The 134,015-nt window shown below is 46.2% G+C and overlaps 2 protein-coding genes across 3 annotated transcripts; one reads left to right on the top strand and one right to left on the bottom strand.

Annotated features, from left to right (window-relative positions):
* The first annotated feature begins 13,126 nt into the window (after positions 1-13,126).
* On the top strand, positions 13,127-70,353 carry LOC149437994 (uncharacterized). 2 transcript variants are annotated; one of them, XM_089660364.1, is made up of 6 exons: positions 13,127-13,241; positions 36,399-36,463; positions 47,965-48,564; positions 49,912-50,493; positions 54,054-54,647; positions 69,499-70,353. In XM_089660364.1, exons 2-6 carry the CDS (start codon positions 36,403-36,405, stop codon positions 70,098-70,100), a joined length of 2,439 nt encoding a protein of 812 aa, XP_089516490.1. In that variant the 5' UTR covers positions 13,127-13,241; positions 36,399-36,402; the 3' UTR covers positions 70,101-70,353. The 2 variants fall into 2 exon arrangements, with proteins under 2 accessions (XP_089516490.1, XP_089516491.1); XM_089660365.1 differs by having other exon boundaries at positions 13,139-13,237.
* A 12,084-nt stretch (positions 70,354-82,437) lies between these two features.
* LOC149437993 (E3 ubiquitin/ISG15 ligase TRIM25-like) lies at positions 82,438-84,449 on the bottom strand. The gene has a single exon (XM_089660375.1). It carries the CDS (start codon positions 84,432-84,434, stop codon positions 82,869-82,871), a length of 1,566 nt encoding a protein of 521 aa, XP_089516501.1. The 5' UTR covers positions 84,435-84,449; the 3' UTR covers positions 82,438-82,868.
* Between the last annotated feature and the right edge of the window lie 49,566 nt (positions 84,450-134,015).

Below are 134,015 nucleotides of genomic sequence, written 5' to 3'. Positions count from 1 at the left end.
ACAATAGAGGGGGGGGACAATACATGAAACATTACAGCAACTACAAACAGCACACGAGGGGTTAGAGGGCCCTACTCTTTCGAGCTTACAATCTAGGAGGGAGGGGGTAGTGGTACAGGAGGAAGTGGCTGTGGGGGATGGAGTGGTAGGAGGAATGGAGGAGAGCAGCAGTTAGGTGAGGGTGGGGTAGGCTTCCCTGAAGAGGTGGGTTTTCAGGGAGCGCCTGAAGGTGAGGAGGGAAGGTGACAGTCTGATGGATTGGGGTAGTGAGTTCCAGAGGATGGGGGAGGACCTGGAGAAGTCTTGCAGACGTGCGTGTGAGGAGGAGACCAGGGAGCAAGATAGAAGGAGGTACTGTGAAGAGCGAAGGGTACGGGTAGGGTGGTACTTGGGAATCAGGTCGGTGAGGTAGTTAGGGGCAGTGTTGTGAATGGCTTTGTAGGTCAGAGTGAGTAGTTTGAATTTGATGCGTTGGGCGATAGGGAGCCAGTGGAGGGAGAGGCAGAGGGGGGTGGCAGAGGTGGAGCGGCTGGTGAGGTGGATGAGTCTGGCAGCTGAGTTCAGGATGGTCTGGAGCGGGGAGAGCCTGCACTGGGGTAGGCCGGTGAGGAGGGAGTTGCAGTAGTCAAGGCGTGAGATAATCAGGGAGTGCACAAGTAGTTTAGCGGTGTCTGGGGTAAGGAAGGAGCGTATTTTGGCGATATTGCGGAGGTGGAGCCTGCATGTGTTTGTCAGTGATTTGACATGAGGTTGGAAGGAGAGGTTAGAGTCCAGAATGACCCCAAGGACTTTGGCTTGCGGGGCGGGATTGATGGTGGTGATGTTAGTAGTGATGGATAGGATGGGGGGGGGCGCGGGCAGGAGGGAAGACGAGAAGCTCGGTTTTGGAGAGGTTGAGTTTGAGGAAATGGAGCGACATCCAGTCAGAGATGTCGTTTAGGAGGTGAGAGGTTTAGGAGATCTCCGCATGTGCCGGAGATCGCCGATCGGCTGCTAATGCCTGAAACTGGCACATGCGCAGATACGTCGAGGGGGACAGATCCTCATAGTAGACAGATTTTCATGCTACACCGGAACGGCGCGGGACACGGCGAGAGGAACGTGCGGAGCAAAGGTAAGTGAATTGACACAGGGGGGAGTTGGGGACTTAATATGGTGGATGAATTACTATAGGGGGGATGAATTACTATATGGGGGATGAATTACTATATGGGGGATGAATTACTATGCTTACTATGGGGGAATATTATTATACTTACTATGGATGACACATACACATCATTCATCTACTCTTGGTCCGGCCCCCGGGTCCAATATATGAACCCATTGCGGCCCTCAAGTCAAAAAGTTTGCCCACCCCTGATCTAAAACAAAACTCTCAGTCTTCTTACTGTTCCCATCTCTGACTTCATAATGTCAGAATATTTTTAATATAATTACCTGTTTGTTTCAGGCAAAGAAGGGAGCAGAATTCGGACAACCATCATGTTCTCAGGTGTATAATCTGAACAAAAATACTTTCACTTTTACAAACAAGGACACGTACTATATGTGATACCAAAAAAAGGCAACAGGTTTATCGAGTTTTTTTTCTCCCTTTTTTCAACCTATTCATCTGAAAATATGCAAGAAGATAATATTTGTGCAACTATATATTGCTGCAATCTATATTTTCAATTAAAAATACACTACATTTATTTTCAGTCACACGACCACAATATAATCCTCACATTTGTACAGAAAAAGATGAACATGTGTCCAGTTAACAGATACAAAATGCGTCGAGCCTCAGAGCGGCATACTCCCAATAACAAAAATGGCAAAACATTATGACACGAAAAATAGGCGACACCTTTGCAGCTCCTCAATTTAGAGTTGAAGGATAAGTTCACCTTTCATTACACGTTACACCCATATTCAGGGTGCAACATCTTATGAATAGACTGGCCCCCGCACCCTCGCTTTGACAGCTAACTGGGGATCTTCTTCTCCCACAAGCTGTCAAAATGTAAAAACAACAGCATTTGTTCGAGGCTCCGCCCATCCGGCCAAATCACTCATTCACAAACCTATGTGAATGAGAAACTACAAGTCCTGACAGCCTTAGTGGTTGTCGGCTTGTAGTTCTCAACAGGGGTGTATTGAGGTTTGTTCTGCCCTAGACAACACAAAAAGTGTTTGCCCCCCCAATGAGAGAGCGAAGAGAGTCAATGTGTGTATATACAGTATGATTCTATCTCTCTTCCCTCTCTCTTCACTCTGCCTTCTCTCTCTTCCTCTCTCTCTCTCTCCTCTCCCCTCTATCTCTCTCTTTCTCCTCCCCCCCTCTCTCTCCCCTCTCCCCCTCTCTCTCTTCCTCCTCTTTCCTCTCTCTCTCTCTCTCTCCCTCTCTCTCTTCCTCTGCCCCCCCCCCTCTCTCTCTCTTCTCTCCCTCTCTCTCTCCCTCTCTTTCCTTTTCTCTCCCCTCTCTCTCTCTCTTCCCTCTCTTTCTTTTCTCTCTCTCCCTCTCTCTCTTCCCTCTCTTTCTTTTCTCTCTCCCCCCTCTCTTCCCCCCCCTCCCCCTCCCTCTTCCTTCTCTCTCTCTCTTCCCTCTTTCTCTATTCCCTCCCCCCCCCCTCTTTCTCCCCCCCCCATTCTCTCCCCCCTCTTATCTCTCTCTTCTTCCTCATCTCTATTCCCTCTCCTCTACCCCCCCCCCTCTTTCTTCCCTCTCCTCTTCCCCCTCCCTCCCTCTCTCTTCCCTCCCCCCCTTTCTCTTATCTCTCTCTCTCTCCCTCTCCCTTATCTCTCTCTTCCCTCTCTCTCTTTCCTCTCTTTCTCTCTCTCTATTCCCTCTCTCTTCCCCCCTCTTTCTTCCCTCTCCCCCTCCCTCTCTCTTCTCTCCCCCCCCTTTCTCTCCCTCTATCCCTCTTCCCTCTCCTCTTCCCCTCCCTCCCTCTCTCTTCCCTCCCCCCCCCTTTCTCTTATCTCTCTCTCTCTCCCTCTCCCTTATCTCTCTCTTCCCTCTCTCTCTCTCTCTTTCCTCTCTCTCTCTCTCTATTCCCTCTCTCTTCCCCCCTCTTTCTTCCCTCTCCCCCTCCCTCTCTCTTCTCTCCCCCCCCTTTCTCTCCCTCTATCCCTCTTCCATCTCTCTCTTCCCTCTCTCTCTTACTCTCTTTCCCTCTCTTCTCTCTCCTCTCCCCCCATCTCTCTTCTCTCTCTCTCTCTTTCTCTCTTCCCTCTCTCTTCCCCCTCCTCTCCCCCCCTCTCTTCCCTCTCCTCTCCCCCCCCTTTCTCTCCCTCTATCCCTCTTCCATCTCTCTCTCTTATCTCTCTTTCTCTCCTCTCTCCCCCATCTTTCTTCCCTCTCTCTCTCCCTCTTCCCTCTCTTTCTCTCTCTTTTCCCTCCCTCTCCCCTACTAGCACATATTTCCCCCATTCCTCCTAGCAAATTCCACCCCCCCTCTTCCCAAAATCCACATTACACTTCTTAGAAAAAGTGGAGAGGAAAGAGACGGGAGGAGGTGAGTTGTGTTGTGTTCTCTGGGGCTCTCCTTCCTGTCGTCCATCCAGCACATGATACATGATCACTGATAGATCGTATGGGACTGTATACATACACACAGTATGATTACCACCCCCTACCTCCTCCAAGGGCTGCTGATCTACAGGCAGCAGGAATTGTGGGCAGAGGATGGTAATCATACTGTGTGTGCAAGCTGCAGGGGCGGACTGACAACTCATGGGGCCCCCAGGCAATAAGAGATAATGGGGCCCCCTGTGTCTCTGCCTACACTACATCCAAAGCCACATCCACACAGCATCCAACCTACATATTGCAGCTGCACAGAAAGGGCATTAAAAATCATTTAAAAAAATAAAACATTGTGGGGTCCCCCCCTCCATTCACACCAAGCCCTTCAGGTCTGGTATGGGTTTTGAGGGGAACCCCCACGCCAAAATTAAGAAAAAATGGCGTGTGGTCCCCCCCCCCCCCAAGATCCATACCAGACCCTTATTCGAGTATGCAAGAAAGAGGTGGGACAAGCAAGCGCCCCCCCATCCTGAGCCATACCAGGCCACATGCCCTCAACATGGGGGGTGCTTTGGGGGGGGGTTCTAAGGACAAGGAACAACCACAGGCCAGGGTTGTGGGAGTCTGTGGGTGTGGGGCTTATTGGAATCTGGAAGCCCCCTTTAGCAAGGGGGCCCCCAGATCCCACCCCCTTCATGTGAATGAGTATGGGGTACATGGTACCACTACCCATTCACAAAAAAAGTGTAGTGTAAAAAAATACAGGAAACAGTCTTTTACAAATCCTTTATTAAAAGAAGAAAAATAAAAGAATGTCCCCCGAAGTAGATCCAACGTCAATCACGATGCCCACCGCTGCAGCTACCTGAAAAAAAAGAAAAAGGCTCCACTCCCGACGCTGTCCCCCAGCCATCTGTCTGCTCCACTGGCTTGACAGTTCTTAAATATGTAATGGGTGGGGCCACCCAGTGACATCATGTGTGTGGCCCCACCTCCTTGTGGCATCATTGACCTATCATGCCCCGGTTAATGGCGCCACAAGGGGCAGGGTCACACATGTGATATGCAAAAAATGGGCATTTATTATTTTTTAGCAAAAGGTGAACTTATCCTTTAACATACCTCAAAGCAAACAAAAACTCACAATAGTGTATTACCTTAATACCTAATAATCATCAAATCAAATATCACTCTTTGTCATTCAAATCCAAAAGTGCAAAAATAGTGAAAGGTGAACACTCAAGGCTCCATCCTCGGGCCCCTTCTCTTCTCCATCTATACCTCCTCCCTTGGCCAACTGATACACTCTCACGGCTTCAACTACCACCTCTATGCCGACGACACACAAATCTATCTCTCAACCCCCCACCTCACCCCCTCGGTCTCAGCCAGAACCACATACCTACTGAGCGACATATCAGACTGGATGTCACTCCACTTCCTTAAACTGAACCTCTCCAAAACCGAGTTTCTTGTCTTCCCCCCAGCCCAGACACCACCCCCCATTGACTTCTCCATCACGTCCAACAATGCCACCATCAAACCCGCCCCGCAGGCCAGAGTACTTGGTGTCATTCTGGACTCCAACCTATCCTTCCAGCCCCAAGTCCAATCTTTAACAAACTCATGCAGACTCCGCCTCCGCAACATGCAGACTCCACCTCCACAACATGCAGACTCCACCTCCGCAACATCGCCAAAATCCGCACGTTCCTAACCCCAGAAACCACTAAACAGCTCATCCACTCCCTCATCATATCACGACTGGACTACTGCAACTCCCTCCTCACTGGCCTGCCTCGCCGCTGGCTATCCCCGCTTCAGTCCATCCTGAATACGGCTGCCAGACTCATTCACCTTTCCAACCGCTCCATCTCCGCCACCCCCCTCTGCCAATCCCTCCACTGGCCTCCACTCAGTGTCCTCCACCCCCCTCTGCTAATCCCTCCACTGGCCTCCACTCAGTGTCCTCCACCCCCCTCTGCCAATCCCTCCACTGGCTTCCGATTGCGCAACGGATCAAATTCAAAATCCTAACATTGACGTACAAAGCCGTCCACCATACTGCCCCGAACTACATCACCGACCTAATATCGCCCAACACGCACACTCCGCTCCTCACAAGACCTCCTTCTCTCTAGTTCCCTGGTCTCCTCCTCCCATGCTCGCCTCCAGGACTTCTCCAGGGTGTCACCCATACTCTGGAACTCCCTGTCCCAACCCATCAGATTATCACCTACTCGCCTCTCCTTTAGGCGCACCCTGAAAACCCATCTCTTCAGGGAAGCCTACCCCACCCCCTGCTAACCTGCCGACCTCCTCCACTCTTCCTACCACCCCATCCCCCACAGCTATCTCCTCCTGTACCACCATCCCCTCCCTCCTAGATTGTAAGCTGGAAAGAGCAGGGCCCTCAATCCCCTCATGTTTTGTATTGTATTGTTATTGTTCTGTCACATGTTCTGTCCCCCTCTGTAATGTACAGCGCTGAGCCAACTATCGGCGCTTTATAAATACTGTATAATAATAATAATAATATCAACACTGTGCCACACTCAGTGTAAAAACTCCTCCAGTAGTATTACACCTCTACTGGACACAGCAAATATACCCTTACCAGAAATCAAAAGAAAACACGCCTTGTAAACAAGAGAAGGTATCATCAGAAACGCTTCCTCTCCTCTCCTCCACTCCCGAAGCCTTTTACTTTCAGTACCTTCCCATCAGGGTAACATATGAGCCTTCCCCAGACCTCTCAGAAATTCATCCAGATGATATATGGGTGAGAAGCAATGACATAATAGTGCAATGTTGTTTTGACATGTAGAATAAACCTTTAATCAATCTGCTTACATAAGTAAAAAGAAACAAGTGAAGGAAGTGTAATCCAAAATCATGAGGGTTACCAAGCAGCTCCCAGGTGGATCTCTGCGGTTTCCAATATCAAAGATGGCCGCTGTACCACTTCCGGTTCCTGCTGTACATCCGACGTCACTTCCTTTGACGCGTTTCGTCACATCCGGGACTTAGTCATCAAGGATCCTTTATGACTAAGTCCCGGATGTGACGAAACACGTCAAAGGAAGTGACGTCGGCTGTACAGGTTGCACACCCCATGCATACACATTTCACCTTTTTGGATAAAAATATGGGTAAAATTACTTATATATATGGGGATTATGGGGGAATATCAAGGTAACTCTTAACCTATTTTGGATAAGCAAATGCATATAATTATTTTTCTATATGGGGGTTATGGGTGGATGATTGCAGATACACATGCCAAGGACCACATTTGACCTGTTTCTGATAACAATATGAGTATAGTTATTTTTCTGTGTGAGAAATATGGGTGGAATATCATGGTTGACCATGCCTAGCAACACATTTGACCTCTTTCTGATAAGAATATGAGAATAGTTATTTTTCTACATAGGAATTATGGGGGAATATCATGGTTACACATGCCTAGCAACACATTTGACCTCTTTCTGATAAGAATATGTGTCACGGTGTAAGGTCAGGTTCAGAGACCAGTTGCTATAGCAGTAAAAGGCTTACCTGGAACCAGCAGGATAGGTACACCAGCAGGTCCCCCTGGGAATGACGCAGGCTCACCTGAGGTGCGGGGTCTAAGTATTAACCGGTATTCACCAGAGCTCCTAATGGTGGAGATGGATTGGGCTGCGTGTTAATACCAGGTCGCAGATCTCAGGATCACCACACCAGGGAATGAGCAGACTGGGAACCAATAGTGGATCAACAGGTTAGGGATCAGACGAAAGCAGAGTCGGTCACAAATGGTAGCAGATCAATCGTGGTCAGGAACAAGCCAAAGGTCAGTAGCGGAGGTGTAGACAGCAGCAGGAACAGTAGCAGGAATATTGGCTGGAAAGGCACAATAACCTGGCAAGGAGGAAGTCCAAGGACATGGCTTATATAGGAAGTTCATGGGAGGAGCAAGGAGTTCAAGGTTCAAGAGCAAAGAAGGCACAAGGCAGGATTATCCAATAGATGAGGCAAAGTGTTGTCCAGCATCCCAGGTAGCTCAGTGAGTAGAGTTACTGCCTGACACAGTAGAAGTCCCAGGTTCAAGTCCAGGCCCTGACAATATGAGAATAGTTATTTTTCTACATAGGAATTATGGGTGGAATATCATGGTTACACATGCCTAGCAACACATTTGACCTCTTTCTGATAAGAATATGAGAATAGTTATTTTTCTACATAGGAATTATGGGTGGATCATTGCAAAAACGCAATACACACATAATCACCATGTAGAAAAATAGCTATTCTCATATTTTTATCAGAGACGGGTCAACTGTGTTCCTAGGCATGTGTAGCCATGATATTTCACCCATAATCCCCATACAGATCAATATTAACCACATTATTTTCAGAAATGCATTCATTTTTCCCTCGGCGTTTGTCATTTTTAATTTTCATTTTTTAAATCTTCATTTTCCGTGTTCCTGATAAAACAGTTCTAAATGCAGTGCTTTACACATACATGTACTGTATGAACTCAGTAAATCTATTCCTATGAATATATGGAGTAATGTTTCCATTATTTCTGTATAATTTATTATGATGCCATTCTGCAGCTGCACATATACCAGTAAGTGAAGAGTTAACCTCCCTGGCGGTCTGATTATTTCAGATTTTGGGCGCTGAAAGCGGTACATTATTTTGCATGGAAATATGTATTTTTTTTATTGTCGGCCTGTAATTCTTAGAAATAACTCCCTGAAATCTGTCCGGACAAGAGTCTAGTAAACATCCCGGGGAGGATAAAAGTTGAAACACGAAATCATAAATTATAATTTAATAAATAATCATAAAAAATAATAATATAATAATAATAAATGTAATTCAATAATATAATCAAACCAAAAACACTGAAATGTGAAATAGAGCGCCAAGTTGGCCCATCGCTGAGCTCAGTCGCAGAATCGTTTTCAGTGTCTGATGAGGAATTTCCCCCACCAATCATTATCACTCAATTCTGCAAGTGGTTCTGATTTACTATCGCTGTTCTCTAGCCGGTCTAAAACCGCGTCTGACCTAAAGGGACGCTTTTTGGACGCCATGGACGTTTCTCAGTTTCCAGGCAGAAAGGGCGGTAAAAATGCAGGCAGGGCGCCGGACAAAGCACTCGGGACAAAATGTATGTGAAATGGTTTGATACAGGAATGTTATACTATGTCATATTCGTTTTTAAAAAAATAAAATTTTTTAAAACTTTCAATATTGCCGCCGGGAGCCCGTACATCCCAAAGTCACAGGGACCGAAACACACAGAAGCCGGATGAGATGGCCGGGGACGCTGCAGGGGACACATCGAGGGAGCGAAGGACAAGGTAAGCGCTGCAGGGACTCCCTGAGCAACGCCGCATGGTAAGTCCGAGTGTAGTGGGGGGGGATACCGCTTTTGGTACTGAAACTCTACCCCGAGCTACACTCAGGAATACCTCCAGGGAGGTTAAACATCGGTCACTACTACCTGTAACATAGTATCCAGCAGTGCAGAAAAGAAAAACATATTCTGAGTAACAACAAAATCATTACCATATATGTGTGTAAAAATATACTGCCCCCTAATGAGAGTGATGAGCATTGCAGCCAAGAATCCCATCATCCCATCGTCCCAATATGCAGTTCAGTACGTCCCTCTTGTCATCTCCATCTTCTTTTTTGTTGTTGTCCTTTGCAGTTGTGTTTGCAGAGATTGTATCTAACCAGGGGTGCCAGAGGGGCTGAGGTTGTTCTTGGGGTTGAGGCGCAGGACAGGGAACCCAAATATTGTCAAACGGCTCCTGAGGGGGTGTTACGCTACATATGTAACGCCACATAAATGCTGGAGAAATATTATTACTTCATACAGGAGGTGACAGAATAATAAGCAAACCGTCCAATTTACACAACAGTCTAAAAAGCTTATTAAAGTAGAAGCTCAACTATTTTCCTGGTTCAGATCTGTAAATGACCTCCGGAGGAACGGCACTGACAACACGAGGAAGTAGAGATTCCAATTCCTGTATGTATGGAGAGATATTACAGAACAGACGCCATCTGTGTAATTACATCCATATGAGCTCTCCTCGCTGAAACGATACGGTCAATGGGCTAAAGTACCGTCACAGCACATCTAGTGAAGGGGTTTTAGACTTTCTTTTTTTTTTTTCTCTTACTTTGCAGTTTTTTTATCCCTATTTTTTCCAGCTGTTCTATTTTTTTTTTTCATATAATCCACATTTTTCCCAATTTTTTTCTATTTTTTTTATTTCAATTTAAAAAAAAAATGTAAAATGTATTTTGCAGATTCTTTTTTAATTTTTTTTTTCATAGTTTTTTTTTAAATTTTTGTTAATTTTTTTGTTTTATTTTTAAATGTTATTTTTAATTTCTATATTTCATTTTTATTCTTTTTTTTTTTTTTTGCGTTACTTTGCAATCTCTTATTTTCACTTACTGTAACTCTACTCTCCTTTCTTTGTGTTCACTCATCCAAATTTGTCTTCTTTTTTTTTTCCCCTTTTGTCTCCATTCATGAACTGATCCATATTGGCTCCAATCTTTCCTCTTCTTTCCTCCTACTTCTCTGGCAGCTCACCGGCCCCTTCACACTTTGTTTTTGCCTAGCCCACCAACTGGTTCCCATGACAAAGACAAAGTTTTTCTTTCCTTCCGGGTCCTGTGATGTATGCGCACAATGACACAACCACCCGGCGCTAACGTCATGAGTTTCCATGACACTGACATATAGGGACTGAAGAGCACGGTCAATGGACTGCAATATGCATGCACTGGCATCATGGGTCACCATGACATCAACAGCTGGCCTAGTATAACCAAATGGTGTGCGTGTGCGCACAACGGGACAGACCATTGGTGGCAGTGGACACACCAACATGTCTCCCATCAATGGTCTCCAGATTTTGACAGGGACAATTGGCCCGCCTGCTCTTTGTTTATACCAGGGGGGTTATGATCCCTGCTTACAATGTTTAAAGTTTTTTCAGGAATAATTTTACTATACATGTGACCCCACTACACCCCCCCCCATGCATCATAATATTTGCATATCTGATTACGGTTTTTCAGCATATCCAATAAGGCTCCAAACAACGAGGCTGCTTACATTTTTCTTTATACACTATATTGCCCCAAGTATTGGGTCGCCAGCCTTTCCACACACATGACCTTTAATGGCCCCCCAGTCTTAGTCCGTCCACAAGGTTTAGGAGGGTGTCTATGGGAAGGTTGGACCATTCTTCCAGAAGCACATTTGTTAGGTCAGGCACTGATGTCGGGGGAGGAGGCCTGGCTCGCAGTCTCTGCTCTAATTCATCCCAAAGGTGTTCTATGGGGTTGAGGTCAGGACTCTGTGCAGGACAGTCAAGTTCCTCCACCCCAAACTGGCTCCTCCATGTCTTTATGGACCTTGCTTTGTGCACTGGTGCGCGGTCATGTTGGAACAGGAAGGGGCCATCCCCAAACTCCTCCCACAAAGTTGGGAGCATGAAATTGTCCAAAATGTTGCCTTAACAGTTCCCTTCACTGGAACTAGGGGGCCAAGCCCAACCCCTGAAATACAACCCCCACCATAACCCCCCTCCACCAAACTGTACACTTGGCACAATGCAGTCAGGCAAGTACCGTTCTCCTGGCCACCACCAAACCCAGACATGTTCATCAGATTGCCAGACAGAGAAGCGTGATTGGTCACTCCAGAGAACACATCTCCACTGCTCTAGAGTCCAGTGGCAACGTGCTTTACACCACAGCATCCAACGCTTTGCATTGCACTTGGTAATGGAAGGCTTCGATGCAGCTGCTCGGCCATGGAAACCCATTCCATGAAGCTCTCTACGCACTGTTGTTGGGCTCATCTGAAGGCCACACCAAGTTTGGAGGTCTTTAGCTATTGACTCTGCAGACAGTTGGCGACTTCTGCGCACTGTGCGCTTCAGCATGCGCTGACCCCGCCCTGTCATGTGACGTGGCCTACCACTTGGTGGCTGAGTGGCTGTTGTTCCCAGTTGCTTCCACTTTGTTATAATCCCACTAACAGTTGAGCGTGGAATATTTAGTAGCCAGGAAATGTCACGGATGGACTTATTGCCCAGGTGGCCACCTATCACGGGACCACGCTTGGAGTCACTGAGCTCCTGAGAGCGACCCATTCTTTCACCAATGTTTGAAGAAGCCGTCTGCATGCCTAGGGGCTTGATTGTATACACCTGTGTCCATGGAGGGGATTGGAACACCTGAATCACATGATATGGAGGGGATTGGAACACCTGAATCACATGATATGGAGGGGATTGGAACACCTGAATCACATGATATGGAGGGGATTGGAACACCTGAATCACGTGATTGGGAGGGGATTGGAACACCTGAATCAAATGATATGGAGGGGATTGGAACACCAGAATCACATGATTGGGAGGGGATTGGAACACCTGAATCACATGATTGGGAGGGGATTGGAACACCTGAATCACATGATTTGGAGGGGATTGGAACACCTGAATCACATGATTTGGAGGGGATTGGAACACCTGAATTACATGATATGGAGGGGATTGGAACACCTGAATCACATGATATGGAGGGGATTGGAACACCTGAATTACATGATATGGGGGGGGGACAATACATTTGGTAATATAGTGTATGTTATTAATATCCAGATTTTCAATATCTGCTGAATTACAGGCATTGGAAACCAGAACTGGGAAGTCCACAATGTCTCCTCTGCAATGTACACGCTGTTTGCACCGCACATCAATGACAGTTATATTCTTACTGCTGACAGGGAAACCCGATTTCCACCATAAGGGAAGCAACTCTTGGCTCCCAGCCTTCACCTGGTCACGCCTCCCCTTAGGCTCCTCCCCTGGACTGAAACCGCTTACCCTGATATCACTGAACACCCTAAGATTTTCACAATGTGCATTAGAAGCTGCAGCCAATCAGATAGAGCTCTGCCTCATTTCCTGGCTGGAGGACATCCAGCATCATCTAGCACTTTCCTCTCCAGCCTGACTGTCTTTGGCTCTGGCCTTTTCATTCATTGGATTTCAGTTCTTTCAATCACGGAGACTCAGCATCACATGTGGGAGCTATCATGCAACAGCAGCCTACCTAGGAGCACCCGCCCCTCCAGACTGACACCCGCCCCTCCAGACTGACACCCGTCCATCGAGACATTGTCATATTTGCATAACTTCTTCCACTACTTGCATCAGGAATGAGGGCTCTTGTACCGAGGGAGGGGGCTGTGATGATTTCAGGAAGCTCAGCCCCTCCCACAAAGCCATAATCTGCCTGCACTGCATAGAGAAGCACAGAAGCCCCATACACTCCAAAACAAGCAACAAGAGAATAAAAAGATATTGATGAAAAAGCTGTATCTTCCACATCTGGGCTGGTTGGGAAGGCTTGGATGACCCATGGACATGAAAGGGTCAATGCTTCCTATGCAACCATTCCTTATATCACATTGTCTGTGTTGGTCTCCAAGGTGCCTGTTGTGTGGACTCTTGTATTGTGCAATGGGGAGGAGGAAGAGGAGTTACTAACAAGGAACAGATGTTAAAGGACCCCTCCGTCTTCTCATCTCACCATTACTAGGAGGACCTTCTGAGCTCTGCGAGGGGCTGAGGCTGGAAATACGGAGAAAGATTCAACCAGACTGACAACGCAGAGATCGTAGGTAACAATTGATGGGGGGGGCTACATGGAATGTGCATGGGGTGATTGGCCTGGAGTGAGTATGCAGATCAGAGAAGTCACAAATCAGCATGATGGCCAGGAAGTTAACATTTCTACAGGGTGGGGTCACCATATACAGAAATCTATATATTGGCACATCACGAGACTCATAACTGATTTTTTTTTTATTCGTTTATTATAGTTTGCATTAAACGACAGAGAGCACAATTAACATACCGGGAACACAAAATAATGCCCCCAAAGACATAAAACGCACATCGAGACCCATTACTGGATTGGAAAGCAAAACACCTGCTGGGATTCACACGTATGACCCAAATTGTGAAGAAACAGAGTAACAGGTAGGCTTGTCCCAATCCAGACCATTCATCAGGACCAATGGCTATGAAGATAAAATGGAAATGTCCGCCTGCCAGGCTCCGTATATGCCGTGCCTGCTGTGCGTCCAGAACGTGGCGCGGGGATAGTCATTGTTCACAAATAAATATTAATATATGTTGGTGATTGAAGATCTAATCATTATTATTGTGTTTCTCATTTTGGAACTTTCTCTACACATTTCATTTTTCTCTTCCTACCCCATTGGTCCCAATGAAGCCATTCCATTGACATCTGCCTTAGGACAAGCCTACCTACCACACCGTTTATTGACAATTTGTGTAATACGTGTGAATCTATAGAGGTGTGTTGCTTTCCAGTCCAGTGTTGGGTATTGATGTGTTTTATATCTTTGGAGACATGTTTTGTTCCCGGGATTTGACTTATCTGCAAACTGTAATAAACGGATAAGAAATAAAATGCGTTCCGTGTGTCGTGATGTGCCAATAAAGTCCGCTGGTTGTTGGTGGCAGAAGGCATTATATACCCGCTCTGATCCATTTTTCGCTAGTTGATATTTGAATGTGGCACTTTGGAAGTCTTTATTGATATACTGCTCATAAAAAATGAAAGTCACACTTTGTAATCCGAGTCTAGCATCCAGTCCATGAAACTCCTGAGATATTGATCTGGTCAGGAAAGTAGCAGAGCGGGTTGTTCATCAGTTTCAGCTGCTTTGGTGTTAATGAAATGAACAACAGGTGCACTAGATGGGCAACAATGAGACGAACCCCAAAACAGGAATGGTTTTACAGGTGGAGGCCACTGACATTTTTTTCCCTACTCATCTTTTCTGATTGCTTTTCACTAGTTTTGTAATTGGCTCGGGTCAGTGTCACTACTGGTAGCATGAAGCAATACCTGGACCCTATAGACAGTCCAACTCCTCCAGGATGGTACATCAACATGTGCCATTGCCAGAAGGTTTGCTGTGTCTCCCTGCACAGTCTCAAGAGCATGGAGGAGATTCCAGGAGACAGGCAGTTCCTCTAGGAGGGCTGGACAGGGCCGTAGAAGGTCCTTAACCCATCAGCAGGACCGGTATCTGCTCCTTTGTGCAAGGAGGAACAGGATGAGCCCTGCCAAAGCCCTACAAAATGACCTCCAGCAGGCCACTGGTGGGAATGTCTCTGACCAAACAATCAGAAATAGACTTCATGAGGGTGGCCTGAGGGCCCCACAACCTCTAGTGGGCCCTGTGCTCACTGCCCCAGCACCAAAGAGTTGGATTGGCATTTGCCACTGAACACCAGAAATGGCAGGTCCACCACTGGCCCCCTGTGCTTTTCACAGATGAGAGCAGGTTCCCCCTGAGCACATGTGACAGATGTGAAAGGGTCTGGAGAAGCCGTGGAGAACGTTCTGCTGCCTGTAACATGGTTCAGCATGACCATTTTGGTGGTGGGTCAGTGATGGTCTGGTGAGGCATATCCATGGAGGGACACACAGACCTCTACAGGCTAGACAATGGCACCCTGACTGCCATTAGGTATGGAGATGAGATCCTTGGACCCATTGTCAGACCCTACACTGGTGCAGTGGGTCCTTGGGTCCTCCTGGTGCAGTGGGCCCTGGATTCCTCCTGGTGCATGACAATGCCCGACCTCATGTGATGAAAGTATGCAGGCAGTTCCTGGAGGATGAAGGAATTGATACCATTGAATGGCCCACTGGGATGTCATGTTTCAGTTAATCCGCTAGGTTGCACCTCAAACTGTCCAGGAGCTCAGTGATGCCCTGGTCCAGATCTGGGAGGTAATACCTCAGGACACCATCCATTGTCTCATTAGGAGAATTTTAAATAAAGAAAAAAAAAAGAAAACTAAAAGGATTTTTCTTTGTTTTTGTTCTAAAACTTTGCAAATAACCTTTCTTCAGCCATGGGCAGCACAGCCAGGGATAGGACTGGCAACTATCATCTTGGATAAAGTATTAATCTTGGATTAAGTATTGAGCATTGCACTTCGGCTCTACATCATCTGGATAACTCCTCTCTATCCCATCACGGGTAAATGTCTGCGAGATATATCCATCTGTAATATTGCCCATGCCACGTATGAATGCTAATCCACCCAGCACTGCGATATGGTAATCTATACTGCTTTCAAAATCCACCTATAACTGAAGCTGATTCATTACTATCAATGTTCTTATTGGTAATATTTGCTGCTTCACAAATCTTTAACTCTGGTCCATATTACTGTGGTGTTTATTTTGCTCTTATTGTCTAACCAACATTTATGAGCTGATCCTAGTTTTTACAACTCTGCCCTCCTGCTCTCTTGCTGTCTCTTGTAGTCCTCCTTTGGTGTGAGAAGTTTGCCCTGCTAGCCATGTGTATCTGCTAAGCAATCCTAATTGATTAATTAGCAATACCCCACCCAACTCTATAAATGTAGGCCTTCCTTAGGGGAGGCACAGCCAGGGGTAGCATTGGCAACTATCATCATGGATGAAGTATTCATCTTGGATCAGGGGCGGACTGACCATTTGGAAACTCGGGCACTGCCCGAGGGCCCGGGGTCAGTAAGGGGCCCCATGAGATGCCCCTGGTACCTTTTTCATAGGCTGCTTTGAGTTTGGGCAAGGACACAGGGGCCGCATGATCCCCTATTGCCCGGGGGCCCCATGAGTTGTCAGTCCGCCCCTGTCTTGGATTAAGTATTGAGAAGTGCACTTTGGAGAATGGACAAACTGAGAAGGCACAGCAAACACCAGCAAAACACTAAACAGACAACAGGTGACATGTTTCCCCATCCAGCTCTTACCCAGTCTGCTTCTTCAGCTCACCACTCTGTAACATGCACTCCCTACTCCTTCTCACAGTTGTATCCTCTCTTCAAACTCTCTCTCCTTCACCCCTCTTCTCCACCCCACAGCTTATATATATCACCCTCACTCCTTTCTTCACCATATTACTGTACTCATCAACTGCTGCTAATTCTGAACCCACATACTAATAAAACCACCAGGACACTGGAACCTGACCCTCCATATAAGTCATACTCCCATATTACCTCCCTCACCCTTCTGCTTCTCCTAATATCTGGAGACATTTCCCCAAATCTTGAGCCGCCATCTTTTTCCTTTGACCAACAAACCTGGTGCCCCCTATGCTCTAACAGCGGTCACAAACCACACAACCTGATTACAATTCCTCTTCTTCCTAGAACCAGCCTCCCCTTTTCCTGTGCCCTTTGGAATGCCCGCTCTGTCTGTAACAAACTCACCTCTGTCCATGACCTTCTTATCACAAACTTCTTTAACTTGCTTGCAATTACGAAAACCTGGCTTCATGAATCAGACTTTTCCTCTCCTGCTGCCCTCTCCCATGGTGGTCTCTTCTGGACTCTCCCAGGCCTAGTGAACGGAAAAGAGGTGGAGTTGGAATCCTCCTATCCCCTCAGAGCACTTTTCAAGTCCTCCATTCACCTCCTTCTCTGTCCCTCTCCTCATTTGAAGGTCACTCTGTTCATCTGTTCTCTCCAGTTTCTTTAAGAATTGCTGTGATCTGCGTGGCAAGACCTCCTCACCACCAAATTCAAGGACATTAGACGCATCCCTACTCCACTCAATATATTACATAGCCTTACACCCTCCCTTAACTTAACACATTGGACTAAAAAAGGCATAATACACATCACTGACCTCTATGACAATCAACATATATACCCGTGTCATGACCTTCAGAGTAAATACAATCTTCCTCCTTCTGAATACTATACCTATCTAAGAATCATGTGTTGTCTACAAATAACAAAAATATCTCGCTATTCGGAGATCCCAATGACTGCGCACCACTTCTTCTCCAAAATGCAATATCCTGGTAAGGGCATCTCCACCTTTTACACATACCTCACTAATCTGCAATTTGCTCTACATACTACTTCCCTAACAAATTGGGAAAAAATACTCTCAGAGAATATTACAACACAAGCTTGGGAAAAGGCGTTTAGCGTTACTTACAAATCCACCCGGTGTACCTCCCATCGGGAGTCGTATCTGAAAATCCTCCACCAATGGTATCTCACCCCGGTTAAACTATCAATCTATTATCCAAACCACTCTTCCTCTTGCTGGAGACAATGTGGTGAAATTTGCTCCACTCTACACATCCTGTGGCACTGAAAATCACTTAGATCATATTGGAATAGTCTTTTCAAACTGATCCCTGAAATATCTGGAACCATGATTACCCCAAACCCCTCCTTAGCGCTCCTGCATATAGGAAATTAAACATTTCCAATTGACTCCCTCACCATTATCACTCACATACTTTTCACAGCCAAAATTAACATCACTAGACTATGGGACACCGCCAATGCTCCTTCTCTTACATCCCTGATTCAAGATCTCAATTCCAATGTGACATGGAAATGAGGTCATTTTCAAATAACTTCTCCCAGCATAAGTTCACCTCTCAATGGGCTCGTTGGTTACAACACCCAAAATGCACTATACAACTTTGATTAAAATTCCACATACCCACATATGACCCATTAACCAAATCCACCCCAAGCTGGTACCTCCTCCCCTACCAAGTTATACCCCTTCCCTCCCCCTCTTTCAATAGACTGAGAGAGATACCATAGTACAAATTAAACAAGCATATTGAACCCCTCCAAGTAATGGGGGGGGGGGGTTTGCAAAAGTCTAGAGAGCAGTAGCATCAGAGGTATTCCCACAAATATGTTGAACTAGTGAACGAGGCAGTTGAGAAGGTATTAAACGGGAGAAAAATAGGGGGGGGGGGGGAAGGGGTATAACTTGGTAGGGGAGGAGGTACCAGCTTGGGGTGGATTTGGTTCTTGTTGAACCATTTAACATCTTCTGTTATGTTCGTGAAAATCTCAATAAAAATATTGAACATAAGAATTGCTGTGATCTGTCATCCTCCTGGACCGGTATCAAGCTTCTTTGATGACTTCTCTGCCTGGCTGCCTTACTTTCTCTCTTCTGAAATTCCCACAATCATTCTCGGTGACTTCAACATCCCTGTTACTCTTAACACTCCTGCTACCTCTAAACTTCTGAGCATATCCACTGCTTTTTACCTAAAACAATGGACGCATGCTTCTACTCACTCCAATGGTAACGGCCTTGACCTTGTATTCTCCTACCTATGCACTCCTTGCAACCTCACCAACTTTCCTCTTCCTCTCTCTGATCCCTTATTAGCTTCACTCTCTCCTTGGCTTTCTCCTCCTTGTCTTCCAACTACCAAACAGTTACCCTTAGAAACCTTTGTTATCTTAACCCTTCTCTTCTTTTTCAGCAACAGATTGTCTCTATGACAAAATCTCAGCCCTGTCCTGCCACAACCTGGCCACTGCTGTCTAGAACTGTTCACTATCATCCACCGTGGACACATTGGCCCCCCTCACTACACACAGAATTAGGCCCCGACCCCTACAGCCCTGGCAAACAGACAATACCAGATGCCTCAAAAAACGTAGCCGTGCTCTGGAGCATTTATGGCGTAAGACTAGGACCCATCAAGACTTCGACCAACATAAATCTGGCCTTCAATGTACAATTTCTGTCTCCACACTGCCAAACAGACCTATTTTATCCCTCTCATTAACACCCTCTCAAGCAATCCCTGTCAACTCTTTTCTACCTTTAACTCTCTACTTCGTCCTTCTTTACCTCCACCCACTAACTCACTGCCCAGGAGATCGCTAATCACTTCAATAATAAGATTGATACAATTCGTGATGAGATCTCCACTGTACAGATATCTCCCTCACCCTACACTCCTTGTCCACCAGACATCTCCCTCACCCTACGCTCCTTGTCCACCAGACATCTCCCTCACCCTACGCTCCTTGTCCACCAGACATCTCCCTCACCCTACGCTCCTTGTCCACCAGACATCTCCCTCACCCTACGCTCCTTGTCCACCAGACATCTCCCTCACCCTACGCTCCTTGTCCACCAGACATCTCCCTCACCCTACGCTCCTTGTCCACCAGACATCTCCCTCACCCTACGCTCCTTGTCCACCAGACATCTCCCTCACCCTACGCTCCTTGTCCACCAGACTTCTCCCTCACCCTACGCTCCTTGTCCACCAGACTTCTCCCTCACCCTACGCTCCTTGTCCACCAGACTTCTCCCTCACCCTACGCTCCTTGTCCACCAGACTTCTCCCTCACCCTACGCTCCTTGTCCACCAGACTTCTCCCTCACCCTACGCTCCTTGTCCACCAGACTTCTCCCTCACCCTACGCTCCTTGTCCACCAGACTTCTCCCTCACCCTACGCTCCTTGTCCACCAGACTTCTCCCTCACCCTACGCTCCTTGTCCACCAGACTTCTCCCTCACCCTACGCTCCTTGCCCACCAGACTTCTCCCTCACCCTACGCTCCTTGCCCACCAGACTTCTCCCTCACCCTACGCTCCTTGTCCACCAGACTTCTCCCTCACCCTACGCTCCTTGTCCACCAGACTTCTCCCTCACCCTACGCTCCTTGTCCACCATACTTCTCCCTCACCCTACGCTCCTTGTCCACCAGACATCTCCCTCACCCTACGCTCCTTGCCCACCAGACATCTCCCTCACCCTACGCTCCTTGCCCACCAGACATCTCCCTCACCCTACGCTCCTTGCCCACCAGACATCTCCCTCCACCCTACACTCCTTGTCCACCAGACATCTCCCTCCACCCTACACTCCTTGTCCACCTGCACAATCTATACTTTCCTTGTTTAACCCAGCTACTATGGAGGAGGTTGGTCAACTTTTTTCTAAAGCTCACCTAATCACCTGCACCCTGGACCCTTTTCCTTCACAAATCCCCCGGTTACCCTCTGGCTCTATCTTTCTATTTCAATGGTTTTTATTAAATTTTAAACAGTATAAACAGAGGCAATAAAACACGCCCACGCAGGGGCTATCAATTGCACAGATAAACAATATGCAAAATAAAAAAAAAGGAAAAACAATGCTCTAATGCCAACAGGGCAAAAGGTACGCCCACGCAGGGGCTATCAATGGCACATAGGTTACAAAACAGTAATGTAACTGGTTATAACAACTAAATGCAGCTGCCCAGTCACACCAAAAACAGAGAGAGAGAGAAAAAAAGAAAAGAGAGAAAGAAAAGAAAGGAAAAAAAAAAAAAAAAAAAAAAAAAAAGGGGGTGGGGGCAAAGAGCAGGGATTCAAGAGCGCCAACACCGAACGCCATTACATCCCCAGACTAGCCGGGGGGAGTGAGGGAAGGGCATATTGCAACCACGGCTCCCATATTTTCAAAAATTTACGTTGGGAGTCCTTGCGGATACTCGACATCTGTTCGTTGAGCATCATAGTGGTCATACGATCCCGCACCCAATGAAGAGGGACAAACGGACTCTTCCAGGCCTGAGCAATTGTTCTAGTGGCGGATAAAAACAGATAGGAAGCCAACTTCTGCTGGTGAGCTAAGAGGCCCGGTATGGGGCAATGAAGCAAGGCATACCGAGCATCTCGGCGTATGGAGAGATGGAACAAGGTGAAAAAGGAGACCAAATACACGAGACCAAAAATGAAACAGTCTCGGGCATGACCACCAGATATGTAATACATCACCACGATGACCACAACCCCGAAAACATTGATCACTACAGGCAGGGTTAGCCCGGGCCAGCCGAGCCGGAACCCAGTACCAACGAAACAATACCTTATAGGCTGCCTCCAGTGTGGTCGTATTAAATGAGCATTTAGCTATGAGTGACTAGGCCTTATTCCAGTCCTCCAGATCCACAGCCACTCCCAGGTCGCGCTCCCACTGAACAACATATGAAAGAGAAGTATGCGACGAGCGTCTGTTCAGAGCTGCATAAAGAAGGGATATAAGGCCCGGAGCGCCCGGACGCAGTTGGCAGAGCTGTTCAAAGGCAGATTTCTGGTACGGGAACGCAGAAGTACCCCGCAGCGAGAGCAGCCAGTGTCGCAATTGAAGATATCGAAAAAATTCCGCCGGGGGGATATTCCGGGATTCCCGAAGAGAGTCCCAGGTGGGAAAGGACCGAAAAATCAAAAAGTGTTGCACCTGCGAAAAACCATTAGTCACCCACCAAGAAAACGCCCCTGGGTGATCCAAACCCGGCGGGAAAAGAGGGTTGTTAATAATTGGGAGCAAAGGCAGAAAAGGTGACATCAGACCACCAGAGTAACGCACCGAGTCCCAAACTTGTAGGCCATGAAGTAACATCGGACTCAGTGCCATAGGGCGCAGGGCAGGGGGAAGCCATAGAAGAGTCGATAGTGCGATAGGGGCACAATTAGGTAGTTCCAACAGGACCCAGAGGGGGACGTCGGAAGAGGCGTGCAACATAGACAGCGGGGCAATCTGGCTTGATAATACTTAGTCACATTAGGCACCTCAAGACCACCCTGAAGTCTATGGGCAAAAAGCGTACTTTTGGATACTCTGGGGTGCTTATCGGCCCAGATAAAACGCATTAACTTTGCCTGAAGCAACCGAAGAAAATGAGGGGGAACCCGCACCGGAAGTGTGCGAAAATAATACAACAATTTTGGCAAGATGGTCATTTTCACCGAATTAACCCGTCCTATCCAAGACAGGTGCGGAAATTGCCAAGAATGCATAAGAGAGGATAGAGAGCTAAGCAATGGATAGTAATTCGCAGCAAACAAGGAGTCATAAGTGGGGGTCAAGCGAATGCCTAAGTATTCAAGAGAAGAGGAAGCCCATTTGTAAGGGAAGTGGGATTGTAGGCGCGAAACCAAATCTGAAGCCAAAGTAATATTGAGGGCGACAGTCTTATCCAAGTTGATACGGAGACCCGAAATCAAGGAGAAGCGCTCAAGAACCTGTTGCAAATTAGGAAGCGTCGTCAGGGGGTTAGTAAGAGTCAGGAGGGCATCATCCGCAAAAAGGTTCAGTTTGAATTCCTGTCCCGCGTAAGGAACCCCCGATACATTGCAATCGGTCCGAAGCACCAAAGCCAACGGCTCAAGCGCCAGGACAAAGAGCGCTGGGGACAGGGGGCAACCCTGTCTCATCCCTCGCCCAATAGGAAAGGGATCTCTGGTTCTATCTTTCATTCTTTAACTCATATCTTCAATCTCTTCCTTTCTGGCATCTTCCCCAACTGTCTAAAATGTATTCTAGTCACCCCCATACTTAAAAAGGCCTCACTGGACCTCACCAATCTTGGCAACCTAATACCCATCTTCTTACTCCCTTTTGCCTCCAAACTCCTTGAATGTCTAGTATACAACTGGCTGAGCTGCCACCTTATTGAGAATAACCTTCTCGATCCCCTTCAGTCTGGATTTCACCCACAACACTCCACAGAAACTGCTCTCCTCAAACTAACCACTAAAACCAATGGTCACTACTCAGTACTCTTACTGTTGGACCTTTCTGCTGCCTTTGACACAATTGACCACCCCCCCTCCTCAAAAAACTCTATTTACTTGGTCTCCATGACTGTACTCTCCATTGGTTCAAATCGTACCTATCTCACCGCAACTTCAGTGTCACTTACAACTCTACTTGCTCCTCTCCTACTCCTCTTACTGTTGGGGTCCCCCAAGGTTCTGTCCTTGGACCTCTCCTATTCTCGATCTATACTTCTTCCTTGGGTCAGCTGATAGAAATGGTATTGGAAACCATAGGAATCTATGCTGATGACACACAAATCTATCTCTCTACTCCTCAGCTCACCCCATCAGTTTCCACATGTATCACCGATTTACAGACATATCAGATTGGATGTCACTCCACTTCCTAAAACTCAATCTATCCAAAACTGAGCTCATAATATTTCCTCCCCCATATGCCTCTTCCCCTGATTTCTGCATCAGGATCAATAGCACCACTATCAACCCATCCCTGCATGCCGGGGTGCTAGGTGTAACCCTGGATTCTGAACTATCCTATCAGGCCCACATCCAATCCCTGTCCAAATCATGCCGCCTCAAACTCCACAACATCTCCAGAATACGCCCCTTTTTAACCAATGATACCACAAAGCTCCTAATTCACTCCCTGGTCATCTCTCTCCTCGACTACTGCAACTCCCTCCTCATTGGCAGAACTTTACATAGGACATCCCCCCTCCAAACCAAAATAAATTATTGTGGTGCCAAATATGAGTGGTGTAAATTAATTAATTAGCCCCCTAGGGTTTTTTTTTTTACAGCTGCCCTTAAAAAGTGAAAGTGACAGACCTAGATCTCCTCTGTAACTCTAAACTGAACACCTGTAAAAGTTATGAAAGCGTCGTCTATGGAGATTCTTAAGTAGCGTAGTTTGTCGCCATTCCATATGCGTGCGCAATATTAAAGCGTGGCATTCTAGGTATATATTTTTTCTCCGTAACATCCTCTTTCATATTTTACAAAATAATTGGGGCCATTTATTTTTTTAATTCACTAAAGTGCATTTTTTCCATAAAAATTGCGTTTGAAAAACTGCTGAGTGAACAATCGCCATTTCATTCTCGAAGGTCTTTGCTAAAAAAATATATATATATATATATATATATATATATATATATTGTAACAGGGTTAGCTCGGCAGCGGGTGTGTGTGACCCCCTGGATGGGTGCACAACACAAAAAAAAATAGGCACAGCACAACAATAGTGGAGGTGAAAACAAACAGGTGCAATTTATTTACAATATTTACAGAAAAAATGATAAACAAAAAGAAACATCAAAATAAATCCTGGCCAACTTGGCTACTTACTGCAACAACAGCTTTCCCTAGCTACCCACTAGGTACAGCCTGCTGCTATACCTAGTTGCTAGTACTGGAGGCCGGCCACACAGGCTTTGGTCTCTCTGCACACAGATAACAGGTCAGCTCCCCAGACAGTTCAGGCACAGATCTGGTTCCAGGGTGGAGCAACTCCCTAAGCACTCTGGGAGGTTTTATAGAGGTGTTTAATGAGCCCACTACCTTCAGCTGGGCTCATTACCTCAGTGCTGAAGGACTCAGCACTTCCCTCTAGTGGTACAAATCCCCATAAACCCTGAATCTCGGACAAATATATCGTCCATCCAGGACGCAACCAGGTGATTTCACCTGCCTACTGTCACATACCCCCCCCCCTCTTGTTTCAACCTTGGGGTTGTAACACCAGTAGCCAGGCAGGCATGTACCCGGGATAAAGCATCCACATTTCCCATCTGAACACCAGGGCGATGCTTCACCGTGAAGGTAAATTCCTGTAGGGCCAGAAACCAGCTATTTACCCTTCTATTGGTCTCCTTATTTTGAGCCATCCATTTCAAGGGAGCGTGGTCTGTGATCAGGTCAAAATGTCTGCCCAGCAGATAGTACCGAAGGGAATCTAGGGCCCACTTTACCGCTAAACACTCCTTCTCAATTTTGGCGTAATTTTCCTCGTGAGACTTTAGCTTTCGGCTGAGATAGATTACTGGGTGCTCCTCCCCCTGCCAAACCTGGGACAGCACTGCTCCTAAGCCAACATTGGATGCATCCGTCTGGACCACAAAGTCTTTTGAGAAGTCTGGGGAGTATAGGACTGGCTGGCTACATAGGGCCCTTTTTAAAGACTGGAAGGCTGCTTCAGCATCAGGGGACCACTTAACCATGACAGGCTCCTTCCCTTTTGTCAGGTTGGTTAGGGGTACTGCCATAGAAGCAAAATGGGGAATGAATCGCCGATAGTAGCCAGCAATTCCTAGAAAAGCCCGTACCTGCTTTTTGTTATTTGGGCGTGGCCAATTCTGTATCGCTTCCACTTTGTTTATCTGAGGTTTTATTACCCCTCTCCCAATAGTGTACCTGGCCTCCTCCTGTCCAATCGTACACTTCTTTGGGTTGGCCGTAAACCCAGCTTTCCGTATTGAGTCTAGCACAGCCTGAACTTTTGGCAAATGTGAGGCCCAGTCTGCGCTATGGACAATCACATCGTCCAAGTACGCTGCAGCATACTTCTGATGGGGACGAAGAATCTGATCCATTTTTCGCTGAAAGGTGGCCGGTGCATTCTGTAACCCGAACGGCATTCTTTTATACTGGAATGACCCTTCTGGGGTTACAAATGCAGTCTTCTCCTTTGCCGACTTAGCTAGGGGAATTTGCCAATAACCTTTTGTCAAGTCTAGTGTTGTCATGTACCGGGCTGCTCCCAGTCGGTCGATTAGTTCATCTATCCTTGGCATGGGGTAGGTGTCAAATTTTGTAACTTTATTCAACTGTCGAAAGTCGTTACAAAATCGCCAGCTCCCATCTGGTTGGGCACCAACACTATGGGGCTGGACCAGTCACTTTGGGACTCCTCTATCACCCCCAAATCTAGCATTCTCTGTACTTCCCCACGTATTGCCTCCCGTCGAGCCTCTGGGATTCTATAGGGTTTCAGTTTTACTCTTTCACCCGGTGGGGTGATAATGTCATGCTCCACCCCCGAGGTTTGTCCCGGCAGCTCAGAAAAAACATCTGTGTTGCGGAGCACAAACTCTTTAGCCTCCTGTTTTTGAACTGTAGACAGCGTGACTGCTATTCCAACCTCCGGAACCAAGCAGTTAGATGGCACTGGTGACAAACCCTCAGCAACTAGGGATTCCCTGTCTCTCCAGGCCTTTAGCAGATTAATGTGGTAGATCTGCTCCGGTTTCCGCCTTCCTGGTTGTCTGACCCTGTAATTCACTTCACTCACTTTCTCAATCACCTCGTAGGGGCCATGCCATTTGGCCAGGAATTTGCTTTCAACCGTAGGGATTAGCACTAGCACTCTATCTCCTTCAGCAAATGACCTGGTCCGGGCCCCCCGATTGTACACCCTCTGCTGCGCTAACTGTGCTTGGGACAAATGTTCCTTTACGATAGGCATGACCTGGGCAATTCTATCTTGCATTTGGGCGACGTGCTCAATCACACTCCGGTGGGGAGAACTCTCACTTTCCCAAGTTTCCTTGGCGATATCTAACAGCCCCCTTGGGTGTCTCCCATAGAGCAACTCAAATGGTGAAAACCCTGTGGAGGACTGGGGTACCTCCCGGATGGCAAACATCAAATAGGGTACTAAATAATCCCAACCCTTTCCATCCTTATCTACCACCTTCCTTAGCATTTGTTTTAGGGTTTTGTTGAACCTTTCCACCAACCCGTCAGTTTGGGGATGATACACAGAGGTGCGCAACTGTTTTACCTTGAACAGTTTGCACAGCTCTTTCATCACCCGGGACATAAAGGGGGTTCCCTGATCCGTCAGCAGTTCCTTTGAAATACCCACTCGGCTGAAAATGAGGAATAGCTCCTTAGCTATTGTCTTGGCAGAGGTATTTCGGAGTGGAATTGCTTCTGGATAGCGGGTGGCATAGTCGAGTATGACCAACAGGTACTGATGCCCCCTAGCGGATTTCACCAGCGGACCTACCAAATCCATGGCAATCCTTTCAAAGGGGACCTCAATGATGGGAAGAGGTACCAGTGGACTACGGAAATGGGGCATAGGGGCCGACTTCTGACACACAGGGCAAGAGGAACAGTAATTTTCCACCTCCTTAATGACCCCAGGCCAATAGAACCGCTGCAGTACTCTTTCCCGTGTTTTCTCCGCCCCCAAATGACCCCCAAGGATGTGTCCATGGGCCAACTCCAACACCAACTTCCTGTAAGGTCTGGGCACCACCAGTTGCTCAATGGTTTCTTCTGCCCCCTGAGCAACTCGATAGAGTAGGTCCCTTTCCACAAGGAAGTATGGATAAGCAGCAGTTTTCTCAGGACTCACTAGTTGGCCATCTACTTTTACTACATTTTCCCGGGCTTTTATCAGCGTGGGGTCTTTCAGCTGTTCGGTTGCAAAATTTTCCCTATGCACCTCTAAGTCCGAGAACTCCACAACCGGCAGATTTTCATCTGAGGAGGCGGGCTCCTCCTCAGTTCCTTGGGTCTCCCCAGCTAGTACCGACAAGGGGAACTTGGGAGAGACCTCACCACACTCAGACGCTTTCTGGGATTCACCTTCCTGGTCTGCAGGGGAGACAGTGGGGGGGTCAGAACAATCCCAGAGTTCCCAGAATTTTGGAAAATCCCTCCCCACAATGGCATCATGTGGTAAATGAGGTACCAATCCTACCTGATGAGACAGGTTACCTTTGGGGGTCTCAAAAAACACAGTAGCCACGGGATACTCCCTAGTGTCCCCATGCACACAAATCACCGCCACCTTTTTATGCCCAGAGACCTTTGTAGTGACCATCTCCTCTCTTATCAAGGTTACCAGGCTACCTGAATCCAGCAACCCCACAATATTATTTCCATTAACAGTCATTTTGCACAAATGTTTCTCAGTGCCCGGGCTGGCCGTGCATACCACTGTCGCAAACAGCGACTGACGTCTATTGCTCAGAAAGTCACACTGCATAGGCTCATCCACCACTGGGCAATTAGCTGCAATGTGTCCCTCTTGCCGGCAGCGGTAACAGACAATTCTTTTCACCGCTTCTTGCAGCCTTGGCCTTCCTGGCCGCTCTTGCCAGACATTGGGTAATACTCCCACCCTCTCACTCTCTCCACCCTCACCCCTTGTAGTCATCTTACCCGCCGCTGGGGATGGTCTGGTCTTAGGGTGGAAAGTCCGTGAGTCTCTGGAAGAAGAGGTCAGGTTCTCAGTAGCCAAGTATCTCTCCACTAGATCCACCAGCTTGTCTGCGGTCTCTGGGTCTCCATGGCTGACCCACTTTTGAATAGTAGTAGGCAGAGACCTTAGGAACCGATCCATGACGACACGTTCCACAATTTTTGGGGCGGTCAAAGTCTCTGGCTGCAGCCACTTCCTGCTCAGGTGAATGAGATCATACATCTGTGACCTGGGAGGTTTCCCAAGCCGAAAAGTCCAATTATGTACCCGCTGAGCACGGACAGCGAGGGTAACACCCAACCGGGCCAAAATTTCCACTTTTAGCACATCATAGTTTTTGGCTTGGTCCGGCTCTAGGTCATCGTAAGCTTTTTGCGACTCTCCAGTTAATAATGGGGCCATAAATCCAGCCCACTGTTCTTTAGGCCACTTTTCCCTTTTAGCAGTCCTTTCAAAGGTGGTTAGAAACACCTCCGGATCATCCTCTCCCGTCATTTTTGGCAATAAACGGCCCACAGAAAATGATGGTGTTTTACCAGAATCAGCCTCAGTCTGCTGCCTCTGCTGGAGCTGCTTCAAAACAGCCTCCATTTGTTGCTGGTGTTTCTGGTCCTGTTGCACCAGCAATTCCCTATGGCGGACCTCTGCTTGTTCCAAGGCCCTCTGCTGGGCTGCAATGCTCTGCTGGAAACTTGCATTTGCCTGTTGTTGATTGGCATTTGCTAGAGCCAACTGTCTGATTATCTCCTCCATGCTGGCCTTTAGTTACCACAACTGCCCGCCGTCCTCCACCATATGTAACAGGGTTAGCTCGGCAGCGGGTGTGTGTGACCCCCTGGATGGGTGCACAACACAAAAAAAAATAGGCACAGCACAACAATAGTGGAGGTGAAAACAAACAGGTGCAATTTATTTACAATATTTACAGAAAAAATGATAAACAAAAAGAAACATCAAAATAAATCCTGGCCAACTTGGCTACTTACTGCAACAACAGCTTCTCCCTAGCTACCCACTAGGTACAGCCTGCTGCTATACCTAGTTGCTAGTACTTGGAGGTTAGCCACACAGGCTTTGGTCTCTCTGCACACAGATAACAGGTCAGCTCCCCAGACAGTTCAGGCACAGATCTGGTTCCAAGGTGGAGCAACTCCCTAAGCACTCTGGGAGGTTTTATAGAGGTGTTTAATGAGCCCACTACCTTCAGCTGGGCTCATTACCTCAGTGCTGAAGGACTCAGCACTTCCCTCTAGTGGTACAAATCCCCATAAAGCCTGAACCTTGGACAAATATATCGTCCATCCAGGACGCAACCAGGTGATTTCACCTGCCTACTGTCACAATATATATATATATATATATATATACACACACACACACACACACAGTTAGGTCCATATATATTTGCACACAGGCACAATTTTAGATTTTTTCAGGTATTTACCAAAACATATTCAAGCTCTAGTTATATAATGGATATGGGCTGAAAGTGCGCACTCCCAGGTGCAATTTGAGGGTATGTACATCCACATTGGGGGAGGGGTTTAGGAATTACAGCTCTTAAGAGTAGCCATCCCCCCTTTTTCAAGGGCACAAAAGTAATTGAACAATTGAATCAAAAGCTGTTTCATGGCCAGGTGTGGGCTACTCCTTCATTATTTCTTCATCAGTTAAGCAGGTAAAAGGTCTGGAGTTGATTCTAAGTGTGGTATTTGCATATGGAATCTATTGCTGTGAACCTCCATCATGTGTTCAAAGGAGCCGTCCATGCAAGTGACACCGGCCATTGTAAGGCTTCAAAAACTAAACAAATCCATAAGAGAGATCGCATCAACATTAGGAGCGGCCAAATCAACAGTTTGGTTCATTTTGAGGAGAGAAGAATGCACTGGTGAGCTCAGCAACATGACAAGGCATGGACGTCCATGGAAGACAACACTGATGGGTGATTGCAGGATCCTCTCTATGGTAAAGAAAAACCCATTCACAACATCCAAACTAGTGAAGGACACTGTCCAGGAGAGGGGCTACAATCTACAAGTCTACAATCAAGAGAAGACTTTATGAGAACAAATACAGAAGGTTCACCACAAGGTGCAAATACAGAGGTATCACCATGAGGTGCAAATACAGAGGGATCTTCACGAGGTGCAAATACAGAGGTATCACCATGAGGTGCAAATACAGAGGGATCTTCACGAGGTGCAAATACAGAGGTATCACCATGAGGTGCAAATACAGAGGGATCTTCACGAGGTGCAAATATAGAGGGATCACCACAAGGTTCAAACCATTCATAAGCCTGAAGAATAGAAAAACCAGTTTAGACTTTGCCAAAGAACATCTAAAAAAGCCGGAGCAGTTCTGGAAAAGCATTCTTTGGACGGATGAAACTTAGATGAATCTGTACCAGAATGATGGGAAGAAAAAGTGTGGAGAAGGCTTGGAACAGCTCATGATCCAAAGCACACAATGTCAAATGTAAAACATGGGCGGAGGCAGTGTGATGGCATGGGCAGAGGTCGTGTGATAGCATGGGTGGAGGCAGTGTGATGGCATGGGTGGATGCAGGGCAATGGCATGGGCATGCATGGCTTCCAGTGGCACTGGGTCATTGGTGTTTATTGATGATGTGACAGAAGCAGCCGGATGAATTCTGCAGTGTTTACAGATCTACTATCAGCCCAGATTCAGCCAAATGCAGCAAAGGTGATTGGACGGCGCTTCACAGTACAGATGGAGAATGATCCAAAACACACTGCAAAAGCAACCCAGGAGCTTTTGAAGAAAAATAAATGGAATAATCTGCAATGGCTGAGTCCGTCACCTGATCTCAACCCAATTGAGCATGCATTTCACTTGCTGGAGGCAAAACTAAAGGCAGAAAGACCTACAAAGAACTGAAGACAGCTGCAGCTAGAGCCTTGCAAAGCATCAGAAAGGAGGAAACCCAGTCTTTGGTCATGTCCATGGGTTCCAGACTTCAGGCAAAGCATCAGAAAGGAAGAAACCCAGTCTTTGGTCATGTCCATGGGTTCCAGACTTCAGGCAAAGCATCAGAAAGGAGGAAACCCAGTCTTTGGTCATGTCCATGGGTTCCAGACTTCAGGCAAAGCATCAGAAAGGATGAACGCCAGTCTTTGATCATGTCCATGGGTTACAGACTTCAGGCAAAGCATCAGAAAGGATGAAACCCAGTCTTTGATCATGTCCACGGGTTCAGGAGGAAACCCAGTCTTTGATCATGTCCATGGGTTCCAGACTTCAGGCAAAGCATCAGAAAAGAGGAAACCCAATCTTTGGTCATGTCCATGGGTTCTAGACTTCAGGCAAAGCATTCGAAAGGAGGAAACCCAGTCTCTGGTTATGTCCATGGGTTCCAGACTTCAGACAGTCATTGCCAGTAAAGGATTCTCAACAAAATATTAAAAATGAACATTTTATGTACGATTACATTCAATTGTCCATTTGCTTTTGGTTCCTTGAAAAAGGGGGGGGGGGGTGGCTACTCTTAAGAGCTGTAATTCCTAAACCCTTCCCCCAATGTGGATGTACATACCCTCAAATTAAACCTGGGAGTGTACACTTTCAGCCCATATCCATTATAGAACTATAGCTTGAATAAGTTTTAGTAAATACCTGAAAAATTTTAAATTGTGCCTGTGTCCAAATATATATGGACCTAACTGTGTGTATGTATAAAGTTGCAAGAAAAAGTATGTGAACCCCTTGGGATTCCATGGAGTTTTGCGTGAATTGGGCATAAAATGTGCTCTGAACGTCATCTAAGTCATAACAATAGAAGAACACAGTCTGTTGAACATAATACTACACAAACATTAGATGTTGCCATGGTTTAATTGCACATAACATGTAAACATTCACAGTGCAGGGAGGAAAAAGTATGTGAGGCCCTAGCTTAATGGCTTCTCCCAGAGCTAATTGGAGCCAGGAGTGAGCCAACCTTGACTCCAATCAGTGTGATGATATTGGATGTGTTGCTGACACCTGTTTTGGGTTTACTGGTTTCAAGAAGCACTGTCTGATGTGAACCATGCCTCGCAGAAAAGAGCTCTCAGAAGACCTACCATCAAGAATTGTTGACTTGCATGAAGCTGGAAAGGGTTACAAAAGTATCTCCAAAATCCTTGATGTTCATGTGTCCACGGTAAGACAGACTGTCTACAAATGGAGAAAGTTTAGCACTGTTGCTACTCTCCCTAGGCGTGGTCGTCCTGTAAAAATGACTGCAAGAGCACAGCGCAGAATGCTGCATGAGGTAAAGAAGAATCCCAGAGTGTCAGCTAAAGACCTACAGAAATCTCTGGCACATGCTAACATTTTTGTTGACACATCTACAATAAGGAAAACATGAAACAAGAATGGAGTACATGGGAGGACACCACGGAGGAAGCCATTGCTGTCCAAAAAGAAGATTGCAGCACGTTTGAAGTTTGCAAAAGAGCACCTGGATGTTCCACAGCACTACTGGCAGAATATACTGTGGACAGATGAAACCAAGACTGAGTTGTTTGGGAAGAACACACAACACTATGTGTGGAGAAAAAAGGCCCAGCACACCAACATCAAAACCTCATCCCCACTGTGAAACATGGCGGAGGGAGCATCATGGTTTGGGGCTGCTTTGCTGCCTCAGGGCTGGACGGATTGTTGTCATTGATGGGAAAATGAATTCCAGAGTTTATCAAGACATTTTGCAGGAAAACGTACGACCATCTGTCCACCAACTGAAGCTCCGCAGAGGATGGGTGATGCAACAGGACAATGACCCAAAGCATACAAGTAATTCAACAAAACAATGGCTGCAACAGCACAGAATACGACTTCTGGAGTGGCCCAGTCAGAGTCCTGACCTCAACCCCATTGAAATGCTGTGGCATGACCTTAAGAGAGCGATTCACACCAGACATCCCAAGAATATTGCTACACTGAAACAGTTTTGTGAAGAGGAGTGGTGCAAAATGACTCCAGATCGTTGTGCAGGTCTGATCTGCAACTACAGGAAACGTTTGGTTGAGGTTATTGCTGCCAAAGGAGGGTCAACCAGTTATTAAGTCCAAAGGTTCACATACTTTTTCCTCCCTGCACTGTGAATGTTTACATGTTATGTGCAATTAAACCATGGCAACATCTAATGTTTGTGTGGTATTATGTTCAGCAGACTGTGTTCTTCTATTGTTGTGACTTAGATGACGTTCAGAGCACATTTTATGCCCAATTCATGCAAAACTCCACGGAATCCCACGGGGTTCACATACTTTTTCTTGCAACTGTATGTATGTATGTGTATATATATATATATATATATATATATATACACAGTTATGTTGAAAATAATAGCAGTCAGACATCACTAACCGGATCAATCTCTGTTTTTGGTGGAAATGATATTTCTACATGACAAATAATTTCCTAGCAGGTGTAGTAGAGTCATAGAAATCCAACAGACCCGACAGTCATGACATGCATGCTGCTGATTCTGTGTCATTGAATCACTCATTGAAAGGGGCGTGTTCACAATAATAGCCGTGTGGAGTTCTATTAGTGACGTCATTCATTCTTTGATAAACAGGTGGCAATTATTGCCCTTATTTAAGGAAGGAAGGCAGCAAATGTTGGACATGCTGGTTACAGTGCATTTCTCTCTGAAATTCTGAGGAAAATGGGTGGTTCCAGACATTGTTCAGAAGAACAGCGTACCTTGATTAAAAAGTTGATTGGAGAGGGGAAAACATATAAAGAAGTGCAGAAAATGATCGGCTGCTCAGCTAAAATGATGGCAAATGCTTTAAAATGGCAACCAAAACCTGAAAGACGCGGAAGAAAGCGAAAAACTACCATTGGAATGTATAGAAGAATAGCCAAAATGGGGCGGACTCAGCCAACAATCAGCTCCAGGAAGATGAAAGAAGGTGTGACGTTCCCTGTGAGGACTCAGCCAACAATCAGCTCCAGGAAGATGAAAGAAGGTGTGACGTTCCCTGTGAGGACTCAGCCAACAATCAGCTCCAGGAAGATGAAAGAAGGTGTGACGTTCCCTGTGAGGACTGTTACAATTAGAAGACGCTGATGTGAAGCCAAGCTATCTGCAAGAAGTCCCCGCAAAGTCCCACTGTTGGAAAAAGACGTGTGCTGAAGAGGTTACAATCTGCCAAAGAGCACATTGACCGGCCTAAAGAGAAATGGCGCAACATTTTGTGGGCTGATGAAAGTAAGATTGTTCTTTTTGGGTCTAGTGGGCGGAGACAGTTTGTCAGATGACCCCCAAACACTGAATCCAAGCCACAGTACACTGTGAAGACCGTGAAGCATGGTGGTGCAAGCATCATGATATGGGGATGTTTCTCATACTACGGCGTTGGGCCTATTTATCGCATACCAGGGATCATGGATCAGTTTGAATCCATCAGAATACTTGAAGAGGTCATGCTGCCTTATGCTGAAGAGGAAATGCCCTTGAAATGGGTGTTCCAACAAGACAACGACCCCAAACACACCAGTAAACGTGCAACATCTTGGTTCCAGACCAACAAGATGGACGTTATGGAGTGGCCAGCCCAATCCCCGGATCTTCATCCAATAGAAAACTTGTGGGGTGACATCAAAAATGCCGTTTCTGAGGCAAAACCAAGAAATAGAGAAGAACTGTGGAATGTGGTCCAATCATCCTGGGCTGGAATACCTGATCACAGGGGCCAGAAGTTGGGGGACTCCATGCAACACAGATGTACAGCAGTTCTCAGAAACAGTGCGACTACAACCATATATTCATGAAGTCATTCAAAGGAAAGCAAAATCTTCAAACATTTCTCAGTTTATATAGTGAATGTTTGAGTTTGTAAAGAAGAATACAAACACGGCCATTTTTTTGAACCGTCTAATATTCACTTTTCTTCCATTTTTTTAGAGGAACAACACAAATTTGATGTATTTTTCTTCCTGTGGTGATTTGGAATAGAATGTGTCGTGTTCCCAATGCATTTGTGTGGATGGAAATAAAAGCTATTAGAAGGATTTTCAGCTTTATTCACTTTTATCAGCACACTGCTATATTTTGAACATAACTGTATGTGTATATATATATATATTTGGGGGTTCTCAGTAATTTTCTAGCACAAAATACAGACTTAAACAAAACACCATAGAAAATGCCGGGTCTTTAAGTGGTTATAAATATACAGTATATATATATATTTTAAATGGTGAATTCACACTACACAGCCAGTAAATCACAGATCAGTTGGAGCAATCCACCAGTAGGGGACAGTGTGATCTGTGATTCAGCACATCACATGGCTGCCCCCTTTTTTTTAATTTTTTTTTTTGTTTTGAACAAACTTTGTGAAGTGTACAAAATGTACACTTCATTCACAGCAATGTTGGGAAATGCAGCACATTGCATTGTGATCTGGGCGATGAAATGCGGGTGCAGCGTAATTACTGAGATCTGCTGGCTGCTAGGAGACACCTACTGGTGGCCACTGGAACTGCACCCTACGGCTCTGGAAACCACAGTGCCACCAGCAGGTGATACAGGTCCTGATCGATGCCCCAAGATACTGGCCCCTCATGTGAATGAGTAAGGAGAACATAGTACTCCTACTCATTCACAAAAGAATGTAAAGTGTAAAACACAAATGAAGACACAAATTTTGAAAAGTCTTTTATTTAAAATTGGATCCACACCAATCAATATTCCCGACACCCACCGACACACATCTAGTTCCTCGCTTCTCTCAAGCTGAATGACAAGTCCAAAGGATGGGAGGTGTTATAAACAAAGGGGCAGGGTCTACCAGGGGCTGTCACTGACCATATTTGGACATGACCATATGTGGTCAATACAGTTACTGGTAATCCATCACGTCTTTGACCAAATATGGTCATGGTCACATATAATCAGTGACATCACCCGGGAGACTCCACCCCTTTGTATATATTAGCTTTTATCAGCTGAGCCTGTTATTCAGTGTGAAGGAAGTGATGTCTTTAGATTTCTGTTTGAATTGAACCTTCAGCTCATCCCTAGTGGTGACTTATGTGGCCACTAATTGAAGATGGCGTCCACATACCAGATTGGCCATAACGTTTTTGTCTGTTTCTACTATCACATACTGAATTGCTGCTTAGCAGAGATTGATGATTTTGTATTCATGTTGCAGGGAGATGGAGCTCTGTGTGCTGCTGGTGTTGCTGTTGGTGTTCCCCGTGTCTCTGGCCCAGGAAGGTAGGTGGTAGAACCTGCGCACACTTACTGCTGGAGGAAATTGGTAAAATGTAATATTTCAATTCTTCTCTGCTTTTCCATTTCTCTTTTTTAAAGGGGTTGCACAAGGAAGAGCTCGGCTCTTCCCTCTTCCTTATAGAATGTTCTGATTATTGAATTACAGCCCTTAGATCACCCAGTTCCATAGGAAAGCCAGAGGCTGGCTGAGGCCTGGGCCATTTCTAAGGTTCATCCTCACAGAGACAGACGACTTTTAAAGAATGGCTCAATTATAGACACCCATTGTGGCACGTAGTCTGAGTGGAGTATTGGCCAAGAACTGGGCAAGTTTTGGGTCACCAGAATTTAAACTGCGCCATACCCCTGCTAAGAGGTCCAGATATAACTTTATTTTATTAAAAGTCAGAGGTACAATCTAAAAACCAGCCACCATGTTTCGGGGGTCCAAGAGATGAGGCAAAAATGTAAACAAACCAAAAGTGTTCGGGACCAACATCTGTATTTTTTCCAATGTGAATTCAGCCGCTTGTTTGCCAGTAAGCAGCTGGCAGTTTTGAGGTCGGCCATCCAGTGCAGTAGTCCTCTGCATGGACCTTCTGGAACCAGACACAACTGGGAAAGCCATACAGTTCCCCAAAGTGTACTTAACATGGTAAATTGGATACCAGGCAAAACGTTTTTCTAGTTTTGGATGGAGTGTGAATGGTTCAGATCCTCGGGCGTGTGTTCATTGCTGCCCGTGCTCCCTTTGGGCACAGTAAGTGAGTGATGTATCTACAACTGTGAGCTCAAGGTGGCTGTAAAGGTAGAAGGTTTATTACCTTCATGTCTTCTCTGTGCAGCAGTGCCCTCCCCCCCCCCCCCCGCCTCCCAATACTCACCTAGGCCTCCTTTCAATCCCTGGAGTCTTGGCTATCCCGGGACTCCCTCTCCTCATTGCTTGAGACAGCAGCAGGATCTGTCAATCACAGTCAGTGAACCAATGAGGAGGGAAAGGCGGTGGGGCCAAGACATGGCTCCATGTGTTAATGGACACCGAGCCTGCTTGGATGCCTCCATAGCAAGCAGCTTGCTGTGGGGGCACTCAACAAAAGCGAGGGGTCAGGCACGCTGGAGGGGAACCAGAGAAGAGGAAGATCGGGGCTGCTCTGTGCAAATCCACTGCACAGAGCAGGTAGGTATGATATGTTTGTTGTTTTGAAAAGAAAAAAAAATTGCTTTTACAATTGCTTTAGTGTAGTTGCAAACCCTTACATATACCAAATGAAGCGACTGGCCTCAGGTGATACACGGTGATTAAACAAATCCTGCTACATACGCTGTACCTGTTTATCTACAACCCTCTCTCATTTACAGCTATTTAAAGTACACAGGCCAAAGGTTATTTCTCAGCTTCAGAAGGCAGGGGGTGGGGATCTGACCTGAAACCTTGTACAGCATAGAGCAGGGAGCTGAGTGTAATTTGAGATCTGAGTGGAGGGAATTGACACACACACACCCCCTACAAAGTCTGTCACCTGCTGTGTGCTGGAGTGACTCATGCAGTAGATATCAGAGGGAGGAGAGCGCAGACAGAAATCACACTAGGTGCTTTGGATTGAGGCTAGTGCTATAGATAGATATGTACCACTTCAGAGCCCAACCCCCTGAAGCCCCCCTTCCATATTAAAACAAAATTTAAATGATATAAAAATTATGTAATTATCATTTTAAGTCTTCCGGCTGATCTGGTGACATCACAGGCCCTTGCTGTCCCCTTTGGTGGCAGTGGGAGGTCTTTACTCTCGGGAAGCTTGCGTAATGATGGGTGCGGGATCAGGTAACAATGAATCTGAAGGGGGCAGCACTGAGAGGAGGTCAGTAGTGTATCCAGAGCTTTTTTTAATACGCTGGGCAACTAAATATTGATTTATTTTGCAAAAGAGCGAAGTTGGGCTGTAGGACGATCACCTTACTGCAATGTGCTTTATCTAGAAAGTTTTACAATATTTGATCAAGAGACCGACTGATTCTGGAGGTGCCGACTGCTCTACTTTTATGGGACGAGGAAGGTTGTACTCTCCTGTTACTAAGTTGCAGATTCTTATAAGATTGAGTTGTCCAGTCTACTATGCAGTCATCTTTCAGACATTTCTCCAGAAAGTCTGTAGGTGTCATTCCATGATTGACCCATTTCACAGTATGTGTTGGTCTTCTATGTTTTCATATCAGAATATAGAGGTAAAATGATTCTGTTCTGATTGCTGTGCTTTGAGGAAAAGCAAAGCTGCCTGGGTCTGATCTATGGGGGGAGGTCCTTGAATCCTGCCTGAACTCCATAAAACCCAAACCCCAAGGAATCGAAGGAGGGGGGGATCTCCATTCTAAATTTTGTCCATTTTCAAGGCTAATAGGCAAACTGTTTTAAAAATTGGCATGGGGAGATGTGCACTGCAGTAGGGGGCATTTAACAAAGCAAAAATTATATATATATATACAGTATATATATATATATATATATATATATATATATATATACACAGTATATATATATATATATATATATATATATTAGTACAATAAATGCCTTTAATATGAATGCAGTGTTACAGACCAGTGCTATTTCCACGGACACTGTCAGGGACGGCCATCAAATATTTTGGCTATGTCATTGTTTTTTTTTAGCTTTTTCATTTAGTTTGGCCTAAATGCAGCAGCAGCATCTCAGTCTAATTCATTTCAATTTGACAAAAAAAAGTTTTTCGGTAGTTTTGGCTGCAACACTTTTTTTTTTTTTTTACCTAGCACTAATAGGTATTAATTGAACAGTGGGACTGTAGGGTACAGTGGCACAGTGGCTTAGGGATTAGCACGTCTGCCTTGTAGTAAATGGGTCATGGGTTCGATTCCCGACCATGGCGCCTCCTGCATGGAGTTTGCATGTTCTCCCTGTGCTTGCTTGGGTTTCCTCCAGGTACTCTGGTTTCCTCCCACCCTTTAAAGACATGCTGGTAGGTTAATTGGCTCCTGTCTAAATTGTCCTAGTTTCATTCCTGGCCATGCAGGATCTCCTGCATGGTGGGGGTTGGGGAAAGACCTGGCAATCTACCTTGTAAAAATAATTGCTAAGAGAATTCATGGAAAAAGTTGCTTACAAGTGACGGTCCATGCAATCACCAAGGGTTGGATACAACTGAATAGATAGATAGACTGTAGGGTATGGGCACTGATGGGCCCAGTGTAGTTCACATTTCTTGACACAATTTGACACCATAAGATCACTTGGCTTAATAGGGGCCACTAGAAATCCCCAGATGTAAGTTATCAGCGATTTAAAGAATCGCCAGCAGTGGGGCATCTTAGGTAGAGGACTGTATATCAATTGTTGGGCAGAAGTCCAGCTCTTCCTTTTAGTTATGGGAAGTGGCTGAAGACCAAACTACAACAAGACTGTAGGCTGAAAGGATCCATTACAGATCTTAGAGGGGAAGCAAGTTCTACTCTCATTCCCCGACAAAGGGTTGTAGGGCTCTGGGCAACCCCTGACTAGTGGCTACTCCTCAACTCATATTCTCTCTCTCTCCTAAGTGAAGAATTGTCCCATCACCTGGGAACAGGATGACTGAAGCATCCAAATATGAAGGTCTTTTGCTTCTGGATGTTTAAACTGTGTGGGAAACATCTTGTGGTAATGGCGTGTGTCAGTGCGGGCTGCTGTTATAACTCATTGCTGTAAGGCCTGTAGAGGATATGTGGAAGCACAGCTGGAGAATACTGGATAAACCAGGCCGGGTGACTCCAAAGGGGTAAGCTCAGGTGAATGGGCAAACAATAGAGACTTCTGGAATCTCTGGTAACCCCACATAGCTCCAGGTCCAGAGGATCTCAGTGTTATCAGGGAAACCACTCCCATGTCTAGACTTGAATGGCTTAAAGAGAACATGTGGTGACCAAGCAGCCCAGCACATGGACTGTTATTCAACAAAAGATCTATAAGCTATAGGAACGTTTATTTTTAAATAAAGCTAAAGCTCTCAGATCCACAAATTAGTTAGTGGAACAGTTTTATAGTTTAAGATTTCAGTTTATAGCTTTTGTGCCAACATTGCCTGAGCCCGCTCCCATCCAGGATTCCAGAAATAATTCCAAACTGATCCAAATATAGACTTCAGATACAGTAGGTGTTCGGTAGAACTAGGCTAGTGTCAGGACACTGGGAAAACAGGTTTAATTCTGCAATAAAAATGAGAGTTTATTATCTGAGAGACAACATCCACAAATATTGTTCAGTGGCAGGACAGTATGTAAGTAGCTTTATAAAGCCGCAATATAAAAGAGAGAGAGAGACTGTCACAGATCAGCTGTGAAGCTGATCGGTCACCTTTCATTCCTCTGGTGCTTGAGGTTCCACAAGCTTGTGGTTTTTCCTTACCCCCTTGATGCTGTGGCTCCACTAGTACATTTGGTTTTACAAGCATGCGCTCTGTTCTCACTTCCTTGCTACACAAAGCTGGTAGCTATGGTTGTCACCCACCCAACACACTGTGGTCCATGACCACTTCCTGCCTAGCCTCCCAATCTTCCTCATTATTTAAGTCATGCCCATTGCCTGAGCAATAGGTGATACTTAGCCCTAGGCCCCTGTTTCAAAAGCTCCTTGTTTTAATTTGTATTCCTTGATCCAACTCATATTTCTTGTTCCAGTTTGAGTTTTTTGTTCCAGTTCCTATTTCCTGACCTCCTGTGACCCTACTTTTTGTTGCAATCCTATTGTCTCCTGGGTGCCTGATTCCTTGCATCCTCAGTCATCCCTGTGTACCTAGCTCCTGCTTGTTTCTTTGTTGGACTGACTTCCCATGTACCAACCTCAGCTCTCGCTCTCGCTCTCGCTCTCTGGATTCTTGTCTGCTGCCTGCGCTGTCTTTGGGCCTATTTCCTGGACCTTTTTTCATCTCTGTTGCACTGACTCCATCATTACCTCATCTCCTTCTTTGTATCCACGTGCATGGCATTGTCTCTGTACTTTGAGCGGGGAGAAACTGGGGGTCATGACCTAGTAACAGCACACAGCAAAACACATCTACATCAAGGGCTCTTATGAAAACTGGATGGTCCTTAGACTGCATCCCAGAGGATCTCGGGTCACCTGCTTACCTCCCCCTACCTGCAGTTTGTGTGTAGTTCCACAATTATCCAGCTATATGTGACAAAGGTGAAGCAGGTTTTATTCAGAAACAGACAAAAATGATAAATATTGTTCAGTAGTTAGGTATCATGTAAGCAGCTTGGTAAAGTTGGAAATGTAAGATGAAGAAACACAACAGATTTTATTTTGAAAAGGAAAGTAGTGTATTTGAGGTACAATAGCCACAAATATTTTTCAGTGGGTGGACAGTATGTAAGGTTGGTAAGGTTGCAATGAAAGACACAGAGACAAGGCAGGTTTTACCATAAAATAAACCTAAAAGTGTAATTTTTGAGAAACAATAGCTACAAATATTGTTCAGTGGCTGGATAGTATGTAAGCTGCTTGGCTAGATGACAATATAAAGGGACAGACAAGGCAAATTTTATCTTGAAATGTAATGTAAATTTTTAGAGACAATAATCACAAATATTTTTCATTGGCTAGACAGTATGTAAGCAGCATGGTAAGGTTGCAATGTAAGAGGGATAAACAAGCAAGGTTTTATATAAAACATGACACAATAGACAAAAATATTTTACAGTGGTTGGACAGTACGTAAGCAGCTTGGTTAGGTTGTAAATTAAGAGATAAGGCAGGTTTAATACATTAAAGTGTATTACAGGATGTGACAATAGTCACAAGTATTTCACACTGGCTGGACAGTATGTAAGCAACTTATACATAGGAGGGGGAGATGAGGCAGGTCTTACCATGAAATAAACATTAAAGTGTATTATGTGAGAGACAGTAGCCACAAATATTGTTCAGTGGCTGGACTGCATGTAATTAGCTTGGTTAAGCTGCAATTTAAGAAGGAGAGACGGGGCAGGTTTTATATTGAAAAGGGCATTATGGCGTCTCATCTGAGATACAATAACCACAAATATTTTTGAGTGTCAGAGCACCACAATAGGCTGCACACCTTGATTCATAACAAAGGATTTTACCTGATGCAAATATTAACAATTTAGCAGCTGAGGTCTAGTCGTGAAAACATTGTGTGTCACCTTTACATGGCCAGAGCACTGGAATAGGCTGAGACTTTTAAGACACAAAGCAAAATTTATCTTGAAGTAAACATTAGATATTTGGCAACCACGGTCCAGATGCAGAAATATTGTGTGGCAACTTTACAGAGCCAGGTCACTGGAAAAAGCTGCAAAATGTGAGGCTCAGCACAGATCTTATTCTGCAACAGACGCTATAAATATTGTAGCGGAGGTCCGGCTGAAGAAACATTTACAGGGCCTCACAATGGATGGGGGAGAGTCTCCAGACATTGAGAATGTGACATGCTGAGTGAGAATGGAGATTATCTCTTCATGCTGCAGAAGTGACATTTTCTGGAACTGATGTCAAGTCTGTGGCTACTCTGCAGTTCCGCTATCTCCACTAAACTTCACTCCTTCTATGCAAAACTGCTTGTCTGCTGCCTTAACATCTTGCATCTGCTTCAGCCTGTACTTCAGAGGAACCAGTCTAAATGCTGAATGGTCAACTTGGAGATCAGCATTTTCTGTTTGGTGATGTACAATAGCTGATTGGCACTATATTTGATGAAGTTTACCAAAGAATGTAAATGGGATTTAAATCAGATATCATGCTGAGTTCTGCTGAAATTTAACCACTTGCCACCCGCCATGTAGTACAATGACGGGCGCAAGGTGGTTCTCTCATTCTGGGAGGAGTCATATGACGTCCTCCCATTCTCACCATGCATGCGCGGCTCTGGGAGTGCGCAGCGCGGTGATCGGCGGTGCGCTGTGTCCCTCGGACACAGCGGATCCCCGATCCAGGGAAAAATTTGAAGATGCCGGCTCTGTCATGTGAGCAGCTGTGTCCAATCACAGCTGATCACATGTAAATAGGGAAATGCCGGTTATCGGCATTTCTCTCTTCACGAGCTGTCACGCTGACAGAGGAGAGGAGAGCCGGTAATCGGCATTCCTTGGAGGGGACATGGACATGTACACTGATCATCAGGGCACTGATGATCAGTGTGCCCTGATGATTTGTGTAGCCCCAGCAGTGCCACCTGTCAGTGTCAATCAATGCCACCAGCCAGTGCCCATCAGTGCCACATTTCAGTGCCTACCAGTGCACATCAATGCCACATATCAGTGTACATCTGAGCTACCATTCAGTGTCACCCATCAGTGCCACCTATCAGTGCTGCCAATCAGTGCCACCTATCAGTGCCAGTCAGTGCCGCCTATCAGTGCTACCAATCAGTGCCGCCTATCAGTGCCGCCTATCTATGCCAGTCAGTGCCACCTATCTATGCCAGTCAGTGCCGCCTATCAGTGCCGTCTAACAATGCCAGTCAGTGCCAGCTAACAGTGCCAATCAGTGCCTTATATGAGTGCTGCCTTTCAGTGCCCATCAGTGATTCCTGTCAATGCCCATCAGTGCCACCTACCAGTGCCTCCTCATCAGTGCCCATCAGTGTAGCCTCATTAGCGCACATCAGTGAAGGAGAAAAATCACTTATTTACAAAATTTTATAACAAAAACTAAGAAAAAAATTTTTTTTTCAAAATTTTCAGTGGTTTTTGGTTTAAGAAAAAATTAAAACCCCAAGGTGATTAAATACCACCAAAAGAAAGATCTGTCACAAAAAAATGATAAAAATTTAATATGGATACAGTGCTGCATGACCGCGCAATTGTCATTCAAAGTGTGACAGCGCTGAAAGCTGGAAATTGGCCTGGGGGGAGGAAGGGGGTAGAAGTGCCCTGCAGGTAAGTGGTTAAGATATGACCTACAGTATCTAGGTTACCTATATTTGGATTGGTCAAGCTATATTGGATTGACTGCATTGCTATGTGCGGTCTGTGCTGATCTTGACCATCTAGTGTATGTGTGTCATTGTGGCTGTATGAGGTGGTTGCTCGGGGTCTAGGTGTTTTAAGGGGACAATGTTGTCAGTACTTAATTTTGACATCGTCCTTGGAAGATTTTTAGGTCACATGCCTATCATGGTGGACTTGTATGGTTTGTGAATGTAATAAAGCTTACTCTGTTATCTATGCCACAGTTGGTCCTTCTGTGAGGCTCTTTTTTTTTTGGGGCTAGTACTTCTTTGGTTCTACCTGCTTTTTGGTACATTGTCCTATTAACACCCCAGCCTTAGAATCAAACTATAAATTATTAATGCGGTCCCCCAAAGATTGGCTAAATTCGCTCCCAAATGCTTCCTTGACTGCCAAATGTCCGGGACCCTCGTGCATATCTGGTGGGTCATAATATTAAATATTTTTTGAAGCGAGTCTACCTAGTAGTGTGTAGCTTGCTAGGTAATGGTTTACTCAAGTCCCCAAAGGAGGCTTTGCTGAACCAAAAAGGACTGGAGTGTACTATTTGACAGTTTTGCCTGTTTTGGTTTAAGGCAGCCAGACAGACATTGGCAAAATTGTGGTGATCTTCCACACCAACAATCGCCCAGGTGAACAGAAAATGACGTGGTACATGGCCCAAGAAAAAATGTCTGTGGTACTGAATGACAGGACTCAAAAGTTTGAAAAAAAGTTTTCCCTATGGATAGAGTTCTATCATCCTTCAGCCTTTGACAAGTCCCTGCTATCCCTGTACAGGAATATTACTGTTGGTCTCTCCTTAGTGTGCCTGGTCTTCATGCTGGACCTCTTCCTTGTCATTCTCTTCTCCTTTATTCTTCTCCCTTTTTCTCCTGTTTTTTTTCTTCTGCTTTCTGTTACCCACTTTGTTCTGAAGCAACAGCATTACTTCCATGTTCCCTTATCCTTTAGTCCCCTTTCATTCGAGTGGACCGATGGGTTCATTTTTCAGGTGAACCCGACCGGTCCATCCATAGACTCCTATGGACCGGCGGGTGTCAGTGGAAAATAGTCTAATCCGATCCTGTACGCCAAAAACAGACAGATGGGGATCCATTCCCCATTCATGAAGCGGTTCGGATCAGATGACAATGGGGTGGAAACGGGCAGATGGTCTGTTTCCATCTGATCGTCCCATTGAAATCAGAGATTTTTTTATCTGCCTGCTCATCGAGGATCAGTAGAGAGATCCCCCGCTGGGCAGGTGGATCACACTGATGGATCTACCCTGTCTGAAAGGGGACTAATGCTGCATACCATCAGCTCTGCCGACAATCCTAGAAATGGACCGTAGAGGGGGATTTACCCATGAATGCTTGAGTGTATCTCCAACACAGCAGGACCAATATGTTCCACCTGGTGTTTGGAAGTTGAGTGTTAGGCCTTCAGAGCCTTAGGCCTCGGGGTTATGACCTTTTTTTGTTAACCCTTTACAAGTGATCTTACACTTTGCTTGTTGATATTGAACTAATGGATGCTATACTGGATATCAGCTCACACTGATGATCTTCCCTAATCAATGCAATTCTTTACCAATGTGGTCATTAATTTTACATTTTAGCAGATCCTTTGGAGATAATATTAATACCCTTTAATATTTGTATTGTTATTTTTTTTTATTAATAATAATTATTTTTTAGTATTATTAACTGAGAAGATGGAACAGGTACAGTTGCAAGAAAAAGTATGTGAACCCCTTGGGATTCCGTGGAGTTTTGCATGAATTGGGCATAAAATGTGCTCTGAACGTCATCTAAGTCACAACAATAGAAGAACACAGTCTGCTGAACATAATACTACACAAACATTAGATGTTGCCATGGTTTAATTGCACATAACATGTAAACATTCACAGTGCAGGGAGGAAAAAGTATGTGAACCTTTGGACTTAATAACTGGTTGACCCTCCTTTGGCAGCAATAACCTCAACCAAACGTTTCCTGTAGTTGCAGATCAGACCTGCACAACGATCTGGAGTCATTTTGGACCACTCCTCTTCACAAAACTGTTTCAGTGTAGCAATTTTCTTGGGATGTCTGGTGTGAATCGCTCTCTTAAGGTCATGCCACAGCATTTCAATCGGGTTGAGGTCAGGACTCTGACTGGGCCACTCCAGAAGGCGTATTCTGTGCTGTTGCAGCCATTGTTTTGTTGAATGACTTGTATGCTTTGGGTCATTGTCCTGTTGCATCACCCATCCTCTGCGGAGCTTCAGTTGGCGGACAGATGGTCATACGTTTTCCTGCAAAATGTCTTGATAAACTCTGGAATTCATTTTCCCATCAATGACAACAATCCGTCCAGGCCCTGAGGCAGCAAAGCAGCCCCAAACCATGATGCTCCCTCCGCCATGTTTCACAGTGGGGATGAGGTTTTGATGTTGGTGTGCTGTGCCTTTTTTTCTCCACACATAGTGTTGTGTGTTCTTCCCAAACAACTCAATCTTGGTGTCATCTGTCCACAGTATATTTTGCCAGTAGTGCTGTGGAACATCCAGGTGCTCTTTTGCAAACTTCAAACGTGCTGCAATCTTCTTTTTGGCCAGCAATGGCTTCCTCCGTGGTGTCCTCCCATGTACTCCATTCTTGTTTCATGTTTTCCTTACTGTAGATGTGTCAACAAAAATGTTAGCATGTGCCAGAGATTTCTGTAGGTCTTTAGCTGACACTCTGGGATTCTTCTTTACCTCATGCAGCATTCTGCGCTGTGCTCTTGCAGTCATTTTTACAGGACGACCACGCCTAGGGAGAGTAGCAACAGTGCTAAACTTTCTCCATTTGTAGACAGTCTGTCTTACCGTGGACACATGAACATCAAGGCTTTTGGAGATACTTTTGTAACCCTTTTCAGCTTCATGCAAGTCAACAATTCTTGATGGTAGGTCTTCTGAGAGCTCTTTTCTGCGAGGCATGGTTCACATTAGACAGTGCTTCTTGAAACCAGTAAACCCAAAACAGGTGTCAGCAACACATCCAATATCATCACACTGATTGGAGTCAAGGTTGGCTCACTCCTGGCTCCAATTAGCTCTGGGAGAAGTCATTAAGCTAGGGCCTCACATACTTTTTCCTCCCTGCACTGTGAATGTTTACATGTTATGTGCAATTAAACCATGGCAACATCTAATGTTTGTGTAGTATTATGTTCAGCAGACTGTGTTCTTCTATTGTTGTGACTTAGATGACGTTCAGAGCACATTTTATGCTCAATTCATGCAAAACTCCACGTAATCCCAAGGGGTTCACATACTTTTTCTTGCAACTGTATGCTGCCAAAACATAGTCATTTTCTTTCATGCTTTCGTACTGAAAGTATCTGAACACAAAATAGAAAATATAATCATCATCCTAAGATAGTATATCTGTATTCCTAATTAATGTATTTTGGATTCTATCATCTATAAATAAATTCTGAGTGTATTGTTTTTATCAAAACTTTGATAAGTATCAGTAATGAGTTTTGTGTGTTTTCTTCCCTAGACTTGGAGGGTAAAATGTTCGTCTTCCCCAAAGAAACCGACACAGCTCAGGTCATCCTAAGACCTACAATTACAAGGCCATTGCAGGAAGTCAGCGTCTGTCTACGTACCTTCAGTGAACTTTCACGCCAGTATTCTCTCTTCTCTTTAGCTACTCCAACATACAGAGATGCTTTTCTAATCACGTTCCAGGCTCCCACCACCTATATGGTACGCATAGGCCATGCAAGCAGTGTTTTCAAGAGAGACTCAGAGCCTTCGGACTGGAATCATATCTGTGTGGCCCGGGACTTGAAAACTGGGGTGGTCCAACTTTGGGTCAATGGGAACAACACCAACAAAGGATATATTTGGGGAGAGTCTTCTATTGCAGCTAAAAGCAGCATTATTCTCGGGCAAGCACAAGTTTCTTATGGAGGAGGGTTTGATGCTTCTCGGTCATTGGTTGGTGAAATAAGTGACGTCCACATGTGGGATTATGTCCTGGCTACAGAAGACATTGAGATGGTCATATCTGGTGATCTCCAAGGAAATGTCATTAATTGGAAGTCTCTAGTCTATGAAATGAAAGGAAATGTTCTTCTCCAGCCTACAAATTTGCGTAAGTCTGTCATCTTAACTGTATACACTTCATTTATTAAGATCCTTCAATGTTCTGTACAGAATATGGTGATTTATTTGTCATGAACATCAAGAACAAAATGGCAATGACAAATATCAGTGAAAAATCGCATGACAAGAAATCCATGTTCTCATGGAGTAACTAGAACATCCGAAAGTTATAAACAAGATTCCTAAAGGATGAGAATTTTTTCTGAGGGCTGAAATAAAAAATCTTTTGTGTGATTTTATAATTTTGCTAAAATATTCTTCTCAACTTTTCTTAATATGCTGTTCATGAATTATACAACACAAGATATGTATATACATATATATATATATATATATATATATATATATATATATATTCACCAACTCCATTCTTTCTGTGTCTGCTCCTTGTTCTAAAACTCCATCAGAGGTAGAAAAACGACAGCTGAAATCTAAAAGGAGTTACTATCAAAGGTACAATTGTCCTTTGATGTTATAGGAGAACCTGCAAGCATTAGCATACTAATGAAATGAACTATCATTATTACTCCTGAATTCCAGGAATTTAGTAACTTTGTAACAAGTGAAGGCCCACTATGAGTTAAGTCCAATTAGGTGCGTGTCACTTCCTGAATTTATCTCTATTATTTATATCTGACAGCTTCATGGTTCTGCCAGAGAATACACTGAGCAACGTAGTACTGTGAGAGAGGAGAGAAGCACATAGATCAGCTATGCCCATCCCTCCCTTCTGTGGCCTATTCAGAGAAGCCTTTGTATTTTGTAAATGAGTTTGTATATTACAAAGGCTTCCGTGACTGGGCAGGAGGAGGGGAAGGGTAGTCATAACAGCTGCATGAAGATGCTGAGAGCTGAAGGGTCAGTGTTGGGCTCCTGGATCTACAGCGATAGCTGTACTATAAAGCTGCCAGATGTAAATAATAGAGATAAGTCTAGGAGACCAAATGAATCTTCTTGGACCAAACTCATAGTGTGGATTGACTTTTTACAAAGGAGCTGAATTCCTGGAGTTCAGCTTTATTATTATATTAAGAATATGGCAGACAGTTTGTATATCTGATTGTGTTAGGACTCTGATACCTCTACAACTGAGGTCTTCATTTTAATTAAAATGTGAACAGAACATTTGGAGAGAAGTCATACCCTTCACAGGCTCTCTTGGTCGATGAATGTGCGGATGCACACTCTGAATCTAAACCAAATAAAATGAAATATACTGATCTCTCTGAAATATATGAGAGTATCCAATTGTTTTTTATTTTAGATTCTTCTATCTATAGTCATCTAAAGCTTTGACATGTAGCACTAATGATCTTTTGTCTGTTTTCTTCCCCAGACATGGATGGCAAAGTCTTCGTCTTCCCCCATGAAGCCAACACATCTCATGTCATTCTAAGACCTACAATCACAAAGCCATTGCAGGAAGTCAGCGTCTGCCTACGCTCCTATTCAGATCTTTCACGCTCCTATACGGTCTTCTCTCTTGCTACTTCTGGGGAGGAAAAGGCCTTTCTGATCAGCATTCAGCCTCCAGACACTTGTTCTGTATATATCCACCAGGAAGTCACTAGCTTTAAGACAGAGTTGGAGTCTTTGAGACACATCTGTGTGACCTGGGACTCCGACACTGGAGAGGTCCAACTTTGGGTCGATGAGAAGCTCTACCCAGAAGGAGTCTCCAGTAAAGGCTCTTCTATCGCAGCTGAAACCAGCATTGTTCTGGGGCAGGAACAAGACTCATTTGATGCTTCTCAGTCATTGGTTGGTGAAATAGGTGACGTCCACATGTGGGATTATGTCCTGACTCCAGAAGACATCAAGAAAGTCATCTCTGGTGATCTCCATGGAAATGTCATTAACTGGCTATCTCTACAGTATGAAATCAAAGGGGACGTTCTTGTCCAGCTTAAACACCAGAGTAAGTCTGTCATCCGTCTGTATACAGCTTTTATAATCAATAAGATTCTCCAACTGTCAGTATATAATTACAGTGATAACAATTATATATTTGTCACGCCCACGAATAATGAGAGGTGGAGATGACCATTATAAGCAGAATATCACCCAACAAAGAACCAGCGTTCTCATGGAGTAACCAGAACAATGGAAAATTGTGAACGAGATTCCTAATTATAAAAATCTTTTTTTTTTCAATTTCATAATCCTTATACAATTTTTCTTTTAAAGTCAACACATTATACTGAACCATAAATAAGGATGAGGTTCGGGATCCCTGCTGCCTTGGGTTTGCCAGAATCACAGCTTGAAACTCAATGCTCCAAAATGCTCAACAGCCGAAGTTTAATGATGGCGGTGTATATATACGATCCCTCAGGGGACTGCAGCTGCATGCCTGACACTCAAAAAAGGTACATGTGAAGCAGAATGGAGACATTTTGGCACCGTAGACTTTAAATGGAGCACCTAAAAATGAGTGTTTTTCAAGCCTAAACAATCTCCCCCACTAGTAATTAGCTTTTTATTGGTTAAAACAAAAACGTTCAAGCCTGAATACACCTGAAAAAAGGTGCAAAAAACACAGAGAAAAAAAATGTTCCTATGGCTTGGTTCACAGCTGCAGGGGCAACCAATCATGGGCACGTTCCAGCATACCACGTGTAGGGCAATCCATTCATTTCAATGGGCTGCCTTATGCACAAGAAATGCGGAAAAGAAGTCTGTGACTCTTTTCCAAAAATGCATGCAATTGGAGGTGCGAGGGGGCACCATGAACAATCGATGGTACCGTCACCCATCTGCTGAAAGACGGTGCATTTCTCTGTCTGTCGGGAAATCATGCAAGTTTGCGCTCATTCCTGACACGCAGAGGTGTGAACCTGACCTATAGGTGCCCATACTCAGGTATGAAAGCAGTCAGCACTTTATTTCTACCTTGCAAGCATTTACTAAAGAAATGTACCTATATCATTATTACTAATATTAAAGCCCAACCCCCAGGCACAGTGTTTTTTTCTTTTTAAACATTCAATATTTACTATGATTTGTTACATTTGTAACTTATTTTTACTCACATTGCTGTTACTAAGCCCGAATGAGCCAGAGTCCAGACGGTACAGCGGGAGCCGCACATCTGATGCATTCTAGTTCTGGGGTTGAGCCCCCCTCCCAGTGATTATAGAGGATGATGACCCCCAGTGACTTGGATTTTCCAAGGGCCACCAAAATTGTCTTTGGGCACACTGGCTTTGGTTCGGCAGCACTCCACAAAATGTGACCACCCTCAGGAAAAAACAAGAGGACCCAGAGTTGAGAATCCACATATATACAATCCAGTGAGAGTGCTGAACAAACGTCCACTAGTCCAAGGCAACCTAATGATAAAACTGATTTTTAGAAGAATAGAGCCAACATGTTTCTGGGGCCAAACACTCTCCCCCTTCATCAAGGCTGAAGAATTCTGGCTGTGCTTAAACAGACTTAGGTGAGCAAATATCAAATAAGACTTCACTGGGATTTGCTGCTTGGAAAGTTTCCGGAGGGCAGGTTCTTTCAGGAAATTTTCCAAGCAGCAAATCACGGTGCACTCTTATTTGATATTTGCTTACCTAAGTCCATTTAAGCACAGCCAGAATTCTTATGTCCTGATGAAGGGGGGATGTGTTGGGCCTCCAAAATGCATTGCCTCTATTCTGCTACAGACCAGTTTTATCATTCAATTACCTTGGTTGGTTGTTTAGTGGTCTTGTTGCACATGAATGATAATGAATGGCAGAGCAGAAGAAGAAGGTTGAGGGACAACACCAGAACTGATGTCTAGATGCCCTTCCATGGCAGTGAGGAGTCAGAGGTGAGGCTCCTGCTCTACATTCTGCCACCAGCTCAGCAGGGCTTGCTAACAACCATGGAAGTAAAAATAATTTACAGCTTTAGCAAATCATAGCAAATGTTAATACGTTTTAATGTAAAAAAAACACTGCACCTGGAGTTGTGTTTTAATAAACGTGGCAACCATTTTATATACCTGGTCATATTAGCACCCCTATACCTTACGACTGAGGCCTCTATTTTAATGTCAGGAGAACATATGGAGGTAAAATGAATCCCAAATCTCCTTTATTGGCTAACTGGTAAGATGGAAAATGTAAACTTCTAAGAGGCCTGGAATGGACAGCGATTCCTGCCAAGCTGGTCCAGGCCCTGCTTCTTCCCAAGATAGATTATACACATACCTGTATTTTTGTAGATACTCATTCTACTGGCCTGAGGCTGGCTTTCTCACATATTCCTGGCCTGAAGCCTGTTACCTGGAATAAAGAATGTCCACTTCAGATGCTTTGCTGGTGGCAAACACAACAATATATCTTCCTCATGATGCACAGTACCAGTGCAGAGTGCTCAGTACCATAACTTCCAGCTATCCTCCCAGTTCTCTTACTGAGCCCCCCAAAGGTAGTCTCTCACACACTCTGTCACAGTCAGCAGTCAGCCTCAGAGACCAGTAGAGAGGTCACACCAACCAGTAGGATAAGTACATGAGCAGGTCACCCTGGCTGATGAGGCAGGCTCACCCAACGTGCGGGGTCTAAGCACCAACCTGTCTTCACCAGAGTTCCTGATGGTGGATGTGGGTTTTGCTGCATGCTGGTGCCAGGTTTCAGCACTAAGGATTGCCCCACCAGGAGGTGAGCAAGCCGGGGTCCAGTACCAGATATAGCACATAGGGAATCAAACAGAAACAAAGCAATTAAACAAGTCAAAGGTTGGTAGCAAGTGGTAGCAAAGATAAGGACAGCTGCAGGTATGCAAAGAAGCAAGAAATCGACTGGAGAGAGCAGAAATATCTGGCAAACAGGAAGTGCAGAGACATGGCTTAATCAGGAAGTTTATGGTAGGAGTTCATCAGCAACAGGATACAAGGCAATGTTGTCCAAGGGATCAGGCAAAGAGCTGTTCAGAATCTTGGGTGGCACAGTAAAAAGAGCAACATCCAGACATTGCAGTGCTCCCAGGTTTGGATCTGGACCCTGACACCCTCAGTCCAAGGCCCTGAGGCAGACAAAAACCAGGCTACATATCTCAAGTCAGACCAGACCAGAGTCAAAGTTCACGGGTAGCAAGGTTCTTCCGCCTTGTCCATTGTGAGTCCATAACTACTCCAGCCCTACAGAGGGCTCTCTCCTCCACTCAGGTACACAGGCCACATGATGTTGGTCAGGGGTGACCTGTTCCCATACCTGAACTACCAGGCCCTACCCATATCTAGCAATAGAAGGCCACTGACTCCACCCACTACATCACCAGGGGAGTGGCAACAAATAAACACACGGTTCAGAAACTGCAAACTACATATTTATACACAAAGAAAAAAGGAATACAATTATCTTCCTGAGATTTATCAGTGAATCTATTTTTTTTTTATTTTAGATTTTAGCATTCATAAAAAAATTCTGACTTTTTTGTTCTGGACCCAAAGCTTTGATAAATATCAGTAATGATTTTGTCTGTTTTCTTCCCTAGACTTGGAGGGTAAAATCTTCTTCTTCCCCAAAGAAACCAACACAGCTCATGTCATTCTGAGACCTACAATTATAAAGCCATTGTGGAAAGCCAGCGTCTGTCTACATACCTACAGTGATCTCTCACGCTCGTATTCTTTGTTCTCTATGGCTACTCCACGATATTCCGATGCCTTGCACATCTACTTAGAGCCTCCAAACACATATAAGGTATCCCAAAATAATGGAGCATTTGCTTTTACACCAAAAGGGAAGCCTAATTACTGGAGGCACATTTGTGTGACTTGGGACTCCGGCACTGCAGTGGTCTATCTTTGGCTCAATGGAAAGCTCTCCTCCGAAAGACGATATAGCAGTTATATTGATGCTGAAACCAGTATTGTTTTGGGACAGGACCAAGATTCTTTTGGCGGAGGGTTTGATGCTAAGCAGTCATTAGTTGGTGAAATAAGTGACGTCCACATGTGGGATTATGTCCTGACTCAGGAAGACATCCAGAAGGTCCTCTCTGGTGATCTCCATGGGAATATCATTAATTGGAAGTCTTTACGTTGTGAAATGAAAGGGGAAGTTCTCCTCAAGCCCAAACCTCAACGTAAGTCTGTCATCTTACTATGTACACCTTGTTCATGAATTAGATTCTCCAGCTTTCAGTACAGAATTACATTGAAAATTATTTAATTTGTCATGCCCATCGGCAATGAGAGGTTACAATGACAATTATATATTAAGGATGGTCATAAAAATGTAGGATTGTGGTTTAATGAGTCCATTATCTCTGTTGTCAAACAGAATTATCATTTGCAGTTCATGGTTTTCCCTTTTCTGAGTATATTTAACTTTCCTTTAAGAACCAAAACCTTCATGTCTTCCATAGAAGGGTCTGGTTGTGAGAAATTATGTCCCACTGGTGTGTAGAAGTCATCTAAATGTTCTTCTATGGTGTGAGTGTAAATTCATCCTTTCTTTTGTAATTTCTGTCCTGTTTCACCAGAATAACATTCTTAGTTTCCCTTGTAGTGAATGAAGTTATAGCAAGGCGTGGCATAGAGCGATACACCCACAGAAACAGGACATTGCTGTTTTCACATAACACAAGTCTCGCCTCCCTCTTGCAGAAATGCCACAGTCGGCATTGTCATTTAACACCTAGAAAAAATGTAATAGATTTTACTGGTACCAGGGTTACAACAAGGTTTTATAAAAGCAACATTTTTATTACATGATTAAAATGACATTTTCAGGGGTTGGAAATATTATAGAAACACCAGGTAAAAGAACAAAATTGTTATCTATAATTCTTGGATGGTGGATAATGGAATATGACCTTGTTCTCCAAAATTGACTATAGTGGCTCTATGATATTGTGGTCCAGCGACTGCCAGGTAAGGACTTCATCTGCCTGCTCATAAAAGCCACAATTTGACAACACCAGCTGTGTGAATTGGAGCATCATCATCTTGGTAAATCACGCTGTGTTTGGGAAACAATGTCTGCATTATGGGGGGCACATGGTCAGCCAAAAGCTGTACATAGTCACTGGCAGTGACTCTACCTTTCAAGGTTAACTACATGCCGCCCAGCCACTGTACATATACGGCGGCAGGGCGGCACTCACAGGCAAAACCACGTTTTAAGACGTGTGTTTTGTAAACAAATAGGGGGCGCGCACGAGGCGCGCCGCCGCCCTATCTGTCCTGCGGATCACCGCCGCAGATGTCAGTCGCCGGGTCACAGCCGGTCCTTAGCGGCTATGTTCCAGCAATCGGCGGCAAACAGTGACAGAGAGCATAGCTGCAGTAGCTGTGCTGTCTGTCACTTCCCTGTCAGCTCGAGGATGAGCTGATCAAGAAAGAACAGTTTCTCTTTCTCGATCAGCCTTGTCCCGCCCAGTACACACCCCCGCCCCGCCCCCTAGTAAAACACTCCCCTCACTCAGATAACCCTTCCCTGCAAAATAAAGTTACCCCTTCCTCCCCAGTGCCATTAGTACAGTGTCAGTGTTTTTTTTTTGCACTGATCACTGTATTAGTGTTTTTGGGGATGTCAGTGACCCCAATCTGTACCCCCCAATGTCAGAATGTCTGCCGCAGTCCCGCCATAAGTAGCTGGTCGCTGCCATAAGTCCCTGATCGCCGCCATTATTAGTATAAAAAAAAATTAAAAATCCCAGTATCTTTCCCGCCATTTGTAAACGCTATAACTTTCACGTAAACCAATTCATTTACACGTATTGGGTTTTTTTTTTTCAGCAAAGACATGTCGCGGAATGCATTTTGGCAGAAATTTATGACTAAATTTGATTTTTGCATTTTTTTTTTTACTGGACATATTTTATAGCAAAAAGTCCAAAATATTGTTTTTTTTTCCTCAAAATTGTCAGCCTTTTTTTTATAGCGCAAAAAATAAAAACCGCACAGGCGATCAAATACCACCAAAAGAAAGCTCAATTTGTGGGGAAAAAAAAGGATGTAAATTTCATTTATGTACCGTATTGCATGACCGCGCAATTGTCCGTTAAACTAGCGCAGCGCTGTATAGCAGAAAAATGGCATAAATTGCAGTATCTCTCCCATAGTTTGTAGACGCTATAACTTCCACACAAAGCAATCAATATACACTCATTGTGATTTTTTTTACCAAAAACATGGAGCAGAATACATTTTGGCCTAAATTTATAACCAACTTTGAGTTTACTATATATTTTTTATAGCTGAAAGTAAAAAATATTGTTTTTCTTCAAAATTTTTGGCCTTTTTATGTTTATAGCGTAAAAAATAAAAGCGCCCAGGTGATCAAATACCACCGAAAGAAAGCTCTATTTGTGTGAAAAAAAGGACGTAAATTTTGTTTGGGTGCAGCATTGCATGACCGCGCAATTATCAGTTGAATTAGTGCAGCGCTGAGTAGCAAAAAGAGGCCTGGTCATTAAGGGGGGTAAATCCTCTGGAGCTCAAGTGGTTAATATGGGGCCTGTAAAATATGAATATGTGGTTGCCCAAACCATGATTGCGTCCCCACCATGCTTTACGGTTAACACAAGACAGTCCTGGTGGCAAGCTTGGCACGGTGTTGGCCACATGTAAACACATCCGGTGGTTGGGAATAGTATGATGCTCGATTCATCTGACCATGTTATAGTCTTCCATTGATCGGTCCACCATTTATGGGTGTGTAACATGCATGTGACATAAATGTACAGATTTGAGTAGATAAGATGCGATCAGTAGCAATATGTAATCGTAACTGTAGGGACATTCCATTGTCATTAGGGATGTATATTCAGTCAGAGGTACTCAGACACAGAGGCATCAATTAGGCTGAAAAGCCCGGCTTCCGGGATGTGACACCTTTGTGTTAATAAGGTTGTCACCTTCTGGTAAAACCAAGTTAAAGGAAGTGGCTCCATACATTCTGCCTTCATGACAGCAGGGAGCTAAAGGTATATCCATCCATCACAAGGGGTATGTTTAATCTCTCATAAAAGCTAAAATATTAGTTGAAGAGAGATGAACATACTCCCTTCTATTTGGACACTCTGTAGGCTACATCTGCATATAAATACCATTTTTGTGTCTTAGGTAGAATGCCAGGAAAATGCAGAGAATGGTTAGGTGGCGCTGGGTTACTGTCGCGATCGGACTGATGCGCTCGTGTCGGAAATCCAAACCCCGACTTGGTGTTTCAAGCCGGTCCTAGTCCGATTGAACTTGGACAGTTTAGCACCCAGAACATCCTGTGGGCAGGTACAGGAACACCCCCCCCCAGGGTCAATTGGCCGAGGACTAATGTCCCGCCTACGTCCATATCCCCAAAAAAGGAGTACCCGGACATGGGGACATTTGTGATTCGTATGGAGCCGGTTTGATTTGACTGACGGATTGCTGATGCTCTGACTTGCTCCAGTCGCAGGATAGATCTCGGTAAAAATTTTATTCTGTTTTATTCCCTTTTTATTTTATAGTGAATAGTCATTTGTGTTTCTTCTTGTATTTTTTGTATTTCTGTAACTTTTTATATTTTGTACATATTTGATGCACCGCCCACTTTCGGGAAATCTTAAACTGAATTAGTGACTTCTGTGTATTTAAGCACTGGCGCATATCTTCGGGGAGATTAGGTTGGAGAGATTAGATTGTATTGTATTTTAGTGCCTTTAAACGCTCGGTCAAGCTCATTGCCAATCTGTATGCAATTGCACTGTGTGTGGGCAGATTGTAAAAGGTAACAGATCGGCCAGACGGAGATCTGTGTGTGGGGGGTGTCCTAGCAGACCGTTCTGCGGATAAACTGTTGGGTGGTGGCAGGCTACCTTTTGTGGTGTGTCTGGTGTGGGGGGGGGGGGGGGGTGGACAGTGGAAGGGTGAATAACACCGGGGTTCTAGCTGTAGGATAGCTGGGGGGGCCCTAGAAGGGTGTGATTGCTAAGCTGCTCCTCAACTCTAATCAGTGCACCAGATTGTATGTAAGATTTGTATCTGCCAGTGTGTGGTCAGCCAGCTAGATTGGAATGGAGTCTCCATCTGGTGGTGGCCAAAGGTAGTGCGGGCTGTGAACGGGTATCACGGCTGATCTTATATACTGTTTTATGTATATTCAAAGTTAAGTCCCCTTTATTCCCTTTTACCCCCTGTCACGGCCGCATGGGCGTGCCTTGGTTAGCTAGTCGCTGTGGGTGTGGCGTGTGGGGGATCCATAACAGGGTGTTACACCACTCTCTCCTCTTCTGAGCATTAACATTGGTCACTAGCGTTTTGGCAATTGCAGCTCGCCCGTGAATGTTGTGCTTCTGGAGTTCCCATTGCACATTTTTTGTAGACACGGGCTTTGGAAGACTGGGATTGAGCTCTGCAGCCACTTTTGCAGCAGTTTTTTTCTTATTTCGGGTCACAATCCTGCTCAATGTCCTCTTGTCTCTTTCGGTCAATTGACCATCTTGACTGTACTTATGCTTTATCAGGTGATGTTTTCCCTGAAGCTATATACGCCGTCATAACCTTTGATGCCGAACCTCGCGATACGGCAAATAAGTTGGCAACTTCAGTCACAGAGGCGCCAGCTAAGCAGCACCAACAATTTGCCCTCTTTGAAGCTCAGTAAGCTCTGACATGACTCCGTATTACTAGCAGCGCACGCAGTGAATGATGAAAGTGAGGCTACCTACCTTTAAGCTAGGTGTCTCATCACACAGCGGAAGCAAAACAATGTTACATCACTACAGCTTTCAACGCAAAACATGTTGTCACTTTCACACCTGCAAATCACGGAGTGCTTCCATATTTTTGTTCAACCCCCGTAAACTGTCCACAACCTAAAAATATCCAGGGATTTGTCCCCAGTATATGGCCACAACTATTGAACATGAAATTCTACCTAATTTTGTATGTTCCCAAAACACAGTAATTCAGAGAGGCCAACGCGTTTCATGCAAGTGCTTCCTCAGAACCTTCACTCAGGATCAGAAGAGTATGACCTAACTCAAATTTTTTTTTACTGCAAATACATATATTGTGCTAAAAAAAAAACAAAAAACAAAATAAGCAATACATATAAATATACATAGTTACAGTAAAAAGTCTGGTGCATTCACACATCAATTCAAGAAGACCCACGAAGGCGGTAACAGGTTTACAAAATTGCAAGGAAACTGATGCCACCATCTACAAGACCCAGGCAGCCAGATCCAAATGGTTATACCAATAAGTACTCGTATGAAAGGGGGACAGGGAAGAAAAGAAGGAAAAGAAAATGCCAATAAACCTCTGAAATGTGAAATTCCCAAAAAAGAGAACATTATACATACATATGGCAACACTTACAAACAGCGCTCTTCTTTTAGCCACACCGCAGGCAGTCAATGACAATTTTTTCTAGGTGCTAAATGTCCATTAGTTGTCACAATCAGGGGTCAGGCTCAAAGACCAGTTGCTATAGCAGTGGAAAAAAAGGCTCACCTGAAACCAGCAGGATAGGTAAACAGGCAGGTCACCATGGCGGAGGAGTGGGATCATCCGAGGTGCGGAGTCTAAATACCAACCGGTGTTCACCAGAGCTCCTGATGGTGGAGATGGATCTGGCTGCATGTTAGTACCAGATCGCGGTCCTCAGGGCCACCCTACCAGGAGGTGAGCAAGCGGAGGTCCAGTAGCGTATAAGCAGGTAAGGATCAAACGGAAACGTGGTCAGTAAACAATCCAAGGTTGGTAATGAACAGTCACAGGTTGGTATCAGGCAGAAGTGTAGTCGAGAACAAGCCAAGGTTGGTAATGAGCAGTCGCAGGTTGGGATCAGGCAGAAGCGTAGTCGAGAACAAGCCAAGGTTGGTAATGAACAGTCGCAGGTTGGGATCAGGCAGAAGCGTAGTCGAGAACAAGCCAAGGTTGGTAATGAACAGTCGCAGGTTGGGATCAGGCAGAAGCGTAGTCGAGAACAAGCCAAGGTCGGTAATGAACAGTCGCAGGTTGGGATCAGGCAGAAGCGTAGTCGAGAACAAGCCAAGGTCGGTAATGAACAGTCGCAGGTTGGTATCAGGCAGAAGCTTAGTTGAGAACAAGCCGAGGTCGGTAATGAGCAATCGCAGGTTGGGATCAGGCAGAAGCGTAGTTGAGAACAAGCCAAGATCGATAAGGAGCAGTCGCAGGTTGGGATCAGGCAGAAGCTTAGTCAAGAACAAGCCAAGATCGATAAGGAGCAGTCGCAGGTTGGGATCAGGCAGAAGCTTAGTCAAGAACAAGCCAAGGTCGGTAATGAGCAGTCGCAGGTTGGGATCAGGCAGAAGCGTAGTCGAGAACAAGCCAAGGTCGGTAATGAGCAGTCGCAGGTTGGGATCAGGCAGAAGCTTAGTCAAGAACAAGCCAAGATCGATAAGGAGCAGTCGCAGGTTGGGATCAGGCAGAAGCTTAGTCAAGAACAAGCCAAGGTCGGTAATGAGCGGTCGCAGGTTGGGATCAGGCAGAAGCGTAGTCGAGAACAAGCCAAGGTCGGTAATGAGCAGTCGCAGGTTGGGATCAGGCAGAAGCTTAGTCAAGAACAAGCCAAGGTCGGTAATGAACAGTCGCAGGTTGGGATCAGGCAGAAGCGTAGTCAAGAACAAGCCAAGGTCGGTAATGAGCAGTCGCAGGTTGGGATCAGGCAGAAGCGTAGTTGAGAACAAGCCAAGGTCGGTAATGAGCAGTCGCAGGTTGGGATCAGGCAGAAGCGTAGTCAAGAACAAGCCAAGATCGATAAGGAGCAGTCGCAGGTTGGGATCAGGCAGAAGCGTAGTCGAGAACAAGCCAAGGTCGGTAATGAGCAGTCGCAGGTTGGGATCAGGCAGAAGCGTAGTCGAGAACAAGCCAAGGTCGGTAATGAGCAGTCGCAGGTTGGGATCAGGCAGAAGCGTAGTCAAGAACAAGCCAAGGGTCAATAACGAGTGATAGCGAAATATGGATAACAGAGAACATAAGAAGCACGATAATGGCTGGATAGCATGTTAATCTGGCAAACAGAAAGTGCAGAGACATAGCTTATATCAGGAAGTTCATGGGAGGAGCAAGGAGTTCAAGGTTCATGATAAACAAGGTCAAGGCAGGATCATCTAAATAATTGTCAAGGGAGCTGTGCAGCATTCCAGGTGGCTCAGCAAGAAGAAACATTGCCTCTCACCGCAGAAGGCCCAGGTTCAGACCCAGCCTCTGACATTAGTAGGATGTGGTACGCAGACGGGTGGGTATTTCTTGTGGGTTCAAAACTTAGTATCAGTATAGTTAAAGAGGTCACAACTGTTTCTCCTAAGAAGTTGTACCTTCACCAACTGCAAGTCAGTAAAAGATACACAATGAGCTCCCAAACAAAATGTAAACGTCTTTGTACGGCCCACCCTCTGCCTTTAAATAATGGAGCCATTAGCTCCCAAACACATGACTTGAAAAAGCGCATGGTGCGAAACGCGCTGTCATAGTGACGTTCCCGCCATCTTGAATCTGTGAGGTAGGCTTCCGAGGTTGATTCCAGTGCAGCTTCCTCTGGCATCCCCGGGTACAGGCATTGTCTACATCCGGTGTGTCACTTTCGGGGTGAGAGATCGCCAGCCTGAGACACTTACATCAGTTCCAGCCACCGGGGATTACCGCTATATGAGCGGCACTCCATGACGCCTCTATCGTACAGCATTACTGTCACACTGATGAATATGTACTGCAGGTGGGGATTGACATCTCACGTGATTATGGATTCCTATTATAATTGTTTTTTTTTAGCCTGACTGTTGGCTGTGACAGGGGTGTATTTAGGTTTTGTGCTTCCCTAGGCAACACAAAAATCGGACACTCCTCCTCCCCGGCGTAGAGGGGTAGAGAGCCTGACACCGACCAACACCAGACCCCCTCCCTCCCCCTGTAGAGAGCCTGACAGTGACCAACAACACCCCTGCCCCTTTATCCCCCCCACCTGAGAGCCTTCCACTAATACCCATTCCCCAGCAACAGAGAGAAAGAAACTCACCTTTGCAGCTCTCGACAGCCCAGTGAACAACAGTCGGGCCCTGCATACACCGTCAAGCAGCCTGCAGCCTCTCTCAGGTCCCACCTGGTCCCCATGCTGCATATGTCCCTTCTTCCAGGGGGCAGTACTGCCCCCCTAAAACATGCTGCCCTAAGAAAATGCCTTGTTTACGTTGTGGTAAAAACATCCCTGAGATGCGATGTTTAACCTCTTGGCGCCTGCCGCACGCAATGAGCGGCCTCCCGGTGTCTGGGCCTTGATGCCGAGCGGCCGCACATTTGCGTGCAATTAAGAAAAACATATGTGCTGAGAGCGCGCGCCCTGCACGCTCCCAGCACATACGTTGCCAGCACATAAGGTCTCGATCTCCTCTTGTGATCGGGACCTTTCCCGATCATGTGACCGCCATCACAGCGAATCACGGAGGTCACATGACCATAAAACCCTGCCCACCTCCCGACTTCTGAAACCCTTAAAGGGTCGGGAGGCGCCGGTGCCAAGGGGTTAATACCAACTTTATTAATATTATTATGCCAAGGATGACTGCCATTTTCTCTACCACAGTTTGATATGCAGACTGGCTAATTTCAAGATAATTCAATTAGGAACCCCTAAGAGCTTGTTTTTCTTTTTCATGAGTTCCTGACACCCTACCTACTTACCAACAAATACGATCAGCTGAGTGGGGGGCAGTAAGGGAAGAAAGAGAGGAAGTAGCATCCCGGTATGTAGATAGGAGGAAGGGAAGGGGTAAAAAGGGGAAGGGTAGTATAGAAGAGTGAAAGAGAGAGCAGAATGGCCATCCAGGCTCAGTAAGGGAAGAAAGAGAGGAAGTAGCATCCCGGTATGTAGATAGGAGGATGGGAAGGGGTAAAAAGGGGAAGGGTAGTATAGAAGCGTGAAAGAGAGAGCAGAATGGCCATCCAGGCTCAGTAAGGGAAGAAAGAGAGGAAGTAGCATCCCGGTATGTAGATAGGAGGATGGGAAGGGGTAAAAAGGGGAAGGGTAGTATAGAAGAGTGAAAGAGAGAGCAGAATGGCCGTCCAGAGTCACGCTTTGGAAAACAAATCCCATATTTATTCTACAAAGGGGCATCAAAGCCACCCCAGGGGTCCCACACCCGATCAGGATAGTGAGGGTGTTGTCCGTTCTCGCTGTGGGAGCTTTTATGAGTCCAACTTCTTAAATTAGTGAGACTATAGATCGGGTGTTGTCAGTCCGTGTGTCTCTTTCCAATGAGAGGCGATCAAACATCCAGTAAGTACATGAAAGAGTAGCTTTCTGGCCTCTTTAACCACTTCAATACCAGACACTTTCACCCCCTTCCTGCCCAGGCAGGTTTTCAGATTTCAGCGCTGGCGAACATTGAGTGACAATTGCTCGGTCATGCAGCACTGTACCCATATGAATTTTTTTGAGACAGACAGAGATTTTTTGGTGGTATTTATTCACCACTGGGGTTTTTTTTTTTGCTATAAAATGAAAAAATACCAAAACTTTTGGAAACAAAAACATTTTTCTTAGTTTCTGCTATAAAAGTTTGCAAGAAAAAAAATTAATAAATTTAGGCCAAAGTGTATTCTGCCTCATTTCTTTAGTAAAAAAAAAAAAGCCCAAATCGGTGTATATTATTTAGTCTGTGTGAAAGTCATAGAGTCTACAAACGGTATATACTGTATTTGAAAATGGATCAAACGTGATGTCATTTTTTGAGACCCAATAATGCCAGGACAGTACAAATGACCCCTTTTTGGAAAGTGGACCGTCCAATGTGCTGAAAAAGGGTGACCTGCTTTTTGGAAGTTGCAATTTATTGTCACAATTTTTTGGAAAATGAAGAAATGTTTTTTTTTTCGTAGTGTTGTCATTTTAACAAGTTATGTCTCACACAGCATGGGCTTGCTTAGATATACATTGCAGAACACCTTCTGCTGCTCCTTCTGAGTATGGGGGTACCGCATGTGTGAGAGATTTTTTAATGTCTGCACACCAGACATTGTATCTTGTGTATCACACAAATTCACTAATTGTTTTCACAGCCTAGATGCAAAGAAGGGCCCAAAATCCAAGGAGCACCTTTGGGCTTTTAACCGTTTCAATACCGTGCAATTTTACACCTTCCTGCCCAGGCCATTTTTCAGGTTTCAGTGCTCTCACACTTTGAATGACAATTGCGCGGTCATACAACATTGTACCCAAACTAAAATTTTATCATTTTCTTCACACAACTAGAGCTTTCTTTTGGTGGTATTTAATTACCGCTGGGGTTTTTATTTTTTGCTAAATTAACAAAAAAAGACCAAAAATTTTGAAAAAAAAACACGTTTTTTTTTGTTTCTGTTATAAAAGTTTACAAATAAATAATTGTTCTTCATAAATTTAGGCCGAGATGTATTCTGCTCCATGTCTTTGGTGGAAATAATCCAAATTAGGATGTATTATTTAGTTTGTAGGAAAGTTATAGAGTTCACAAACTATGGTATAGATCTGAATATTGATCAATCCTGAAGTACTGACGGCCAATCTAATTTCTTGAGGTCCAAGAATGTCAGAATAGTACAGATATCCCCCAAATGTCAGGACGGTACAGATATCCCCCAAATGTCAGGACAGGACAGATATCCCCCAAATGTCAGAACAATACAGATATCCCCCAAATGTCAGGACAGTACAGATATCCCCCAAATGTCAGGACAGTACAGATATCCCCAAATGACCCCTTTTTGCAGAGTAGACAGTCCAATGTACTTCATAAGAGGCATGGCGAGTTTTTTGAAGTTGTATTTTTTTGTCATAATTTTTCCGAAAATGAAAAAATGAAAAAAATTATTTTCACTATTTTTTTTTTTACATACTGTCACCAGTGCAGTACAGCGTCATCATATAACTGGCATGGCGGTGAACAGGGACACTGACTGGTGACAGTATGAAAAAAAATATATATATATATTTTTTTTTTTTTTTTTATTATATTTAATTTTTTATTACATTTTTTTTTATTTTTTTAAAGATTTTTCTTCATATTTTACTATGACCAAAATAGTACATTGTTACCATAGTAACATTGTACTACTTTGGGGAAGTGATCAGTATTTTTTTTTATTTATTTTTTTTACACAATTTGCTTATAGCAAAGAATTACTTTGCTATAAGCAAGCATTTACCTGAATGAAATCGATTCATTCCGCTTTTTTTTTTTTTTTTTTTTTTTTTTGTGCTTAGCTGTGATTTGGTCACAGCTAATCACATGACATGTGCATGTGATCGCTGTGACCATTCACAGCTAGGCACTAGTATACAATGGATGGCATCATGAATGAAGCCATCCATTGTATACAACTGTCATGTGACCTGCTGTGATTGGTCACAGCAGGTCACATGGTACCAGCAACGGGAGCCGGTACTCGGATCTGTCATCGGCCGTGTCCGAGGTGCACGGGCGCCGACAGATCGCACTGCTGCGCCGCTCTGCACTAGCGCAAACGGCGCATGTGCGGGAGCACGCCAAATGGCGTGCACCCGGAATGGAGGAGCACATCTGAAGCCGCCAAACGGCCATTGGCCGGGCAGCTAATGGTTAAAGAAGTATAAATTGCTCACAAATTACACATCTAATTTTCTGACTGCCTATCACATTGTTGAAGGCCCTGGAGCACCAGGACAATAGAAACTCTTCCAAAATGACCACATTTTTGAAAGAGGCATGGGGTTTATTTACTAACCCTGAAAAGTGCAAAATCAGGTTCACTTCGGCATAGAAACCATTGCCAAAGCTTCATTGAACAAGCCGAGGTTAGAAGCTGCTGGTTTCTCTGCAGAACTGAGCCTGATTTTGCCCTCTCCAGTTTTAGTAAATAACCCCCATAAATGAGTCTTTGGAAAATGCTATTTTTTTTCCACAAGTTTTTGGAAAATGAAGGAAATAAAATGACAATTATTATTTTTACATAAAGTTGACAATCAATAAGATATTTCTAACACATAGGCATGCTTAAAACTACACCCCAAACACATTTTGCTACTCCTCTTGAGTATGGTGATACCACATATGTGAGACTTTTTCACAGCCTATCCACATATAGGGCCCACAATCCAAGTGGCACCTTCAAGCTTTCTAAGGCCATAAATTACACATCTAATTTCCCATCTACCTATCACATTTTTGAAGGCCCTGGAGCACCAGGACAGTAGAAACTCCCAGAAAACTACATTTTGGAAAGCAAACACCCCTTCAATAAACCCTTCCCAAGCCCGGACATCTTTGAAGACACATGTATTTTGCCACATGTTTTTGGAAAATGTGGAAATGAAGGAAAAAAATTATTTTTTTTACACAAAATTGTCATCTTTTACACTCCCTCATCATCTCACGCCTTGACTACTGCAACTCTCTTCTCATTGGCCTACCCAAGTGCAGGCTCTCCCCGCTCTAGACCATCCTGAACTCAGCGGCCAGACTCATCCACCTCACCACCCGCTCCACCTCTGCCACCCCCCTCTGCCTCTCCCTCCACTGGCTCCCGATTGCCCAACGCATCAAATTTAAACTTCTAATCCTGACCTACAAAGCCGTTCATAACACTGCCCCTGACTACCTCACCAACCTGATCCCCAAGTACCACCCTACCCGTACCCTTCGCTCCTCACAGGACCTCCTTCTATCCTGCTCCCTGGTCTCCTCCTCCCATGCACGACTGCAGGACTTCTCCAGGTCCTCCCCTATCCTCTGGAACTCACTGCCCCAATCCATCCGACTGTCGCCTTCCCTCCCCACATTCAGGCGCTCCCTCAAACCCATCTCTTCAGGGAAGCCTACCCCACCCTCACCTAACGGCCATCCTCCCTCATTCCTCCCACCACTTCATCCCCCTCAGCCACTTCATCCCCCTCAGCCACTTCCTATTGTTCCACTACCCCCTCCCTCCTAGATTGTAAGCTTGAAAGAGTAGGGCCCTCTTACCCCTCGTACGCTGTCTGTTTTTGTTGTACTGTGCCATGTATTGTCCCCCCTATTGTACAGCGCTGAGCAAACCCTTTGGCGCTATATAAACTCCATGTAATAATAATAATAATAATAATAATAATCTTTTATACATCAGGAACCACCATGCATCTCTTTAAAGTAACTTCAGACCAGACTTAGTACAGTTGATGCAGCTTTACTAATGATTTTGCAACACAGTCCACTTGAACAGTTCCATGCCACGTCCCCTGTACTTCTCAGCCAGGCTTTCCAGGCATTCCTCAACAAGGTCCATATATGGTGTTTTACAAGCCTTGGTGGTTCTCTGGGCTACCGATGACTTCCAATTTGATTGCAGGGCACAGCAGTCCCCCTTGGGGGTTCCATAGCAGTCAAGACATCTTGAGTGGGCCAGAGCTCTGGAAATCGGCCTTCCTTCATAAACACTATATTGCCAGAAGTATTGGGAAGTCTGCCTGTACACAAACATGAACTTTAATGACATCCAAGTCTCAGTCCGTAAGCTTCAATATTGAGTTGGCCCCGCCCTTTGCAGCTATAACAGCTTCAACTTTTCTGGGAAGGCCATCCACAAGGTTTAGGAGAGTGTCTATGGGAAGGTTTGACCATTCTTCCAGAATGGTCAATACAACCCCACACCATAATCCCCCTCCACCAAACTTTACACTTGGCACAATACAGTCAGGTAAGTACCGTTCTCCTGACAACCACCAAACCCAGACACATCCATCAGATTGCCAGACAGAGAAGTGTGATTGGTGACTCCAGAGAACACATCTCCACTGCTCTAGAGTCCAGTGGCAGCGTGCTTTACACCACGGCATCCAAGGGGTTGCATTGCACTTGGTGATGGAAGGCTTGGATGCAGCTGCTCGGCCATGGAAACCCATTCCATGAAGCTCTCTACGCACTGTTGTTGGGCTCATCCGAAGGCCACACCAAGTTTGGAGGTCTTTAGCTATTGACTCTGCAGACAGTTGGTGACTTCTGCGCACTGTGCGCTTCAGCATGCGCTGACCCCGCCCTGTCACGTGACGTGGCCTACCACTTGGTGGCTGAGTGGCTGTTGTTCCCAGTGGCTTCCACTTTGTTATAATCCCACTAACAGTTGAGCGTGGAATATTTAGTAGCCAGGAAATGTCACGGATGGACTTATTGCCCAGGTGGCCACCTATCACGGGACCACGCTTGGAGTCACTGAGCTCCTGAGAGCGACCCATTCTTTCACCAATGTTTGTAGAAGCCGTCTGCATGCCTAGGGGCTTGATTGTATACACCTGTGTCCATGGAGGGGATTGGAACACCTGAATCACATGATATGGAGGGGATTGGAACACCTGAATCACATGATATGAAAGGGATTGGAACACCTGAATCACATGATATGGAGGGGATTGGGACATCTGAATCACATGATATGAAAGGGATTGGAACACCTGAATCACATGATTGGGAGGGGATTGGAACACCTGAATCACATTATTGGGGGGAGGGGCCAATACTTTTGGCAAAATAGTGTATCTCAGTTGATATCATCATTTCTCTATACTGAATAAATACTAAGACATTTTCAATAACTGATGCAATCTTAAAGATTTTGTAACACAAACATCCACTAAACTGACAACACGTACCTTCCGATTGTTATTGTGACATTGTTTCAATAGGAGTTTTCACCTGTGGTCATGGAGGTGATTGGAACATCTGAACCCAATGATTTGGAGGGCTGTCCCAATACTTTTGGCAATATAGTGTGTATGTATATATATATATATCACAGGTTGGGTAGGCTGGGTCCAAAAGCCCAGGAGTAGAGGTACAAATCATTAACCCCTTACCCAGCCTGGGCCAGCCAACTGCCTAACTCACACATTGTAGGCAACCAGCCTGAAAGCATCTATAAATAATTTATGAATTTATTGTTCGGTATTTAAAGCTTTGATCTGTAGCAGTAATGATCTTTGTCTGTTTCCTTCCCTAGGCTTGGAGAGTAAAGTCTTCGTCTTCCCCAAAGAAACCAGCACAGCTCATGTCATTCTGAGACCTGAAATTACAAGACCATTGCAGGAAGTCAGCGTCTGTCTACGTTCCTATACTGACCTTTCCCGCCCCTATACTCCCTTCTCTCTTGCTACTCCCGGGAAGGACAACGCCTTTTTCATCTACTTACAGCCCCCAAACGTTTGTTCTGTACACATCAACCAGGAAGACACTTATTTTAGGACCGACTCGGAGTCTTTGGACTGGAGGCACATCTGTGTGACCTGGGACTCCAACACTGGAGTGGTCCAACTTTGGGTCAATGGGAAACTCTACCCCAGAAGAGTCTCCATGAAAGGATCTTCTATCGCAGCTGAAGCCAGCATTGTCCTGGGACAGGAACAAGACTCTTTTGGTGGAGGGTTTGAAGCTTCTCAGTCATTGGTTGGTGAAATAAGTGACGTCCACATGTGGGATTATGCCCTGACACCAGAAGACATCCATAAAGTCATCTCTGGCAGACACAATGGAAATGTCATTAATTGGGTATCTCTATACTATGAAATCAAAGGGGAAGTTCTTGTCCAGCCCAGACTTCAGTGAAAGCGAATGAGCTCATCATTTACACTTTGTTCTCAAAATGCCCCAATTGTTGGTTCTGAATTACAGAGATGATGATTTATTTGTCATCCCCATCCATAGAGAGGGTTGGCAAAGACAATGATAGGTGAAGATCGAATAATCAAGGAATCAGTGTGTTCTCATAGGAGCTATGTCCTGGTTGTTTTATAATCTTAGGATCTTAAACAATAAATAAGTAACATAAAGCATGATAAATAAATATATAGAAACTGCATTCTTTGTGTTTTTGCTTTATTCTAGTTCCTGAAATCTGATTGGTTGGTTTGAAGTGGCTGTCATCACATTCTTCCATTTCAATACAAGTATTTGTAGGCGGTCACAAGGGTTAGAAGAACCAAAGAGGAGGTCCCTCAAACACTACCGGCCTAGTACGGGGGGCAATAACTGTGGTAGATGTGATAAGGTAAGTCCAAGAACAATCACCGCCCTGAAAATATCTGGTATTCACTGGTAACATTCATCGTAGGGAGAATTAGCAAAGGGTCAAAACGTTCCAGGTTTTGGTTTGGGATGCTTTGCCCAAATTTGGGATGCCGAATCTGAACCTCACGGAAATCGATGGGAGTGTAGTCTCCTTGTCCTAAACAGGGGCCTACTATCTAAACGTAGTTTTTGGGTGGGCTGTAGTCAGCTCAGGTTGGTTGTATCGTCCGGGAGAGCGGATATAGTGAATGCGGGGTCAAGGGAGAGTGGATATAGTGAATGCGGGGTCCAGGGAGAGCGGATATAGTGAATGCGGGGTCCGGGGAGAGCGGATATAGTGAATGCGGGGTCCGGGGAGAGCGGATATAGTGAATGCGGGGTCCGGGGAGAGTGGATATAGTGAATGCGGGGTCCAGGGAGAGCGGATATAGTGAATGCGGGGTCCGGGGAGAGCGGATATAGTGAATGCGGGGTCCGGGGAGAGCGGATATAGTGAATGCGGGGTCAAGGGAGAGCGGATATAGTGAATGCGGGGTCCGGGGAGAGCGGATATAGTGAATGCGGGGTCCGGGGAGAGCGGATATAGTGAATGCGGGGTCCGGGGAGAGCGGATATAGTGAATGCGGGGTCCGGGGAGAGCGGATATAGTGAATGCGGGGTCCGGGGAGAGCGGATACAGTGAATGCGGGGTCCGTGGAGAGCAGATATAGTGAATGCGGGGTCCGGGGAGAGCGGATATAGTGAATGCGGGGTCCGGGGAGAGCGGATATAGTGAATGCGGGGTCAAGGGAGAGCGGATATAGTGAATGCGGGGTCCGGGGAGAGCGGATATAGTGAATGCGGGGTCCGGGGAGAGCGGATATAGTGAATGCGGGGTCCGGGGAGAGCGGATATAGTGAATGCGGGGTCCGGGGAGAGCGGATACAGTGAATGCGGGGTCCGGGGAGAGAGGATATAGTGAATGCGGGGTCCGGGGAGAGCGAATATAGTGAATGCGGGGTCCGGGGAGAGCGGATACAGTGAATGCGGGGTCCGTGGAGAGCGGATATAGTGAATGCAGGGTCCGGGGAGAGCGGATACAGTGAATGCGGGGTCCGGGGAGAGCGGATATAGTGAATGCGGGGTCCGGGGAGAGCGGATATAGTGAATGCGGGGTCCGGGGAGAGCGGATATAGTGAATGCGGGGTCCGGGGAGAGCGGATATAGTGAATGCAGGGTCCGGGGAGAGCGGATACAGTGAATGCGGGGTCCGGGGAGAGTGGACATACTGAATGCGGGGTCCGGGGAGAGTGAATATAGTGAATGCGGGGTCCGGGGAGAGCGGATACAGTGAATGCTGGGGTAAGGAGTGGGTAGCATACAGAGTGCTGGGGTAAGGTGTACATATTTAGGAGTCAGGAGTGGGTAGCATACAGAGTGCGGGGGTAAGGTGTACATATTCAGGAGTCAGGAGCGGATTGAATAAAGAGTGCAGGGGTAAGGTGTATATATTCAGGAGTCAGGAGCGGACGGATAGCATACAGAGTGCGGGGGTAAGGTGTATATATTCAGGAGTCAGGAGTGGGTAGCATACAGAGTGCTGGGATAAGGTGTACATATTCAGGAGTCAGGAGCAGATAGCATACAGAGTGCGGAGGTAAGGTGTACATATTCAGGAGTCAGGAGCAGATAGCATACAGAGTGCGGGGGTGAGGTGTACATATTCAGGAGTCAGGAGTGGGTAGCATACAGAGTGCGGGGGTGAGGTGTACATATTCAGAAGTCAGGAGCGGATTGAATAAAGAGTGCAGGGGTAAGGTGTATATATTCAGGAGTCAGGAGCGGACGGATAGCATACAGAGTGCTGGGGTAAGGTGTACATATTCAGGAGTCAGGAGTGGGTAGCATACAGATTGCGGGGGTAAGGTGTACATATTCAGGAGTCAGGAGCAGATAGCATACAGAATGCGGGGGTAAGGTGTACATATTCAGGAGTGGGTAGCATAGAGTGCTGGGGTAGGGTGTATATATTCAGGAGTGGGTAGCATACAGAGTGCGAGGGTGAGGTGTACATATTCAGGAGTCAGGAGTGGGTAGCATACAGAGTGCGGGGGTGAGGTGTACATATTCAGGAGTCAGGAGTGGGTAGCATACAGAGTGCGGGGGTAAGGTGTACATATTCAGAAGTCAGTAGCGGATAGAATACAGAGTGCGGGGGTGAGGTGTACATATTCAGGAGTCAGGAGTGGGTAGCATACAGAGTGCGGGGGTGAGGTGTACATATTCAGGAGTCAGGAGTGGGTAGCATACAGAGTGCAGGGGTGAGGTGTACATATTTAGGAGTCAGGAGTGGGTAGCATACAGAGTGCGGGGGTGAGGTGTACATATTCAGAAGTCAGTAGCGGATAGAATACAGAGTGCGGGGGTAAGGTGAACATATTCAGGAGTCAGGAGTGGGTAGCATACAGAGTGCGGGGGTAAGGTGTACATATTCATGAGTCAGGAGTGGGTAGCATACAGAGTGCGGGGGTGAGGTGTACATATTCAGGAGTCAGGAGTGGGTAGCATACAGAGTGCGGGGGTAAGGTGTACATATTCAGGAGTGGGTAGCATACAGAGTGGGGGGGTAAGGTGTACATATTCAGGAGTCAGGAGTGGGTAGCATATAGTGGAGGAAGGACCACAGGGGGCACCCATGGACAGCATACAGTAATTGTCAGTCTGGGGGGGGGGCAGGGGAGTGTTAGATGTACTAGCAGATTTAGCTACACTAATAAATTGAAGCCAGACTCCATGTCTTTTAAGAATTGGCATTGATTGGATATTAGAGTTCTGTAATTATTCAAACAAGGAATATGAGAAAGCGATGTTTGACCCCCTGAGCCGTGCAGCCATTGTACTGCAATTCAAGGTCTCTACCAAATAATTGTCAAAATAATCTCCTGGGCGTGGTACCCTTGTTGTATGGCGCACAGTAAGGAGATCTCTAAAATTGCCTTCGATGATCTCTAAATACCTTCCTATTCTTGGAAACCCTAAAGTTGTTACAGCAGAAATTCCCAGCGTATGGTGTACAAAAGGAAGGCGAACAATGACATCTACTCTTCATCAAGACTCCTTCAAACTAAAATCTTTCCACAGAATTCAATCTTCCAGAAGATCAAAGCAATTTTGTCATTGAATTGACTAAGTATATCGAGACTTGTTATGGTCCGAATAAAGATCCTTCGTAGATCGAGCAATTAAAAAAATCAAAGATATTCGATATCTGACCTCTACGCCCCATTAAATGATCAAGTGACATCATCGGCAAGACATATATTACTAAAAAGTCGGACTAAAGAATTCTCACATGAATCATTAGCTGATGAGCTTCTGGATGGAGGTCGAAAAACTCGCAGTTTGGTCATTAGTGAACACTGGAGGGAGACACAATTTAAAATATTACATCGGGCATACATGCCCAGCATGGTCAATAAGTCACACCCATCATTATCAACCTGTTCCTGGCGTGGTACTTTAAGACCCACTCTGCTGCATAGACCGTGGAGTTGTACCAAGATTTCTACTTCAAACTATATCCACACCATTTCAGGCATACAAATCAAAAAGGATCCCATAATGTGTCTCTTCGGGTATTTCAACCCTTCCTCCCAATCTTAACATCTTCACCAATATCTCTGAAATTTAACAATGACCTGGTCATCTTTATCCATGGTAACTGCTCAGAGAAGTATTTTGCAATCTTGGACATCACCGAACGCTCCAAAGATAACGATGGTGAAAAAGGAATTGAAATCCTTGATGTGTATTGAAAAGCTGGACACAACAGTTCAAGCCTTTAACTCTACTAAACTTTTTTTAAGCGATGCCAAAGATTTACGGAACACTCATTATCTGATCAAGAAATACACTATATTGCCCCAAGTATTGGGACGCCAGCCTTTCCACACACATGACCTTTAATGGCCCCCCAGTCTTAGTCCGTAGGGTTCAATATTGAGTTGGCCCCACCCTTTCCACACACATGACCTTTAATGGCCCCCCCAGTCTTAGTCCGTAGGGTTCAATATTGAGTTGGACCCACGCTTTGCAGCTATAACAGCTTCAACTCTTCTGGGAAGGCCGTCCACAAGGTTTAGGAGGGTGTCTATGGGAAGATTGGACCATTCTTCCAGAAGCGCATTTGTCAGGTCAGGCACTGATGTCGGGGGAGGAGGCCTGGCTCGCAGTCTCCGCTCTAATTCATCCCAAAGGTGTTCTATGGGGTTGAGGTCAGGACTCTGTGCAGGACAGTCAAGTTCCTCCACCCCAAACTGGCTCCTCCATGTCTTTATGGACCTTGCTTTGTGCACTGGTGGGCAGTCATGTTGGAACAGGAAGGGGCCTTCCCCAAACTCTTCCCACAAAGTTGGGAGCATAAAATTGTCCAAAATGTTGCCTTAAGAGTTCCCTTCACTGGAACTAGGGGGCCAAGCCCAACCCCTGAAAAACAACCCCACACCATAATCCCCCCTCCACCAAACTTTACACTTGGCACAATGCAGTCAGGCAAGTACCGTTCTCCTGGCCACCGCCAAACCAAGACTTGTCCATCAGATTGCCAGACAGAGAAGCGTGATTGGTCTCTCCAGAGAACACGTCTCCACTGCTCTAGAGTCCAGTGGCGGTGTGCTTTACACCATGACATCCGACGCTTTGCATTGCACTTGGTGATGTAAGGATTGGATGCAGCTGCTCGGCCATGGAAACCCATTCCATGAAGCTCTCTACACACTGTTGTTGGGCTCATCTGAAGGCCACACCAAGTTTGGAGGTCTTTAGCTATTGACTCTGCAGACAGTTGGCGACTTCTGCGCACTGCGCGCTTCAGCATGCGCTGACCCCGCCCTGTCATGTGACGGGCCTACCACTTGGTGGCTGAGTGGCTGTTGTTCCCAGTGGCTTCCACTTTGTTATAATCCCACTAACAGTTGAGCGTGGAATATTTAGTAGCCAGGAAATGTCACGGATGGACTTATTGCCCAGGTGACCACCTATCACGGGACCACGCTTGGAGTCACTGAGCTCCTGAGAGCGACCCATTCTTTCACCAATGTTTGTAGAAGCCGTCTGCATGCCTAGGGGCTTGATTGTATACACCTGTGTCCATGGAGGGGATTGGAACACCTGAATCACATGATTGGGAGGGGATTGGAACACCTGAATCACATGATTGGGAGGGGACTGGAACACCTGAATCACATGATATGGAGGGGATTGGAACACCTGAATCACATGATATGGAGGAGATTGGAACACCTGAATCACATGATTGGAAGGGCGGGGACAATACTTTGGGCAATATAGTGTATCTCAGTTGATATCATCATTTCTCTATACTGAATAAATATTAAGACATTTTCAATAAGTGACGCAATCTTAAAGATTTTGTAACAAACATAATCATTCATTAAACTGACAACACGTACCTTCCGATTGTTATTGTGACATTGTTTCAGTAGGGAGATCTCCAGTGATTGGACGCAGGGATCGGAGGTGTCGTCTAATGTTGTCATGATTACTCCACCCCCCATGCTGCCACTCCTACTATGACAGATCCTTACAGACACACAGATCCGGAGAAGGGGGGAGGGGAGTTGGGCTGACAGGAACTCAAGCCTGGGAGGGAGAGACTTTCTGCTTTTTTGAAGTTTGGCAATGTGTCTGGGCGGAGCTTCAGCTCCAGTTTTGGGAGGCTTCAGTAGCATGGAACGGGGGATAGATTAATCTGCAGCCTGGTGTCTTGGGCAGCTGCCCTTCCCACCCCCCCTAGCCCTGCCCCTCACTCACTGACACCCCAAAATTCCCACACTGGTTCATGATCATAGACATCTACACCCCTCGTTTACTGATACCCCAAAATTGCCACAATGGTTCATGAAGACAGACCCCTGCACCCCTCATTCATTGATACCCCAAAATTGCCACACTGATTCATGAAGACAGATCCCTGCACCCCTCATTCATTGATGCCCCAAAATTCCCACTCTGATTCATGAGCACAAACACCTGCACCCCTCATTCACTGACACCCCAAAATTCCCACACTGATTCATGAATACAAACACCTGCACCCCTCATTCACTGACACCCCAAAATTCCCACACTGATTCATGAACACAAACAACTGCACCCCTCATTCACCGACACCCCAAAATCCCACACTGATTCATGAACACAGATACCTGCACCTCTCATTCACTGACACCACAAAATCCTCACACTGTTCCATCATTATTATTATTATACAGTATTTATAAAGCGCCAACAGTTCGCTCAGCGCTGTACATTACAAAGGGGGACAGAACATGTGACAGAACAATAACAATACATTGCGATACACGAGGGGTTTGAGGGCCCTGCTCCTTGGAGCTTACAATCTAGGAGGGAGGGGATAGTGGTACGGGAGGGATAGCTGTGGGGTATGAAGTGGTAGGAGATCGGCAATTAGCAGGGGGTGGGGTAGGCTTCCCTGAAGAGATGGGTTTTCACGGTGAGCCTAAAGGAGAGGAGGGTAGGTGAAAGTCTGATGGATTGAAGTAGGGAATTCCAGAGGATGGGGAAGCCCTGGAGAAGTCCTGGAGGCGGGCATGGGAGGAGGAGACCAGGGAACTAGAGAGAAGGAGGTCTTGTGAGGAGCGGAGTGTGCGTTTTGGGTGGTACTTGGATATTAGGTCGGTGATGTAGTTTGGGGCACTGTTATGGACGGCTTTGTATGTCAGTGTTAGCATTTTGAATTTGATCCGTTGGGCAACCGGAAGCCAGTGGAGGGATTGGCAGAGGGGGGTGGCAGATACGGAGTGGTTGGTAAGGTGGATGAGTCTGGCCGCAGTATTCAGGATCAACTGAAGCGGGGATAGCCTGTGGTGAGGTAGGCTGGAGAGGAGGGAGTTACAGTAGTCAAGTTGTGATATGATAAGGGAGTGAATGAGTTGCTTAGTAGTTTCAGGGGTTAATAACGGACGTATTTTGGAGATGTTGTGGAGGTGGAGGTGGAGTGTACATGAATTTGTCAGCGATTGGACCTGGGGCTGAAATGACAGATTGGATTCTAGGATGACACCAAGTACTCTGGAATGCGGGGTGGGACTGATGGCAGCGTTGTTGGTCATAATGGAGAAGTCGGGGGGGGGGGGGGGCGGGCTGGGGGGAAAACTAGGAGCTCAGTTTTGGAAAGGTTCAGTTTGAGGAAGTGGAGTGACATCCAATCCGATATGTTGTTCAGTAGGCGGGTGATTCGGAGACTGAAGGGGTGAGGCGAGGGGTAGAGAGATAGATTTGTGTGTCGTCAGCATAGAGGTGGTAGTTGAAGTCGTGAGAGTGTATCAGTTGGCCAAGGGAGGAGGTGTAGATGGAGAAGAGAAGGGGCCCGAGGACGGAGCCTTGAGGGACCCCAACAGAGAGGGGGAGTGAGGGGGAGGTGGCAGCGTTATAGGTAACACTAAAGGAGTGCTGTGATATATAGGAAGAGAGCCAGGAGAGGGCGAAGTCTCTGAGGCCAAGAGAGTGTAGTTTTTTTAGGAGGAGGGGGTGGTCGACTGTGTCGAAAGCCGCGGAGAGATCGAGGAGTAGGAGCACAGAATAGTGGCCATTAGGTTAGGCGGTTAGAAGGTCGTTGGTGAGTTTGAGTAGGGCGGTTTCGGTGGAGTGAAGGGGACGGAAGCCAGACTGTAGGGGGATCAAGGAGGTTGTTGTCATTGAGGTGGGAGCTTAGGCGATTACAGACGATATGTAGTGGAGGAATTCTCCATCCACCCTGTTTGTATCGAATCTTGGCCGATCGCTGCTGAACCAGCCAAGATTTGAACTGTCTATGGTTGGCTTATGTTCACAGCAAGGGCCAGGGTGTTCCCGTCGGAGTGGGTGGTGGATTGTATACACTGTGAAAGTGCAAAAGAAGAGGTTAAGTGGAGGAGTTGGGATGTAGCTGGGTTATTGATGTTGATAGGGATGTTGAAGTCTCCAAGGATGATGGTGGGCAGCTCGGAGGAGAGAAAGAAGGGTAACCAGGTGGAGAAGTCAACGAGGAAGTGAGACACGGGTCCAGGAGGCCGATAGATTACTGCAATCCTCAGAGGGATTGGAGAGAATAGTCAGATGCAGTGGGCCTCGAAGGAGAAGGATAGAGAGGGGGGGTTTGGGAGGACTTGAAAGGTGCTCAACGGTGACATGAGCATACCAACCCCTCCACCTTTTCAACCGCTGGGTCTGGGTGAGTGGGTCCAGGTGAGACCTCCATAGGAGAGTGCCGCAGGGGAGGTAGAGTCGGTGGTTTGGATCCAGGTTTCGGTGATCGCTAGGAGGTTGAGGGAGCGGGAGACAAAAAGGTTGTGGATGGCGGTAAGTTTGTTGCAAACCGAAAGGGCGTTCAGTAGTGCACACGAAAAAGGAGGGGTGGTTTTGGGGAGCAGGGTAACCGGTATTAGGTTGAGCGGGTTGCGGCAGTTCGTGGAAGTGAGAGGGTGCCTTGTGGGTGAGCGAGGTGGTGAAGGACCAGGGTGCAGGGCAGATGTCCCCCGCGTTTAGGAGAGGAGAGGGTGAGAAAGGTGGCATGGGAGCGGGATGTACAAGAGCGCGTAAATCTACCAGTGGAGGTGTTTGGGTCAGTGGGAGAGTGGAGTATTAGGAGGAGGTGGTGAGTGCCGTAGAGGGGAGAAGGAAGCGGTGAGGGTGCAATGTACAGTTGTTTGGGAGGAGCAGAGGAATATAGAGAAGATAGATAGATAGATAGATAGATAGATAGATAGATAGATAGATAGATAGATAGATAGATAGATAGATAGATAGATAGATAGATAGATAGATAATAGATAGATAGATAATAGATAGATAGATAGATAGATAGATAGATAATAGATAGATAGATAATAGATAGATAGATAGATAGATAGATAGATAGATAGATAGATAGATAGATAGATAGATAGATAGATAGATAGATAGATAGATAGATAGATGATAGATAATAGATAGATAGATAATAGATAGATAGATAATAGATAGATAGATAATAGATAATAGATAGATAGATAATAGATAGATAGATAATAGATAGATAGATAGATAGATAGATAGATAGATAGATAGATGATAGATAATAGATAGATAGATAATAGATAGATAGATAATAGATAGATAGATAATAGATAATAGATAGATAGATAATAGATAGATGATAGATAATAGATAGATGATAGATAATAGATAGATAATAGATAGATAGATAGATAATAGATAGATAGATAATAGATAGATAATAGATAGATAGATAGATAGATAGATAGATAGATAGATAGATAGATAATAGATAGATAGATAATAGATAGATAATAGATAGATAGATAGATAGATAGATAGATAGATAGATAGATAGATAGATAGATAGATAGATAATAGATAGATAGATAGATAGATAGATAATAGATAGATAGATAGATAGATAGATAGATAATAGATAGATAATAGATAGATAGATAGATAGATAGATAGATAGATAGATGATAGATAGATAGATAGATAGATAGATAGATAGATAGATAGATAGATAGATAGATAGAGGTGTTCTTAAAGGGCCAGTACCCCTCTATCTGTACTGCCCACACTGGGTGCCCTCAGAAGCCACGCCCCTAATATGACATCACAGCTCGAACACAGACAAGTCGTGTTACTCTCTACACTCTGTCTCAGGTCCGAAACTCTATACAATTCTTCACCGTCCCATCTCGCCATACACAGCGCTCATGTAGTGGGAGGAGCCACAAGAAATAATGCCCCACCTCCTTATGTAGGTGACGTAAGAGCCGTACATACTCACTTATACTTTCCTTTGTTGTTGCTCCATCAAGACCCTCCATAGACCCCCAGTCTCTGTGATCTTCTCCCAACATACAGTGTTCAGGCCTGAGGAGCCAATCAGCAGGCTTACGTATGGTCACATGATGGAGGGGTGACATCATCAATCCTGAGACAACCCGACATATATCTTACATGGGATAGGACTCGGACAGAGGAACCGAGTGATGGGGAAGCGATGAGAGTGGATAGAAGTGGGTCGGGGGACGATTACTACCTTGAATGAGCCAATGACAGGGACTCTTTAAGATCATTTGGGCCCCCAAAACAACCTGACATTTATGGGGTCCTTACATAATGGGACATACTTTGGGCCCCCAGGCAGTGCTGAGACAAGGCAAAAAATCCAACATGTGCCCCCCATGATCTGTGACCTACTTCACCACCATATGTCGCAGGCCCCGTCCTTTTCTGTGCCCCGCCTCCTGCTGGACCACCCAAGGCGGCCATCTCTTAACCAACCCTTTTACTTGGCCCCAGACCTTACAAAATATATGGGGGCCCCCAATGTTATATTACCCAGATTCCTGGTAATGGGACCTATTTGTGGGCCCCAGGCAATGTCACATACTTTGGGGCACCCGGCCATGTGAAAGATTTGGCCCCCAGCTTTCCTCAGACTCTTCCAGAAAGATAAAGTGACAGATTAACCCCATGCTCTCCTCTCTCCCAGTCTAGGAACATGTCACCAGGACAGGAAGTGAGGAGAACTCTTTCTAACGGAGCCCCAGATAGGAAACACCTGACCGGGGATCTAATCCTGACCCACTCTGCCTACAAACTAAGTCTTCAGTCCCACTGGATCCCACTTTGTAATCTGGAAACGTCACTTGAAGTCGCTCGATTCCAAAGTCGGATGTCAGTGCGACTTCAGGTGCGACTTGCAGGACATCTGTGTGACTTTATATACAAGTCTATGCAAGTCGCAGCTGAACTTGGAAAAAGTAGTGCAGGAAGAACTTTCATAATCGGTGCGACTCGGATGGCGGGGGATTTGTACCGGTATGACCGCTTCCATTGTGGACAATAGAGTGCGACTTGTCATGTGATGAGAAACTATCAACTCACATGACGAGTCGCACCGCTGTGACCGGGGACTAAGAAACACAGTCTGGGCTCTCTGGTACATCAGATTATTTCTTTCAGTAGTAAATCTGTAGAAGACGTCTTCATATATTTCCTCTCAGATTGTTACATTTATTTCCATCTCTTTGTAGTGTAGGAGGGGGAGGGGCAGAGAAGAGAGGTGACCCCATTCTATCCCATCACAGTGACCACACACCACCCTTTATATCTGATCATGGTTCCACCCCACACAGAGGGACCACATGGGAGAGGGGCAGGGTGAAGGGGGAGGGGCAAGAGTTGATGACTGATGTTGCACACTGTGATGACTTTCCACCTAAAATTTATAATGCATTATGTAAGATTGGTGTGGGATGGATCGATGGATGGATAGATTGATTGCATCATCATCATCACTGACCATGACTAGTGCACCCGAGATAGGTTCATCCAGACCCCACTACACCACCTTTACCCTTTACCCTTCCATACCAATCCCCTTTACTTACTATACTTACAGAAAACACAACACCAATTGTGGAGTACAATGGCCAACACGGCCTTTTATTAACAAATCAAGTTTAAACACATCAACCATTCCTTATAACAGAAAACATAAAGAGTTGTCGTTGGCCTTTGAAGGCACCCCAAAACGATCCGAAATGCACCTGCGGACAACCATATTCCACTAGGCCTCCAGCCGCAACCAACCAGCTCGGAGACAACCATACCGTCCGCAGTGCAGCACCACCACCTTCCAGTTAAACCTCGGGTAACTGGGAATGTTCCCGGGCCCCCCATACCAACGAGGGGTCCCACACCATTTTGTACCTCCAAGATAAGAACCGCCTCCGAAGACCAACCACCGCCCAGGAACCAAATTAACCCCCCCCCCCCCAGGAGGAACACAACATTCACCAAACAGGGCGGGCGGGAGGGAAGCTCTCTCTCCCACGTCCAGCTCCTAACTGACGTCCCTCCCCAGAACACCCCACCCTAAAGTACAGGAGACCCCACCTACACTCTCCTCTACCAACCAGATCCCCCAGCTATCCTTTACCAACTCTAAACAATCATTAACCCCTCACACGTCTTCCTTTACACTCTGGGCCTAGTCATGCCTGCCCTTCGCTAATTCTTTTCTTCTTTTATCGCTGCGGGCATTTCTTTAGGACCAATGTTATTGTGACTCCAGTAATTGGACAGAAATTCTACCCAATCACAGAGATCGGTGACAGAGGAGAAATCTCACATTTGTTAATAGCACAAAAAGTTGCAGGAAGCCCCACCCACCTCTATATACTATTGGAGGAATATGAAATGAATTCCAATTCTTCATCTGACATCACCAGACTGTGGGCGGAGTTCTCACATCTCCCCCCTCCCCCCACATATCTTTATAAAACCTCTCCCTACATGTACCCCAGCATGGAGGGGCTCAGTGAAGGTGGTGGTGAAGGTGTGGAGGTGTCGGATCGGGTCACACAGATCATAGAAGGAGATCCGCCCGGCCTCAAAATCCAGAAATATCCTGACTCTGTTACTGGAGGGATTGGGGGGTAATGGGATCTGATGTCTGTTATGTATCACTGAATAACAATCACCAGACCTGACCAAACCCCAGGACTTGTTATTCCATCCAATCCATGACTCCTCTCCTCTCCGGTCTATACTGGGGTAACACATCCCGACTATCCAGCTCTCTGACCCCCCGACATCCACTTCCCAGTAATGTCTCCCTGAGGAGAACCTCTGACTGCTCATCACCTGAGAATACTGGAATCTCTCTGGTGTTTCTGGGTGATTCTGGTTTATATCTGACCTGGACACAGTTTTCCCGCCATCTGATATCTGTAGATTATTACCAGCTGTGTTTCCATCCAGTAATATGTCTGCAGCCCTTGGTATATAGAAGGATACATTTACCTCTCTTATTATATCAGATAAACCTGTGTGTAAGACCCCCGCCACATCCAGCCCCCCTCCATCATGGAGGAGGTCCTCATGTCTCTCTCTGTCCTCATTATCTCCATCCTCAGTATCACACAAGTCACCTGTGTCTGATTCCTGTAGGACAGTCAGTGGATCCGTCATGTTACACAGCTCCTCAATGTCACATATCCTCCTGTAGAGCTCCACCTTCTTTATTTCAAGATCCCAGATGGAGATGGAGACCCACTCTGCCCTCCCGGAGATGTCCCTCACGACTCTCTTCTCCAGGTCTTCCAGACGTCTCCTGAGGTCTATAAACAGGGCAGTGACTCTCTCGGTGTCTCCAGCTTCTTCTTCTACTTTCCTCCTGTGTTCCTGCAGACTCTGGACTCTCTCCTCCATCTCTTTTCTCTTTGTCAGAAGTTTCTGCAGAACGTTCCTCAGTGTCTCCTTCTTCTTCTCAGAAGCCTCATCCAGTGACATCATCTTATGTCCTGTGTGTTCTCCAATCAGACAACAAGACACACAGATACAGGTCTCATCCTCAGTGCAGTAATACTCCAGGATCTTCTTATGGATGGAGCATTTCCTGCTCTCCATGGACAAGGTGGGGTCAGTTAAAATGTGTTCTGGGGACTTTTTGTGGACTCTCAGGTGTTTATCACACAGAGAAACCTCACAGTGTAGACAGGATCTAACAGCAGGTACAGGAGAGTCCACACAGTGAGTACAGAAGACCCCAGACTGTTCCTGATCTGGCTGAGCAGACAGGAAATTCTCTGCTATGTTATGCAGTGTTATGTTCCTGTGCAGTGCAGGACGACTCCTGGACCTTTTCCTACATTCAGGACAGGAATATCCTCCAGACCCCTCCTGTGTATCCAGTATTTGATCAATACAGACCCGGCAGAAGTTGTGTCCACATTTCAGGGTCACAGGATCGGTATAAATGTTCATACAGAGGGAACATTCCAGCTCAGCTCTCAGAGCAGAAGACGCCATCACTGACAGCAGAAGAGAAACGAAACTGGAAGTCTCTGACAATGGAGAGGAATGCAGTGGGGGAGGGGTGACACCCTCCTACACAGGGGGAGGCTGGGCTGGGTGAGTATTATAGGACACGGAGATCAGAGTACAGAAGGAGGAGTTTTGTGAAGACGCAACCTGAAATCACGTACCGTAGAAACAGATCCATTAAATATGAACTAGTACAGAGCCATGTTACAAGACCGGGTACATCAGACTTATGTTGATATAAAGGTACCTTTATATGTGGCAACTGTGCAGACTGTCAGCTCATCTCAGAACGTCATAACCACACTCTACCAAATGGGGACATCCACAGGACACGACATTATACCAACTGCCAAACAGTAGGGGTGGTGTATATGATGATGTGCAAAAGTGGAAGTTTTTACATCGGTAAAACTAAACATCGATTCTGGAAAAGGATCTATGACCACGTCTCCGCTATTCAGTCGGGAGATATTTCTTCCTCTATAGGGAGACACGGAACCTGGTATCATGCTAAAAATGCACAGTGTGTTAAGTTCTTTGCCTTGGAATGAGTCCCTTTGGATTCGAGAGGCGGTGATTGGGACCGTCGTATCCTTCATAAAGAAGCACGATGGATACACAACATGGCGGCCACTCAGCCTCCAGGCTTGCATGATTCCATACGCTTCAAACCTTTTCTGCCTTGCAATGTTTTGCCATCGTATAGCCCCTTTATTCATTTTTATTTTGTTAGTTTAGCTATTTTCTTTATATATTCACTTATCTTTATCCTCCTTTTTTTAATTTTTTTTATATGAATAATTTTCATATATGATGTATTATACGTAAATATCTTCTTGATTTACGATTATTTGGATTTATTGTATTTTTCTTTGTTGCAGGTATTACAACCTGTAATACCAGTTGATGATACCAACCTCCCGGATGTATTCCAGACCTTTTGTCATAAATTCTATCTCCTGATGCAACCACCTGGATGCATTTTAGATCTTTTGGCATATACGTTACCTTTCCCACTACTTTGCCATTACTTCATTGTTACTCTGTGTGTCCTGAATGAGCCATTGACTTATAATGGGGTCTCTTTCTTGTTCTACAATGGATTTTCTCCCCTATTGACTCCTTGCCTTTTGGTTGCCATCTGTTTTACATCTTGGACTTCTATAATATGGCCGTGATGTTTTTTGATATGTTATGTCACGTTGCGTGACACGATGATGGCGTATGTCATGACATAATCGCTGTGCATCAGTGATGTCGTCACGCATGCGCAGTACAGCCCCAATGCCGCCATTTTGACACCAATTGACCGCTATTGGCAGGCTTGTTTCAATTCAGGACTACACGGGGGAAGAGGGGGTGAGGTTTATCTCTCCCCCGTTTCTTGATGGGAGACGATCCTAGCTGCTTACAGTTCCTCTTCTCTTTGGCAGGAAACAATCCTAGCCCTTTTTTTTGGTACCCCGTTTTTGGAACACATGGCCAATGTACGAACAATACTGTTGCATTTATTGGGATGGACTTGGGCTTGCGCACTTATAGGTACATTTGTACTATGTTGTTAAGCTATCCAAGCTGAATTTGATATGGGGATCTAATTAATACTTATTGTCTGTAATAAATCTCTTTTTCTTCCCCCCTTATTTGAGGAGTTTGGACGTATGACCAATGTGGAGAGTAGGGGTGTAGTTGGGATTCCTTGGAGGGTTCATCTGTGACCAATGTACTTTGTAATTCCCTAGAATGACAATTCTGCTATCCAAAAGTGGATTTAGATCCTCTCCTGACTGACGTTCATTCCTCATTAGCTGCTGGAGGTCCCTTTCTCCATCCAGATATGATTGACATGTCCTATACTTTCGCATGGGTCATCTGGAAGTGTGCTGGGATCGCGAACTGGTAATTGCTGTTAAACCTTTTTTTCAACTTTTGTTTTTTATCAAATTTTTTGTATGATTATATATTGATTATATGTTTTTGGTCCTATCTTTGCTTTATTGTAGGAATTTGTGTTTTGTTTTCCCTGAAGAAGCGGGCATTGTCCCGAGAAAAGCGTTGGAACTTTCAACAAAGTGCTTATTCATGGTTTCAAGTGGAAGTTATGTATTTATATGTCCATCAACACCCATAATAAGATACCATCTGTCTAGGTGTCTTTGTACCAACTAAGTATCATTCTATGCTTCCAAGTTGTAGCCATGCACTAATATGTCTTGGATTAGGATCTAGGTTGTAGCTTATGGTTCTATGTAGCTGATGCCTGTGACGCCGTTTTTGCATCTAAGACATCAGCAACATTCATTGTGGCCGATCTCATCAATTGTATTTTATGACTTTCCATGTATATGTTTGATGGTCATGTGCCACCTGCTGGTGGATTCTTTTTAACCTAATAAAAAGGTGTTCAATTTAATTAATTGTTTTCACATTTTTGTGTAATTAATGTTGATTTATATGGTTTGGTACTTTCAAAGCCCCATTAGTTCTTCTTGGTTAGGGTCTCATTCAATTCACTGACATTATCAGCCTCAGAATACGAACCTGTAGACAGCAGCGGCACCCTGACAGATCGCTCAGATGATGGAGAAGAGGTCCCTGCTAAGATCAGGCGTACTGACCCTATTTCCAGGTTGAGGAGATGTTACAATCACATGATGATTCTCATATGTAGCAGGGTGCCAGTACTAGTGCCGCACTACCTTTTGGTGAACTGGCGAGCACCAGTGGCCTAGTACATCCTGTCTTTCACATACCAGCACAATGCAGTTTCACTTGGTGACGTGGCGAGTCCCATAAGTGTAGTACAAGCTGGTACGGTGGCAAGCACAAGTATTATTATTATTATACAGGATTTATGACGCCAACAGTTTGCTCAGCGCTTTACAATATAAGGGAGACAATACAGTACCAATACAGTTCAATACAAGAGGGATTTGAGGGCTCTGCTCCTTGGAGCTTACAATCTAGGAGGGCGGGGTGAATGGTACAATAGGTAATAACTGTGGGGGATGGACTGGTTGGAAGAGTGGAGGATTCCAGTATTAGAAGAGGGCGGGATAGGCTTCCTTGAAGAGATCGGTTTTCAGTGATCGCCTAAAGGTCAGTAGAGTAGGTGATAGTCTGATAGATTGGGGTAGGGAGTTCCAGAGGATGGGTGACACCCTGGAGAAGTCTTGGAGACAAGCATGGGAGGAGGAGATAAGGGAGCTAGAGAGTAGGAGGTCTTGCGAGGAGCGGAGAGTACAGATTGGGTGATATTTAGATATAAGATTGCTTATGTAAATTGGGGCAGAGTTGTAGATGGCTTTATATGTCATTGTTAGTGTTTTGAACTTTATCCGTTGGGCAACTGAGAGCCAGTGGAGGGATTGGCGGAGAGGGGTGGAGGGATTGGCAGAGAGGGGTGGTAGATACAGAACGGTTAGTGAGGTGGATGAGTCTGGCAGCAGTGTTCATGATAGATTGGAGGGGGGATAGCCTGCGATGAGGTCGGCCAATGAGGAGGCGTGATATGATGAGGGAGTGAATAAGTTGCTTAGTGGTTTCTGGGGTTAGGAACGGGCGTATCTTGGAGATGTTCTGGAGGTGAAGTCTACATGATTGTGTCAGCGATTGGATCAGGGGCTGGAAGGACAGATTGGAGTCCAGGATTACACCTAGTACCCTGGCATGAGGGGATGGACTGAGGATGGTGTTATTGATATTTATGGTGAAGTCAGTGGGGGTGGTGTGTATTGTCCTGCAGCCACCAAGAATTTGCACACAGGCCCATAGAGCCCCTAGTGTTCTTGCAGACGTGCTTGCAAATCCCGATTGGCAGCCCACAAATTCTGCAGCACCCATACTTCCCCCATTCACTGCCCAACCCGGAATTCAGGTGGAAACAGCAAATTTAACTACTCCCCTTGATTTTTTGGAGCGGTTTTCCTTGGAAGATCTGTATGCATTGATTGTGGATCAAAGCAATTTATATGCACAACAATTTATCGTCGCCAACCCAAATTCAAACCTTGCCAGACTATTCACATGGAAACCCATTACAGTTTCTGAATTAAAATTTTTGGTGGGCCTAACCGTCAACATGGGCATTACTAAAAAACATGAATTGTGACAATACACTCTGTCGACCTCGGGGTAACCCTGAATTTGACCAACTCCACAAAATTCTGCCCCTCGTAAATCACCTTAACCAAATATTTGCAGATGTCTGTGACCTGTGAGAGGGCAACAGGCTATACATATAAGTTTAGGATTTATGAGGGAAAAGATAGTCACGTGGAGCCCCCTGGATGCCCAGACAACATGGGGAGCAGTGGCAAGATAGTTTGGGACTTGGTGTCATCCTTTTTCCATATGGGGTACCACTTATATGTGGACAATTTTTATTCAAGCGTGCCACTATTTAGACATTTGTACAATCTTGGAATTGGCACATGTGGCACCATGTGACCTAATCGCCTTAGCTCCCCCCAACGGCTTGTAAATACCCATCTTAGAAAGGGGGAAAAAGCCTGCTTGAGAAATTAGAAACTGATCGCAGTGAAGTGGAAGGACAAAACTGAATGTTTTCGTCCTGTCTTTCATTCAAACAGATGCGACCATCCCAATTGCCACGGCAGCTGGTGTTGTTGAGAAGCCCCTCTGTGTCCATGATTAGAACCTTCACATGGGTGGGGTGGACTTCAACGACCAGATGATGAAGCCGTACTTAGTTTCCTGCAAATACAGACACTGGTACAAAAATAGTGTCTGTTTATTTATTTCAATAGGCTCTGTACAATGTTTTTGTGCTTTACAAAGCAACGGGACTAAGTGGATCCTTCCTAAAATTCCAGGAAGAGATCATCACGACCCTTTTGTATCCAGAAGGTGTTATGCCCCAAACCCCCAACCCAGATGCAGTTAGCCAGCTGCATGAGAAGCATTTTCCCGATGCCATTCCTAGTACCCCTAATCCAAAGGACACCCCAAAAAAGATGTGTCTGTAGCAAACATGGAGTTAGGCGTGACACCCACTTTTTCTGTTCCTCCTGTCTTGGCCAACCTGGTCTCTGCCTCAAGGACAGCTTCCATCGCTACCACACACTAGTGGAGTATTAGCATAGGGTACAGCACGGCACAGTTCAGGGCACAGATATGCATGGCGTCTCGAAAGATGTTAGGTAGTCAGGAAACTGGCTATCGCATTTGGAGAGACTCTACAATCTGTTTTAAAAAGTTAAAGTTTATTAAAAAAAGTAAAAAAAACCCAAAAAATAAAGTTCAAGTCCAAAAAAAGATTTAAAAACCAAAAATAGTTATAGTTTTTGTTGTTGTTGTCTTACTTTTCTACTGTTACAATTTTACTGTGTTATTGTTAACCATTGCTGTTTTCTTTGCAGGAATGCTTTCAGCTGCAGCGACGACTTGTTTATTCTGACAGCAACAGAACTTGCTCTCAGAACATACATAAGTCAGTGTGGGCAGCGCTGTTGGATGAGATTTTTCATCCGCAGTTAAAATAAGAGCATATAGGGGGTGTGGCTTGACCTCAGCCAAGATGGTGCCTTAGAACCGGAGCTCCAGCACCCGGTGGATAAACACAGAAGCTGACAGCTGTCGGGGGCTTTATAACTTTACCCCAACCCAGCGGTCTGACTTCCCTAACTTCAATCTTGGTGCTTGGGAAAAGAAGAGGGTCACCGACCCCAAAAACTGACAGCATACTTCTCCCAGCCTCAGCAGCGGTGTGGACAAGATGGGGCAGGATCATATTCCTCCTCTCCAGCAGCTCATCGATCTCCACATAAAGTTCAGGACAACTTCCATAGAAACAATCCAGGTTCTGCTGAAGCATCACAAGCCTCGACTCCTTCAGTTAGAAGCCCAGAAAAATCCAGGATCAGGATGGATGACTCTAATATGCAGCAATGTGAGAGGAGTTCTAACCATGATCCACAGGAGGAAACTAGAGAATGACCAGAATCCATTACAGCTTTCCTCACTTCTGATCAACCAATTTTAGATACTACTCTAAAAGACATGCTGAAGTACCATTCACGCTGATATGATGAGGCTTGTATGCGGACGTTTAACACTGAGCTCACTGCTGTAGGAGACAGAGCAAATCATATTGAGACAAAGATGGGGGAATATGCTGCCACAATGAAAGAGCTAATAGACGCACACGATACCTCTGAAGAGGAGCGGGTCTGGTTGAAGGCGAAACTTGCTGACCTAGAAGACAGGTTCAGGTGGAATAATACATCCATAATGCCAGACCTATCTCTTCTGCAATGAACGATAGACAGGATCCACCGCATTCCAAAGTCATCACATATACCAGAACCAAGGGATGTTTTACTCCGCGTACACTTGTTAAGGAGCGTTTAATGTTAATAGCGAGCGAGGAGGAGCTCTACTACGTACAAAGATATCCCCCAAATGTCAGGACAGTACAGGTATCCCCCAAATGTCAGGACAGTACAGATATCCCCCAAATGTCAAGACAGGACAGACACCCCCCAAATGTCAAGACAGGACAGACACCCCCCAAATGTCAGAACAGGACAGACATCCCCCAAATGTCAGGACAGGACAGACATCCCCCAAATGTCAGGACAGTACAGATATCCCCCAAATGTCAGGACAGTCCAGATATCCTCCAAATGTCAGAACAGTACAGATATCCCCCAAATGTCAGGACAGTACACATATCCCCCCAAATGTCAGAATAGTACAGATATCCCCCAAATGTCAGAACAGTACAGATATCCCCCAAAATGTCAGAACAGTACAGATATCCCCCAAATGTCAGGACAGTCCAGATATCCCCCAAATGTCAGGACAGTCCAGATATCCCCCAAATGTCAGAACAGTACAGATATCCCCCAAATGTCAGGACAGTACACATATCCCCCCAAATGTCAGAATAGTACAGATATCCCCCAAATGTCAGAACAGTACAGATATCCCCCAAATGTCAGAACAGTACAGATATCCCCCAAATGTCAGAACAGTACAGATATCCCCCAAATGTCAAGACAGGACAGATACCCCCCAAATGTCAGAACAGTACAGACATCCCCCAAATTTCAGGACAGGACAGACATCCCCCAAATGTCAGAACACTACAGATATCCCCCAAATGTCAGAACAGTACAGATATCCCCCAAATGTCAGAACAGTACATATATCCCCCAAGTATCAGGACCGTGCAGATATCCCCCAAATGTCAGGACAGTACAAATATCCCCCAAATGTCAGAACAGTACAGATATCCCCCAAATGTCAGGACAGTACAGATATCCTCCAAATGTCAGAACAGTACAGATATCCCCCAAATGTCAGAACAGTACAGATATCCCCCGAATGTCAGGACAGTACAGATATCCCCCAAATGTCAGAATAGTACAGATATCCCCCAAATGTCAGAACAGTGCAGATATCCCCCAAATGTCAGGACAGTACAAATATACCCTAAATGACCCCTTTTTGCAAAGTAGACAGTCGGACATATTTCATAAGAGGCATGGAGAGTTTTTTGAAGTTGTAATTTTTTCATCAGAATTTTTCAGAAAATGAAGAAATTAAAAAAAAAACATTAATCACAATATTTTTTTTTACATACTGGCACCAGTGCAGTACAGCATCAGCATATAACTGGTGTGGCGGTGATCAGGGACACTGACTGGTGACAATGCGAAAAAAAAAAGATAATTTTTTTCAATCTTTTTATTATTTTTGATTAAATTTTGTTCTCTTTTTTTTTAAGATTTTTTTTCATATTACACTATGCCCAAAGTAGTATAATGCTACCACAGTAACATTGTACTACTTTGGGGAAGCGATCAGTATTTTTGTTTTTTACAATTTGATTGATTATAGCAAATAATGTCTTTGCTATGAGCAAGCATTTAATTGAATGAAATCAATTCATTCAGGTTTTTTTTGTGATTAGCTGTGATTGGCCATGGCTAATCACATGACAAAGATGGGCTGTGATTGGCCCAGCCTGTGCATGTGATCGCTGTGACCGTTCACAGCTAGACACACTTGTATACAATGGATGGCATGAAAGGAAGCCATCCATTGTATACAACGGTCATGTGACCACAGCAGGTCACATGGTACTGGCAACGGGTCCGGTACTCAGATCTGTCATCGGCCGTGTCCGAGGTACATGGCTGGTGACAGATCTCGCCACAGCACACCCCTGCGGGCATGCGCAATACGCGTTCTGGGAAGGACTCTATATGGCGTCCTCCCGGAGGAACAAAGTTTTCGCCCGGCTGCCATTTGGCCATAGGCTGGGTGGCAACTGATTAAATAGATCTCCATATGCCTATTAAAATCGTATTTGTTAATGCACAGGGCTTGAACCACCCTGCCAAGAGGCCATCGTTGTGGAAGGAGGCGGGCTGAACGCAGTGCGTCGTCTTATGTGTCCAAGAAACACGCTTTCACCGAGAAGCTGAACCTAGATGCACCCAGAAAAATGTTCAACATTACTTCACAGCAAATATGCCTGCGGAAAAGAGAGGTGTAATGATCGCAGTCAAAGACTTTGTCTCGTTTCAACTACATAAGCAGCTGAAGGGTCCCGCAGGGCGTTCTCTAATTATAGTCTGTGATATAAATAACATTAGAATTACCCTGGTGGCTGTTTATGCACCAAATACTCAGCAAATCCGCTTCTTGAATAGTCTGATGCTAAAAATCAGCAAAATACAGCAAGGATCTATTCTACGATGTGGGGACTTTCATATTACTCCAGACCCATGAATTGACTACATCAGTTACTTCTGCCAGAACACAGTCTTTGTTACCCTTTATGAGTTCTCGTGATTTATATGATGCTTGGAGTTGTACAAACACAAATGAGAGAGATTATACTTTTCTGTCTAATAGGCATTATACCTATACAAGAACTGATTTATTTCTGACAGACAGGCGGCTCCTCCAAAAAAATCAGTCAAGCTAAAATTATTGATATCACATGGTCAGACCACGTGTGGATACTTCTTACAGTGGCTGCTGAATATACAAAAACCTCCACAATGGTGTGGCATGCCAACCCACAAATGATGCAAACTCCTGCTACGAAAAAAATTCTTGAGAGCCACCTGACTGATTACTTTGAGTTTAATTCCCTTTCTACTGTCAATCCGTTGATCTTATGGAATGCTCACAGGGCATACATCCAAGGTCTCTTTATCAAATTAGGTGCGAGGGAAAAGAAACAGAGTGCCACGGTGTGAGGTCAGGTTCAGAGATCAGTAGCTATAGCAGCAGACCAAACAACAGGATAGGTACACCAGTGGGTCACCCTGGGAGATGACGCAGGCTCACCTGAGGTGCGGGGTCTAAGCACTAACCAGTATTCACCAGAGCTCCTGATGTGTTTTAGTACCAGATCGCAGTTCTCAGGATCGCCTGACCAGGAAGTGAGCAAGCCAGGATCCAGTAACTGATATAGCAGGTTGGGATCTAGCAAAAGCTTAGTCAGTAAACCAGCCAAGGGTCGGTAACAAGTGGTAGCAGGTTGGGATGAGGCAGAATCGTATTCAAGGAACAAGCCAGGGGTCGGTAACAAGTGGTGGCAGGTTGGGATGAGGCAGAATCATAGTCAAGGAACAAGTCAAGGGTCGGTAACAAGTGGTAGCAGGTTGGGATGAGGCAGAATCGTATTCAAGGAACAAGCCAAGGGTCGGTAACAAGTGGTAGCAGGTTGGGATGAGACAGATACGTAGTCCAGGAACAAGCCAGGGGTCGGTAACAAGTGGTGGCAGGTTGGGATGAGACAGATACGTAGTCCAGGAACAAGCCAAGGGTTGGTAACAAGTGGTAGCAGGTTGGGATGAGGAAGAATCATAGTCAAGGAACAAGCCAGGGGTCGGTAATAAGTGGTAGCAGGTTGGGATGAGGCAGAATCGTAGTCAAGGAACAAGCCAGGGGTCGGTAACAAGTGGTAGCAGGTTGGGATGAGACAGATACGTAGTCCAGGAACAAGCCAAGGGTCGGTAACAAGTGGTAGCAGGTTGGGATGAGGTAGAATCATAGTCAAGGAACAAGCAAAAGGTCAGTAACAAGTGGTAGCAGGTTGGGATGAGACAGATACGTAGTCCAGGAACAAGCCAGGGGTCGGTAACAAGTGGTAGCAGGTTGGGAGGAGGCAGAATCGTAGTCAAGGAACAAGCCAAGGGTCAGTAACAAGTGGTAGCAGGTTGGGATGAGGCAGAATCATAGTCAAGGAACAAGCCAAGGGTCGGTAACAAGTGGTGGTAAGTTAGGATGAAGCAGAATCGTAGTCACGGAACAAGCCAAGGGTCGGTAACAAGTGGTGGCAGGTTGAGATGAGGCAGAATCGTTGTCAAAAAAGAAGCCAAAGGTCGGTAACGAAGATATGGACGGCAGCAGGAGAGACAAAGCGAGATACTGGCTGGAGAGCACAATAATCCGACAAACAGGAAGTGCAGAGACATGGCTTAAATCAGGAAGTTCATGGGAGGAGCAAGGGGTTCAAGGTTCAACAGAAAACAAGGCACAAGGCAGGATTGTCCAATAGATCAGGCAGAGTATTGTCCAGAATCCCAGATAGCTCAGTGAGAAGAGTTACTGGCTGACGCAGTCAAGGTCCCAGGTTCAAGTCCAGTCCCTGACACAGAGAAAGTGTCAAACAGATAACCTTCTCTCAGATGTACACTCCTTAGAAAATCAAAACAAATGTAATCCCTCTCAACAGATAACTATTAAGTTATGTCAATGGAGACACAAATTATGTTTAACTCTTGCCCCTACCCCCTTCCTGCCTACCGGGCACTTCTACCCCTTCCTGCCTACAGGGCACTTATATCCCCTTCCTGCCTACAGGGCACTTCTACCCCCTTCCTGCCTACAGGGCACTTCTACCCCCTTCCTGCCTACAGGACACTTCTACCCCCTTCTTGCCTACCGGGCACTTCTACCCCCCTTCCTGTCTACCGGGCACTTATACCCCCTTCCTGCCTACCGGGCACTTCTACCCCCTTCCTGCCCACCGGACACTTCTACCCCCTTCCTTTCTACCGGGCACTTCTACCCCCTTCCTGCCTACAGGGCACTTCTACCCCCTTCCTGCCTACAGGGCACTTCTACCCCCTTCCTGCCTACAGGACACTTCTACCCCCTTCCCGCCCACCAGGCACTTCTACCCCCTTCCCGCCTACCGGGCATTTCTACCCCCTTCCTGCCTACAGGGCACTTCTACCCCCTTCCTGCCTACAGGACACTTCTACCCCCTTCCTGCCTACAGGACACTTCTACCCCCTTCCTGCCTACCGGGCACTTCTACCCCCTTCCTGCCTACAGGGCACTTATATCCCCTTCCTGCCTACAGGGCACTTCTACCCCCTTCCTGCCTACAGGGCACTTCTACCCCCTTCCTGCCTACAGGACACTTCTACCCCCTTCCTGCCTACCGGGCACTTCTACCCCCTTCCTTTCTACCGGGCACTTCTACCTCCTTCCTGCCTACAGGGCACTTCTACCCCCTTCCTGCCTACAGGACACTTCTACCCCCTTCCCGCCCACCAGGCACTTCTACCCCCTTCCCGCCTACCGGGCACTTCTACCCCCTTCCTGCCTACAGGGCACTTATATCCCCTTCCTGCCTACAGGGCACTTCTACCCCCTTTCTGCCTACCGGGAACTTCTACCCCCTTCCTGTCTACCGGGCACTTCTACCCCCTTTCTGCCTACAGAGCACTTCTACCCCCTTCCTGCCTACCGGGCACTTCTACCCCCTTCCTGCCCACCGGACACTTCTACCCCCTTCCTTTCTACCGGGCACTTCTACCCCCTTCCTGCCTACAGGGCACTTCTACCCCCTTCCTGCCTACCGGACACTTCTACCCCCTTCCTGCCTACCGGGCACTTCTACCCCCTTCCCGCCCACCAGGCACTTCTACCCCCTTCCCGCCTACCGGGCACTTCTACCCCCTTCCTGCCTACAGGGCACTTATATCCCCTTCCTGCCTACAGGGCACTTCTACCCCCTTCCTGCCTACCGGGCACTTCTACCCCCTTCCTGTCTACAGAGCACTTCTACCCCCTTCCTGCCCACCGGGCACTTCTACCCCCTTCCTGCCCACCGGACACTTCTATCCCCTTCCTGCCTACCGGGCACTTCTACCCCCTTCCTGCCCACCGGACACTTCTACCCCCTTCCTTTCTACCGGGCACTTCTACCCCCTTCCTTCCTACAGGGCACTTCTACCCCCTTCCTGCCTACAGGACACTTCTACCCCCTTTCCGCCCACCAGGCACTTCTACCCCCTTCCCGCCTACCGGGCACTTCTACCCCCTTCCTGCCTACAGGGCACTTATATCCCCTTCCTGCCTACAGGGCACTTCTACCCCCTTCCTGCCTACCGGGCACTTCTACCCCCTTCCTGCCTACAGGACACTTCTACCCCCTTCCTGCCTACCGGGCACTTCTACCCCCTTCCTGTCTACAGGACACTTCTACCCCCTTCCTGCCTACCGGGCACTTCTACCCCCTTCCTGCCTACCGGGCACTTCTACCCCCTTCCTGCCTACAGGGCACTTCTACCCCCTTCCTGCCTACAGGACACTTCTACCCCCTTCCTGCCTACAGGACACTTCTACCCCCTTCCTGCCTACCGGGCACTTCTACCCCCTCCCTGCCTACAGGGCACTTCTACCCCCTTCCTGCCCAGGCCAATTTCCAGCTTTCAGCGCTGTCACACTTTGAATGACAATTGCGTGATCATGCAACACTGTACCCATATGACATTTTTATCATTTTTTCTGACAGATAGAGCTTTTGTTTGGTGGTATTAAATCACCTCGGGTTTTTTATTTTTTGATAAACAAACCAAAAACAACTAAAAATTTTGAAAAAAAAAGTTTTTTCTTAGTTTGTGTTATAAAATTTTCTAAATAAGTGATTTTTCTCCTTCACTGATGTGCGCAAATGAGGCTGCAGTGATGAGCACTAATAGGCAGCACTGATAGGTGGCACTGATGGGCATTGACAGGCATCACTGATGGGCACTGAAAGGCAGCACTCATATATGGCACTGATAGTCAGCACTGACTGGCACTGATAGGTGGCACTGACTGGCACTGATAGGTGGCACTGACTGGCACTGATAGGCAGTACTGACTGGCACTGTTAGGCAGCACTGATGCACACTGATAGACATCACTGACTGGCACTGATATGTGGCTCTGGTTGGCAGCACTGATAGGTGGCACTGATTGGCATTGATAGGTGGCACTGACTGGCACTGACAGGTGTCACTGAAAGGCAGCTCAGATGGGCACTGATGTGGCATTGATGTGCACTGATGGGTACTGTTAGGTGGCATTGATGGGCAATGGCAGGTGGCATTGATAGACACTGACAGGTGACACTGCTAGAGCTACACTGATCATCAGTGACCTGATGATCAATGTAGATGTTCCCTCTGAGTAATGCCGATTGCCGGCTCTCCTCTCCTCTGTCAGCGTGACAGCTCTAAGGAGAGGAATGTCGATAATCGGCATTTCCTTACTTACATGCAATTAGCTGTGATTGGACACAGCTGATCACATGACAGAGCCGACATCATTGGCTTTTTCCATTGATCGGTGATCCGCTGTGTCCAAGGGACAAATCCCACCACCGATGGCCGTGCTACGTGCTCCCGGGGGCACGCACGCGCAGTTAGAGTGGGAGGACGTCATATAACGTCCTCCCAGAACAAGAGAACCGCCACCTGCTCATCATTTCCTTATATGGAGGGTGGGAGGCTGTTAAAAAAGTATATGGTGAAGCTGCTTCGTCTACATCCTTCCCCCCAGAGATGTTGGAAGCTATGGCAGTGCATACAATCCACCACCCACTCCGACGGTAATATCCTTGATCTTGTCTTCTCCAACCGCTGCGCTGCCCACAACCTCACTAACACCCCCTTCCCTCTCTCTGACCACAACCTGATTACCTTCTCTATCTCCTCGTCCTCCAACGCCTACCCCTCCAAATGTCACAGTACTACCAGCCGTAACCTCCGCAACCTTAATCCTGCCCCCCTCCACTCTGCAGCTGATCAACTCCACGACCGCATCCTCCCCCTGTCCTGCCCCGACTTGGCTATGACTGCCTACAACAACGCACTGTCAACAGTCCTTGACTCACTAGCGCCTTTAACCACACGCAACATCAGACCCTGACTGCTCCAGCCCTGGCAGACTGATCACACCAAAACCCTCAAACGACACAATCGTACCCTGGAGCGACTATGGCGCAAAACCAAATCCCAACAAGCCTTCACCCGCTACAAATCTGCCTTCCACACCTACACCTCCTCCCTCCACGCAGCCAAACAAGCCTACTTCCTGACCCTCATCAAGGCCCTCTCCTCCAATCCTCGCCGACTCTTCTCCACCTTCAACTCTCTACTCTCGCCACCCCCACCTCCACCCAGCACATCACTCACCGCCCTTGAGATTGCCAATCACTTCAAAAACAAGATTGACACAATTCGCAAGGACATGGCCGCAACTCACACGCCCTCTCAACCCGTCCCCTCTCACAAAGCTACCCCCTCATCCCCCCTCTCCCTCGACAAAACCCACAGGGACTTCATTGCTGCTCAAATTCCCTCCAACCCCGTTTCCCCTCACTCAGCTATCCCCTCATCACCCCTCTCCCACGGCCCCACCACTGCTCTGACCTCCACTTCCACCCCAACCTACATTCCTCATACTGAAGCCCCCCCAACACTCTGCACCTTTGACCTTACTACCATCGAGGAAGTCTCCAAGATCCTCTCTGATGCCCGCCTCACCACCTGTCCCCTCGACCCTATCCCCTCACAACTCCTACGACCTCCTTCCCCCTCCATATTACGCTCCCTCACTGTCAAGGTCCTACCTTTCTTCAGAGCTTGTTCATCTCCATGTGCTGGCATCCATCTTGGGTTTCTGCAAAGCATGGTGGGAACCTTTATGCCTTCAGGCTTCTGCGGCTCCTCCTCAGAAGGGTGTGGTTGAGCACATTTAAACCTGCTGTCTGCAAGTGCTCTCTGCATTCGTGTCCTGTATGTTTCCTTGTCGCAAGCTCTTGGTCTGTTCTCATTGCTCTCCTGGTAACCGACTCGGCTTGGAGAAGACTATTCGCTGCTTTATCCCATTACCTGACCTCCCGTTGCTGAACCCGGCCCGTGACCTGAGTATTCTTGTCTCCCGTCTTGTACTGTCCGCTCCGCTGTTATTGACCCGGCCTGTCTGACTACGCTACTCGTGTTCCCATCTAGCTCCCACCAGCTGTATGCCATTGGCGGCAGTCGTTACCGCAGCTGGGGTTACTCGGGGGCCGTGACCTGGTCTTGGGGTGCGTCAAGTCCATCCCCACCATCAGGGGCCCTGGTGAAGGGTAGCCTGGGGCTTAGACTCCGCGCCCTGAGGGACTCTGGTCTGTGGGTAGTGGCTGTCATCAGTCGTGGCGTGACCGTAGCATAGGCCTGCCTGCCCATTCCATCGTCGTTGCCCTGACATTACACGAATGCCATGAATCCTGACGGTGCAGGTACGCCTTCGCTTCCCATGTTACCCGCCAGACTTGACCAACAGGATCGTTTGTTGGATCAGTTCGCTCAGGCGTTGCAGGCTCTGCTTGCACGCACAGCACACCTTACCTCTGGGGCTATTAGGTCAGTGGTCACTCCGGTTGTTGCACCTACCTCCGCATCTGTTGCTGAACCCGGGGTACCCAGAGGTATGACTGGTTCTGCCCCTCTTCCTCAGCGCTTTGGGGGTGAACCGAGTCAGTGTTGTGGTTTCCTTAACTAAGTGGGGATTTACTTTGAGTTAATACCTCACGCTTTCCCTACTGAGAGGTCAAAGGTGGGCTTCCTAATCTCGCTACTCTCTGATAGGGCCTTGGCCTGAGCTAATCCCTTATGGGAGAGGAATGATCTGGTGATTCATGAGTTTACCCGTATCGTTGCCTCCTTCCGTACGGTATTTGATGTGCCTGCTCGCTCCGCTTCTGCTGCCAAGTTGCTCATGTCCATGCATCAGGGTTCACGAACCGTTGCCGAGTATGCCATTGAATTTCGTACCCTGGCGGCAGAGGTGGGTTGGAACAATGAGGCTCTGGTGCCTGCTTTCTCTCATGGTCTCTCAAATGCATTGAAGGATGAGATCACAGCCAAAGAACTGCCTGTGGAGTTAGAGGCACTCATCTCCTTCCTAATCTTGATTGACACCAGGCTCAGAGAGAGGCCTTCATTTAAGGAGCGTCTGCGGAGGCCTCCCAACCGTTTGGCGCCTACGTTTTCTGTCCCACCCGTGCCTCTCTCTCCTCCCATGCCTCCTGGGGATGGCTTGTCTGGTAGTGAGCCCATGCAGCTGGGATTTGCTCGCCTTTCCGAGGGGGAGCGGGCCTCTCGGCATCAGGAGGGTCGCTGCCTGTATTGTGGTCTCGGGGCATTTCCGGCAGTCCTGTCCGGTCCATCCGGGAAACGCCAACACCTGAGATCCTGTCGGGGGCAGATGTTGGGTGGAGTTTCCTTGTCCACGGTTTCCCGTAAAGATAAACCGCTTATCATCGTTGTCCTCTCTGGGGCAGGAGGCTCAGTGACGGCCCAGGCGTTGGTAGACTCTGGGGCTGGCGGTTTGTTTATGGACAGTTTGTTTGCTGCCCAGTACTCCATTCCCCTGCAGGCTCGAGTTACTCCATTGGTCCTCGAGGCGATAGATGGCAGACCCTTGCAGCCATCGCAGGTTACCCACGAGACCCTGCCGGTGGAAGTAGCTATTGGGGCTGTTCACAGGGAGTTGGCCTATTTCCAGGTAATTGCTTCTCCGCACTACTCCGTGGTTTTGGGCTATCCCTGGCTTCAGAAGCACAATCCGACCTTTGATTGGCGATCGGCCGAGATTCTCTCATGGTCACCGCAGTGTGGGGCCGGTTGCATCCGTGGTCCAGTTAAGGTGTTGTGCACCTCCTCGGCCTCTCTGCTGCCCACTGAATATGGGGAGTACCTGGACGTGTTTGACAAGGTGCGCGCCGGTGCTCTGCCTCCTCATCGTCCATATGATTGCGCCATAACCTTACAACCCGGTGCCACTCCTCCGCGTGGCAGGGTGTATCCTCTTTCGGTGGCAGAGAATCAGGCCATGGAGGAGTACGTTGCGGATGCACTTTCCCGGGGGCACATTCACAAATCTACTTCTTCAGCAGGAGCTGGGTTCTTTTTCGTGAAAAAGAAGGGCGGTGGATTGAGGCCTTGCATTGATTTTAGGGGTCTAAATCGAATCACGATTAAAAATGCTTATCCTATTCCATTGATTACCGAGTTGTTTGACCGCCTCAAGGGAGCAACGGTCTTTACTAAACTCGACCTTAGAGCTGTGTACAACCTCGTACGGATCAAGGAGGGCGACGAGTGGAAGACCGCGTTCAACACCAGAACCGGCCACTATGAATACCTGGTTATGCCCTTCGGGTTGTGTAATGCACCCGCGGTTTTTCAGGACTTTATTAATGATGTCTTTCATGACTTGTTGCAGCAGTGCGTGGTGGTTTACTTGGATGACATCCTGGTTTACTCTGCGTCTATGGAGTCTCATATCCAGGATGTTTAGCAGGTGCTGCAACGGATACGTGAGAACAAGCTTTTCTGTAAGCTCGAGAAGTGTGAATTTCACCGATCCCAGGTTGCCTTTTTGGGCTACATCATTTCCGCGGTGGGTTTCTCCATGGACCCTGAGAAGGTTTTGGCGGTCCTGCAGTGGCCTCGCCCCAGTGGTCTACGGTCCGTTCCGCGCTTTTTGGGATTCACCAACTGTTATCGGAAGTTTATCAGGAACTTCTCCACGCTGTCCAAGCCGCTGTCAGATCTGACAAAGAAGGGCAGTAATCCTCATGAGTGGCCACCCGAGGCCATCTCAGCTTTCGAGGCTCTGAAATACGCCTTCGCTTCGGCCCCCGATTCTGTCTCATCCCAATCCTGGGTTGCCTTTTGCCCTCGAGGTTGATGCATCTGAGATGGGAGTAGGTCCCCTCTTGTCTCAGCGTCGCTCACCCGAGGGACCCCTACTTCCTTGTGGGTTCTACTCCAAGAAGCTTTCCTCTGCAGAGTGCAACTACCAGATTGGAGACAGGGAGTTGTTGGCCATTATTCTGGCTCTTAAGGAATGGAGGCACCTGCGTGAGGGTTCTGTGGTTCCGGTTCTAATTCTCACTGACCACAAGAACCTTACATATCTCTCGGAGGCTAAGAGGTTGACACCCCGTCAGGCCAGGTGGGCTCTGTTCTTGTCGCGTTTTAACTATGTGGTCTCTTATTTGCCTGGCTCCAAGAATGTCAGGGCTGATGCCTTGTCGCGGCAATACTCTGAGCTGTCCAGGGAGGACACTGAGCCGACATTCCTCCAAACCAGATCCTGGCTGCCATTCGTACCAACCTGACTTCTCCCCTTGGGGAGCAGATTTTGGCGGCTCAAACTAACTCTCCCCCTGAGAGACCGGCTGTAAGATGTTTCGTACCTGAGGGATTGCGTACCTGCTTGCTACGTACCTACCATAATTCCAAGACTGCCGGTCATCCTGGTAGGAACCAATTGTCCTGGGTCGTTTCTCGGTTATTCTGGTGGCCATCTCTCCATTCTGACATTGCCTCATATGTAGCGGCTTGTTCAGTCTGTGCCCAGGATAAATCTCCTCGGCATCTTCCATTGGGCCTTCTGCAACCCATTCCCAATGGAGAGCGTCCCTGGTAATACCTGGACATGGATTTTATTGTGGACCTTCCTGCTTCTCAAGGCCATATTATCATTCTTATGGTGATCGATCGTTTTTCCAAGATGTGCCATTGTGTTCCGTTCAAGAAATTGCCGACTGCCCAAGAACTGGCTACGGTTTTCGCCAAGGAGATCTTTCGCTTGCATGGGTTGCCCAAGGTGATTGTCTCGGACCGTGGGAGCCAGTTTGTGTCCAGGTTCTGGCGTGCCTTCTGCTCCCAGTTGGGTATCGAGCTTTCCTTCTCTTTGGCCTACCACCGGCAGTCCAATGGGGCTGCGGAGCGTTCCAACCAGGCCCTGGAACAATTCCTTTGTTGCTATATATCAGATCATCAGGACAATTGGGTCGATCTCCTGCCATGGGCAGAGTTTGCGAGGAACTCGGCTGTCAACTCCTCCTCTGGGATTTCCCCCTTCTTGGCCAACTATGGGTTCCAACCCGCTGTATTGCCTGAGTTGTTCTCGCCAAAGGACATTCCGGCTGTGGATAACCACCTGGCTGCCCTGCGCTCCTTGTGGGGGCAGATCCAGAGGTCCTTGAAGGACTCAGCACAGCGCCAGAAGCTCCAGGCTGATCGTAGACGGTTGCCCGCTCCTTCATACCAGGTCGGAGATCGGGTGTGGTTGTCCACTCGCAACCTCAATCTTCGGATGCCCGCACCGAAACTGGCCCCCCCGTTTTGTTGGTCCTTCCCGCATTCTCCACAGGGTGAACCCAGTTGCCTATGCCCTTGCTCTTCCTCCTGGGATGCGTATCTCCAATGTCTTCCACGTATCCCTGTTGAAACCTCTGGTCTGTAATCGCTTTACTGCCTCTCCGCCTCGGCCCCGTCCTATCCGGGTTGACGGTCATGAGGAGTATGAGGTGAGCCGCATCTTGGATTCTCGGTTGGTCCGCGGTCGGGTGCAGTTTCTGGTCCATTGGCGTGGTTATGGTCCCGAGGAACGTTCCTGGGTTCATTCCACGGATGTTCATGCTCCTGCCCTCCTCCACGCTCTTCACGCACGATTTCCTCAGAAACCTTTTGTTGAGCAGCGGAGGGGGAGGGGCCCTTGAGGAGGAGGTACTGTCAAGGTCCTACCTTTCTTCAGAGCTTGTGCATCTCCATGTGCTGGCATCCATCTTAGGTTTCTGCAAAGCATGGTGGGAACCTTTATGCCTGCAGGCTTCTGCGGCTCCTCCTCAGAAGGGTGTGGTTGAGCACATTTAAACCTGCTGTCTGCAATTGCTCTCTGCATTCGTGTCCTGTATGTTTCCTTGTCACAAGCTCTTGTTCTGTTCTCGTTGCTCTCCTGGTAACCCACTCGGCTTGGACAAGACTATTCGCTGCTTTAACTCTTTACCTGACCTCCCGTTGCTGAACCCGGCCCGTGACCTGAGTATTCTTTGCCTACCTAGTCTAGTACTGTCTGCTCCATTGTTATTGACCCGGCCTGTCTGACTACGCTACACGTGTTCCCATCTAGCTCCCACCAGCTGTACGCCATTGGCAGTAGTCGTTACCGCAGCTGGGGTTACTCGGGGGCCGTGACCTGGTCTCAGGCTGCGTCAAGTCCATTCCCACCATCAGGGGCCCTGGTGAAGGGTAGCCTGGGGCTTATACTCCGCGCCCTGAGGGACTCTGGTCTGTGGGTGGTGGCTGTCACCAGTCGCGGCGTGACCGTACCATAGGCCTGCCTGCCCATTCCATCGTTCCTGCCCTGACACTCACCCACATCTTTAATCTCTCCCTCTCCTCCAGCACTTTCTCCTCCACTCTGAAACATGCACACATCACCCCCATACTTAAAAAGCCCTCCCTGGACCCCAATGACCCGAACAACCTCAGACCCATCTCCCTGCTCCCATTTACTTCCAAACTCCTTGAGCGCTTCGTCTACACCCGCCTAAGCTCTCACCTCAACGATAACAACTTCCTCGATCCCCTACAGTCCGGCTTCCGTCCCCTACACTCCACCAAAACTGCCTTACTCAAACTCTCCAACGACCTGCTAACCGCCAAAGCTAATGGCCACTATTCAGTGCTCCTACTCCTTGACCTCTCTGCGGCCTTCGACACAGTGGACCACCTCCTCCTCCTCAAAAAACTACACTCCCTTGGCCTCAGAAATTCTGCTCTCTCCTGGTTCTCATCATACCTGTCACAACGCTCTTTCAGCGTTACCTATAATGCTACCACCTCCCCCTCACTCCCCCTCTCTGTTGGGGTCCCTCAAGGCTCCGTCCTCGGGCCCCTTCTCTTCTCCATCTACACCTCCTCCCTTGGCCAACTCATACACTCTCAGGGCTTCAACTACCACCTATATGCCGACGACACACAAATATATCTCTCAACCCCTCACCTCACCACCTCAGTCTCCGCCCGAATCACACACCTACTGAGCGACATATCAGACTGGATGTTGCTCCACTTTCTTAAACTGAACTTCTCCAAAACAGAGTTTCCTGTCTTCCCCCCAGCCCGGACCCCACCCCCCATTGACTTCTCCATCACGTCCAACAACGCCACCATCAAACCCACCCCGCAGGCCAGAGTACTTGGTGTCATTCTGGACTCCAACCTATCCTTCCAGCCCCAAGTCCAATCTTTAACAAACTCATGCAGACTCCACCTCCGCAACATGCAGACTCCACCTCCGCAACATGCAGACTCCACCTCCGCAACATGCAGACTCCACCTCCGCAACATCGCCAAAATCCGCCCGTTCCTAACTCCAGAAACCACTAAACAGCTCATCCACTCCCTCATCATATCACGACTCGACTACTGCAACTCCCTCCTCACTGGCCTGCCTCGCCGCTGGCTATCCCCGCTTCAGTCCATCCTGAATACGGCTGCCAGACTCATTCACCTTTCCAACCGCTTTATCTCCACCACCCCCCTCTGCAATCCCTCCACTGGCCTCCACTCAGTGTCCTCCACCCCCCTCTGCCAATCCCTCCACTGGTCTCCACTCAGTGTCCTCCACCCCCCTCTGCCAATCCCTCCACTGGCTTTCGATTGCGCAACAGATCAAATTCAAAATCCTAACGCTGATGTACAAAGCTGTCCACCATACTGCCCCGAACTACATCACTGACCTAATATCCAAGTACCGCCCAACACGCACACTCCGCTCCTCACAAGACCTCCTTCTCTTTAGTTCCCTGGTCTCCTCCTCCCATGCCCACCTCCAGGACTTCTCCAGGGCATCACCCATCCTCTTGAACTCCCTGCCCCAACCCATCAGATTATCACCTACTCTCCTCTCCTTTAGGCGCACCCTGAAAATCCATCTCTTCAGGGAAGCCTACCCCAACCCCTGCTAACTTGCCAACCTCCTCCACTCTTCCTACCACCCCATCCCCCACAGCTATCTCCTCCTGTGCCACCATCCCCTCCCTCCTAGATTGTAAGCTTGAAAGAGCAGGGCCCTCGATCCCCTCGTGTTTTGCATTGTATTGGTATTGTTCTGTCACATGTTCTGTCCCCCTTTGTAATGTACAGCGCTGAGCCAACTATCGGGGCTTTATAAATACTGTATAATAATAATAATAATAATAATAATAATGGTAGTGACGTTACCTAAGCCAGGGAAGACGCCAGACACTCCCAGCAACTTCAGGCCTATATCTCTCCTGAACAATGACATTAAAATTGATGCAAAAATGCTGGCACTTCGTTTGGTGGATATTTTACCCACTCTAGTTCACCCTGACCAGTCTGGCCTTACCAAAGGGAGGCAGACTTCCGACGCCACTAGGCGGGTGATCAACATCATTCACTTGGCGAGGAACATTCGGACGCCTTCTCTGCTGCTGGCCATGGACATGGAAAAGGCGTTCGATAGAGTGAACTGGATGTTTCCGCAAAATGTGCTTCTTAAATTCGGATTTCAGGGACACATAATATCAACTATCTTGGTCTTGTGCACTTTTCCATCTGCACGAGTCCATACTTCAGGAGTGATGTCGAGACCCTTCCAAATAACTAATGGCACCCACCAGGGATGACATCTATCTCCACTAATTTTCAATCTCATGATAGAGCCCCTGGCTTCTAGCAATAGACAACTCCCTAATATAACTGGGTTCCAAGTCAAAAGTAACAAACATGTTATAAGCTTGTTTGCAGACGATGTTATTTTAATGCTGACTGATCCACTATCCTCTTCAGAATATGTGGCAGAGCCAGGGGCGGACTGACCATTTGGAAACTCGGGCACTGCCCAAGGGCCCGGGGTCAGTAGGAGGCCCCATGAGATGCCCCTGGTACCTTTTTCATAGGCTTTTTTTAGTTTGGGCAAGGACACAGGGCCCCATGATCCCCTATTGCCCGGGGGCCCCATGAGTTGTCAGTCCGCCCTTGGGCAGAGCTACTCCACAAGTATGGTATGGTCTCATATTACAAGGTCAATGATGCTAAATCCCATATACTTGACTTTGGGTTATTACCACAACATAGATACAGATTACAATCTAAATTCCCCTACCTATGGATAGACTCAGGTATTACTTACTTAGGTAAAGAAGTGGCAAACCCAAATACTGCTGTGCTTAGGGATGGACTCCAAATGGATGGAACCACATCATGAATTTCTTGCTATATGCACACCCAGGGGCGGACTGACAACTCATGGGGTCCCCGGGCAATAGGGGATCATCAGGCCCCTGTGTCCTTGCCCACACTCAGAGCACACCCAAAAAAGCCTATAAAAGGTACTAGGGGCATTTCATGGGGCCCCCTACTGACCTCGGGCCCTCGGGCAGTGCCTGAGTGCTCGAATGGTCAGTCCGCCCCTGGGCACACCTTGCTCCCCTCAAATGACCGGGAAAGTTCAGGTGTACTGAGTACAGAAAGAGGGCATATTTCATCACTTCAGTTTCGCAGGATATAAACAGCGGCATTTGTAAATTGGGAAAGCATCTGATCACCGATCTTGGTGAGATTAGATCATGTAAGGGCAGAGGAGATATCCAGAGTCTGATAGACCCCAGATTTCTCAAAAAATAATCTATGACAATGCCCATTGAAGTTATAGGAGATATTTCCATTCCCTGTGATAGCATTAACCACTTCCTGTCCGGACACTTTCCCCCCCTTCCAGTCCAGGGCAATTTTTAGCTTTCAGCGCTATCACACTTTGAATGACAATTGCGCGGTCATGCAATACTGTACCCATATGAATTTTTTACCATTTTTTTGAGACAGATAAAGTTTTATTTTGGTGGTATTTATTCACCGCTGGGATTTTTATTTTTTTTACTATGTAAATGAAAATGTTCAAAAATTTTGAAAAAAAATGTTTTTTTAAATAAAATTTTGCAAATAAATAATATTTCATCATAAATCTTAGCCAAAATTTATTCCGTTATTTTTTTAGTAAAAAAAAAAAAATCCAAATTAGTTTATAACCAAAAATTATAATTTTTAAACATTTTTTTTACATTTTATTTTATTTTATATTATTATTATTTTATTTTTTTTTTTTTTACATACTGTCACCCTAGCAGTACACTGTCACCATGGTGACACTGTACTACTTGTGGAGGGTGATGAAGATTTTTTTTTTTTTTTTTTACACTGATTGCTTTTACACCCATATAGGATGTAAAAGCAATCTTTTCTCTTTCTCTCTGTCTGCATTCCTGCAGCCATTGAGAATTACTGAGTGAGCTGTGATTGGTCACAGCTTGTCACATGGTACAAGGCTGTTGTGAATAGCCCTGTACCATGTGACCTCTGTGATCATTCACAGATTTCACACATAGTAAGCAATGATGTCACAAGTGACATCTTGCTTACTACTTTGCATGTGATCACTGATTCGCTAATCAGTGATCACATGATCGGGACCTCGTACAGAGGTCCCGTCCGACGATCGGTGTTTCACTGTGTCCGGAGGACACAGCGGGCACCGGATCGCGGTGGTGCGCGCTCCCAGGGAGCGCGCACAGCTAGAAAAGGCGGGTGCCGTTTATGGACGGCAACCCGACCCTGGACTGCCACCGCCCTGCCGTTTATAAACAGCAGGCGGACGGCAAGAGGTTAAAAGTGATTAAAAAAAATGAAAGGGACAGTGTAAAAATAATAAAAAAAATTAAAATAGCTTCAAAAAAGTACCCTTGCCCCCCCCCCCCCCCCCGCGTGTGCTTGTATGTAAACAGCGGTTGCACCATGCATGTGAGGTATCGCCGTGAACGTCATATCGAGGGCAGTAATTCTAACACCAGACCTCCTCTGTAAATCTACAATGGTAGCTTGTAATGGCTTTTAAAGCATTTCCTAAGAATATTAAAAATATATGCAGTTTGTCGCCATTGCACGGGGCATGCGTGCTTTTAACCACTTGCCGCCCAGCCACTGTATAAATACGGCGGCAGTGCTGCACGGCTGGGCAAAACCACGTTTTAACCACTTGCCGCCCAGCCACTGTAGATATACGGTGGCAGGGCGGCACTCACAGGCAAAACCACGTTTTAAAACGTGGTCCTGCAAAACAGGTAGGGGGCGCGCGCGAGGCGCGTGCCCGCCCTACCTGTCCCGCGGGTGTCAGCAGCGGGTCCCAGCCGCCGGGTCACGGCCAGTGATTACCGGTCGTTTGGCCGCGATGAGCTGTGATCGCTGACAGATAGCAGGGCTGCATTGTTTACACACAGCCCTGTTATCTGTCAGTTGATGTCAGCTCGTGACAAGCTGCAGAGGGAGAGAAGAGTTCTCTCCCTTGATCAGCTCCCCCCTCCAGCACACACCCCCGCCCCCTAGTAAAACACTCCCCTCACACAGTGAACACTAAAAATGTTAACCCCTTCCTCCCCATTGCCATTAGTACAGTGTCAGTGATTTTTTTTTTCACTGATCACTGTATTGGTGTCACTGGGGATGTCAGTGACCCCAAGTCAGTTCCCCCCCCAGTGTCAAAATGTCCGCCACAGTCCCGCAGTCCCGCCATAAGTCGCTGATCGCCGCCATATGTCGCTGATCGCCGCAATATGTCGCTGATCACCGCCATTATTAGTATAAATAAAATAAAAAATCCCAGTATCTTTCCCGCCATTTGTAGACGCTATAACTTTCACGTAAACCAATTAATTTACACGTATTGGGATTTTTTTTAGCAGAGACATGTCGCAGAATGCATTTTGGATGAAATTTGTGACAAAATTTGATTTTTTAATTTTTTTTACTGGACATGTTTTATAGCAAAAAGTCCAAAATATTGTTTTTTTGTCTTAAAATTGTCAGCCTTTTTTTTTATAGCGCAAAAAATTAAAAACCGCACAGGCGATCAAATACCACCGAAAGAAAGCTCAATTTGTGGAAAAAAAAGGATGTAAATTTAATTTGGGTGCAGAGTTGCATGACCGCGCAATTGTCAGTTAAAGTAACGCAGCGCCGTAACACAAACCTCTTCTGTAACCGCTTCCTGACCGCCCTACAGCAGAAATACTTCTACAGGGCGGCATGAGTACGCAATATCACATATATATATACGTAATTTGCGCTCCTGTGGTTTTCACGCCCCTCCCAGATAGCGTCAGATTGCCCGTCAGTACACCAGTCATCACATTTAACCTCTTGATTGCCAGGAGCACGCCCATGTACAATAAACCTCCATTGCTAGTATAGTGTCTGAACGGGTCAATATCTTTGATCAGATCAGCACTATACCAGCGTTCACATTAGTACAGCGTCCCCAAAAATGCAGCGTTAGCGGGATCAGCCCCAGCACCTGCCAACACCTGCATTTAGCCCCTACGCTTACCCCCCCCCCTTCTCCCCCAGGAAGTGCAGCGTCAGTAGGTCACTGTCACTTGATAAATTACACACAAACCGCAGTGCTGGCAGAATCAGGCCTGATCTCTGTTAGCACTTGTCGGTAAATTTTGATGACTCTCATATGCAGCAGAGTGCCAGTACTAGTGCCGCGCTACCTTTTGGTGAACTGGCGAGCACCAGCGGTCTAGTACATCCTGGTCTTTCACATACCTCCTTGATTTTTGGAGCTGTTTTTCACGGAATATCTGTATGCGTTGATTGTGGATCAAAGCAGTCTATATGCACAACAATTTATCGCCGCCAACCCAAATTCAAACCTTGCCAGACCATTCGCATGGAAACTCATTACGGTTTTCAAATTTAAAATTTTTTTGGGGCCTAACCCTCAACATGGGCATTACTAAAAGAAATGAATTGCGGTTGTATTGGTCCACAGACCCGATTCATCATATGCCGTGTTCTCTGCTGACACGGCCAGGCATAGATATGAGAGTATAATGTGTTTTATGCATTTCAGCGACAATACACTCTGTCATCCTCGGGGTAACCCTGAATTTCAGCGACAATACACTCTGTCATCCTCGGGGTAACCCTGAATTTCAGCGACAATACACTCTGTCATCCTCGGGGTGACCCTGAATTTGACGGCTCCACAAAATTCAGCCCCTCACAAATCACCTTAACCTAAAATTTGCAGATGTCTATACTCCCCAGCAAAACATCTGCGTTGATGAGTCCCTCATTCATTTTTCTGGCCGCCTTGTATTCAAACAATTTCTCCCCAGCAAGCGTGCCAGATATGGGGTCAACATGTAGAAGACCTGTGAGAGGACAACAGGCTACACATATAATTTTTGGATTTACGAGGGAAAAGATAGTCACGTGGAGCCCCCCCGGATTAGTGGGGAGTGGTGGCAAGATAGTTTGGGACTTGGTGTCATCATTTCTCCATATGGGGTACCACTTATACGTGGACAATTTTTATTCAAGCGTGCCACTATTTAGACATTTGTACAATCTTGGAACTGGCGCATGTGGCACCGTGTGACCTAATGTGTGCCCACCATTAGAAGTGGGTGGATGCAGGGTGATATATTCTAATGGTGGGCATACCACACACTTTTTCTGGCAGAGATTTCGTCTCTTTTTTTCATTCAGTCCACAGGCTGCTTACAAAAATAAAAGAACATATCATATATACCCAACAAGGACCAGCGACGTACTGGTACATCCCTGGACTTTGAATGGTTATACCAGGATGAAGCCTACAGCTGCAGGCATCATCCTGGTATCGTTTTTTTCAGCCGGTGATCGGCTTTCATGTAAAAGCAATCCTATTGGCTAATTAGCTGCAAGATTGCTTTTACAAGCAGTTGAAGATGATGCCCCCCTCCCCCGCTGCCTTCCATGGCCTTCTCGGGCAGTCTTGTGCCATCACGGGAACCTGAGAATGCAGCCGGTGTTTCTGCCAGCTGACCATAGAGCTGATTGGAGACCAGAATGGTGAAAATCATCTCTATAGTCTAAGAAATCGGAAGCTACGAGCATTTCATCACTTCAGTTTCGCAGGATATAAACAGCGCCATTTGTAAATTGGGAAAGCATCTGATCACACCGATCTTGGTGAGATTACATAATGTAAGGGCAGAGGAGAGATCCAGAGTCTGATAGACCCCAGAGTTCTCAAAGAAGAATATATGACAATGTCCATTGAAGTTATAGGGGTTATTTACATTCCCTGTGATAGCATTAAAAGTGATTAAAAAAAAAATGAAAGGTACAATGTAAAAATAATAAATAAAAAATCAAAATAACTATAAAAAAAAAAAAAAACTCGCCCTTCCCAAGTGCGCACACCTGTGTGCACAAGCCTTGACCCTGTGCCGGTATGTAAGCAGCGGTTGCACCATGTATGTGAGGTATTGCCGTGAACGTCAGATCGAGGGCGGTAATTCTAACACCAGACCTCCTCTGTAAATCTAAAATGGTAGCTTTTAAAGGCTATTAAAACGCTGCCTATGGATATTAAAAATGTTTACAGTTTGTCGCCATTGCACGGGGCATGTGCAGTTTTAAAGCATGTCATGTTTGGTATCTATTTACTCGGCATACCATTATCTTTTATATTTTACCAAACAATTGGCCAATATATTGTGTTTTTGTGCATTAAAAGTAAAAAAAGTGTATTTTTTTTAAAAAAATTGCATTTGAAAAATCGCTGCGCGAGTACTATGTGCCATAAAAAATTGTAGTACCCACCATTTTATTCACTAGGGTGTCTGCTTTAAAAAAATATATAATGTTCGGGGGTTTAAATAAATTTCCTAGCAAAAAATACTGATTGTTTTCATGTGAACAAAAAGGCTTGGTCTTCAGGTGGTTAGAAGAGTGAGTGATGTGTGGCATAAACTTCTAATGCTGGGCGTAAAATGCCCCCACCCCCCAAAATGACCCCTTTTTGGAAAGTAGTCACCCCAAACTATTTGCTGAGAGGAATGTTGAATCAATAGAAGAATTTATTTTTTTACCACAAGTTTTTGGAAAATGACAAAAATATATATATTTTTTTTTTTACACAAAATTGTCACTTAAATTATTTACTGCTCACACATGCCATGTGTATATGTGGAATTACTCCCAAAAATACATTCTGCTACTTCTCCCGAGTATGGGGGTACCACATGTGAGAGACTTTTTGGCAGTCTAGCCAAGTACAGGACCCCAAAATCCAATAAGCATCTTCAGGCTTTTAAATGGCTTTATTTCCTCATTACACTTCCAGACTACCTATCACAGTTTTGGAGGCCCTAAAATGCCAGGATAGCACCTAACCCCCCCAAATTACCCCTTTTTGGAAAGTAGACACCCCAAGGAATTTGATAAGAGGCACAGTAAGTATTTTGCAGATCTCATTTGTTGCCACAAGTTTTTGGAAAATGAAGAAAAAAAACAAAAACATATTTTTTCTGTTCTTTTTTTATATTTCAAAACCTTGTGAGAAAAAATGAGATCTGCAAAATACTCAACATGCCTCTTTTTAAATTCCTTGGGGTGTCTACTTTCCAGAAAGGGGTCATTTGGGGGGGGGGGGGGGGTTGGGGCTATTCTGGCATGTCAGGGCCTTCGAAACTGTGATAGGTATTGTGGAAGTGAAATGAGGAAGTTACGTACCTTCAGGCTTTCAAAGTGGTCATTGGATTTCAGGCTCCTGTATGTGGCTAGGCTCCAAAAAAGTCTCACATATGTGGTACCCCCATACCCCCATAGAAGTAGCAGAATGTATTTTGGGGTGTAATTCCACATATACCCATGGCTTGTGCGAGAAAGAAATCATTTAAATGACAACTTTGTGTAAGAAAAAAAGAAAAAAAAAGTTTTTGTCATTTTCCAGAAACTTGTGGAAAAAAATAAATCTTCCATGGACTCAATATGCCTCTCAGCAGATAGCTTAGGGTGTCTAATTTCCGAAAAGGGGTCATTTGAGGGTGTTTGTACTATTCTGGTATTTTAGCACCTCAAGAAATGTGATGGGCAGTCAGAAAGTAAAAGCTGTGTAAATTCCATTATCTATCCCATAGTTTGTAGACGCTATAACTTTCACAAAAAGCAATAAATATACACTTATTGGGATTTTTTTTAACCAAAAACATGTAGCAGAATACATTTTGGCCTAATTTTATGATGAAATTTTAGTTTTTTTAGATATTTTTTATGATCAAAATGAGAAAATATTGTTTTTTTCAAAAAAATAATTTTTCTTCAAAAATTTTTCTGGTTATAGCGCCAAAAATAAAAAGTGCACAGGTGATCAAATACCACCAAAAGAATGCTCTATTTGTGTTAAAAAAATGACATAAATTTCATTTATGTACCATATTGCATGACCGCGCAATTGTCCGTTAAACTAGCACAGCGCTGTATAGCAGAAAAATGGCGTAAATTGCAGTATCTCTCCCATAGTTTGTAGACGCTATAACTGTCACACAAAGCAATCAATATACACTTATTATGGATTTTTTTGACCAAAAACATGGAGCAGAATACATTTTGGCCTAAATTTATAACTAACGTTGAGTTTACTATATATTTTTTATAGCTGAAAGTAAAAAATATTGTTTTTCTTCAAAATATTTGGTCTTTTTTTGTTTATAGAGTAAAAAAAAAAAAGCGCACAGGTGATCAAATACCACCGAAAGAAAGCTCTATTTGTGTGAAAAAAAAGGACGTAAATTTTGTTTGCGTGCAGCATTGCATGACCGCGCAATTATTAGTTGAATTAGTGCAGTGCTGAGTAGCAAAAAGAGGCGTGGTCATTAACCACTTCCCGACCGGCCGTTGTATATAAACGGCCAGACGGTGGCACTGCAGGGTCGGGTGGCCGTCTATAAACGGCCTCCCCGATCCCTGCTTGTGCGCGCTCCCTGGGAGCGCGCAGCACCGCGATCCGGTGCCCGCTGTGTCCTCCGGACACAGTGAAACACCGATCGTCGGACGGGACCTCTGTACGAGGTCCCGATCATGTGATCACTGATTGGCCAATCAGTGATCACATGCAAAGTAGTAAGCAAGATGTCACTTGTGACATCATTGCTTACTATGTGTGAAATCTGTGAATGATCACAGAAGTCACATGGTACAAGGCTATTCACAAAAGCCTTGTACCATGTGACAAGCTGTGACCAATCACAGCTCACTCAGTACTTCTCAATGAGTGCAGGAATGCACACAGAGAGAAAGAGAAATGATTGCTTTTACATCCTATATGGGTGTAAAAGCAATCAGTGTAAAAAAAAAAAAAAAATCTTTATCACCCCTCACAAGTAGTACAGTGTCACCATGGTGACACTGTACTGCTAGGGTGACAGTATGTAAAAAAAAAAAAAATAAATAAAAAATAATAATATAAAAAAATAAAATAAAAATGTAAAAAAAAATGTTTAAAAATTATAATTTTTGCTTATAAACTAATTTGAATTTTTTTTTTTTTACTAAAAAGATAACGGAATAAATTTTGGCTAAGATTTATGATGAAATATTATTTATTTGCAAAATTTTATAAAAAAAACACTTTTTTAAAAAATTTTTGGACATTTCATTTACATAGCAAAAAAAATACAAATCCCAGTGGTGAATAAATACCACCAAAATAAAGCTTTATCTATCTAAAAAAAATGGTAAAAAATTCATTTGGGTACAGTGTTGCATGACTGCGCAATTGTCATTCAAAGTGTGATAGCGCTAAAAGCTGAAAATTGCCCTGGTCAGGAAGGGGGTAAAAGTGTCCGGTCTGGAAGTGGTTAAGGGGGGTAAATCCTCTGCAGCTCAAGTGGTTAAAACGTGTTTTGTAAACAGGTAGGGGGCGCGCGCAAGGCGCAGATGTCAGTCGCCGGGTCACAGCCGGTAGTTACCGGCTATGTCCCGGCGATCGGCGGCAATCAGTGACAGAGAGCACAGCTGCAGTAGCTGTGCTTTCTGTCAGTTCCCTGACAGCTCCAGGACACGCTGATCAGGACAGAAGAGTTTCTCTCTCCCGATCAGCGGTGTCCCGTGCAGTACAGCCCCCGCCCCCTAGTAAAACACTCCCCTCACACAGTTAACCCTTTCCCTGAATAATAAACTTAACCCCTTCCTCCCCAGTGCCATTAGTACAGTGTCAGTGTTTTTTTTTTTTTGCACTGATCACTGTATTGGTGTCACTGGGGATGTCAGTGACCCCAAGTCAGTACCCCCCAATGTCAGAATGTCCGCCACAGTCCCGCAGTCCCGCCATAAGTCACTGATCGCCGCCATAAGTCGCTGATCGCCGCCATTATTAGTATAAAAAAAACTAAAAATCCCAGTATCTTTCCCGCCATTTGTAAACGCTATAACTTTCACTTAAACCAATTAATTTACACGTATTGGGGTTTTTTTTAGCAAAAACATGTCGCAAAATGCATTTTGGTAGAAATTTATGACTAAATTTGATTTTTACATTTTTTTTTACTGAACATGTTTTATAGCAAAAAGTCCAAAATATTGTTTTTTTTCCTCAAAATTGTCAGCCTTTTTTTCTATAGCGCAAAAAATAAAAACCACACAGGCGATCAAATACCATCAAAAGAAAGCTCAATTTGTGGGAAAAAAAGTATGTAATTTTCATTTATGTACCGTATTGCATGACCGCGCAATTGTCCGTTAAACTAGCGCAGCGCTGTATAGCAAAAAAATGGCGTAAATTGCAGTATCTCTCCCATAGTTTGTAGACGGTATAACTTCCACACAAAGCAATCAATATACACTTATTGGGATTTTTTTTACCAAAAACATGGAGCAGAATACATTTTGGCCTAAATTTATAACCAACTTTGAGTTTACTATATATTTTTTATAGCTGAAAGTAAAAAATATTGTTTTTCTTCAAAATTTTTGGCCTTTTTTTGTTTATAGCGTGAAAAATAAAAAGCGCACAGGTGATCAAATATCACCGAAAGAAAGCTCTATTTGCGTGAAAAAAAGGACGTAAATTTCGTTTGGGTGCAGCATTGCATGACCGCGCAATTATCAGGTGAATTAGTGCAGCGCCGAGTAGCAAAAAGAGGCGTGGTCGTTACGGGGGTAAATAATGGAGGTCAAGTGGTTAAAGCATGTCATGTTTGGTATCTATTTACTCAGCGTAGCATCATCTTTTATATTTTACCAAATAATTGGCCAATATATTTTGTTTTTGTGCATTAAAAATAAAAAAAGTGTATTTTATTCACTAGGATGTCTGCTTTAAAAATGTATATAATTAGAGATGAGCGAATCGAACCAGGCGAAGTGGAATTCGATTTGAATTTCAGGAAAAATTCGATTCGCGTCGAATCCGAATATTAGCCTACTTCGGGTGCGCGAATCGGATTTTTCCCGATCAGCCGGCAAAAGTGTCCCTGCAGAGAGCTCCGCTATTTCTGACAGTTCTCTGACAGTTCCTTCACATGTACAGCGGTTGAAACATTGTATCTATTTGTTTCCATTTAGGATACAGATGTTTTTATTCGGAAACAAATAGATACAATGTTTCAACCGCTGTAAATGTGAAAGTCAGAGAACTGTCAGAAATAGAGGAACTCTGCAGATACACTTTTTGCCGGTTTGGAATTCTTCTTATTTTCATCCTACTTCTTCTTCTTCTTCATCTTCCTCTTCATCCTCATCCTCATCCTCTTCTTCTTCTTCTGAGGATGAGGATGAAGAAGAAGAAGTAGGATGAAAATAAGAAGAATTCCAAGCCGGCAAAAAGTGTATCTGCAGAGTTCCTCTAAGTGTATCTGCAGAGCTCCGCTATTTCTGACAGTTCTGTGACATTCACTCCATACAGCGGTTGAAACTCCTTCTTCTCATCCTTCTTCTTCTTCTCATCCTTCTCCATCTTCTCATCCTTCTCCTTCTTCTCATCCTTCTCCTTCTCCTTCTTCTCATCCTTCTCCTTCTTCTCATCCTTCTCCTTCTCCTTCTTCTCATCCTTCTTCTTCTTCTCATCCTTCTCCTTCTTCTCATCCTTCTTCTCATCCTTCTCCTTCTTCTCATCCTTCTCCTTCTTCTCATCCTTCTCCTTCTTCTCATCCTTCTTCTTCTTCTCATCCTTCTTCTTCTCATCCTTCTCCTTCTTCTCATCCTTCTTCTCATCCTTCTCCTTCTTCTCATCCTTCTTCTCATCCTTCTCCTTCTTCTCATCCTTCTTCTCATCCTTCTCCTTCTTCTCATCCTTCTCCTTCTCCTTCTTCTCATCCTTCTCCTTCTCCTTCTTCTCATCCTTCTCCTTCTTCTCATCCTTCTCCTTCTCCTTCTTCTCATCCTTCTCCTTCTTCTCATCCTTCTCCTTCTTCTCATCCTTCTCCTTCTCCTTCTTCTCATCCTTCTCCTTCTCCTTCTTCTCATCCTTCTCCTTCTTCTCATCCTTCTCCTTCTCCTTCTTCTCATCCTTCTCCTTCTTCTCATCCTTCTCCTTCTCCTTCTTCTCATCCTTCTCCTTCTCCTTCTTCTCATCCTTCTCCTTCTCCTTCTTCATCTCCAAGGGCATTTAAATTAAAGGTACAGTGTTCTGCACTAATTTAAAGGCTCTCTGAAGCCTAGAAACCCTTTTAATAAGTTAAATTCGTAGCGAATTAATTTGCATCGAATCAAATTTCTTCCTCAAATTCGGCGAATCAGCCGAATCGAATTTTTGAATAATTCGCTCATCTCTATATATAATGTTTGGGGGTTCAAAGTAATTTCCTAGCAAAACATACAGATTTTTTTTCATATGAACAAAAAGTGTCAGACTGTCCGCTGCAATATGACAATCCCGCTATAAGTCGCTGGTTGCCACCATTACCAGTAAAAACACAATCCAGTATATATACAATAGTTTGTAGTCACTATACAATTTAGCATGAATTTATGAAAAAATTAGATTTTTTTTATTTTTTTCATTGAATATGTTTTTTTAGCAGAAAGCATAAAATATTTATATATTGTTTTCTTTTTCAAAATTTTCAGCCTCTTTTTGTTTAGAGCGCAATAAAAATAAAAGACAGAGAGGGGATGAAATACCACCGAAAAAAAGCTTCCTGTGTGGGAACAAAATGATTTAAATGTCATTTATGTGCAGCGTTACATGACCGCGTTAAAGTAGCGCAGCGCCATATCACAACAAATGACCTGCTCATGAAGGGGGGAAATCTCCCGGAGCTGAAGTGTGCAGCTTATGGAATATTTGCTGCTCTTCTTTTTCAAAAAAATACTTCAACAGGAAAACAAAGTTCCACTTGAGCCTTTCTTTTAACCACTTTACAACCGCGCTATAGCTGAATGCAGCGACCTCCCTGAACGCGTCCTCCCGCGTGTCTCCAGCAACATGGACCTGGTGCTATCAGTGATCATACGGACACAGCTGATCACAGGTAAAAGGCCAATCACAGCGGCTTTTTACCACATGATCAGCTGCGTCCAATGACACGGCAGAACACAATGTAAATACAGTTGCTGATTATTGGCAGCACTTTCCTCGCACTGTCAATTCATGAGGAAAGTACTGCCGACAGCTGACAAATGTCACAGAGGACATCTGCACCGATCATCAGGGTACTGATGATCAGTGCCCTGAGGATCGGAGCTGCCCATCAGTGCTCAGCAGTGCCACCCATCAGTGCTGCGCTTCAGTTCCCATCAGTGCCCCCCATCAGTGCTGCCCATCAGTGCTGCCCATCAGTGCTGCCCATCAGTGCCACCCATCAGTGCCACCCATCAGTGCCCAGCAGTGCCACCCATCAATGCTGCCCAACAGTGCCACCCAGCAGTGCCGTCCAGGAGTGTGGCCCATCAGTGCTGCCAGTCAGTACAAAAATCCCCCCAAATGTCAGGACAGTACAAATCCCCCCAAATGTTAGGACAGTACAAATCCCCCCAAATGTCAGGACAGTAGAGATATCCCCCAAATGTCAGAACGGTACAAATCCCCCCAAATGTAAGGACAGTACAGATATCCCCCAAATGTCAGAACAGGACAGATATCCCCCAAATGTCAGGACAGTACAGATATCCCCCAAATGTCAGGACGGTACAGATATCCCCCAAATGTCAGGACAGTACAGATATCCCCCAAATGTCAGAACAGTACAGATATCCCCCAAATGTCAGGACAGTACAGATATCCCCCAAATGTCAGGACAGTACAGATATCCCCCAAATGTCATGACAGTACAGATATCCCCCAAATGTCAGGACGGTACAGATATCCCCCAAATGTTAGAACAGTACAGATATCCCCCAAATGTCAGGACTGTACAGATATCCCCCAAATGTCAGGACAGTACAGATATCCCCCAAATGTCAGGACGGTACAGATATCCCCCAAATGTCAGAACAGTACAGATATCCCCCCAAATGTCAGGACAGTACAGATATCCCCCAAATGTCAGGACAGGACAGATATCCCCCAAATGTCAGGACAGGACAGATATCCCCCAAATGTCAGGACAGGACAGGTATCCCCCAAATGTAAGAACAGTACAGATATCCCCCAAATGTCAGCACAGCACAGATATCCCCCAAATGTCAGGACAGTACAGATATCCCCCAAATGTCAGGACGGTACAGATATCCCCCAAATGTCAGAACAGGACAGATATCCCCCAAATGTCAGGACAGTACAGATATCCCCAAATGTCAGGACAGTACAGATACCCCCCAAATGTCAGAACAGGACAGATATCCCCCAAATGTCAGGACAGTACAGATACCCCCCAAATGTCAGGACAGTACAGATATCCCCCAAATGTCAGAACAGTACAGATATCCCCCAAATGTCAGAACAGGACAGATATCCCCCAAATGTCAGAACAGTACAGATATTCCCCAAATGTCAGAACAGTACAGATATCCCCCAAATGTCAGGACAGTACAGATATCCCCCAAATGTCAGGACAGGACAGATATCCCCCAAATGTCAGGACAGTACAGATATCCCCCAAATGTCTGGACGATACAGATATCCCCCAAATATCAGAACAGGACAGATATCCCCCAAATGTCAGGACAGTACAGATATCCCCCAAATGTCAGAAAGGTACAGATATCCCCCAAATGTCAGAACAGTACAGATATCCCCCAAATGTCAGGACGGTACAAATTTCCTCCAAATGTCAGGACAGTACAAATTCCCCCAAATTCTAAGACAGTACAAATCCCCCCCCCAAATGCCAGAACAGTACAAAAACCCCAAAATGTCAGGACAGTACCAATACCCCCAACATGCCAGGACAGCAGAAATTCCCCCCCCCCCCCCCAAATGTTCAGTACAAATACTCCCAAATGTCAGGACAGTACAAACCCCCCCCCCCCTCCCCCCCCAATGAACCATTTTTGGAAAGTAGACAGTCTCAGGTACTTAGTAAGAGGCTTTTTTTGAAGTAGCTTTTATGTCACAATTTGCTGGGGGAATTGAAGAAATTAAATACATTTTTTTTTTTTTTTCACAATTTGTTTTACATCCTGTCACTGCAGCACAGCGTCATTCCTGTGACCAGGAAAACTGACTGGTGAAAGTACGTTAAAACAATAAGAATTTAAAATTATTTTTTATTAAATGTTTTAAACATTTTATCTTCATTTTTTTTACTTTTTTAATGTTTTTAACTTAAGTTCAGTGTCACCATAGTAACTACTCTGGGGGTGTGATCAGGGATTTTTTTTTTACACTTTGCTATTACAATGAAAATCACTGTGATATCAAAGATTTCAGCTGTCATGAGTAGGTTAACCATTCATGACAGCTGTGATCACTAGTGATCTGTGATTGGTTACTGCTAATCACATAGTATAGGGTGCTGTGATTGGCCCAGTGATAGCTGTGGGCCAATCACAGCATAGGCAACACAGCTGTTATGAATTCATTAATTTTTAGTTTTGTTGACACTGTAGACATGTGATCACATAGCCCCAAGTACCTGCCCCAAGTGGACACGGTGGTTGTGGGGGAGGGGCACAGCAACCCGCTTAGCCCAAGCAGGCAAAATGACATACATATACATAATTTTGCCTGCAGCAGTATAAGTACTTTGGCTGGTCAGCAAGTGGTTAAACACCACAGGGAATAGCACTACACACCCTATAAGTACAATGACATAGTTACATTAACCCATAAATAAAACATATTATATCCTCAGAACAAATTGAATCCAATTCAGAAATCCAGTTTTATTCCCAGAAGGCATAATATAGGGATTAACAGTCTTAGAGCGCCATCTGGTGGATAAGTAAAAACACTGACTGTGCAAACAATCAGTTAATCAGTAATATTGCTTCCCAATCAAATGTAAGTGAATATTCCAAACTGCACCCTCTATGTAGTCCCCAGATAAGAGGATTTTTGGGAATAAAAATGGAAATTCAGAACAGAAACAGATCTCCATCCATCAGGTCCATCTTGAGCTTCATATCTATCTTCTTCTCCATCTTGCATCACCATCTTGAATCATCACCTTCACCTTGGGTTATCATGCTCCCTCGTAGGACGATATATCAGCCTTCAACATCAGCCGTTGTCTGAGACATTTGATCGATTTCCTGGAAGGTGCTAGTGGGGTGCGGCTTTTAATTCAAAATCAATAATGTTCTATGTAAAGTATAATTTGATCATTACTATTAACAGCTTCCATCTTAATCCTTAATGTGTTTTGCCGATATACAGTGTATATATATACTGTATATATACACACACACACACATACTATATTGCCAAAAGTATTGGCCCCGCCCTCCCTCATCTGATTCAGGTGTTCCTATCCCCTCCATATCATGTGATTCAGGTGTTCCAATCCCCTCCCAATCATGTGATTCAGGTGTTCCAATCCCTTCCATATCATGTGATTCAGATGTTCCAATCCCCTTCCAATCATGTGATTCAGATGTTCCAATCCCCTCCATATCATGTGATTCAGATGTTCCAATCCCCTCCATATCATGTGATTCAGGTGTTCCAATCCCCTCCATATCATGTGATTCAGGTGTTCAAATCCCCTCCCAATCATGTGATTCAGGTGTTCTAATCCCCTCCCAATCATGTGATTCAGGTGTTCCAATCCCCTCCATATCATGTGATTCAGGTGTTCCAATACCCTCCATATCATGTGATTCAGGTGTTCCAATACCCTCCATATCATGTGATTCAGGTGTTCCAATCCCCTCCATATCATGTGATTCAGATATTCCAATCCCCTCCCAATCATCTGATTCAGGTGTTCCAATCCCCTCCATATCATGTGATTCAGGTGTTCCAATCCCCTCCCAATCATGTGATTCAGGTGTTCCAATCCCCTCCAATACCTGGGCAATAAGTCCATCCGTGACATTTCCTGGCTACTAAATATTCCACGCTCAACTGTTAGTGGGATTATAACAAAGTGGAAGCCACTGGGAACAACAGCCACTCATCCACCAAGTGGTAGGCCACGTCACATGACAGGGCGGGGTCAGCGCATGCTGAAGCGCACAGTGCACAGAAGTCACCAACTGTCTGCAGAGTCAATAGCTAAAGACCTCCAAACTTGGTGTGGCCTTCAGATGAGCCCAACAACAGTGCGTAAAGAGCTTCATGTAATGGGTTTCCATGGCCGAGCAGCTGCATCCAAGCCTTCCATCACCAAGTGCAATGCAAAGCGTTGGATGCCATGGTGTAAAGCACGCCGCCACTGGACTCTAGAGCAGAGGAGACGTGTTCTCTGGAGTGACCAATCACACTTCTCTATCTGGCAATCTGATGGACATGTCTTGGTTTGGCGGTTGCCAGGAGAACAGTACTTGCCTGACTGCACTGTGTCAAGTGTAAAGTTTGGTGGAGGGGAGATTATGGTGTGGGGTTGTGTTTCAGGGGTTGGGCTTGGCCCCCTAGTTCCAATGAAGGGAACTCTTAAGGCGACTTATTGGACAATTTAATGCTCCCAGCTTTGTGGGAAGTGTTTGGGGATGGCCCCTTCATGTTCCAACATGACTGCGCACCAGTGCACAAAGCAAGGTCCATAAAGACATGGAGGAGCCAGTTTGGGGTGGAGGAACTTGACTGTCCTGCACAGAGTCCTGACCTCAACCCCATAGAACACCTTTGGGATGAATTAGAGCGGAGACTGTGAGCCAGGCCTCCTCCCCCGACATCAGTGCCTGACCTGACAAATGTGCTTCTGGAAGAATGGTCCAACCTTCCCATAGACACCCTCCTAAACCTTGTGGACGGCCTTCCCAGAAGAGATGAAGCTGTTATAGCTGCAAAGGGCGGGGCCAACTCAATATTGAACCCTACGAACTAAGGCTGGGGGGCCATTAACGTTCATGTGCGTGGAAAGGGCGGGGCCAACTCAATATTGAACCCTACGGGCTAAGACTGGGGGGCCATTAACGTTCATGTGCGTGGAAAGGCCAGCGGCCCAATACGTTCGGCAATATAGTTTATGCATGTAAGGGGTCGCGTTTATCTACATGCTGTGATGATGCAGCTTGGATTTCACTCCTTGTTCCAAAGGGATTGCTGGATTTTGACATGACCTTCCATTTACAGTATCACAATTAGAGATGAGCGAAGTATTCAAAAATTCGATTCAACTGATTCGCCGAATTTGTGGACAATATTCGATTCGAGTCGAATATATTCGCTGTGAATTTAACTTAAAAAAGGGTGTTTCTAGGCTTCAGAGAGACTTTATATTAGTGCAGAACACTGTACCTTTAATTTAAATGCCCTTGGAGTCTGCTGGGGAAGAGAAATAATACTGTCAGTCAGTATGACATGCAGATGAGTGCCGTCGATCTTAGAATCACCGCACACTTCACTCATTTGGCCAGTCACGGGGCCAAAACCAGTGTTTGGAGCCACAGTGTGGCGGTGGAGGCAGCAGCAATGGGAGGCCATACAGCAACCAATGACAAAATGGAACCCAGCAGGAGTGTGAGGAGACCTGAAAGTGGCACATGGCAGAGTGGGAGCAATGGGAGGCGGTACAGGGACCCAGGTCACACTGTGGGACCAGCAGCTGCGTGACCAGGCGGTACGGGGGCCCATTGGCGATTTGGGGCCTGGCAGCACCTATGGGAGGCCTGTAATCTGCCAGCAACCTATGACAAAATGGAAAACCGCAGGAGTGTGAGGAGACCTCAAAGTGGCACATGGCAGAGTGGGAGCAATGGGAGGCGGTACAGGGACCCAGGTCACACTGTGGGACCAGCAGCAGCGTGACCAGGCGGTACGGGGGCCCATGGCCGATTTGGGGCCTGGCGGCACCTATGGGAGGCCTTTAATCTGCCAGCAACCTATGAAAAAATGGAAAAACGCAGGAGTGTGAGGAGACCTCAAAGTGGCACATGGCAGAGTGGGAGCAATGCGAGGCGGTACAGGGACCCAGGTCACACTGTGGGACCAGCAGCAGCGTGACCAGGCGGTACGGGGGCCCATGGCCGATTTGGGGCCTGGCGGCACCTATGGGAGGCCTGTAATCTGCCAGCAACCTATGACAAAATGGAAAACCGCAGGAGTGTGAGGAGACCTCAAAGTGGCACATGGCAGAGTGGGAGCAATGGGAGGCGGTACAGGGACCCAGGTCACACTGTGGGCTCAGCAGCAGCGTGACCAGGCGGTACGGGGGCCCATTGGCGATTTGGGGCCTGGCGGCACCTATGGGAGGCCTTTAATCTGCCAGCAACCTATGACAAAATTGAAAAAAAAAGGTGTGAAAAAGGCCACTATTTTAGAACGGTAGTGAGGGTCCAACAAGGTGGACAGCCAAAAGTCATCCCTCTGTCTGATGGTTATTATTCGGCTGTCGCTACGCAAGCAACCGAGCATGCTATGGGCCATTTGTGCCAAGGAATGCGAGGGACTCCCTGCCTCCATCTCCACAGCATACTGCCACGGTGCGTCTGGGTCCTCTGTCTCCTCCTCCTCCTCCTCTACCAGATGCTCCTGCTCCTCCACTCCTGTCCGCTGAGTGGAAAAACCACCCATTTCACTCAATAATTCCTGAGCACCAATGTACTCCTCTACCTCCTCCTCTTCTTCCTGTCCTGCCCCCACAGGGGTCATGTGGCGTTGAGATCTGTGCGCCACGTCTACCGCACTCTGACCAGCCATTGTTAACAGCATTTGTTCCAGGACGTGCAACAGAGGAATGACCTCGTTCATCCCATAGTCCTGCCGACTCACGAATAGCGTGGCCTCCTCAAAGGGCCTGAGCAAGCGGCAGGTGTCACGCATGAGCTGCCAATGGCTGACATCGAAGTTACACAGGGGAGTACCTTTATCCGCTTGTAACATCAGGAAATCTGTGATGGCCTTTCGCTGTTCATAAAGGCGGTCTAACATATGTAGGGTTGAATTCCACCTTGTTGCAACGTCACAGCATGAGGAGTCGGTACGGGGGCCCATGGCAGATTAGGGGCCTGGCAGCAGCTATGGGAGGCCCGTAATCTGCCAGCACCCTATGTCAAAAAATTGAACACACCAGCAGTGTGTGAGGAGACCTGAAAGTGGCACATGGCATGAGAGACTGTGGACCTGGCAGCAGCATGAGGAGGCGGTATATAGGGGCCTATGGCAGATTAGGGGCCTGGCAGCAGCTATGGGAGGCCCGTAATCTGCCAGCACCCTATGTCAAAAAATTGAACACACCAGCAGTGTGAGGAGACCTGAAAGTGGCACATGGCAGGGGCATGATTCATGGCGGATTTAGTCAGTTGTGTCAGGAACTGGTGGTTTGAAATCCAGACTAATCCACGCCTGATTCATTTTCACAAACGTGAGTCTCTCCACACTTTGGGTGGACAGTCGTGTCCTCCGCGGAGTTGCAATACCTCCTGCCGCACTAAACACGCGCTCCGATGCCACGCTACTGGCCGGGCATGACAGCCTTTCAAGGGCAAATTCAGCTAGTTGGGGCCAAAGGTCAAGTTTCGTTGCCCAGTAGTCAAGGGGATTGTCTACCTCGGTTGGCAGGGTGCTTTCCAAGTAGGCCCAAGCCTGTTGTTTGAGCTCCTGCTCCAGGTCCACCTGATGCTGCTGCTGCGGCTGCGGCTGGTTCGTAGTTTCCTCACTGCGCTGGTGAAGAAAGCTACTCATCATCGACTGCAGACTGAGGCAGCCGCTGCTGGTGGAGCTGCCACTGCTCCTACCACCCCACCCCTCCCCTGCTGCCATGGCAGCGGAACGCGAGCGCACAGGGCCCACAGTGTCTGAGGATGGACGTTGGCGCAGAAAGGCAGAGACCAACTGACTACATAGGTGGTTTTTATAGTACGTAATTTTGGCCTCCCTCTCAGCAGGTGTGAAAAAGGCCACCATTTTGGAACGGTAGCGAGGGTCCAACAAGGTGGACAGCCAAAAGTCATCCCTCTGTCTGATGGTTATTATTCAGCTGTCGCTACGCAAGCAACCGAGCATGCTATGGGCCATTTGCGCCAAGGAATGCGAGGGACTCCCTGCCTCCATCTCCACAGCATACTTCCACGGTGCGTCTGGGTCCTCTGTCTCCTCCTCCTCCTCCTCTACCAGATGCTCCTGCTCCTCCACTCCTGTCCGCTGAGTGGAAAAACCACCCATTTCACTCAATAATTCCTGAGAACCAATGTCCTCCTCTACCTCCTCCTCTTCTTCCTGTCCTGCCCCCACAGGGATCATGTGGCGTTGAGATCTGTGCGCCACGTCTACCGCACCCTGACCAGCCATTGTTAACAGCATTTGTTCAAGGACGTGCAACAGAGGAATGACGTCGTTCATCCCATAGTCCTGCCGACTCACGAATAGCGTGGCCTCCTCAAAGGGCCTGAGCAAGCGGCAGGTGTCACGCATGAGCTGCCAATGGCTGACATCGAAGTTACACAGGGGAGTACCTTTATCCGCTTGTAACATCAGGAAATCGGTGATGGCCTTTCGCTGCTCGTAAAGGCGGTCTAACATGTGTAGGGTTGAATTCCACCTTGTTGCAACGTTGCAGATCAGGCGATGATGTGGAATTCCGTTCTGCCGCTGCAGCTCAAGGAGGGTGTGCTTTGCGGTGTAGGAATGGCTGAAATGCATGCAAAGTTTACGTGACATTTTAAGGATGTCTTGCAGTGGGATGGTGGATTTTAGGAACCGCTTGACAACCAGATTGAACACGTGAGCCATGCATGGCGCATGGCACAACCTTCCTTGACGCAGAGCAGACACCATGTTCTTTCCGTTGTCGGTCAACATGGTTCCGATTTTCAGTTTGCGCGGAGACAGCCATCTGTCGATTTCTCTGTTCATTACACTCAGAAGTTCCTCCCCTGTGTGACTACGTTCGCCAAGGCATACCAGGTGCAGCACAGCGTGACACCGTTGCGCCCTGCACATGTGATATGCCGGTCGGGTATAGGGACTTGGCACGGGGGTGGCGGCTGAGGACACGGCGGAAGAAGAGGTGGTAGAGGCGGACATGTTTGCTGGACCAAGGACGTGCAAACGTGGAGGCAAAAGCGGCGTGACCTGTCCAAGTTGCTGGTGCGGCTGTGATGGCACCACGTTCACCCAGTGGGCCGTAAATGACATGTACTGTCCCTGACCGTAGTTACAGCTCCACACGTCGGCGCTGCCGTGCACTTTGGCAGAGACCGACATGCTCAAAGACTGGCCCACCATCTCTTCTACATGTGAATGCAGGGCTGGCACTGCCTTTTTGGCGAAGAAATGCCGGCTTGGCACTCTCCACCGCGGCGCGGCACAAGCCATCATTTCTCGGAAAGGTGCTGAGTCCACCACTTGGAAAGGGAGGGACTGCAGCACCAGCAACTTGGACAGGAGGACGTTCAGCTTTTGCACCGTCGGGTGCGTGCTCGCAAACTGTTGTCTCTTGGAAACGGATTCCAAGAAAGACTGCTGACGGAATCCGAGAAGAGGAGTAGCAGGAGAAGGAGCATCTGAACGAGCGGAAGATGGCAACGAGCGACAACTCCCCTCAGCAGAGGTGTTGGAGCCTTGACTGGCTGATAGAGGGCGATTGACGACGTTGGGTGACGGAGCAAGTAACGGAGCGGGTGATGGAGCGGGGGCTGGGGCAGGCAGAACCGCCGTATCTTTATCACGGTTTTCCCAGGCCACCAAATGGCGACGCTGCATATGCTGACGCAACGCTGTAGTCCCAACATGGGCCCCCTGGCCACGCTTGACTTTCTGGCCACATAGTCGACATACAGCTACGTTTACTTCCTCGGGCGGCTTGACGAAAAATTGCCACACCGCCGAGTAGGAAACTTTGCCCCCGCTACTCCTCACTGGCTGACTGCTACTTCCTCCGTGCGCACTGGCACCACTACTGGCCGTGGTGGTAGGCTGCAGTGGAGCTGGTGCTCTACTCCGTGGCCGTTTGGCTCCACTGACACTGATGCGACCCTGCTGCCTCCTGGGCAACCCACCGACTGTTTCGCTCGCTGCCAAACTGGCACCCTCTTCTCCTGATGATGCGGAAGAAATTACCTGATGACGACGAGGCAGCCAAGTGCGATCAACCTCCTCATCATCAAGTAGGGTCTCCGCCTCACTACTAGCCCCTCGGCTGCGTGTGGGTCAGGAGACAGACCTGTCTCTAGACCGGCTACCGAGCCACTCTCCTCGCCAGTACTTCTTCGCCTGGCTGCTGAAAAGGCGGATGTCTCCCCCCGTTCCTGACCGCCCTCTGTTAGCTCTTCCTCACTGTACAGTGGGGCTGAGCCCACAGCATGCGATACTTCGCTTGGTGAGGGAACACCAAAGGACAGGGGCAGGTAGAGGACACGTGATTTCAGTGGGCTTGGTCCCGGGCCATGCCAACTAACGGTTGTGTCTGACGTACCCACCGACCGTTGGCTGTAGGTGTCAGAGGTGACCTGGGAAGAGGAAGACGACCGAGCCAACCAATCGATGACGGCAGGGTTGTCGGTGGAGACACGACCGCTGGATGACACCGGGAGCACTGGCCTCTGGCTGCGACTAGTGCTGCCTCGACCCCTTCCTCTGCTGCCACGTCTGCTCGCTCCTAAAACATTGCCTCCTCTGCTACTCCTCTGCATGTTGTCTGACATACTCTTTAATTCAACGATTCTGTGTCCCTGAGTAACAATTCTGTGTCCCTGAGTAACAATTCTGTGTCTGTCCCTGAGTAACAATTCTGTGGCCCTAAGTAACGGTTCTGTGGCCCTCAGTAACAATTCTGTGTCCCTGAGTAACAATTCTGTGGCCCTAAGTAACGGTTCTGTGGCCCTCAGTAACAATTCTGTGTCCCTGAGTAACAATTCTGTGGCCCTAAGTAACGGTTCTGTGGCCCTCAGTAACAATTCTGTGTCCCTCAGTAACAATTCTGTGTCTGTCCCTGAGTAACAATTCTGTGGCCCTAAGTAACGGTTCTGTGGCCCTCAGTAACAATTCTGTGTCCCTGAGTAACGTTTCTGTGGCCCTAAGTAACGGTTCTGTGGCCCTCAGTAACAATTCTGTGTCCCTGAGTAACAATTCTGTGTCTGTCCGAGTAACAATTCTGTGGCCCTAAGTAACAGTTCTGTGGCCCTCAGTAACAATTCTGTGTCCCTGAGTAACAATTCTGTGTCTGTCCCTGAGTAACAATTCTGTGGCCCTAAGTAACGGTTCTGTGGCCCTCAGTAACAATTCTGTGTCCCTGATTAACGTTTCTGTGGCCCTAAGTAACGGTTCTGTGGACCTCAGTAACAATTCTGTGTCCCTGAGTAACAATTCTGTGTCTGTCCGAGTAACAATTCTGTGGCCCTAAGTAACAGTTCTGTGGCCCTCAGTAACAATTCTGTGTCCCTGAGTAACAATTCTGTGGCCCTAAGTAACGGTTCTGTGGCCCTCAGTAACAATTCTGTGGCCCTCAGTAACAATTCTGTGTCCCTGAGTAACAATTCTGTGGCCCTAAGTAACGGTTCTGTTGTCCTCAGTAACAATTCTGTGTCCCTGAGTAACAATTCTGTGGCCCTAAGTAACGGTTCTGTGGCCCTCAGTAACAATTCTGTGTCCCTGAGTAACAATTCTGTGTCTGTCCGAGTAACAATTCTGTGGCCCTAAGTAACAGTTCTGTGGCCCTCAGTAACAATTCTGTGTCCCTGAGTAACAATTCTGTGGCCCTAAGTAACGGTTCTGTGGCCCTCAGTAACAATTCTGTGTCCCTGATTAACGTTTCTGTGGCCCTAAGTAACGGTTCTGTGGCCCTCAGTAACAATTCTGTGTCCCTCAAGAAGCAATTCTGTGTCTGTCCGTGAGTAACAATTCTGTGGCCCTAAGTAACGGTTCTGTGGCCCTCAGTAACAATTCTGTGTCCCTGATTAACGTTTATGTGGCCCTAAGTAACGGTTCTGTGGCCCTGAGTAACAATTCTGTGTCCCTCAAGAAACAATTCTGTGTCTGTCCCTGAGTAACAATTCTGTGGCCCTAAGTAACGGTTCCGTGGCCCTCAGTAACAATTATGTGTCCCTGATTAACGTTTATGTGGCCCTAAGTAATGGTTCTGTGGCCCTCAGTAACAATTCTGTGTCCCTGATTAACGTTTCTGTGGCCCTAAGTAACGGTTCTGTGGCCCTCAGTAACAATTCTGTGTCCCTCAGTAACAATTCTGTGTCTGTCCCTGAGTAACAATTCTGTGGCCCTAAGTAACGGTTCTGTGGCCCTCAGTAACAATTCTGTGTCCCTGATTAACGTTTATGTGGCCCTAAGTAACGGTTCTGTGGCCCTCAGTAACAATTCTGTGTCCCTGAGTAACAATTCTGTGGCCCTAAGTAACGGTTCTGTGGCCCTCAGTAACAATTCTGTGTCCCTGATTAACGTTTCTGTGGCCCTAAGTAACGGTTCTGTGGCCCTCAGTAACAATTCTGTGTCCCTCAAGAAACAATTCTGTGTCTGTCCGTGAGTAACAATTCTGTGGCCCTAAGTAACAGTTCTGTGGCCCTCAGTAACAATTCTGTGTCCCTGAGTAACAATTCTGTGGCCCTAAGTAACGGTTCTGTGGCCCTCAGTAACAATTCTGTGTCCCTGATTAACGTTTCTGTGGCCCTAAGTAACGGTTCTGTGGCCCTAAGTAACAATTCTGTGTCCCTCAAGAAACAATTCTGTGTCTGTCCGTGAGTAACAATTCTGTGGCCCTAAGTAACGGTTCTGTGGCCCTCAGTAACAATTCTGTGTCCCTGATTAACGTTTCTGTGGCCCTAAGTAACGGTTCTGTGGCCCTCAGTAACAATTCTGTGTCCCTCAAGAAACAATTCTGTGTCTGTCCCTGAGTAACAATTCTGTGGCCCTAAGTAACGGTTCTGTGGCCCTCAGTAACAATTCTGTGTCCCTGATTAACGTTTATGTGGCCCTAAGTAACGGTTCTGTGGCCCTCAGTAACAATTCTGTGTCCCTGATTAACGTTTCTGTGGCCCTAAGTAACGGTTCTGTGGCCCTCAGTAACAATTCTGTGTCCCTCAGTAACAATTCTGTGTCTGTCCCTGAGTAACAATTCTGTGGCCCTAAGTAACGGTTCTGTGGCCTCAGTAACAGTTCTGTGGCCCTCAGTAACAATTCTGTGTCTGTCCCTGAGTAACAATTCTGTGGCCCTAAGTAACGTTTCTGTGGCCCTAAGTAACAGTTCTGTGGCCCTCAGTAACAATTCTGTGTCTGTCCCTGAGTAACAATTCTGTGGTCCTAACTAGCGTTTCTGTGTCCCTAAGTAACGTTTCTCTGTCCCCAAGTAACGTTTCTGTGGCCCTAACTCTGTCCCTAATACAGAGCGGTCTGCCTCTGTTCAATGACTGGAGGCAAATGGAGAATTCTAAAATGGCCGCTATTTATAGCTCGACCATTACACAGTGCTGGCTGGCTGCTGATTGGCTGATGCGATCACATGTCATTAAGGAATGCATTATGGGTCAGCGCGCCTTGTCTGCAGACATCCCCGCTCCGTCGCCGCACATGTCCGCCGCCATTTTAGGAAAAATTTTGATTCGCGCGTCTGAAGTAGGCTATTTTTCGGATTCGACGCGAATCGAAAATTTTCCAATATTCGACTCGAATTCCACTTCGCCTACTTCGATTCGCTCATCTCTAATCACAATCCCTTAGGGAACAAGGAGTGAAATCCAAGCTGCATCATCACAGCCTGTAGATAAACGCGACCCCTTCATTCTGCTGCAGAGGAAGCACAGGAGACGGTGGGATAAATGTGGACCTGGTTGTCTCCTCGGTTGGTCAGAATACTGGAACTGTGTAAGTTGGTTGTGATGCCTACAAGTGGACAGTGAATGGTGGGATCGCCCAATTGTTAGGCACACGTGTGTAGCTGTACACGTCATGGTGGTAGTTGTGGAATATACATGTGATGTGTGGGGGTCAAACGCTCAATCCTTCTACTATACGTGATGGTTAATGACGTCATTGTTAAAAAAAATGTTTTTTCTTTCTCCGTTTTACAAACTTTTGCACAATTGTATTGTGTTTATAAATATCTGCACAGAGCATGAATCCTCCCGGGAATAACTGAGTCACAGTATTTCTATTTAATCATTT

Source organism: Staurois parvus, unplaced genomic scaffold (genome assembly GCF_062004578.1).
Source record: "Staurois parvus isolate SC_StPar_1 unplaced genomic scaffold, SC_StPar_1.0 ptg001231l, whole genome shotgun sequence".
Classification (NCBI taxonomy): Eukaryota; Metazoa; Chordata; class Amphibia; order Anura; family Ranidae; genus Staurois; species Staurois parvus.
Note: the sequence above shows the minus strand (reverse complement) of the source record. Positions and strands in the feature narration are given on the sequence as shown.

Excerpts from the sequence above, each read along its gene's own strand:
- LOC149437994 (XM_089660364.1), top strand. The coding sequence starts at position 36,403 with ATGGAGCTCTGTGTGCTGCTGGTGTTGCTGTTGGTGTTCCCCGTGTCT. Across the intron at positions 36,464-47,964 it reads CGTGTCTCTGGCCCAGGAAG|ACTTGGAGGGTAAAATGTTC; the intron begins GTAGGTGGTAGA and ends TTTCTTCCCTAG. Across the intron at positions 48,565-49,911 it reads TCTCCAGCCTACAAATTTGC|ACATGGATGGCAAAGTCTTC; the intron begins GTAAGTCTGTCA and ends TTTCTTCCCCAG.
- LOC149437993 (XM_089660375.1), bottom strand. The coding sequence starts at position 84,434 with ATGGCGTCTTCTGCTCTGAGAGCTGAGCTGGAATGTTCCCTCTGTATG.